The sequence below is a fragment of the Lygodium microphyllum genome, chromosome 12 (genome assembly GCF_053477565.2).
Source record: "Lygodium microphyllum isolate KBCC chromosome 12, Lygodium_microphyllum_v1.1.10, whole genome shotgun sequence".
Lineage (NCBI taxonomy): Eukaryota > Viridiplantae > Streptophyta > Polypodiopsida > Schizaeales > Lygodiaceae > Lygodium > Lygodium microphyllum.
In genome coordinates this window covers 42,227,211-42,371,389 of record NC_141146.1, presented here as the reverse complement: position 1 = coordinate 42,371,389, position 144,179 = coordinate 42,227,211, and the positions used below count along the sequence as shown (strand labels likewise).

General features: G+C 40.6%; 1 protein-coding gene across 1 annotated transcript; it reads right to left on the bottom strand.

Annotated features, from left to right (window-relative positions):
- Nucleotides 1-58,586: 58,586 nt before the first annotated feature.
- Nucleotides 58,587-127,946, bottom strand: LOC148027680 (esterase/lipase/thioesterase family protein). Its single transcript, XM_087689367.1, has 13 exons — nucleotides 127,562-127,946; nucleotides 127,326-127,410; nucleotides 109,892-109,962; nucleotides 94,312-94,426; nucleotides 93,939-94,018; nucleotides 85,996-86,080; nucleotides 85,843-85,923; nucleotides 65,619-65,713; nucleotides 64,936-64,986; nucleotides 64,674-64,754; nucleotides 59,339-59,411; nucleotides 59,184-59,261; nucleotides 58,587-59,101 (listed from the first exon to the last, which is right to left on the bottom strand). Exons 1-13 carry the CDS (start codon nucleotides 127,765-127,767, stop codon nucleotides 59,057-59,059), a joined length of 1,146 nt encoding a protein of 381 aa, XP_087545493.1. The 5' UTR covers nucleotides 127,768-127,946; the 3' UTR covers nucleotides 58,587-59,056.
- Nucleotides 127,947-144,179: the final 16,233 nt, after the last annotated feature.

Sequence of the window (144,179 nt, the reverse complement as noted above, 5' to 3'; positions counted from 1 at the left end):
AAGATGAAGGGTGAAGGGCATGAAGTGCATACATACTGTGCTTTACTTCATCATGAGCTAACCATAGAAGTTTGGGTTATACTCCAAGTGGATGTGATGGTCCATGTCATGAGTTCTAATGCCAACGTGTGTAATGTAGGCCAGGACATTAGTGAGGAAGTCACTGGAGTTTATCTTACTAGAAATATGTAGTTTTTCCTTGGTCAAGATTTGATCAAAATAGAGGTGGTCCATGACATATTCCTCTAAAGGTCATTTGCATGTGATGGCTAAGACTCTGAATGAGGTAGGAGCCACATAGGTAGGGTCATACTAAGCAGTTTTGATTGTGCATCTCTGCTCGGTGTTGGTCATGATTTGGTAGCCCTCTTATTCCCATTAGAGATGCAAAGTATACCATTTTCATAGAAAGAAAGAGTCAAAGTCGGCTAGCTTTGTCAACTCTTCTAGCTCCTAGATTGTTGCAGAGACTTTGCTCTTGCGATAGGATGTGATCAGCCACCACTGTGTGCGAGCTTGCACTCGAGAGATCTCACCGTCAATCAAGGCTTTGGCCATTTCAGGAATCTTGAAAAATACAAAATTATATTCCTCCCAAGTGCATGGCAAGGATCTCACTTCCATTGCTAATGTGTTGTCGAGGAGGCCTAAGTCAACCATTCATAGCTCCTGGTTAACGTAGTGAATGTGGTGTCCAAGCATCTAATACAGGTGACAAGGTCGTCCCCCATATTCACGGCTAGGTCTGAGGCCAACGTAAGGATGGATCTCCACTTATAGGAGGATCTAAGGCCTTTGAGAGGTTGGGGTTTGACTAGGCTAGATAACTCCACTACTGATGCCTACCTCTTAGGCTATTGTGTGGGGTGTTTGTCAGTCACTCTTGTTCAATGGATTGGTCTTTTGGCTCAAATGATGCATTGCCTTCTCCTTGTGGATAAGTTGGGGCACACTAGAAGTGCTAGGTAGCCAGTTGCGGCTTAGGTTGATAGACTCATTGAGGTTCTATGGGTTTGGTGCTTTTGGAGTCCATAAATTTCTCATTCCTAGCTAGCTCACCGCTTGGTGGAGATGGGCTAGAGGGCTTGGATTGAGGGACATGCATGCTGCTCGTAATCTTGGGAAACCAAATCTAGTTGTTGCCATTGTAGTAGTCTTGAGCACGCAATAGGTCTTTGGGCACCCATCATGGCTTGACTGTTCATCTGCTTTGGTAGCGCTAGCTTTGTCTCCTAGGGCCTAGGACGTGAGGTTCTATGTGGTTATGGGTTCATGTGGGTTGGCTTCTAGGCAACTGCAATTGTTATTTGGGCATCCATTTGAGCTATTGCTCAGTGGTCTTGGATGTGGCTCCTTTAGGTGTGGTGGGATATTTTCTTGGTAGGTGGGACAAGTTACGACCCCCTTCTTAGACCTTGCACTTGGTTTCTCTACCGGTGTCACTACAAGCTATGATGGAGCCGCGTTGCCATTGCTGAAAGCTATCACTTTTCGAACATTACTAATGGTGAGGTGAATGCATTGCAAGTCATAGTTGATATTACAACATACTTATTTATTAAATGTGCATCCTAGGAGTGATTCCTTACTAGCAGCCTTGGTATTAGGTATCACATAGAAGATCATAGGTAGGCTTTCAGTCTCAATAGAGACTACTATTTTGCTCCTTCCTAGTAGTGAGTACAACTATCCCCCAATGTTGAGATGGCAAGCTCAACACATGTGGACATGGATGATGGACCGCCTGGTTAGATGGGTCCACACTTCTACACTTAGCACGTCGGTGGTCATTATGACTCTCACATGGCCACTGACTCATTACTTATTATATTCAGGTCGTTACACCTATTTACAGCTGGCATAGTTATAGCGTCGGTCGACTAGTGTAGTCGGTTATGCATTGTTTGACTTAGTAGACCACTTTCCTTTTATGTTGTATCTTATCTATACTTTGTGTACATTGTAAAGTGTGTGGAAGAAGAAGAAGAAATCAGCAAGAAAACGTTTTGGCCTCCATCTCTCTTCTTGTCTCTTGAGTGAGCTTCTCCTTGTGCATTTTGTGTGTGTTCGGGGCAGCATCTTGAGCAACCCCCTCCACCACGTGATTCTTGACACCCAAATGGGTTGAGTTTGGTGTTAGAAGGTTGCAGTTTGGGGCTGACCAATGAGGGTCCAATGATCTTGTGTAAGGATATTAAATTTAGCTCCCTTGTCTATGAGTGCATCAAAGGCATATGTAGTGTGACCAGTGATCGATATGCATAGGTAGGCAAGTTTTACCATTTCCTCATCCCCTTCCTCAATCTCAATGATAGTGGCAACTCTCACATTTATAGGGGATTCTAGCATTGGAGGCTCGTGCAATGGATGTGTTTGGAGGGTAGTACTTCTTGAGGAAACCGCCATTGAAGAAGCCTACACCCTCTCCTTCTAGGTTCTTGAGCTCTACATTAACAATTTGGCTAATGTTGCAAATCTTGAAAGGTTTCAATCCTCTGAACTTCATCTTCTCCTTATGGCCCTTTACAAAGTATAATAGTACTAGGTCACCTTACTGAAAGTCACATTGTTTGACACATTTGTCAAACCAGCTTTTGCATCTTTTCTTTTCATAGATTAGCACATGGGCGGGTCTCAAAAAGGTGCTCTAGCTCAACCAGATGTCCTGTCTATGCCTCCTTTCCATCAATCCCATCTTTCTTGCATTGCCACTCTCAAGCTTGGAATAACAAATTCCACAGGTAGGATTTCTTTGGTCCGGTAGGTAAGCTTGAATGGTGTTTCCCCTATGTCCATCTTGTAGGTTGTTCTATAGGCCATAACGCTGCCATGAGTTTATTATCCTAGTCATTGCCTTAGGCAGAGATTACCTTGGTCCAGTACATTCATTGGGATTATGTTCATAGATTCTACCTAACCATTAGCTTGAGGATAGTATGGTGATGATTTTCTATGAATGATCAAGAATGTAGACAGTAAATGGGAAATAAATTCATTAATGAAGTGCGTGCCTCGATCACTAACTAGCTCAATTGGATAGCCAAATCACAAGATCACTTGCTTCCAAAGGAACTTAGCCATGGTCCTAGCATCATTCTTCCTCATGGCCTGAGCTTCATCCCATTTCATGAGATAATATGTTGCTACCATGATGTACTTTTCTTGTGAATACTATGCTGCACGGTACCTAATTGGCCCAACAAAGCCAATCCCCCATTTTTCAAAGGGTTGTCACACTATCATCAAGGTCAACTCCATCTTTTCCTTATGGATGGGTACTTTGGTCCTTTGACATTCATTTCAGTGCTTCACAAACTCAACAGCATTGCGGAATAGGGTGGGCCACCACACCTGAGATTGTAGCACCTTGCATGCCATAGTGTCTTTGCTGAAGTATCGTCCAGCAATTCCACCATGTGCTTCAACAAGCATCTCATGCATTTCATGCTCACACACGCATCTTTGCAATAACTTGCACTGTCCTAGTCTATAGAGCTGGCCTGCAATCAGCTGGATAGGGATGAATCTTAAGGATAATATGCTTTAGCCTAGCCTTCTCTATGTTGAGAGTATAAGCATGTGAATCCTCCTTATGCTGGAGGGGATAAGGGTTGTTGAGTGTGAATGGTCCTAAGGGGAAGGGAAAACCCTAACCCTAGCCATATGGGGCTATATAAACAGCCCATGGGTCTACATCAACTGATGAGTGAGGGTGACCCAAGTTGTACTTTCATGAGGAACTTAATAAGAAAGACACGTTCTTGTACTTTTGAGCTCTTCTCTCCCTCTTGTGCACATCTCAATGCTGCTTCACTCTAATTTTTCACATGATATTAGAGCCATCTCTGATCTCCTCAACTTCCTTTAGCATCATCCATCACTAAGTGCATAAGAGCCTTCATCCTTTTCATCTTATCCCTTGACCTCCATAGCCATAGCCTGACCCCATGACCTTGGTGGACTTGGTGTGAGCCCATTCCATGTCTGGAGACCTTGGCTAGGCTTCATTAATGAGGTTGAGTGCATTGAGGCTGACTATTTTGATTATGGTCAAGCATTACTCTAAGCTTGCACAACTACTATTTGTTAACACTAATACTAAAGTTTTTTGTCATATTTTTAATTGTTGATATTCTTTGGTCTAATTCTCTAACTCAACAAGCTTAAATCATAAACCACTTCCTAGTAAGCTTCTTCCATTTTTTGTAGTATTTGTATGTGCACTTATAAGCACACAATTACTTGCCAGCCTTGTCTAAAACATCTTATATTAAACTTGCCTACATTGAGCTATTCCTAGACTATTGTAAAGGGTGAGACATTGTTGCTTCCAATTAGCAAGGATTAAGACCTTCTTATGGCCTCAATCTATGCTGACATTTATCCACAAATTTGGAAATTTAACAAAAATGACTTCCATCCATGGCAAGTGCTTATCAAATATAAGATGATGGAAAGGGGTTATTGGCATCTCATCATGGGGGCCAGACCTGTTAATCCTTCCAACCCAAATGATGTGGAAGATGATCAACGAGATCAAGCTATCATCATGCTCTACCTTGATGAATCTTTAATACACCATGTAGATTAGCACTCTACTGCCAAGGCCAAATGGGATGAGTTGGAAAAACTCTATGGTGCATGTGGAAAAAACTCACAAACTTTTCTTAAAATTGAAAATTTCAACCTAGAAAATAATGAAGGGGACGATCTTAGAAAATTTATCTCCCATATGAAGGGGCTTATGGCCCAACTGGCTTCCATACAAGCACCAGTAGCAAAACCTGATGTCATTGCTATCATTTTGAAGGCCATCAAAAAGGTTTTTCCTCCTCTTGTAGCAACATTAACAAACATCCCAAATCCTGGCATGGAAGGTACTATCCAATCATGCCTAAATGAAGATAAGAAGAACTATAAGGAGGGCACTTCAACATCTACTTCTCGTGAGCAAGTGTTAGTTCATATAGTTTCCACAAAGTGTTCTTTCTATCATAAACAAGGGCATATTGTAAGTAATTGCTAGAATAAGTACCCATAAAAAATGAAATGCAATAAATACAAAAAGACTAGGCATATTACCAGTAAGTGTCCCAGTGTTCTAGAACCACCTAAGGAATTGGAGGTCAACTTTGCCTCCCAATCAACTGAAGATCAACTCTTTTGAGTCTTGTAAACCCTCTACCTATAACCATCTTTGTAGCCTAATTTATAAAGGCATCTGTGGATTATGGGGGAATCTTGTCATGCTTTGTAATCCAATGTCACTTGGCATTGAGGGGAGGTGTTGAGAGTTTAAGCATGTGAATCCTCCTTATGTTGGAGGGGATAAGGGTAGTTGAGTGTGAATGGTCCTGAGGGGATGGGAAAACCCTAACCCTAACCATCTAGGGCTATATAAAGAACCATGGGTCTACATCAAATGATGAGTGGAGTGATCCAAGTTGTACTTTCATGAGTAACTTAATAAGAAAAACTTGTTCTTGTAATTTTGAGCTGTTCTCTCCCTCTTGTGTGCATCTCAATGTTGCTTCACTCTAATTTTCCATACTCTATAGGTCTCTTAGGCAGTCCATGCTCTAGGACTTGGACTATGTCATCTGCCCAATATGGTGTTAGATCATCCCTGAAAAGGTCTCTCCCTCTAGACATGCTAAACATGTGTGCATCAGGCAAGTCATCTATGATGCCCTGTCTAGTGGTCTCTCCTATGGGTATGCAAGACATATGGTTTGCCATGTAATGCTACTTATTCTTGCGTACAATGACAGAGAAGTCAAATTCTAGAAGCAAAAGTAACTACCTAGCTATGTGCCCTATAGCGCAAGGTTTGTTTACTAGCTAAAGCAAGCCTTGGCAGTCTCAATGAAGAAGACAAAGCGTGTAGCCATCTTCATATCCATGAGTTTTTGGCTAGCAAAGCTCACAAGTTAACTAATCAAGATTATATTCACCAAGTTGTCACAAAACAAGTCCCACGGGAAACTTTGATGCATCAATGTGCAATGGAATGTTATGTTCCAATCTGGGGCTTGTAGAATCGATGCATTCTTTGGTCCCCTCAAATATGATCAACAATTTGGAAAGGGGCCTAGAGATCAATGCATTGTTGGGGGTAAAGTGTTGAGATATCGAGCTCCACTCGTGATATGCTAGGGTGACCGTTGTGCATTTATGTCACCGACTTGTCAGTTTGCAGATGCGGTTGGTACACCGCCCATGAATAATAGCTAGATGACAGCTATCCTTATCTACTCTAGTTTGTGGCTCAGTTAGTATGCCACCTTAGTTAGTTGAGTTTGGTTTGAGACCCATATATAGGGTTCTTCTATTTCTATGTACGAGAGTTCTTTTGGCTCACACAACTAAGAAGAGGAAAACTGTTTTCAGACTCCACCTTTGTGTGTATTCCCCCATTGTGCAAGCAAGAAAGCTACAAGTGAGACTTCTTCCTTCTCTCCCACAATCTTGACATGGTATCAGAGCCTTGTTCGTGGTAAGGAGCTCAAGAAAGCAAACCAAGTTCGCGGTGTTCTGGTAAGAGGACCAGTGTTGCTTTCATTTTTCTGTTTTGGGAGCAAGCCTCTGCAGGTAGCACAGCCGGAAAGTGCAAGAGTGCATTGTCTCAGATTGAGACGCCCTTCGCAGTGTAGCAAGAGGGCAGTATATGCTGTGGGCAAGGGCTTTAGCCCTTGGTTGCTCTGTTTTTTTGATTTGAGGCCATTTCGGGGCCTGTTTTGGAGGTAGAAGTTTTCTGCACGCACTCAAGAAAAGGCCATGTTTTATGCTGTGCGATCACTGTTCTACAGGTCGGTGAAAAGTTACTGTAGAAATTGCATCGTATGCATGTGCACAGAGACATTGGGAGTTACAGAATCATCCTTGTTGCCTGTTGATGCAAAATCGTCACTAGGAAGTGACTGTGTGGTCAAATACCACTTTCGTCAGCTTTGCAGATTTGCCCTTGTGAGGCTGAAGCTGTGTTCTTTGCAGTGATAGAATTTTTTGTAGTGTTCTGTAATGGCGTCTGATTCTCTTTCACAGATTGTCACTGAAAAACTTGACAAGAACAACTTCCAAGCATGGAAGTTTAGAATGACGAATTTCCTTATGGGAAAAGGATATTGGAAATTCGTTGCAGGAAATGAAGAAGAACCAGTTCTTCCTTATGTTTCCAATCAACAGCAAATGCAGGCATTTAAAGCATGGCATGAGAGAGCCAGGAAAGTTATGTACTGGCTGTCTATCAGCATTTCAGACTCTATGATTGTGCATATTCAAGATGCAAGTACGCCAAAGGAGGCATGGGATACTTTGTCAAAAATGTATAGCACAAATACGCAAGCCAGGAAAATACAGCTCAAGCAAGAGTTGCACAATGTGCAAAGAGAAAGTATGAGCATCAATGACTACCACATGAAGGTGAAGAAGATTGCAGATGCACTTGCTTCCATTGGGTCGCCAGTGGAAGATGATGATTTAGTTTCTGTGACCTTGAATGGTCTAGGAAAGGATTATGCACAGTTCCGAACATCCATTTTCGTCCATGAAAGTTTTCCTGATTTTGAGGAGTTGATTGCTCTTCTAATTTCTAAGGAGCAGAGAAATGGTGGTGCATCTTCTTCGGGAGGAACTTCAAAAGAAGTTGTCTTCTACTCAAATGCCGGAAGAGGTAGAGGCAGAGGTAGAGGAGGCCGATCTGGAGGCCATGGTAGAAATCAGAATATTCAGCAAACTCAAGAAAACCAGTCCTATGGAGGAGGACGTGGTAACTCTAGAGGCAGGGGGAGCCAAAGAGGTCGTGGTGGATGGCAAAGAGGCCAAAATGCAAACAGCAATGTTGAATGCTACTACTGTGGTAAAATGGATCATATGGCTAAAGACTGCTATAAAAAGCAGAATGACATCATGAATGGAAAATTGCAACAAGGGAATTATGCATCTTCTAGTAGACAGGGTGATGATAGAAATGAGCATTTGTTTATGGTGCAGCACATGACCAATTCTGTGACAAGTGTAGAAGAAAGAAACGATGTGTGGTATGTTGACTCGGGTGCATCAAACCACATGACAAGTCATGCAGAATGGATGCAGGATGCAAGAAAAATGGAAAAACCAAGATTTGTGGAGACTGGTGATGATACTGCACATCCTATTGTGCAGATTCGAAAAATTCATTTGTCTATGCAGGATGGGAAAAAAAAAAACCTGTTGGATATATTTCATGTCCCGAATATCACCAAGAACCTAGTTTCTGTTGGTCAAATGGTTGAGCAGGGCTTGCACGTCAGATTTAATTCTCATGGATGCTTTGTCGAGGATATGAAAAATAAAGGTCGCTTGATAGCAAAAGGAAAGAAGAAGGGCATAATGTTTACGTTGGATGCAGACATGCCTGAATTGAGTGCAGCAATGTTTGCGCATGGGACTGGTGTAGTTGTAGATATTGATATCTGGCATAAACGCATTGGTCATGTTAATGTACAGCGACTTAAATCAATGCAAGCCCAAAATATTGTTGCAGGATTGCCTAAATTCAAGGTTGCAGAAATGCATAAGGTATGTGAAGCTTGTCAATTTGGAAAACAGGCAAGGAAACCATTTCCTAGACATGTTCAAGAGAGTAAGAAGCCATTGGAATTAATCCACTCTGATGTGTGGACTACTAAAGCTGCATCTCTTGGAGGCTATCATTATTTTATCACTTTTATTGATGACTATAGCAGAAAATTTTGGGTGTATTTTATGAAAAAGAAAAGTGAAGTTTTTGGGCATTTCAAAACTCTTAAAGCTATGGTTGAAAAAGAAATAGGCCTGCAAATAAGATGCCTAAGGTCAGATGGAGGGGGAGAGTACCTCTCAAATGAGTTTACAAGGTTCCTGCAGGAGCATGGCATAAAGCAGCAATATTCATGCAGTCATACCCCACAACAAAATGGAATTGCAGAAAGAAAAAATAGGCATATTGGAGAGGTATCTCGTGCCATGCTCAACGAAAAAGACTTGCCAGATTTTTACTGAGCTGAAGCAGTTGCTATAGCAGTCTACATAATGAGCAGGACTCCCACTGCAGCAATACATGGGATGAACCAGAGGAGAGGTATACTGGTAGGAAACCAGATATTTCTCATTTGAAAATTTTTGGTTGCATTGCCTATGTTCATGTGCCAGATGAGTTGAGATCCAAGTTGGATCCAAAAGCTGTGAAGTGCATCTTTATTGGTTACTCTCTGCAGCAAAACGGGTATAGATGCTATAACCCTTATACTCGTAAGTTTACAGTGAGCAGAGATGTTTTTTTTAATGAGATGAGTAGCTGGTATAAACCAGTAAATGTGATTGATAATGTAGATGCACAAAATGGTAATGCTGCACAGAATTCACAGCAACAGTCACAAGATATTAGTGGACCTGGAGCGTCCTCTAGCAGTGGTGCACATTCTTCACCATGGACATGCAGATTGAGATCAGGAGAATCTTCTCAAAGCAATGCAGATAGTGGTATGCAGGTATCACAAAAAGGAAAAGATAAGGTAGATCAGCCCATGTTTGATGTGAATACAGGTCACTCTTATCTGGATGGTGAATCCAGTGGCTCAGAATAGAGCATTGATGATGAGTTGGGTATTCCTTCTATTGTTACACCTGGTGTAAGGAAGACCAGGGATGTTTTGAGAGCACCTGGGAGTGAACCTACTTTGCGCAGGTCTACCAGAGCTAGGTATCCTGTGGACAGGCTGAAATATGATGGATTTACAGCCATTCACTATGCCTATATGGTCAAAGTGATACAGGAACCAGAACCCACTTCTTTTGAGCAAGCCATGGAAAAAGAAAAATGGGAGAAAGCCATGGATGAAGAAATGGATGCCTTGGAAGAAAATGCTACATGGGAATTGGTACCTTTGCCTAAAGATAAAAATACAATTGGTTGTAAGTGGGTTTATAAGGTGAAGCACAATGCAGAACAGATACAAGGCAAGATTAGTAGTCAAGGGGTATGCACAAACATATGGCATTGATTATGAAGAAACATTCAGTTCGGTTGCAAGGATGGAAACCGTAAGAGCAGTCATTGCTATGGCTACATCAAAGGGATGGTCTTTACATCATATGGATGTAAAGAATGCCTTCTTGCATGGTGATTTGCAAGAAGAGGTATATATGGAGCAGCCACCAGGTTATGTGCATGCTGTTCATCCTGAGTTTGTTTGCAAGTTGAAGAAAGCCTTGTATGGCTTGAAGCGAGCACCTAGAGCATGGTCTGACAAGATAGGATAATATCTTGTCACTATTGGCTTTCAGATTTCCAAGGCAGATTTCTCACTTTATGTGAGAAAAATAGAGAAAGGTATTATGCTACTTGTCATTTATGTTGATGATTTGATTATGACAGGTGATAGTGATGAAGATACCCTTCATGTGAAAATGCTATTGAAGCAGAAGTTTGAGATGAAGGATTTGGGAGAGCTGCGTTATTTCTTGGGCATTGAGGTGATTAGATCACCAAGTGGGATATGGCTCTTACAGAGGTAGTATGGATTGGGCATGCTGTCCAAATATGGGATGACAGGCTGTAAGCCTATTTCAATTCCTTTAGAGCAAAATGTGAAGCTGAGCGCAGATGCAGGTGAGCTTCTGGAAGACCCTACTATGTACAGGCGCATAGTAGGAAGTTTGATTTATATGACTATTACCAGGCCAGATTTGAGCTATGCTATTGGATTGGTAAGTCAGTTTATGCGGGCTCCAAGGAAACCGCATTTGGATGCAGCTAGACTCATACTCAGGTATGTGAAGTCCACATTGCAGTATGGACTATTTTATGAGACTAGGGTTCAGATACAGTTGCATGGATACACTGATGTTGATTGGGCTGGTAGTATTTCTGATAGACGATCTACCAGTGGATATGTGTTCTCTTTTGGGAGTGCTGCAGTCACTTGGAGCAGCAAAAAACAGCCTACAGTTGCCTTGTCGAGCACAGAGGCTGAGTATAGGGGCGCAGCAATGGCTGCATGTGAGGTAGCTTGGTTGCATAAGCTACTTTATGATATGAATTAGCCTACAGATGGGCCAGTTGTCATTTATTGTGACAACATGAGTAGTATACACTTGGCAAATAACCCAGTCTATCATGCTAGAACAAAGCACATTGAGGTGCATTATCACTATGTGCGGGAGAGGGTTTTACTAGGTCTTATTGATCTAGTTTATGTCAGCACAGAGGATCAGGTAGCTGACATATTTATAAAGGCATTGGGCGTAGAGAAGCTGCGCAAGTTCAGAGACCTGCTTGGTGTGCAGGAATTGAGATTGAGCTCGAGGGGGATTGTTGAGATATCGAGCTCCACTCATGATATGCCAGGGTGACCGTTGTGCATTTATGTTACCGACTTGTCAGTTTGTAGATGCAGTTGGTACACCGCCCATGAATAATAGCTAGATGACAGCTATCCTTATCTACTCTAGTTCGTGGCTCAGTTAGTATGCCACCTTAGTTAGTTAAGTTTGGTTTGAGACCCATATATAGGGTTCTTCTATTTCTATGTACGAGAGTTCTTTTGGCTTACACAACTAAGAAGAGGAAAACTGTTTTCAGCCTCCATCTTTGTGTGTATTCCCCCATTGTGCAAGCAAGAAAGCTACAAGTGAGCCTCCTTCCTTCTCTCCCACAATCTTGACATAAAGGCGCCTCTACCTAGCCGCCCGTGTATTACTACACTGACAGTACCCGCCACTGCACACTATAGGTGGCGGGCGCCTGTCACAATCACTTTATTCTTTATTCTTTTAGTGACAGTTTGAATAATGGAAGGGCCGGTCACACATTGTGACTGTTGGAGTTTCCATTTGTATCTCTCTCTCTTCTTGCTCTTGCTCTCTGCCGCCATAGCTCATTTCTAAGAAAGCTTCGATCCTTCTCACCTTTCAATTGATATCAGAGCTTTGGATGAGAGCTTGATCATGGAGCTTGGCTCGGTATTACTTCAGGCTAGATTGAAGACCTAGAGCTTGGAGATTCAATGCCAGCCATGGCTTCTTCCCCCTGAGGTAAGATTTCATCTCCCACCTTTCCCTGGCCCTCATAGGCTCTTTGCAGGTGTTCCTTGGCTTCATTGGGCACCTTGTATACCCCCATTTTCCCCATTATTCTTAGCATAACCAGCAAGCCCCATAGTCAGCTCACGTTTTTTTATGCCTGTTTCAAAATCTGACTAAAAAATCCCATTATTTCTCATATCTCGGGCATTCGGAACCTAATTCAGGCAAGGTAAGAGTCTAACTTGGGGTTTTAGCATGCTCTAGATGCGATGGCAATGTCAAATCTACCAAATTTTGATCACAATATTTTTTGCAATAGATCTGAGTTGATTTAACAGCAAGAAAATGTCATGCTCTTAGCTTATGTGATGCTCCCGAGGCTTGGTATTTGAAGCCCAGATACTTTGGAGATGTTTGCCCACTGTTTTGAGATGCTTTGGGACTTGGTTTGAGTTTCCATAGCTCAGTTTATGCAGGGATTTATTGCTGTACATTGTTTGGGCAGCAAGGTTTTATCAGGGATGGCTTATGCATAATGCACTTTGTTGACATTCTGGTGTCCTGTTGGATGTGTTGATGCTTGGTCATCATAGTTTATGCCCGGATATGCTATTTGAGAGCTATTGAGCCTTGATTTGGATGTGGAGACTTCATTGTTGGTTGGGATTTATGCTACCTTGGTTGATAGGTTATTTAACCTCTAGTTTGGTTATGCCTATTGGTTTCAGGCTATGTCTTTGGGATATGCAATGAAGTATTGAACTTCAGGGTACGACATCGAGCTTGTCTTTGGTTCTCGATCTTCATTTGAGATTGATCTTGGGTTTGGAATGCATTTGATGCTCCGTCTTGGATATACATATGACATGTATGTTACCTATGTCTGACCGGTCTTGACATGCTTGGCCTATGCCACTACTACATGCTATTATATTGTTTGGAGCCGATTGCTACTAGTGCCTTGACTTGGCTTATATCTGGCTTCCGAGAACTTACTTGGGATATTTCTTGGCTTGCCAGAGTTATATTTGGGATACAATTGATGTCTATGGATGCTCTAATTGGAGGCTACAGAGCTGTGGGAGCTTTCGCTCAACCGCCAAGACCCACGGACCGCTTATTGCTTCAAGCGTTCCAAGCCAAGCACTAATGGCTACCTATCACATAGCCAATGCGACATCCATATCTACGGGTGTAGTGAGCTTACCTCCATGCCGATCGAGTTACCTCCTCTCCCACGCACACTCGTAGCTCCACGATCCAAGTGCAAGCTTCAAGCAAGCTCCATCCTCAAGGTCCATGCTCCATGCTCCATTGTCGCGAGCAAGAGAAGAGAAGAGAAGAGAAGAGAAGAGAAGAAGAGAGGAGAAGATGGAGAGCTTCTCCTCCTCGGTCCCTCACCCTCACACACTCACTTCCTCACTTACTCACACTCCCTCTTTCAAAAGCACAAGCTCAAGCAGCAAGAAGAAGAAGAAGAAGAAGAAGAGAGCTACTTTTGGCCACACACAAGAATGAGCTTCTCATTCACTTTTTAACTTTATATACAAAACCCTAAATCCCTTTTGGGCGGTCATCCCCTATCCCCTTTTTTACATGATCGGTCGTGGCCTAGGCCCCTTTTCCCATTGTCTTCCTATCTTCTAGCTTCCTTTCCACCGCCCGTCTACATTTAGAAATTGCACGGGTGAGAGCCCGCAGGTGAGAGCCCGCAGGTGAGAGCCCGACACTCTTAAAATAAATCATGGTGTGCCTTGCGCTTTTTTACAACAATATAGACTCACACTTTTTCTCATGCGCCTTTTTCCTTGATTAAGGACTTTTCTACACTTCTTGTGTTTCCAGATTCTTCTTGGCGCGCCTTCAACTTCTGTTTCACTTTTGCCTTGGCCTTGTCTTTTGCTTTAGATTTTCTAGCTTTTCCACCTTGTTCGTTTGAGGGCGAATAAGGTGGGCATCTATCTCTGGCCTATATGCTCATGATGTCTATGGATACTCTAATTGGAGGCTACATAGCCTATATGCTCATGATATCTTATTGATGTATGGTCTTGGATCTTTCGTCACTGGTGCTCTCATATGCCCTTCTTGAGCTTCTTGGTTTGATCCATATGGCTTTTGTGCCAGTGGGAGCATCGTTGGATGTTTGACAAACATTGAGTAGGTGGTTTATGCTATTGAGCTTTGAGTCTTCTAAGATTGAGATCTTCTTCACTTGGATGTTGCATAGTTGATATGCTATGGTCTGCATACATGTACTTGGGCTGATTTGGGCTTCGCACTCCCTGAGCATACACCTCTTTGTGTCAGGACTTGCCAGTGTTGTGTACGCTTTGCCCTATTACAGAGGGGGTATGCTGGCTTACTGAGGATTCGTTTGACATGCTTGGGTATTTACTCAATGTTCGTATGACTGTCATATGCTGATTTATGCCCTCTTGATGCTGGCTATGCTTTGACAGTTAGTGGTTGACTTGGTGCATTGATTTTACCCATAGTTTGCTCTCATTGTACCTGGCTATAATTTATTATAGCAAGCAGTTATGTATAGACTAATGTGGAATTTTCATACTGAATCATCCTGATTTTATGTACTTTTGATGGTACTTGGTGGGCAGCATCATTAGCTATCAGTTCTCGTGGTCATTTTGCCTTGGTTTTGGTGGTATTTTTGGTTGTTTACAGTAGAAAACAGCAAGCAGTTTTGAACTGTCTGCACTGTTTTGGACTGCATTATGGATTCTTCTTCCCACTGACAGTGCTATCTTCAACATCACTAAGCTTGATGGTACGAATTATGCCTATTGGAAGAGCCAAGTTTGGTAGGTATTGGTGTATAAATCGAAGATAAAGCCACTAAGGATGCATGGCGAGCAGCCTGAAACTATGACTAATGACGAATGGAATGAGCTTGATGAGTTATGCAAGTTCACCCTCATCTTGTCTCTCACTAAACAGGTGCATTACAATGTGATATAGGAAGCACAGAGTGCTTGGCAGCTTTGGAATAAAATTAAGAACCTCTATGACAAGAAAAGTCCAGCAAGTCAGATGTATTGGCTAAAGCAGCTTATGGACCTGTGCATGAAGGAGAATATGACAATGTCTGCTCATTTGAGCCAGTTCCATGCTATTCTCAAGAACTTGACTTTGCAGGGTATTACTTTTAATGATGAGGTTACTCCATTGTTTTTGCTTGGGACTCTAAGTGAGTCATGGGATGTATTCCGCACTACCTTATGTGCTCCTACTACTATTTTGAACTTGCATGATGTAGAGAGTGCTCTTCTGCAGGAAGAGATCAACTGTAAGAACTTGGATGCCTCTCGTGTGTTGCATGCTTTGATTGTTAAAGGTAGAGATGGTAATGGCAAGAATGACTGTGGAAATGGCCATGGCAAAGACTCGCAGAAGTCTAGGTCTAAGTTTGGTGGTAAGTCGCACAGCAATTCTTTTGTGAGAAATGCTAATGTGGCATGTCATCATTGTGGCAAAAAGGGTCATATACGCCCACAGTGTCATGAGTTGTGCAATGAGAAGCACAAAGAGAAGGGGAAAGACAAAGTACAAGAAAAGTCCTTTGAGCATAGCATTATGCCTGCGAAATCCAATGTGAAAATCAAGGAGATAAATGTCGTGCAGATTGATGACTCTGATGAGAAGTACATACTTGCAGCTAGTTCTTGTGATGCTACGTCGTTGAATGATGTTCACTCTATGTATGCGCAGTGCTGGCTTTTGGATTTTGTGCTTCATTTCATGTTACACCATGCCATGAGTGGCTCCACTCCTACCGCACTGTCTCTGGTTCAGTTCGCTTGGGTGATGATAGGTCACTTGCTATTGTTGGCATTGGGGATGTACGATTGCAGTTCTCTATTGGCAGTACTTTTCTGTTACAGGATGTACATCATGTACATGCGCTTACACGCAATCTTATGTTTGCAGGAGGGCAGCTTGATGATGCTGGGTTTCATGTTTCATTTGGGGATTCTGCCTAAAACATCACCCGTAGGCAGACTTGTGCTTGCTAGAGGTGCCAAAGCTGGCAGCCTCTATCCTCTTATAGTTGATGGGTCCTCTGTTGACCATGTTTTGTCAGTGGGTTCCATCCCACATGTATCTCTTTGGCATGTCTGTTTGGGCCATATGTCCTTGAAGGGAATGAAAATGCTTTCTGGTTTGCAGTACTTACCGTCCCTTGACTACACATGTTTTGATTCATGTGAGCATTTTCTTTATGGTAGATAGACTAGGAATACACATAAGAAGTTTGGTAGGATACGCATGAGTGATCCCCTAGCATTGGTACAATGGGATGTCTATGGACCCATGCCCTGTCAATCTATGGGTGGTGCAAAGTATTTTGTGATGTTCATTGATGATTTTTCACGTAAAGTCTGGGCTTACCCCATTAAGCTTAAGTTCGATGTCTTGGGTGTATTTTGGAGATAGCTTGAATTTGTTGAAAACCAGACTAGGCATAGGTTGAAATGCCTTAGGACTGACAAAATATGTGTCACATGCTTTTGAGCAACTATGTGACGAGAGGGGTATTAAGCATCAATTGACCGCCCCCTATACCCCACCCCAGAATGGTTTGGCCAAGTGGATGAATAGAACCATCCAGGAGCGTGTACGCCTTTCCCAATGCAATGATGAGTTGGATTGAGTGCATTTCTATTCCCTCTCAAACGGCATTCACCTATAGGGTCCTTGACATCAATTTAGATATAGGCTTTGTATATGTGTGTCTGCATCCTAGCTTGGTAAGGTGGCTATCTTTGATTAACTAGGTCCTTCAATCCATCTTTTTAGAGCTTGAGACAGTCTTGGGCTTTGCTTAAGAAAGTGCCCTAGTAGTAGGGACACTAGGGTTGAGGTGAGTGCGGCAAGTAAGCTACCCATAGATCTTCCTAGTTCAAATTCCTCATAGGGTTGCTGCCAGTGCTTATGAGTAGGAATATGCTTAGCCATGCAAGCTTACCACATAGCTTTTGGGCCGAGGCAGTCAGTACAGCTGTGCATGTCATAAATAGCTCTCCTTCTATTGGTTTGGATTTCCAGCTTGCAGAGGAGGTGTGGACTTGGAAACCTCCATCTTATGCGCATCTACGTGTCTTTGGATGTGAGGAATTTTACAATGTGCCCAAAGACAAGCATACTAAGTTGGATCCTAAGAGTGTCAAATGCATTTTCCTTGGCTATGGGGATGCAGGCGAGATGGGTTACCGCCTCTGGAATCTGCAAGTGCAGAAAGTCATCCGCAGCCATGATGTAGTCTTCCATGAAGACAAGATGCATAGGCAGTCTGAGAAGGTGGTAAAGACACGTAGGGTTATATTCCAGGAGGAGCCATGTGCTCCTACACAGCTAGTTAGACAGCCTATAGTAGCAGTAGGTACACATGGCCAGGGTGTTGGACCGGCCACAAATCCTGTCGTGAGACAGTCTACTAGAGATAGATGTCCATCTAATAGATTTGAGCCCTCGATGCATTATGTCTTGGTTACAGATTCAGGAGAGCCTCTCACCTATGATGAGGCTATGTACAGGGGCGACAGTCACTCCTGGGAGAGGGCTATGCAGTCTGAGATAGACTCCCTGCACAAGAATATGACTTGGGATTTGGTTGCACTGTCTTAGGGCAAGAAGGCTTTGCCATGCAAATGGGTGTACAAGCTGAAAAGTACCCCTAGAAACCCTAGGCCGGCTTATAAGGCAAGACTTGTCGCTCTAAGGGTTTTAAATAGGAGCATGGAGTTGACTTTGATGAAGTTTTTTCTCCTATGGTCAAGATGACCACCCTACGCTTGGTTTTTGCCTTAGTCATGTAGCTTGACTTGGACTTGTACTAAATGGATGTCAAGACTGCATTCTTGCATGGGGATTCGCATGATGAGATATACATGGAGTAGCCTAAGGGCTTTGCAGAACCTGGCACGGAGCATCTAGTGTGCAAGTTGAAGAAAAGTCTTTATGACTTGAAGCATGCACCTAGGGAGTGGTATCATAAGTTTGATGCTTTTATGCAGTCACAGGGCTACAATAGAAGTGCTATGGATCCATGTCTTTGCACGAAGAAAGCCTGTGATGGCTCATTGCTTATTTTGATACTTTATGTGGATAATATGCTAATAGCAGGGAAAGCTCATGATGAGCTGGATGCTCTTAAATCTTAGCTGAAGAAGAGCTTTGAGATGAAGGATTTGGGACATGCCTCTCATATTCTTGGTATGCGCATTGAGCGCGATAAGCATCAGGGACTACTAGGAGGCCATATGGTTGGGCCATTTGGTTCATGACCTTGGAATTGATACTATACCTACGCTACATTCGAATTCTATGAGTGCTATTCAGCTAGCCAAGAGTCCGGTCTTCCATGCAAAGATGAAACACATTGAGGTGAGGTATCACTTCATATGTGGGGTCCTGCAAATCTACTCACGAAAAGCCTCACTACTGAGTGCTTTGCCTTCCTTAGGAGATTGATGGGCATTGGATGAGATGACATTTTTCCTCATCCTATTGTACATGTGTACATTGTACTGTCTTTTCTTTTTCTTTTCACTCCTCACTGGGGAAGATTCACCTTTAAGTGGGAGGTTGTTGGGGATAAAGGCGCCTCTGCCTAGTTGCCCATGTATTACTACACTGACAGTACCTGCCACTGCACACTACAGGTGGCGGGCGCCCATCACCGTCACTTTATTCTTTATTCTTTTAGTGACAGTTTGAATAAAGAAAGGCTTGGTCACACATTGTGACTGTTGGAGTTTCCATTTGTGTCTCTCTCTCTTCTTGCTCTTGCTCTTTGCCATAGCTCACTTCCAAGAAAGCTTCGATCCTTCTCACCTTTCATGTATAGTTCAAAACAAATCACTGATAGTACCCTGCGTGTCCTAGGAAGCACTTAACTCACCTATAGTTCATGGGTGGTGGTAGATCGATAACGACTCTGACTTTGGAGAAGTTGGAGGCAATGCCATTCTTAGACAACATGTATCCTAGTGTACAACCATGCTTCACCCAAAACTGACACTTCAAGGGGTTCAAGGAGAGGCTATACAATCTACACCACTCAAGGACTATGTGAAGTTTATCTAGGTGTTTCCTCCAACTAGAGTGCACACATAGATCATCAACAAACACCTCCAGTTCTTGTCTTTAAAGATGGTACACATGAGGCACTGAAAAGTAACTGGTGCATTTGTTAACCCAAATGGCAAGACTATGTAGGCAAACATGCCCCATTCCATTACAAATGTTGTCTTATGCCTATCGTCAGGGTGTACCTGCACTTGGTTATAAACCTGAGAAGCCATCTAGGAAATTGTAGGCCTCTTTTCCCACTACTCTTTAGAGCATGTACTCAGTATAGGATAGTGTATAGTTATCTCTCTTTGTCGTGGCATTGACTTTTTTATAGTTTACACACACTCAAATTATTTCGTTCTTCTTTAAGAAAATCACTATGATGGGTGATGTACAATCTGTATGCTCAATTTTATAGATGAATCTGACCTTCAACAACTTATCTATCTCCTCCTTGACAGTGTGTGAGTGCTTTGGATTCATCGGGTATGGTCGTTGTTTAACTAGTATTGCATCTGGAGTCATCAAGATGTTATAGGTCATGACCCTCTAATCAACTCCTTTGAGTTCATCTAAGGACCAACCAAATACATCTATGAACTCTCGAAAGAGAATGATGAGATCATCCTCCTCTTGCTTAGTTAGGTTATCATCTATGAACACACGTCGAGACTTTTTTCCTTCCCTTGTCAAATTGGCTTCCTTGACCTTAGTAGGCCCTTCGATAGATTCATTTGCTTGTCCTTGCCTCTTAGCTCCTAACAAGATCACTACCTTGTCACCCTTTTTGAACTTTGTGAAGTGCTTAGGTAGGTCCTAGGGCTTCCATTGTTTTTCGGCTTCCAATCCCCTTGGCTACTTTCTCTTGTTCTCCAACCACATGCGCCTTAGGTGGACTAGGCGGTCCTCTTTGGTGCGTTTGGCCTTAGATGGTCGGGGCATTTCCAGATCACTCTCAGAGCTCAATTCTAACTCAAAGTAAAGCTCACAACCTTCGCTAGAAGGAGTTTCCCTTGGTGGTTGCAACTTTGAGGCCAATTTTTCTCTAAGGAGTGGTGTGGCACTTATTTGAGCTAATCCAACTTACTCATAGTTTGTCACCCCTAGGTGGTCCACCAACCAAGTACAGTCACATTCTATTCTTTAGACTCCTCTTTCAATCCTAGGTGGTCTAACCAAGTACAATCGCATTCTGTTTTGAAGTTTTCTCTTTCAATACTAAAAACATTGGCTTTTCATGGCATGGAGTCTACTCATATCTATTCAATCACTTGGTCATCTATGTCATACTTATTGTGTCGGCTTCTTCCTCAGTTTCCTCATTTGTAGAGTAGTAGTCTTCATACTCATCATCCAAATCATTATCTTATGACTGCTCATCGTCCCTTAGGCTTCTAGCCTCAGCCCTCTTCTCATCTGTTGATCAATGTTCAATTGTACATTAGGTTCAGGTTGTGCACTTTGGTCCACTGCCACTTTGGCTCATCCATGAGATCCTTGTGGGGTTTGAGATTGGCAGTTGGTTACCTGCCAACCCTCTTGTCAACTATTCAAGGGTCCCCTGGAGTTTAAGTTTGTTGGAAGAATGTGAAAAGGCAGAGACATTGGTTATCTACTAGGGCTCCTGACCATCATGCAAAGTGGTACTACGAGCGGGGTCCCTATATCAGGACATGGGGTTGAGAATTAGTGTCATGGTCATTTTTTGGATCATTAGATTGTGATTTGTGAGTCTGGTGGCCCTATGAGCCATTCAATACATTTGTAGGCCTACGAGGGTGTCACCCAGATTGGGCATATCCTTTGCCGACCCTAGGTGGGTCCAATTTTCCAAAATCTCACTTTCTTGCAATCTACTTGAGTGATAGTATCCAAGTGACAGTGTCCGAGTGCATAACTCAGACAATCCGAGTCCGAGTGGCCTATCTGAGTTGAAAACTCGATCCTCGGAGTCAAGGACGTGTTTGAGTTCTAACCTTTCTGAGTCCGAGTGGGCCTGTCCGAGTCTAAGTGGCTTGTCATGTTCGATCGTTCGAGTCTATGTGGATGGCCATTCAAGGCCAAACAAATTAGGACCAGGGTCTAACACTGAGTCTTGAAATCAAACGATTTTGTGATTGTCTGAGTGGACTTGTGACTTGGGTTGTCTGAGTAGTAGTGGTACTTGGACAACTGTGAAATCCGTCCAAGTGTGGTGGCCAAGGATCCAGAATAATGAAAACTCACTTAAATACTCTTAACACCTATTCTAACATTGCAATCAAGGTCCTAACTAGGATCAACAAGCATTAATTGACACTCACAACATACGTATAGGGCTCGAGGATGTGGGATTGTGAATTGATGAATGAATCTATGCTCCTACCCTGTAGCTCCCTCTCTCTCTCTCTTAAGCTCTCTCTTAACTAAATGCACACAAATGAGCTCTCTCTCTCTATCCTCTTGGCTTCTCAAACCCTTTCTCTCTTACCTTATCACTTCCCCCTTCTCTCTCTTTGCTATATTAATGCCTTATAGCTCTTTTTTTCCTTTTTTTCCCCCCCCTTGTTTTGGGCCTTCTATTATAGCAGAAACCCTATTGTGTGCTTCTCTATTTTCCTTGTTTTTTTCTTACATAAATGGATCCAAATCACAAGCAACCACTTAACTAATCTAATCTACTTACCTAAATCCAAAAAATCAAAAAAACTTACTTGTAAAGGAGATCAAATACCTCTTTAACTCCCTTGCTTCCTACCTATCTCAAGCACTGGTTTGGAGCAAACCCTACTTCAATACTCAATTCGGAGCATGCAAGCACTCAAACCTTGAATCCATATGTCTCGAAAAATGGAACCAAAATGTGGGAACTTCTCGCTCGATCATCAAGACCCACGGATTGCTTATTGTTTCAAGTGTTTCAAGCCAAGTGCAATGGCTACCTCTCACATAGCCGTACGCGCTCTCATACCTATGAGTATAGTGAGCTAACCTCCATACTTGATCAAGTTGCCTCCTCCCTCAAGCACTCCCTTAGCTCCACAATCCAAGATACAAGCTAAAGCAAGCTCAATCTCCATGCTCCATGCTCCATTGACATATGTAAGAGAAGAGAAGAGAAAAAGAAGAGAGGAGAATATGGAGAGGTTCTCCACCACGGTCCTTCACCCTCACACACTCACTCTCTCACTCCCTCACACTCCCTCTCTCAAGCACAAGTTCAAGCAAGCAAGCAAGAAGAAGAAGAAGAAGAAGAAGAGGAGAGCTAGTTTTGGCCACACACAAGAATGAGCTTCTTCATTCACTTTTTGCCTTTTATACAAAACCCTAATCCCCTTTTGGGAACCCATTCCTTTTTTACATGCCTGATCATTTTAGCATAGGTCCTCTTTTTCTATTTCCTTCCTATTTGCATTGTGCCTTCACCCATGCCTGCTTACATTCAGAAATTGCATAGGAGGGAGCCTAGCACTCATTTTCTCTTTTGCATTTGTCTTAAACTTTTGAGGTTGTCATTGTGTTTTTTGCATTTGTTCCTCCTATTTCTTTAGCCAAGCTGCCTTTTTTTGCTTTGTCATGCATATTTTTAATTTTCTTTTTGCTTTCTTTGCACTAGGCTTAACATCAATTCACTTTGAAGATCTAGGGAGAGGCATGATTCTATTTCTCTTTAGCACATGACCAAATCTGACCTTCATACCCTTGAATATTTTTAAGTAAGACATTGTACTATTACCGGCTGCCCTATCACAAATGAATTGTGCATCCACAGTTGAGAAATTGTTTGACACATCTTTCAATGTAAACTTAATCACCTTCTCCTTTATAGCCTTGAACTTTGGATTGCTCAAAGTGTCTTTCAATGTACTCACCTTTAGCAATCTTCTTATAGATGATCCAAGCTCACCCTCACCTACATTTTTATTATGAGCTTCCTAGCATACTTTAATATGTCACTTTTAGTGGCCACTATTAACAATTAACTCATTGATTAGCTTTTTCTTTCATTTGCATTCTTGCTTCAACTTGCTATGGATCTTTTTAAGTTTGTCCAATTGTACATTTGCCACCTCATATGAGATACCAATGTCATGGATAGTGTCTAGTATTGTGATAATCCAATTATTTTATTGAATTATAGTCTCATTCAACTGTACCACTTAGCATATGAGCTTTTTATATGAAGTTGATGTGCAATGATTACATTATGATAAATTTTTATAGTTTCTTGGTAGGTTGTAAATACTTTGAATGCCTAATCATTGGGCCACTTACTCTAACCAAGAAACCCATTATTATCCTCACAAACATACTTCAAAAAATTTATCATTTCTAAGAAATTTTGAGGTTTATTGGTTAGGGGATCAATTGGGTAGATTCCTTTCTTAACCCACAAGTCCCCATGCTTCGATCCCATCTACCTATAACTTTATAGAACGTGAGGGTTGTCATGATATGTGGGGTTATCTTTAAAAATGGGGAATATTTGACCTCTATCTTTATATATAGCTCCTTCTTTGTCGTATTCACTTTACTTATTGCTTGTGTCCCAGTTGTTACAGGTATATGAATTGATAACATAGAGATACTAATTAGACTATAAGATTTAGTATAGAGAGAGAGTGGAGAGAAGGAAAATCACACACTTAGATGTTAATAGTAATATAGCTATTGAGTTTATAGTGATAGACTAAAGAGGCACATGTAGAGACACTGAGATAGATACATAAAGACGTTAATAGAATTAGTTGGTTTGGTATATATATGGAAATAGGTTGGAGGGGATGCACATAGATATTAATAGAAATGGACAGCGGAGCTTGGTTATCTCAAGAGATAGAGTAGAAAGACACAAAGTTTTCAAGGGGAAGGAGGTAGCTTAGTGTAATGAGGAAGGATAGATAGATAGACATAGGTAGATTACATATTGTGGTTATGGATGAGTGTTTGTGAGTAAGAGAGGTGTAAGTAGTTCTTTGTGTTAATGAAGGTTGCATAATGAGAGAGAAGACATCAAACTAGATCCATGAGAGAGTAAAGAGAGTAAATAAATGGGGGAAAAATGGCTCGGAGAGAAGGGGTATCCATGAATTCTCATATTTTAGAAAACTCAAATTTACCTTCAAAAACATCTCCAAAAAACAAAAAAATTGACCAACATGTTTATTTTTTAACCAAAAGCCAGAATATAAAAAATTTTCATTTTTCTTGTTTTTGATGAAATATTTTCCTTGTTTTTTATGAAATATTATTCTCTCATATTTTCCTTGTTTTTAAGGAGGAGATAGGGAGGGCTAGAAGACCAATTTCTAAGTTCATTTTTTAACCTAATGGTAACGGTGAATATCCCAATTGTAAAAGGGTGAATACACAATGGTGAGTCCTAAAGTCTCACACGTAAGACCAGAGACAATGATCAAATAAAAAGGAATAAAATTCATTAAAAAAGATTCTTTTCATTGTTTTTATTTATATAATTAAGGGTATGAAATGAGAGCTATGAATAAGATAATTAAGGAAGCTTCTTTTGAATATTAAAAAGTATGTTATATAATAGATAATTGAAAATACACTTGAGAGAAGCGAAAGGGAAAAATTTTTATGGATCCAACCTATCAGTGGGATGGTCTCGATAAGTTGAGAGGTTTCTTTCAAAGGTATTGGAATTAGGTTGCTTAGAAAAGAGCTAATCAATGACTTTTCCTAGTGTCCTATCTCAAAACCTAGTCACCATCATTTTAGGGGAATGAAGATGAGATTTTTCCTTATGGATAGAGGGATAGAGTTCATCTCCCCCTAATATCTCACTCACTATGAATTAAGTGTGGCGATTGACATGCTCTTAGTCTTGAAGGATTACAACGTGGTTGCATGGATTAAGCATTAGAATGTTGTCAAAGACTATTTCGTCTTTTGTTGTGGATCAAGGCCAAGCATTTCGTAACAAGGTAGATCAAGGGTTGCCCAATTAACTCCTATCAAGTGCGGATTGTGGGAGTTGTGATAGACCTTGGATGACTACCAAGCATTACCTTCTACAATTAAGTGATGGGTATATTACACTCATGATAAGTGATCTATAATAAAGTGTAATTTACCCTTACATAAAACAACAAAAATTCAAACTCTAAAAATAATAAAAGTCAGTGTGAGCAATGCGTCCAATGGTAAATGGCTTGTTCACAAGATAGAGCAAAGCTTAATGCAATGAAAGAGGTGAAAGGCTTAGAAAGAAGATAATGTCAAAATTTCTTTATAGCATAAACCATCACTAGTCCTCCCCTTTCCATAGTTGAATAGTTCATCTCATCCTCAATTAGTTAGTGGCTAGCAAAACTCACAAGAAAATCCATATTATATTCATTCATTTGCTACAATACTACTCCAATGGCAATTTTGAAAGCATCAATATGTACATGGAATGTTATTGTCCAACCAAAGCCTTGTAAAATAGGAGTAGACATCAAAGCTTTTTTCAATGCTTCATATGAAGCTTAGTCCAAGACCAAGTGATCAATAGCTTGTAAAGTGGTTGTGCAATAGCAACATGGTTAAGCACAAATTGACAATAGTATCCAATATGGCCAAGGAAGCATTGCATCCCCTTTAGGTTGGTGGGTCAAGAGAGATTCATAATGACTTCAATCTTAGCTATGTTAGTTGCAATTCCATTTTTGGACACAGCCCAAGATGATGGCATGTTTTACCCAAAATTGATGCTTTAGGGGATTCAAGGATAGGTTATATCATCAACATCTCTCAAATATGAGTTAGAGTTTCTCAAGGTATTCCTCCCAATTAGAATGGGCACAAAGATTATTCATAAACACCTCGAGCCACTTCCACACCATGTTTTTGAAGATAGTGCACATGAGTCATTGGAAGGTTGCTAGAGCATTAGTTAGTACAAATGGCATGATGTTGTATACAAATACCCCCGATCAATAGCAAATGTATTTTTTGTTCTATCATTCATATGGTATCCTTAAAACCCATTTAAGAAGTTGTAGGCTTCTTTTCTTGATACTGCTTGATCATATGATCCATGTATGGTAGGGGATAGTGATCTCTCTTTGTCACAACATTTGATTTATTGTACTCAATGCACAATTAAATCTTTCCATTCTTTTTAAGTACCATGATAATCAATTATACGTAGTCAATATGAGGTCAATATGCTCAATTTTGTATATGAATCTGCTTTTTGTAATTTTTTGATTTCTTCCTTGACATGGTGGGTACATTGAGGATTCATCGGATATGGTATTTGCTTAACTAGCTTGGCATCTAGCTTTAAAGGAATTGTATGTCTCAAGGCTTATGATGGTACACCCTTAAGGTCAAAGTAGTTCCAAGTGAATACACATTGATATTCTTTTAGCAAGTCAACAAGTCATGATTCATCCTCTCTACTAAGGTCCTCACCAATATATACAGGTTCAGGGGGATGCCCAAGCAATATGACCACTCAATCGCTATGTTTGAACCTTGTGAATTGCGAGGAAATGTCACTTGGTTTCTTCTACCATGAGTTTCGGACTCATCATTGTGGTTAGCATGCTTTAAGTGCTTTCTCCTCATATGGACTAGGAGTTTGGTTTTAGATTTAGCATATTGGGTTGGTTAGGGAAACTCTGGGTCAGAGTCATTATTTCCTTCCATATTGGAGTTAGAATTGATGTTCTCCTAGACTTGGCCTACATCAACCTCAGCCACTAATACTCTAGGGTCTTAACATATGCTAGTGATTTAATGCCTCATTTGTTTGTAGTCACGTATATTGAGGTATTTGAGCCATTCTAGTTCTAAATTCAAGTATACAATGCCTACATCAATGAGCAAACTCTTAGTTTGAGAGGGTTTGGGGTCCACACAGATTTTCTCAATGGTGCAACCATCAATGTCATAGTCGATTATGTGAATCAAAGACTTCATCATCCTGAATTGATACGTAGTCCTTGAAATCCCTCACATCCTCAATATCTATTACTTGCTCTTCCATCAGTGAGAGAAAGAGGTAATTATGAAAATCAAACAATACTTTGTACAAGTTCATCCATTGTAATCATTAATTCTTCAAAACTAGTCAAATTAGTATCTAATCGATTACAAAATCACGACCTTTCACTAGCTAAGGATTTTTATGCGATGCAAGCCTATCTGTTGGGGTTGGATAGACCTTGAAAGTGGCAGGTGATGAGTCACAGGCCATCATAAAGAGAGGCATATAGATAGATTCTATGGAAGGTTCTATAACAAGGGCCAAAGCCTCCTATGCATGTTTCTAACTCAAGCATTCATGGGTTGAGCAATATTCTAGCTCCTCCACGAATGGTATCCCAAGGTCACAAGAATGTGCATCCATTCTTGCTCACCCTCAAGGGAGAAAATATAGCTAGCCAAGGGCTATGAGGTCGGAGGGTTGTTAGAATCTTCACATAATAATGTAAAGATAGCATCTAGGTCTAAGGTGATGTTTTCCAAGTTTCCATCTCGATGCGGACCACCTCCTTCCTATTTTTGAGGAAGAATAAACCATTGCCCCAACCTTCAATGAGACATGTATTGCACATCCATGGTGAACCGATCAATGGATCATAGAGTCAACCCCCTTCATGACAACAAAGTTAACCTTGAATTGTACCCCATTGAGCTTGATCAACCAATCCCTTAGTATTCCCAATGGTCTAACTTTAAATCTATCAACTATCGTCAAGTTAAAGTGCCAAAGTTCAATTAGTGGGTTTTTCTAGGCTTGTTGATTCACTATACTCAAATTGGCTTTAGTGTCCATGATTCTTTACCGAGAAGTGTCTCCAAGGGTTTCCATGGGGAGCACAACATGCCGCTCAACTCCTTCCCAAAATGTGTTAATCCCCAAGGCACTTAGGGTCAAAGGTGCACTAAAGTCAAGTGGTGGAACATGGTGGGATCGAGTAGGATTTGTGACTTCTACCCATACTTTCAATCCTTGCCAAATCAATGGAATATCTTTGAGTAGAGTTCCAAGTGGAATGGTAGCTTTTGTTGATACAAGGGCTATAGTGACAGTAGGTTTGATATTTTCATAGATATATTTTGAGTGACTTACATAGAGAATGAGAGAAATCTCTTCTTCCATAGGTTGTAGGTCATTTGGTGGCTTTGGTGCAATCTCATCTAGTTGCTATAGTTTTGCTTGTCAAGATACATGAGGCAGAAGAGACAAGCTTGGGATGTTGAGCATTTCATTGGCCTTCTCTATATATAACTCCTCTTGCATTGTCTTCACCTATTCCTTGACCTTGTCAATAGCAAGTAGTTGCTACACTAGATGAGGATATGAGTTATCCTTGGCAAGGGTTTCTTTTGCACTTTGAGCTACTATTGTAGCACTCTCTACACACTAGAGACTCAAGCAATTTGCAGTACTATTGAGAGTCCTTCATTATTGAGTTAAATTAAGCTCTTTTTCTCCTTTTCTTGGCACTCTTTTTACCAAATATTGAGTTATTCATTATTGTAGGGCCTTTTGTGCTTACTTCCCCCAACCTTTCTTTATGTGCGAGTGATAGTGTACACTGAAATGGGAATAGTAATTAAGCTCTTTTTCTCCTTTTCTTGGCACTCTTTTTACCAAATATTGAGTTATTCATTATTGTAGGCCCTTTTGTGCTTACTTCCCCCAACCTTTCTTTATGTGCGAGTGATAGTGTACACTCAAATGGGAATAGTATCCTCATCGCTTATCATTTCTATTGCAAACAAGCTTAAGGGCACTAAAGGAACAATAGCTTTGCTACTGCTTTCCTTGTGATGTGGATATTTTGTCTACATGTGTGTGATTTCGCATTCCATGCAACACTAATCAACTTTGTTTCCCTTAGCTTGCTCTTGTTTTTGTGGACACATCAAGGAAACATATCTTGGTTGTCCACAATTCTAATAACCAATGAGGTATTTGGTTGAAAGGATGCCTCGCCTATGGCCTTATCCCAATATCATGATTGGTATAAGTCTATAATCCATAAGGACTAGATGCATGTCATTATCATAACACACAAAAGGATTCGTGTACTCTTCATCCTCAATTGGTTCCTCAATGAAGGGGACAAGGACATCGCTAGGTGGGTGTGTAAAATTGGCATGGGAGGTCTAGATATTCTTGAGGGATTAATTTCCACTCTTTGTACAAAAACTCAATGTTCTAGAGTGGCCAACAATGTCAACTACTAGGCAATTGGTGGTGGCTTTGGATAATTAATACCTCAATTATATCATAGATAGGTAAATTTAAGGTCAAGGAGCTTATGTGGGGCTTGACAATATGTAACTTTATGGCCAAAATGTCCACAATTTGTGTACAAGCTTGGTGGTCAAGAACACTCCAAGGGGAGATGATCACTACCACAATGTATACATTGCATGTTCTAGAAATATGGCACCTGGAGATCTTAAGGGATTCTACCAACTTGAGCAAATCTTGATGTTGCTTCCAAACATCAGTAATTAGGTCTTGTATCTCTTTATTCTTTGTGTGGATTTGTCATGCATGGGTTTCTTGTTGGAATCCCATTGTTTGTTTGTCCTCCCTACTATGTTCTTGGTGGAGATCGTTCACATGAATAGCCTCATCAAGGACATCATTGATAATGGAGTGACTTAATCCAAAGTTCCTAGCTAAGGTCTTGCATATCCTTTCATCATGGATGCCCTTGATGAAAGCTTTCGTAACTACCTTGGTTGTGGGTATCTCTACACAATAGGAATTTTTTCAAATATACTTTAGACCTTAGAGATGTAGTCTCTCATGCTCTCCCCTTCTAGCTGCTCAATGTTTCATCAGCAACACGATGAGGTTATCCCCATAGCCATCTTTAGCAAATCTCTTGATGAAAAAATCCTTCAATAGTAGGAAAGAGGCCTTTATTTATCGTATCCAAACCCATAAACCAAGTTTTCCTCTTTTTTCCTAAGCAAAATCCAAATGCTTGCTTGGCATCACCAAGAATGTTGTTTTCCCTCGCAAATTTTCTCAAATTCGTTTATGAAACTATAGGGATCATCATTGACTTGGTAATTTTCTAACTACTTTGCCACTAAGAGAATTTTTGCTTGGTTTCTATTTCCTAGCATGTTTCCCATTCCTATCAGAATAGATTATGTGATATGGGTTCCTACTTGTAGCATATCAATGTGGTCAAACATGCGCCTTTGCACAAGATCTGAGAGGGAAACTTGAGATGAGCTTGTAGCTCTAGCATTTTGTAACATCCTTTGGATGCTATCCATTTCTGCTTGCATGGTTGCAAGCTGTTGTTTGGTGTCATTGTTGATGTCAACCAACCAATTGAGGGTGGTCATTTCTAGTGCTTGTAGTTTTACAAGCTTATGTTCTTAGTAGCTTTTAGGACCATGTTTATGATATCAAATCTTGTAGCATATTAGAACCTATTGATTGTTTCTTGAAAGGCATCATAGCTTCCTCCTAAACTATCTGTGGTGCTAGCTAAGTAACTCATAGTCTCAAGGTTGACTATGTGAATTACCTAATTAATGAGATTCCTAAGAGGCATGTACTCAAAGTCAAGAGTTTGGCTAGGAGTAGTGTCGACTAGTGATCAAAGATTAAAGCTCACATCCACATCATAAGCACATGCACCTACTTGTAGGTCTAATTGCGATGAGCTTTCAGCTCTAGCATTTTGTAACATCCTTTGGATGCTATCCATTTTTGCTTGCATGGTTGCAAGCTATTGTTTGATGTCAACCAACCAATTGAGGGTGGTCATTTCTAGTGCTTGTAGTTCTACAAGCTTATGTTCTTAGTAGCTTTTAGGGCCATGTTTATGATATCAAATCTTGTAGCCTATTAGAACCTATTGATTGTGGCTTGAAAGGCATCATAGCTTCCTCCTAAACTATCTATGGTGCTGGCTAAGTAACTCGTAGTCTCAAGGTTGACCAGGTGAATTACCTAATTAATGAGATTCCTAAGAGGCATGTTCTCAAAGTCAAGAGTTTGGCTAGGACTAGTGATCGAAGATTAAAGCTCACATCCACATCATAAGCACATGCACCTACTTGTAGGTCTAAATCCTAAGGTTTTTTGTGTTTGGCCTCTTATCAACATTCACAATAAATCCCCAAGATGGTTTAAACTCATATGTGCTATGGTTGTTTCAATGTCCCTAGGTCGCATGATGCTACAAGCTATTGACTGTGGCCTAAAAGGCATCGGAGCTTCCTCCTAAACTATTCACAGTGTTGGCTGAGGTCCCCATAGTCTCGATGTTGACTAGGTGAATTACATGATTAATGAGGTTCCTAAGAGGCGTGTTCTCAAAGTTGAGAGTCTAGCTAGGAGTGGTGACCCTACTACTGATCGAAGTTTAAAGATTGCATCCACATCATAAGCACGTGCACCTACTTGTAGGTCTAAATCCTAGGGTTTTAAGTAGTTGGCCTCTAATGAATGTTCACAATCAATCTCTAAGATGGTTTAAATACATATGTGCATTATGTTTGTTTTAGTGTCCTTAGGTTGTCAGGTCTCTTGTGAAGCAGAAGTTAGAGGTTTAGTGTATCTTGTGCTTTTGTTTTAAGCTTAGATGTCTTTGTGTGGGTCATTTTTTTGTGTTGGTTTTTTTTTTAAATTTTCTTCTTTTTTGTTTTTTTTTTAATTTAGGAAAAGAATACAAACCATAAACGATGAATATGCCCCTATATTAAATGCAATTTTGACATGCAATGTATAGGTACATGCATGTTGTGTAGGATTTTAGTATTGAGTGGTAGGTGACTATGCAAACTTATGTGTGCGTGCTTGTGTTGTGGTGCAAAAAAACATGGGAGTTAAAGTACATGGGATTTTAGTGTTGAATGGTAGGTGATTATGCAAACTTATGTGTGCGTGCTTGTGTTGTGGTGCAAGAAAACATGGGAGTTAAAGTACATGGTGCAAGAAAACATGGGATTTTAGTGTTGAGTGGTAGGTGACTATGCAAACTTATGTGTGTGTGCTTGTGTTGTGGTGCAAGAAAACATGGGAGTTAAAGTACGTGGTGCAAGAAAACATGGGATTTTAGTGTTGAGTGGTAGGTGACTATGCAAACTTATGTGTGCGTGCTTGTGTTGTGGTGCAAGAAAACATGGGAGTTAAAGTACATGGTGTAGGGCCTAAGAGGAGTGTTAACCTATGCATGTGATGGGTGTACTAAGATGGTTGAAGGGTTGTGCTTACAAGTGCCTATTGATAACATGGTTACACACATGTATACACAGATGCACACGCATGCACAATAATGTGTACTCATATACACAAGTGCTCCTAGGTGCCAACCAATGCATAGGGTTTTACTAGATTGGTGCATGGTGTTTTACTTAAGAGAAACCTCTTGCAAGGATTGTGCTATGTCGACACACACGATGTCTATGTATGCTATATTGTTGTGTGTTGGAGTACTCTTTCATGTGGCTTCTCTGTGTGTGAATTGGTGGTTGTAGTAAGGCAATGTGCTCTATTATTGATGTGTATCCTAGTGTATGTGTGAGTGCTCAGGGTGTTAACAACTAGCTCTATGTGTGTGTGCGTGTGTGTGCATGTGTGCGTGTGTGTGCTAGCGCATTGTGTGTCTATGTGTCAATTTGGTGCAATGTGTCTATGTGGTACAATGTGTGTAACCTCCCTCTTGTAATCCCCTTGATTCCCCTTCCCAATAGGGAGGACTTAGGGTTGTTGAGACAAGGGGGTCTTCTAATGTCGTGCACTTTAGATGCACTATGCAGTGTGTAGTATGTGGATGCACAATGTACATGTCAAGAGATACACAATTGTATAGGTAGATGTACAATAGACTATGGATGCCTTACGTAGATACTATGGATGCACAATGTACATGTCAAGAGATACACATTTGTATAGGTAGATGTACAATAGACTATGGATGCCTTACGTAGTGTGTATGTGGACAACACCACATAAGTGCGCCAAGGCACCTACTTCCTCTCTCACTTCCCTACTACAATCCTCCCTTCTCACTAGGGGGAATGTTGGTTGTGGAGACGGAGTAGAGGTTTTGGGTGTGCCCATGTGTTGATGTGTCTATGTGTATGTTGATGTACTTGTGTTTGTATAATAAGGCAATGTGATGCAATCATGTGTGTATGTGTGTGTGGTGCAATGTGCTTACAAGGTGTGTGTGTGTGTGTGTGTGTGTGTGTGTGTGTGTGTGTGTGTGTGTGTGTGTGTGTGTGTGTGTGTGTGTGTGTGTGTGTGTGTGTGTGTTACAAGTGCTATTGAGACACATGTGTGCACATGTGCACTCGTGTGTGGCAATGGTGAATCAAACACCTTATCCCTAGCTTGCCACTCCTACCACTCCTCCCTTCCCAATAGGTTGGATGATCGAGTATGCAAGAAGTTGAAATCCATGCTCCTACAGCCAGACTCAGATGTATGTGATGCTTGGGATAAATATGTGATACTAGGAACACACCTATTGTGCAAGCATGATGCTCTTCAACCAAGGTGGCTCCTCCTCCTTTGTAGTAGCTCATCCTCCAACAATGGTGGTTCTTAGATCCTCCTCTCTTCGCACAATAATTCCTCCCATTGATAGTCGTGTGTGGCTATGGCAATCAAGCATAGATGAGGTAAGGAAAGAGAAGGTGGATGGATGATGCTGAAGTGGACTGTGGCGATGCAGGGAATTAGTCTTGACGATGATGGTGGTCACGTTGGTGATGGTTGAACACAAAGCAAGCCTTACAGATGAATCAGTCCATGACGATGATGATACTAATCATGTAAGCGGAAGCTCTGTGGACGTTGATTTACTATAGGACTGCTATTATGATGACGATATAGTCGGAGGATACCCTTTTGCTACAAAGCATGATGATGTTTGTGCAAGCAGGCCACCACGATTACTGCTGGTGGACGGAGACAGTGTTGTCACAGATGGAAATGCTGTTGCCTAATATGGTACCATGCTACTATCTGTGCTGCAGGATGTGATGATCGCACTGTTTATGTTCGTGATGTCCACGATACAGATGGTGTTGCATGTGTTTCCTTAACATCATGCTATTCTTGCATACAATAAACATTGAGCAATTTTACTTATTGCCAATCAAGACCTTTTGTGAAAAAACATACAATGACGATCCTAACTACTTGCATGTGTGTTTCAAAGTTAGAGTCACTCACCCCTCCTATTCAACAATGTACAATGGCTTTGTGATTAACATACCCTTAGTCTTGGCACAACAAAATCAAAATATTGGGCTACACATGCTCAGCAATAGGATGTTGGATACATCTTATTATTTCAGGAGCTTTGGTCACAAACCATGACAGCTATCTCTCACTCTCACCTAGCCTCTCGCACATTATGAATATTATGATCTGCTTGTAGTGAGCATGTATGGCCTTCCTTTGAGCACCAAGGACACAAGTTGCAAGCTCCAAGATCCATGATCCACTTCCTAGTTTTGCAAACCCTCTATGGCCATCACATGCAAGAGATGAGCATGGACTTAGGCATGAAAGAGCATTAGAGAGAAGAAAGGAGGATTTACCACTTGGTATTCCCAAATAATCAAGAGCTTATAAAGAGTTATTGCAATTGAAGTGTAATTCAAGACCTTAGAAGCATTGAAATTTTTTTTTGATTGGAAGGCAATGCAAGATCCATTATCACATTGATTTTGGGTGAATTAGTTGCTATACTATTTGTAAGATAAAACCTAGCCCAAGATAATGTTTTTTTAATCTAAAATTAGCACTATGGAGGATTAAAGGATAGTTGGCACTACCTATATAGCTTAAAGATGATTCAAAGCTTCTCAAGATGTTCCTCCCAAGGAGAATTGACACAAAAACATCCCCATACACCTCAATCCATTCCTTCAGTATGTCCTTGAAAATCATACACATTAGGATTGGGGAAAGTGGCCAAAGCATGGGCCAATCTGAATGGAAACATTCCCTATTCAATGGAAAAAGAAATTTTGTGCCTATCATTTGGATGGACTTGCACTTGATTCTGCCCTAAAAAACCATCAAGGAAGCTATATTCTCCATTCCTAGTGCTCTTTCAATCTTGTAGTTCATATAAGGCAATGGATTCTCACTTTGTGGTATCATTTACTTTTTTATAGTTCATATATGCTTAGTTCATATATGCTATGAATTTTCCATTTTCTTTAGTACACAATGGGTGATACCCACTCTTATGCTCAATCTCCTAAATGGATCTTTATTTCTAAAGTTTGTCCAATTTCTCTCACATGAACACATTATGCATAGCAAGGATTCATTGAATAAGGTTCTTGTTCGACTTCCCTGGCATCAAGGCTTCATGGGATTGTATGTGTCAATACCTAAGGGGGTATTCCTTTGACATTGATGTAATTTTACGCAAACACATTGCAATACTTGTTGAGTAAACTAGTGAGTTCACCTTCATCTTCAATATTGATGTCCTCTACAATGATGATTGGCTTAAGGGGTTTTCCTTCCTTTGCAAGGTTCAACTCCTTCAGCTTTGTAGGGCCCTCTTTGTCAAACTCTTATTGTCTCTTTGCACCAAGCATCATTATGACTCTATCCCCTTTTCTAGACTTTGTAAGGCATCTTGAGAGATCTTGTGGTTCCTGTTGATTTCTTGCTTCAAAGTCCGAGTCTTTTCTTTGAGCATCCTTAAGCCATTGCGAGGAATTTTTTATAACCACGAGGGACACTTAGAAGAGAAATTGATAAAACTCAAATACTAGAGTTAGATACAAGTGATAATATTGTGAAGAATATCCTACTATAAAGTTTATTTATGTCTCTCTATAGCTAGAAACAATGTAGAGCATTAAGACTATAAACGAACTTGGTGTATAAGGATGAGTCCATTTATAAACATGGTTAAATTACATAAAATCATAGAGATCATTGAGCATCATGTATGCCAAAACTATCTCTTTATTTGACATGAGTGCTCCTTTGAACATAAAATCTCAATACACAAACTAGCAAATTGCTACCCATGGTTCACAGATAATTAAGAGTAGCATCTCCAAAGCATACAATAAAAAATCCAACAAGACAATAGCACCAACCCAATAATACCACCAAAGGACTTGGGAGCCATTTGGGGAGTTGAACTCTCAAATTCTCACACAACCCAAAAATTTATGTACAATGAACATATGTATACAACCCCCAAGAAGGAGTAGTTCAAGGAGACCTCTTGATTGAACCCACAACTCAACTTGGTCTTCCAAAATCACATGAATAGACTCTCTAATCTCAAGCTCAATGAAGAAAGAAACCTTGTGAGCAAGAAATGTAGATGGATGAAATGGCCTTCTTCTCTCCAAACTCAATATCACTCACTTTGAAACTCAAAAAGAGGGCACAACTCCCTCCCCACTACTATAGCAACCTCAAAACTCTCAATATCACCACATGCCTTTCAACACAAAGAGAACCTTTCTCTTGACTTCAAAATAGCTTCTATGAGATGCTCTACATACAAAGACTCCTTCCTTCTCAAAACCCAAGTAATGTGCTACTCTTATGCACTACAAAATTCAGCATCTCCTCTCTTTATAGGCAAGCCTAGGGGTCATCATATTCAACTCCAACCATTTGTGTTGATTTAGAGATCATGAATCAATCTTACGATATCAAGAAAGAAATGTACTTACACAGGTAGGCATCCTTGTGAGTTCTCGTGCTAATCATGATCAATAAATCATCATTATGATCATCATGATGAAGTGTGTAGTGGCTAGAATTAGATGCATGCTTTTTTGAAGTCACCACCTTTTTTGGAGGTATATCAGCTACAATGCCACTTCACTACATTACAAATAGCCACTAAGGGCTAGCTCATATGAGCACATTCATTTCTTACAGGGTCACCATATATACAAGAAATTAGTGGGTCTACATAGGCACTGGCATACATATTATCATCATCTCGTCATGCTTTCAAATCGTTATACATACACACACAGTCAAGATGTCTTTCGCATGAGTGATCAGTCATGTGAGGCATCACACTGCCTTCTTCTCGAATGGATGGGAGCATTTGGCTTTGATTTCCTTATCTAGGTTGGCTAAGGAATCTCATGGTCTATATCTATGCTTCCTTTTGACTTTGAGTAGGATCCTTCTAACAAAAATGGAGCATCAAAGGTTGTATCTTCTTTTCCTCAATGGTGGGCACTTCAAGAGTAGGAAAATGGTTTGTGGGCTAGTATCTTGACCCAGCCCTTCATGATCTAAGACCTATGAATGTTCTAACCATTCCCAGAAAATGGTTTATGGGCTAGTATCTTGACCCCCGGCCATTCATGATCTAAGACTTGTGAATGTTCTAACCATTCCCCTTCTAATTTCACCCTAATTGTATTAGCATATATGAGCAAGCTTCTTGCTTTTGAGCACTTAGGGTTAGTTGAGATATGCAATGTCATTTGGCCATCTATATCATAGACAATGGACTCATATCTTGAGTCCCTAGCACTCTCATATTTGGGTGGTTCATCTTTTGAGACACTTTCTTCTTCACTATCTATATCCTTTGTCAATGTTAAGGAGATGAAGAGACCATTGTGATCATCAAATAATAGTCGATGTATCTCTATCAGTTGCCATTTTAGGCTAATGAGAAAGCCCTCAAAGAAGAGTGAATTAGCTTTGGACTTGTCCTTGAAACAAGGACACCATTGTGTGAGTATTTTCCAAAGCTGTGGTTTGTTTGAGGGGGCATGGTAGCCTCTCGATTTAGGTAGTGTCATTGATCCAAAATTTATCATTAGTACTAGCACTAAGAATGTTTCTTTACGAGGTTCAAGCATTTGTTCTTGTGATCATTTCTTATTCACTCACATGATCCTTCCTATAATCCCCTTCCTTTATGAATGGAAATTCTAATGTGTTCATAATGTGCATCAAATCGTCCTCATCCTTAGGGCAAGGTATGTACTAATTTAGAGGCTAGAAGAGGGAAATTTGTATCTCCTCTTAAGATTATAGATATTGCATCTAAGTTCATCAAAGGAATTTTCTAACTTTCCATTTTGATTCTCCCCACATCCCTCTTATTACCTATGATGACAATACCACTAGCCTAGTCCTCAATGCATCTTATATGTCACATCTAGGGATGTCTGAGCAATAATTTATAGTCCCACTTTCATGAACGAAAAGTTGATAAAGAATTTGATTCTTGCAATTGCGAACAAATAATCCTTGAATACTCCTAATGGGTGGACATTGAATCCATCAATGATAGTTAGAGTTGGAGTGGTAGGTATGATGGGTACTTTATTGAAGATCCTACATTGTTGCTTTAGCTACTTCAACTATGTCAATCTAAGCTTTAAAGGTCATCAAAATTATTGAACTTACTTTAAATAGGGTTCCTAATGGCATGATGTTACTAGTGGATGCCAAGGTTGTAGTGGTTCTAGATTCTACTTCATGAAATTGGAATTGCTTGGGCCTATGCATTGTCATTGTGTGGTTTCTTCTTGAAGTTTCTCTTGAACTAGTGGTTTGGTAGGAGGTCTCCCAAATGTATGGGGGCTAGTGTGCGAGTGAACAGAGTTGTTGTGCTAGGTACATCATGCATATCCATGCCCTCCATTGCTTTCTCTATTGGTATCTCATCTTATGCCTTCTCAGGCAACTGCTTTGTCTTGTCAATCAGTGCCAGTTCTTGCTCTAGTACAGAAATTATTCTACCTTGGTTGTAGCAACCCTTTCTATGTGCAGTGTAGTAGTGGTGCTCTCTGCACTTGAAGTGGTTTCGTATCCTTGGAATATATTGAGTATTTCACTATTCAAATTATCTTAGTCCCCAATTCCTCTCTTCTTTGCACTCTTAAAGCTTCGACTAATTTAGAGCTTCTACCATTTTCAATAGCTCATGTTGTTGGTTCTTGACATTAGTAATGAGATCTTGGGTTGTACTAAGCTCCAACCTACCTCTACTACTCTCAAACTATTGTTAGGACTCTACCTTTGTTATCTCTACTCCTTTCTTTGCACACATCACTAATCCAAAATCATTGTGCCTGATACATTGTTAGTTTTGGTTCGATCTAAAACTAAATTTCTTGCCATAGTCTCATAGATCTTTTCACTACATATTCCTTTGATAAAAGTTTTGGTTACCACTTCATCAATTGGTGTTTCTATAGTCGGAATTGTTTAATAAAGTCCTTCCTTAGAGAATTAGTCTCACACGCTCTTCTCTTCTTATTGCTCTATCTTCATTCGTTAGGCAATGAGGTTATCCCCATTTCTAGCTTTGTCAAACCACTTTATGAGGAGCTTCTTGAGTGTGGTAAAGGAGGATTGTTCAATGACATCTAGGCTCATAAACCATATTATTCCTTTCTCATCCATATAAAGCCCAAAGTCTTGCACTTGTCTTAAGTCATGGGTGAGGTTATAAGCCTCACAAACTTTCTCAAACTATTATATGATGCTATAAGAATTGTCCCTTGCTCTATACTTATCAAGTTCTTTGGCCACAAGGGGAATTTTAGCTTGGTCTCTATTTTTAGGTATCTCTCCCCTTCCTATAAGCGTATGGGATATATGTGATCCAACTTGGAGCATGCCAATGTTTTCAAAGAGTCTATGTTATATTAACTTTGAGATAGAGTCATGAGATGGCCCTATCATTCCTTTATTCAAAAGCATCCTCCATCTCAACTAGTTGCTATAGTGAATCCATGGTATTGACTACAAGGTTACTAAAGGTACTTATAATTTTAGCCTTTAGCTCCATGATCCTTTGATCTATTGTCTCATGTATCAATTTTGTAATATCAAAATTTGTAGCCTTATGAAAACTATCCAAGGACTCCCCGATGTCCGTTAGAATAGCTCCCATGTATTATGATCTATTAATGGTATTGTAAATTATTTTTGTGGTCTCTTGATTGACAAGTTTCATGACTCTATCAATCATATGGAGAATTATCAAAGTTTAATTCCTTTATTGTTCATTTAGGGATAGGAATCCTTCCCTTTTCCAATGTCAACATCACTAGGCTACTATGTAAGCACATGCACTTGTGGTTTCTAGGCTCTTGTCTAACCAAATAGGTCATTTTCTCAGGCATGAAGTGTGTCCTTGTGTGCAATCAACCTTTATTCTTTCCATTGTGCACAAATGTGCTAGTTCCTTCCAATCATGCAAGTCACCTCTTGGATGGTTTTGATCACACAACCCTTTGGCAAGTCCCTTTTGTTCCAACAAATAGGGTCTTGCCACAATGTCTTGGTGAATGATCCTAAGGCTTGAGTCATGTGTGACCTATATATGTCTAACCTTAAGTACCTATAGGAATTTCCTAAAAGACATGCAAGTAACGGGTGGGGCATGTGCCTAAATGTCCCAAAAATCTAGGGTTTATTGAGTGTCTAGTGCAAAAGATGTGCACTTCTAACTAGACATGAAGTGGTGACCCTAAGGATGATGGGTGTATGGCCAACCCTGATGTGGATGCACCTAAGGTGTATGCAAATGGTGACCAAAATATATGGTAGGATACTTGCATGTCTAAGAATTGTGTTTATGCATACAATGTCTAAGCGTGAGTATCATGTGTACCTCTAGTGTGTGCATATGTATGTGTCTATCCATCCATGCCCCATGTTTAAAAGCTTCATGACTAAGAGTGTGTATATACAAGTGTTTGAATCGTGCAACTAAGGGTGATTATGCGAGTATTGTGCATTATGTGACTACAAGGATGATTTGGGGTGTTTACATATCAATGACTATATATGGGTTGTTACCGATCCTAATTTGAGTGTCTATGAGTGCCTATCTATAAGCAATGTGTGTGGTGTGTGTCATATGAGTGTCTATTTACAAGTGTTGTGTGCTATAGAGGAGATTTCCTATGTGCATAGAGCTACAAGTTAGTGGTCATATTGACCACAGCCACACATCTATGGGTGGTTGAGAAGGAGTAAACAATGCTTTTGTGTGTGATACCTGCATATTAATGACTAAAAGGTGACTATGATGGCAAGTACACTAATGATTTCAAGTGATGATGGATATGACCGTGATCATGATCAACCTACATGCTTGCAAGTGTCAAGTGATGATTACAATGGATGCATTGTGCAAGCGCAATGTGACAAAGATCACATGTAAAGCAATGATTATGAGTGGGATGGCGAGAGTAGCCTACCACTAGGTGGAGACCAGCATGCATGTGATTATGTTGTGTGTGTTGAGTAAGAGTGTGAGTGCGAGGGTTACAACTAAGTGATTGTGAATGCAATGTCCTATCTCCTTTGTATGATGATTATATGCATATCTATTTTCCTGCACAAGGTGCTTAATAGCACACTGCCTGTGTTGATCCTCACAACTTGATGACCTACTAATAACACCTCATAAAGGAGCTATTGAGCCCTTAACTCTTATGTGATTTTTCTTTTTAAGGTTTGGTGCAGTAAAATGCCAAGGTGGATGAAATAGGTGCACAATGTATATAGCATGCAAAAACAAACAATGCATTTTTAAAAAAGACTCAAACATAAGGCTATCATGTCTACCCCACTGAACTCCTATCTTATTATGTTTTTCTCAAACTTACCCATGCCATTGACTAACTAGACAATGAAACAATGACCATGCATACACTTTCCAACAAACAAGATGAGTTTGAGTTTTGCATTATTATGTTTCTTCTTGTGTCTTGCTAAGCTTTCCTATGTATTTGAGTTTTGTGTTTGGTGTTTTCTTCTTCCATGATCTTAACCTAGCCTAGTCAATCCTTCTCAATCTCAATCAAACAAGCCAATTCCTCATCAATTCAGCCTTCCTGAACTGGTTGCTTGTGTTTGGGGATAAGCACCTGCACTCAAGCGGGGAAGCCTCTTATCTAACACACAATAAGTGCATGAAAACATCAGTAGTTGATTCCATTCTTGGTCTTAGAAGCAAAACCAAAATGTTAGCCTCAATACTCAACAACAATATATTAGATAGAACTTATATTCTTTCTAGAGCTACAATCTTCTTGGATCAACTATCTCTCACCTAGTTAGCTCATAATTTGAACCATGCATTATTCTCTCCACCCCAAGAAAGGAAAGAACACATGATTAGCTTTGAGATGTAGTGAATTGACCAACTCACATTCTTGCATTGCAAGCAAACTATTGAAGGCTTGAAGATGGTTCCACAATCCAAGTGATAGTCTCCATAAGCAAATGCCTCAAATCGTTTATATCCACATCAAGCACACACATTAGAGAGGAAGAAGAAGGAGAAGAATGACAAGTAGAAGAAGTAGAAGAAATTCGACTCAGTGGGTCCATCACTTTCTCACAAACTTTCCCTTACACACAACTCCAAACTCAACCTATTACCAAATGGCAAGAAGAGAAGGAAAGCAATGGATAGAGACAAGCTTCGCTTCATTGGCTCTCTCTCCCTCTCTCAAGCAATAGTTGCACAAGATGTAAAAATAGAAGTAAGAAGAGTACTTGCTCAAAGTTCACACACACATGAATAGTGTGCTCCATTCACTTTTTCCTTTTATACATAAATGTTAGGGCTAGGGTTTCCCACCCAAATTAGGGTTAGGGTTAGAGTTAGGATTTACAACCCAAAGCTAGGCATCCTGGGGACTTTTGTGGCACATGTCTAGTCACTCTCTTTATTAATGCTTCCACCTTAGGCTAATTGGGACAAAGTGAATAGAGCTACATAGTTGCAACTCTCACATCCATTGTAGGTTATCTAATTCATCCATTGGGAAATATTATGACTTACATGGGAGTGAGCTTGACTCTCACAAAATATAACAAAAATAATAGTCTCTCATGGAACAAAGTAGAAGTGTCTAAAATAATATAGTGAAGTAACATTTTGACTTTTTCTTGCCTTCAACTTTTCCTTTCACATTTGCAATTTATTCCAATAGTTTGGCTTTTACTTTTCTCCCTTGACTTTTCCTTTGACAACTGTAGTTAACAAAGAATGAGACATTGAAATTGAGATGTGGAAAACCCCTTCTGCTCTTCTCATCTAACATCAATCTAAAGGAAAATATAATAGGGAGATGGTCCAATCCAAGGACATCTCTAAGTACATTGAGTCAATTGCCTAGAGCAACCCCCATTCAAAGTAACATATACATGATCTAGCTTGGCCCCTTGCCATGTAGAATCATGATATTGGCTATGCCACACAAATCCACGTGGGATATGGCATGTAGAATCATGATATTGATTATGCCACGTAAATCCACATGTGGAATTATGCAATGTATATCAACCAACCAATGCTAAGTGATGAGACTATTTCATACCAACTTCTCATCATATATGATACATCCATGTTCATGAGATCTATTTGCACTTTAGTTGCCATGTTCTAGTTTTAAAAAAAGACAACAATATCAAGTCTCAATTGCTCCTCTAGTTGCCACCATTTCTTAGCCCTTTTAAAGCAAATAATTATGGGCATGGATTGAAACTAAGGTAATGACCTCTATATTGCATTTCACCTACATAGTAATGAGCCTATCCTCATCATCTCTTTATAGGAGGGCATGCTTAAGTTTTCCTATAATGAGCATGAATACCCCTCCTCAACCTCTCACCTTGGATCCTCCAAAAGCAACTGCCAAGAAGAGGACAGGAGAGAGAGAAGAAGAGAGAGAAATACTGCAAGAAGAGAGAGAAAGAGAGTGATGAGGAGAGAGAAATACTAGAAAAGGAGAGAGAAAGATAGAAAGAGAGAGAAAGAAACCATGAAAACTTGGAGAGAGAGGTGAAGATGAAAGGAGACTTGTATTATTATCTGATGGTCAAAAATCAAGTCCCTAACACCTTATATACTAGCCAGTGTAGCTAGCATTTCCCCATTATTAAATCCCCCTCTCTTACATTCCATCCCTACCCAAGGGTTTTTGCCCTCAAAAACAATTTGGGTACTTATGATAACTGGGCAAGAGCAGAGCAGAGTACTACTCTACTACATTATTACAAGGGTATACTAATGAATGAAGTGGTATTATTGTGTATAATGGGTCATTAGGGTATGTACAATACATAGGTCTTATTGGGGAATTATAAAAATGAACTTTTGACCCAAATATCTTGAATAAATGCAAGCTGTAGATAGTGGACGACAAGTTGTTTACTACAGGGCCCTGCTATAGTAAATATGTCATAACTTTCTGTAGGAGACTCTGATCGAGGCATGATACACATCAAAATGGAGCTCTTGGTAAGTGCTTTCAGCCCATGTAGGTTGGGTTTGGCTATTCAAAGTTCATAGTAAAATCTAGTACAAAACAGTGAGTCGTCGGCAATCTTCCCTGCACTAAAATATGGCCACAGATAACCAATCTTCAGCCAAAAGTGTCTACCAAAAGAAAGATGGATGCTAGTCTAAATGAGATCCCAAGCAATCCATTAACCTCGTGGATCAAAAGGTATTCCGTCATAATGATTTTATAAGAGAAGAGAATGCCCATCAACCATATACTCTTCAATCCACCCGGATCAAATGGATACAATGAAGTATCCCCATAATCAAGTCCATAATCACATCCATAATCTTCTGGATCATAGGGAAGCACAATGCCATCTTCATATTCATGTATGCCCAAAACATGTATTATATCATCATCGGACATATGCAAGTCATCATAACCATGATCAATGTACTCATTATCAAATGCATTCAATGGCTGTTGTAAACCTTAATTAAGTGTAAACTGATGCTCAAGAATAGTATCATGAGGTTTCTTCAAGAGTCTAAAACCTCCCGTATAACCATCTACATCTGTGAGTGCTTCATGTGATTCATAAGCTAAGATGTCATTAGCTTGTACATATTTCTCTTCATTGTTCCCTTCTTGTACATCTTCTTGGTCTTCTTGCTCATCTTCTTGTTGATCAAGTTGCTCATTATCCCAGTCTTGTTGTTCAGCTTGCTCATTGCTCTCTTCTTCATCATCAGCACTTTGAAAAGAACTCATCATTACATTTGGGTAATTGTGAGGTATGAACTAATTGGGATATAGGATACCATGGTAGTTATGAACTTGCTGTTGATCAAAGCTAGAAGAGTATTGATAAGCATGTCCATTATTGTCACGTCCATAAGGACTGGGTTGCTCAATTAAGAAAGGTTCACATGTATAATCATTACTATATTGCTGAAAAGGTGGATGCTCATAAGCATAAGCATGTTGCCCATAATAGCCATTCTGTTGCCACGGTTCAATGGAATGATACTCTGCATTATGACATGGTACACCATATCTATAAGCATTAACATACTGTCTAGATGTACTTGCATATTACTCATGTTCATTTGCATGTTGTTGCTATCCATATTCATAAGATGCATGCAAGTCATAGTATGTACCATCAACATATACATGTTGGCCATAAGCATAAGCATCAGGTGCATAATGCCCATGAGAATTTGCATTAACTAATGGGAAGGTGGTTCTTTCGGCATGTACATGTGACTGATCTTCTTGCTATTTTCCCTTCATTTGGAATTCCATCCACTTAGTGAGCTGGGCAGCAAGGGTATCCATAGTGGTCTTCATTTAACCAATGCCTTTCATCAATTCTCTATGCATCTCAACATGCATTGTCTCATGCAAACTGAGGGTGTTAGTGAGCGCGCTGAGGCTCCCCACATCATGAGAGTAATCTCCATCTTCCACCTTAGGGTTAGTTTCAGCCCTCGGGCTGCATGCATCCCTTATTTATTGATGGTTAAGTACAGTCCCGTTAGACCATATGTCACTATTTTGCCCGTAACTTGATCTAGGAAGCACCGATTGACCTTCTTTTTTTTTCAACTCAGAGCCAAGGATTCCCTCTTTGAGGTGAGCATAAGCATATGCTCCCAGGTTTTATATAGAAAATTATGTAATAGGAAAAGCATTGTTGTACTGTGCAGTCCAACATCCTGTCTACACCTGTAGGAGGCCTGTTTGGACCTGTAAGCATCTTGTAGAGTCCAAATAGAGCTCCACAACTTATCAAAGCCCTTGGTAAGAATTTTGGGCACTCTGTAAGACCTGCATCTCAATTTTTGGGAGTAGGTATACATCTGTAAAAGCAAGCAAATTACTTAAGCACCCTGTGGGGGTCAAGAAAGGGGTTGCTATGGATCAACTTGTCAATGAATGACTAGAGAATCATCCCACATGGCATAATTGAAAGGGAAGTGGTACCCACAAGGAAGAAGCTTGGCAGTGAGAGCTATGGCAGATGGAGAGCAAGAGCTAAGAGAGAGAGAGACTCAAAAGTGGGAACTCCAACAACCACAATGTGTGGCCGAGCCTTCCTTTATTCAAACTGTCACTAAAAGAATAAAGAATAAGTGACTGTGACGGGCGCCCACCACCTGCAATGTGCAATGGCAGGTACTGTCAGTATAGTAATACACAGGCGGCTAGGCAGAGGTTCCTTTATTCCCAACAACCTCCCACTTAAAGGCGAATCTGCCCCAATGAGAGAGAGAAAAGAAAAGACAGTACAACATGTATACATGTATAATAAGATGAAGAAAAAGATGTCATCTCATCCAATGCCCATCAATCTCTTGAGGAAAGCGAAGTGCTCGGTAGTGAGGCTCTTCATGAGCAAGTATGCAGAATTCTCCTCAGTCAGAATCTTGACAAGGTCAACAGACCTATCCTCAACGACCTCGCAAATGAAGTGATACCTCACCTCAATATGTTTCATCTTCGCATGGAAGACCAGATTCTTAGCCAACTAAATGGCACTCATATAATACGAATATAGTATAGGCATAGCATCTATCATACCAAGGTCACCAATCAAACGGCCTAACTAGATAGCCTCCTTGCAAGCCTCTATGGCTGCAATGTACTCGGCCTCTGTAGTAGAAAGAGCCGTATACTTCTGCGTCCTGGACATCCAAGAGATAGCCCCTCTAGCATAAGTGAACACATAGCCAGAAGTGGACCTCCTACTATCTGCATGTCCTGCATAATCAGAGTTAGTGTACCCTACAACTCATGTATCGTGGCTGCCATAACAAAGACATATATATGCTGTGCCCTTCAAGTACCTCATGATACCCTTCACGGCATCCCAATGTTTCTTGCCAGGTGTAGCCGTATAATGTGCCACAACTCCAACTGCAAAAGCAATATATGGACAGGTGGCTATCATGGCATACATAAGACTACCCACAACTGATGCATAGGGAATCTTGGCCATCTTGGCCCTTTGCTCATCTGTTTCTGTGGACAATCGGCCTGTGAAACCTTCACATGAGAAGGTAATGGACAGCCAATAGACTTAACATCCTGCATACGGAAGTACTCAAGGGCTTTATGAATGTACTCCCTCTGTGACAGATAGAGTAGTCCTTGAGATCTATCACGCGTAATGCGCATACCAAGTATATGAGAGGCATGTCCTAGATCTTTCATCTCAAAGCTCTTCTTGAGCTGAGCCTTAAGAGCATCTAGCTCCTCATGAGTTATCCCTGCTAAAAGCATGTTGTCCACATATAGTACCAAAATACGGTAAAGAACCGTCACGGGCTTTTTTCGTGTACAAGCACAGATCCATAGCACTGTGGCTGTAGCCCTGTGATTGCATGAATGCATCAAACTTATGGTACCATTCCCTAGGTGTCTGCTTCAAGCCATATAGACTCTTCTTTAGCTTGCACACTAGGTGTTCCCTGCCAGGGTCTACAAAGCCCTTAGGCTACTCCATGTAAATCTCATCATGCAAGTCCCCATGTAGAAAAGCTGTCTTGACATCCATCTGGTACAAGTCTAGGTCAAGCTGTGCAACCAAGGTCAAGACTAAGCGTAGGGTGGTCATCTTGAACACATGAGAAAATACCTCATCAAGGTCAATACCATGCTCTTGCTTAAAACCTTTAGCAACCAATCGAGCCTTGTATGCTGGCTTGGGGTATCCAAGGGTACTTTTCAGCTTGTACACCCACTTGCATAGCAAAGCCTTCTTACCCTGAGGCAAGGAAACCAAATCCCAAGTCTGATTCTTATGCAATGAGTCAAGCTTAGATTGCATAGCCATTTCCCAAGAGTGACAATCACCTTTGCGCATAGCCTCATTATAAGTGAGAGGCTCTCATGCATCTGTAACTAGTACATAATCCATAGAGGGCGAAAAAATGTCAGGAGGTTGTCTATCTCTAATAGAACGCCTCAATCCAGGCTTTGCTGCCTAACCGACATCATGTCTAGCATCACCATGTCTAGCATCTAGGTGTCCATGAGCATCATGTGATGCTGCACGTTGTCTAGCTGATCATGGAGCGGACTGAACGGGGATCAAGTCGCTCTTCCTAAAAGATAACTCTATGTACCTCAACCACTTTCTCAGGATGCATATGCATTTTGTCCTCGTGAAAGATGACAACATGGCTGCGGATCACTTTCTGTGCCTGCGAATCCCATAGATGGTAACCCATCTCTCCTATATCTCCATAGCCAATGAAAATGCATTTGACACTTTTAGGATCCAGCTTATTGTGTTTGTCCTTGGGTACATGGCAGAATGTCATACATCCAAAGACATGCAAATGATCATAAGAGGGGGGCTTGCTTGCCCATACCTCCTCTACAACCTGAAAGTCAATACCACTGCTAGGCGACCTATTAATGAGATACACTGCAATAGTAACTGCCTCAGCCCAAAAGTGATATTTTTAGTATGCCTGCCATACAAACAATGATCACAAGAATCAAAATGCAAAGAGTCAAAAGGTGAAAGATACTGCAAAGCACAAAGCATTTTCATTCCTTTAAGAGACATATGACCCAAACGAGCATACCAAAGGGATACATGGGAATAGAACCCACAGACGACACGAGATCCAATGTAGCTCCAGATACAAGTAAGGGATAGAGGCTGCCAAACTTGGCACCTCTTACAAGTACAAGCCTGCCACGAGTAATCTTCCATGCAGAGTCTCCAAAAGACACAAAATACCCTGCATCATCAAGCTGTCCAGCTGACATAAGGTTGTAAGTCAACACATGTACATGGCCTACATCATGCAAAATAAAAGAGCTGCCCGAAGGAAACTGCAGCCAAACATCTCCAATGCCCACAATGTCAAGAGATCTGTCATCACCAAGATGCACAGAACCAGACATAGTACGATAGGTATGAAACCAATCTCTACAAGGTGTCACATGAAAGGATGCACCCGAATCCAAGAGCCAGCACTGCACATATATAGAATGTATCTCAGAAGTTTGTAAGGCATCACATGAAGAAGTTGCAAGTATGTAATCATCATAATCATCATCTAAATCAGTGGCCTGCATGGTATTAACCTCTCATTGGACTTTGCAGGTACAATACTGTGCTCAAAAGACTTTTCCTGCACTTTTTCTTTTCCCTTTTCCTTGCGCTTATCGTCACAAATTTTATGGCACTACGGCCTAATATGTCCTGCTTTCCCACAATAATGACATGTAAGATCAGATTTACATCCACGGGACTTACTACGACCACGTGACTTGGACTTGGACTTCTGAGAGTCCCTACCCTTGTGATCATTATCATACCTGCTATTTCTGCCACCTCTAACGGTCAATGCATGTGAAGAGCAGAAAGCACCATTATTTCTCCTGTTGATTTCTTCAATCAATAAAGCACTCTCAACATCTTTGATTTTCGTCCCATCAAGCTTGTTTGTGCATATGGCAGTATGGAAGACATCCCATGATTCACGCAAGGTGCTAAGCAGAAATAACGGGTGTAAGTTATCTTTGAACTCAATACCCTGTGACAACAAACTCTTCATGATAGCATGAAACTGACTGAAATGAGATAAAAGAGAGGTCCCCTCCATGCGAAGGTCCATTAACTACTTCAGCTAATACATCTGTGACACAGGACTCTGCTGCGCATAGAGCTCTTGAATCTCCTCCCATAAATCCCATGCACTCTGATTTTCATATTCAATAACATTATGATGGACCTCTTCTGAGAGTGACAAAATAATTGTAGACTTGCATAGCTCATCAACTTCCATCCAAACATCATCATCCATATCCTCAAGTTTGATACCCTTGAAACGCAAGGGTTTAATCTATAACTTCTGTACCAAAACCTGCCATATTTGGGACTTCCAATACCTATAGTTGGTACCATCCAACTTCGCAATGTTAAAGAGAGCTAGATCTTTCAGATGACCATCCATACTATCCCAAATCAAAACAAAAAAGCAAAATTGTAGGTTGATGTAATTAGCAAAAAATGCACTAAAACCACTGCTAAAACTGGCTGAAATGGTGGATTTCACCAAGAGAAGCACTTGTCCACCAAATATGACCAAGATAACATCAAATAGTAAGTATTATCCTCATAGAAATGCTCAAAATCTATAGATTTCAGCTTGCTGTAATAAATGACAGTAGTATGTAAAACTATCCCAAAATGAAACAATCATTGATACATATGTCACTACAACTGCCAGGTAACAAAATACATCCAACAGAGAGTTTCCAAGGGCAAGAAGGTACCGAGAACTGTCAAACCAATAACCTATCAGGCAAGAGACATCTCATAGGTCCAGAAGTCATGCATGTAATGGGTCTCGGGGTAAGAGAAGAGACCAAGCACAAGCATAACTGATAGAGCAAGAAGCTCGATACATAACCATCCAAGATGCATACAAAACTAACAAACCTGTGATAGAGATAGGTTCCTGCCCCAATAGGCATATCAAATCAGCCCACTACAGACAAACTGCAAACATAAAGCTCTCAAGAGAGCAAATGCATGTAACTATCCCACAAGCTCAAGCTCATTTGTAAATAAGATTATGTGTACATCCAAATATATCAATTGGCTCCCACGGAAGTAAAGTCAGATGCAAAGAGATCAAGCAACGCTCAAATACATCGAATACATAGCATCAAACATGCCAAATCCTAGTAGGGTATATTCGAAGCATAAATCCCAAGCTATCTCAAACCCATAAAGCATAAGCCTGAAAGCATTCAAAGAGCGTGTAAGTGACAACCAAATGTAATGCCCAATAGATCCAAAATGCTCAAATACATCTGAAGAAGCCTAAATATCATGCAGTGACAATAGGCATAAACCGGTCCAAAGCATGCAAACTGAAGCCAAATGCTAGTGAAGAACAACCAAATCCGAGCTTAATACAAGCTCAAAAGCATTCCGGAACCAAGAAGAAGCATTTTACAACCTCCAGATTACATCAGTATGATCATTTAAACCTCCAGGAAGCACCTCGTATCCATGAACCAATGCATACACCAAGTAAATGAGCTTCAGCCCACTGTATTACAACAAGCAATTTATTGTTATATGAAGCTCAAACAGTGCTCAAATCTGCTCCAAATCAGTCCCAAAGCATAGACATAGCATCCCATAACATCCGGGCATCACTGGGCATCAATAGGCATCAAACAGACAATGCCAAGAAGCATTAAACAGTAAATGTCCAGTAGTGCCATGTCTAGATAGTCTTGGGACTCTGTATAGAGCAAAGGGCTGAAGGGGGAAGCACTCGAATTGATCACCGAGAGTCAAGCACCAATGCGGAGAGTCAAGCAATGCTGGGAAGGTTGCCAAGAGTGCCGAGAAGCCGAGAAGGAGCAAGGAAATGCTGAGGAACAGATCAGCCCAACCCCTTAAAAATGCACCGAAAATTGTGTTGGCTGCTCCTGGGGGCTGGGGGATCTTCAACAGCCCTCAGGGGCACTTGGCAAGGTCAAGGGGGCTCCAATGCAGCCGATGAAGGCCCGAAAGCTCAGAGAGGAGACGGGAAATCAAAACATACCTGCAAATGAAGGTGCCATGGCTGCCATTGAAGCTCGGATTGAAGCTCTTCAAATCCAAGCTGAAGAGAATTCCGGGCAAGCTCCAATGCCTTTGCTCTGATACCAGTTGAAAGAGAAGTGGAACCCAGGAGGAAGAAGCTTGGCGGTGAGAGCTATGGCAGATGGAGAGCAAGAGCCAAGAGAGAGAGAGAGAGACTCAAAAGTGGGAACTCCAACAACCACAATGTGTGGCCAGGCCTTCCTTTATTCAAATTGTCACTAAAAGAATAAAGAATAAGTAACTGTGACGAGCGCCCGCCACCTGCAGTGTGCAGTGGTGGGTACTCTCAGTGTAGTAATACACAGGCGGCTAGGCAGAGGGACCTTTACCCCTAACAACAATACATTGTCCAGTCATGCAAATTCACTATTTGCAACCTTATTCCAGAACTGAGCATATCATCAATATCTCTTAGCATGATTTCCCCATGCATAAGCATCTCCCATACATTCCAAGCATCGCATTCACTGCCATTGACTGCATGTGTATTCTCATGTCTGCAAATACATCCTCAGTAGTATTTTTCCATACAGTTGCAGCCAATAATACATCCATACATCAACAAATACATCTACATCAATGCCAAGTCAATATCTTGGATCTTCAAGAGGGTGCCTACACCTGCAAGCAACTTCGGGCTCCGGATCACTGGGAGGTGGGAAAAGTTGGGTTGTGCACCCCTTTAGGGTCTTTGATGGCAAGGGGGGTCACCCCTCTTTTGTCTTGCCACCTCGCCTGGCATCGGGCTTTTCCTCACCCAAAATATACATGGCATACATTTATTATTAAGCAACCAGTGTGATGTGCATTTACAAATTGAGGATTAGGCCTTTCATGATATTCATGATCAATAAGGAAAATGGGATGGGGAAAGGGGTTACCTCAGCAAATCAGTGACTCACTGATTGCATCACTCACCCTTTCTTACAATTTTTGTCATGCATGCATTTCAAGAAGTGAATAATAGAAGAAGGCAAGCAATCGGTGATCCATAGCTTCAACCTAAACAAGAGTTCATGTAATTCTTTAATCTCTCCAAGCAAGAGGTTGGGCTCAGCAAGTGGTTGGAGAAGAGAGACCAAGACCCATGAGACATACCTTGCTTAAGCTTAGGGAAGAGGTAGTGGCTGCCCACTCCAACAAATTCATGATTGTCCTCCTCTTTGCAACCCGTGGTCGTATGGAGCCTTCAATGTTCCACGATGCAATGATGAAGAGTTACTCAATTGTCAGAGCTTCTTTTGCAGATCAAGAGTACAAAGACCAAACCCCCCCTGAAGCATCAAGCCAGACTGCAACTACCTACCCTAAAGCAGCTCCTTTTGACATACTTAAGTTGTTACAGAATGCAAGTAAGTTCATGCCTAGGCTTGCAGGAATGATGCCTGTAGACCATTCCTGCTAAGATCAATACTCTCAACGAGCACTGGAGGGGCTACTAAGAGTTGCAGGAATGCTCCCAGTAAAAAAATTCTCAGCTAGTGTGATAGAATTCGCAAATGAGGCAACCCAACTAACTCAAAAAGGATAAATCCAAAGAGGTTATGTTTGCTTAGGTCGAGGGACTTCAAAACAAGCTCAAGGGTCTTGATCCTGTAGATTGATCAACTACAGAAACTATTGGGGAATACTTCCATTGAATGTATTTGATGAGAGAGAGAGGCTCACCAAATTGCTCCAAAATGACAAATAAGTAGGTATTGGACCTAACAAATTATTGTGGCTCAAATCCAAGGATTGAAGGCTTCTCACGTTGGTTAGCCCAAAGGGAATTGTTCCTATCAAAGAATTTCCTGCTAATGAAAGAACTCGCAGCTGAAACAAGGAACCAAAGGTTTCCGATATAGAACCACTAAGCCTATTGTTTCCAAGAGCCAATACGTGAAGGCTGCTATAATCAAGAGAAGCAGGAATCGGTCCATAAAGGAGTTGCTTGGTCTTGGAGAAGAAGCCCCGTGCTCCCAAGGGTTCCTCCAAGCCTGCCGCTCATTCGACCAGGTGATTGAGCAGACCTGCAAAATTTGAGCTTCAAACTAACCCGGACCCTGTCACCCTGTGATGCACCCCGTAGATTATAGCTTGGGGACCTCAAACTGACCTGGACCCTGTGACAATCCAAGATAGTGGCAATCCAAAATAGGTTATACCTTGGGGAGCATCCACAGGAGAAGAAGAGAGAGAGATGAACAAACGAGGGCAAGGGTTTGATTGATGGAGCTTCAGATTTCTGGATGTGCCTATCAACGAGGATTGAAGAAGAGCCTGCGGAAGATGTGCGGGGTTTCTAGTTGTTAATGCATGGTTATCCTCTTCCTCTGACGAGAGTCAAGTAAAAACACAGTTGTGAGGATTGCTAAAGGTGGGCATGTGAAGCGAAGACCATATAGTGTCGTGCTATTCGATGGAGTAGAAAAGGCTCAGTCAGGGCTCACTCTTCTGTATTCAACACTCTTCTCCAAATGTTGTTTGATCCTTCTTCTAGTTTGTTGAAGAAATCTTGAACATGCCCTTACAAGATCTTTGAAAGAACCATGATGATGGTGATAATGACAACTCCACCACCACTAAAATGATATACGACCTGTAGCTCTTGATACTTAGAGGCTCTCCATGCCATTTACTCTTGAAGAGCAAATGGATTCATGGAGTAGAGTGGATGTAATGGGTTGATCTCCTCCATGGAAGCTTGAGAGGAGCTTGAAAAGAAAGAGAGAGAAAGACTCTCCCTAAAAAACAATAAGCAATAACTATTCCCTCTTCCACTCCTGTTACCAATGTTTAGGAAAATACCTTCAGAAAATGGCCTAAAATGACCAACAAATTGCTAACTTCAGCCTTCCTACCAACAAACTTGGTCCAAGACTCCATTAATGCCGGCATGTAGTCCTTGTTGTGGTCCAGAAGTCCTTAGTAACTCCACTGCTGCTCCATGTCACATCTGTACCTATGTACATGTGGCTCTTAAATCTGTGTGACTAAGAAAAAAAGATAACTGAATGAAATGTTGCCTAACTGTATCAAGAACCTATGGCTCCGATACCACTTGTCAAGAAGAGGACATGAGAGAGAAGAAGAGAGAAAGACTGTAGGAAGAGAGAGAAAGAGACTGATGAGGAGAGAGAAATACTAGAAAATGAGAGAAAAACAGAAAGAGAGAGGAAGAAGCCATGAAAGCTTGGAGAAAGAGATGAAGATGAAAGGAGACTTGTATTATTATCTGATAGTCAAAAATCAAGTCCCTAACACCTTATATACCAGCCAATGTAGCTAGTATTTCCCCATTATTAAATCCCCCTCTCTTACAACAACATAACCAAGCAAGCTTCTCTAATCACGCCAACTTTCTTAACCTCATGCAAACCAATGATATCGTCCTTACTTCTCTGTAAAACTTGATAGCAGCTATTTTTCCTCCTCTATGTGCATAAGCCCCAAATATTCCATGATAAATTTTTGACATTGGGAGAAATTGCCATGCTCTTTTGGTGCAAGGATCTTCTCATTCTATATAGCAAATAAACATTTCACTCCAAAAGACAACTTCCTTGCAAGTTCTTTGAGAGACATTTAACCTTGCCTTGCTTTTCAACATAGTTGATCTTCCCTTTTTTTTTTTTTGGCATGTGTTCTTATCACTATCTAGCACCTTAAGAGATGCTAGCTCCTCTCATCAAGGCTTAGCTACAACCATTGTCATTTGCTTGCCATTTATAACAAACCACTTAGCATCTTCTTTAGGCCTAGGCTTATTTTGTGCCTTAGAATCAATTTGTGGATATGTTTTAATGGGTTGGTTACTCTTCAAAAGAGTCTGATTGCTTTGAACCTTTAATAACACGTGGGTTCATCTTCTCCTTGCACCTTGTGGGGGTAGTCCCTATAGTGACTAGATACCTTGCACATATAACAAGATTCGGAGAATGGGGAGAATCTAACCATCGTGTAAAGCTTGATCCCATTAGTATTGTATGCCTCCAAAACTTTGGGAGGTTCATTTTGATGATCCCATAATGTGCATACATGCTTCTTAGACGACCTAAAAGCTTGAGCAAAAGAAGTGTACATGGCATGGCCCAATGCATCAACCAAGGACAAACCTCCACATCCGTCCAATCTAGGAGGCCAAGAAAGTCGACCCAAAATGGACACTCATATTGTAACAACACTGGTTAGAGCTACCTTTGTGTTTGATACTGCTACATGTATCTAGTCGCACTATTACAGAGAATTGACAAGGATAAAGAAAAAACCACGGCCAATAAACCTATAGTGATGTAGTAAATCCCTACCTTGCTAGGTTTCATCAATCTAGTGCTCAAACTCAAACTTATTAGGGAGATTTCCCATAAAGTAGAAAATGACCCAAAACAAGAGTAGCCGATACACCTACTATGCAGTTTGGCCAGAGAGAACTTGGAGCTCAAAAGACCTTCATGATTAATGGTGTGAGCACATATAGCCTATGAGTAGTCCATTCCATGGAATTCTCAAAGTTTTTGCTTGCCTTTTTTCTCTATCTTCATTAGAAGTATGCTCTTCAACAAATTCATATAACCCCCTTTTTCCTTGTCCTCAATGAGTTTCTAAAAGGAATAAATGTTTTCTTCTTTCGAGCTTGCCCTTCTCAAAATCATCATACTAGTATAATCACATGGGATCTCCATGGCCCAAACCTATAGCGATGTAGTAAGTCCCTACCTTGCTAGGTTTCATCAATCTAGTGCTCAAACTCAAACTTATTAGGGAGATTTCCCATAAAGTAAAAAATGACCCAAAACAAGAGTAGCCGATACACCTACTATAGAGTTTAGCCAGAGAGAAATTGGAGCTCAAAAGACCTTCATGATTAATGGTGTGAGCACATATAGCCTATGAGTAGTCCATTCCATGAAATTCTCAAAGTTTTTACTTGCCTTTTTTCTCTATCTTCATTAGAAGTATGCTCTTCAACAAATTCATATAACCCCCTTTTTCCTTGTCCTCAATGAGTTTCTAAAAGGAATAAATGTTTTCTTCTTTCGAGCTTGCCCTTCTCAAAATCATCATATAGCCTATGAGTAGTCCATTCCATGAAATTCTCAAAGTTTTTACTTGCCTTTTTTCTCTATCTTCATTAGAAGTATGCTCTTCAACAAATTCATATAACCCCCTTTTTCCTTGTCCTCAATGAGTTTCTAAAAGGAATAAATGTTTTCTTCTTTCGAGCTTGCCCTTCTCAAAATCATCATACTAGTATAATCACATGGGATCTCCATGGCCCAAAGAAAATTAATATATTCATGCATTAAGCTTTTTGATATTTTTTCTTAAGTAGTACCTCAAGTCAAATACACATGCAAACACAACTTCAGTCTATTTATTAACTTTTTATTACATACTAGCATTTGGTTTTGATCAAATCAACTTTAAAATACACAAGTTTAATATTGATGATTATCGCAAGGAAGGCCAAAGTAAATGTTGATAGCCTTTTTTGATTTGAGCTATGACATCTAATGTTTTTGCTTAAACTAATATTACGAATGGCTAGCATATTAAGCTTCCCTAATGTGGCATAATTGTATACTCATCACTTAAGAGAGCAAGTTCTCATGCCACTTAATCCCCTAGTTTGGCTTAACACTTCTTGCAAACAATGGCTATGATGCCCAACTTTTTATCCCTATGGGCTTTGTTAACTTCTCATATAAAATACATCAATCAACTTCATCTCAAGTCCTTTAGACAAACTTGTGGTGTACTTTTTCATTCTTCCTTTGCAATCATAACCTATTCCTCCACATGAGAAAGCTCTTTCTTTTCCAAATACAATTTTCCTAAGGACTTCATCAATGAATATCATGCATTATCTTTGTTCTTCGAGGGCTTTAGTTGCAACTTCCAAGTTCCTTTAAAAGGGTTTTCTTTCCTTTCCTTTTATCTCCGTCGCCATGGTTACAAGCTTTTGAACCATCTCATTATTGTAGTGTCCTTCAGCCTGAGTTTTTGCCATTGTTCACCCTTTATAAACAGAATTTTAATACGTAGACAAGCTCAAAGTGCAATGTCTTCTTCAACGGATAACTCTTTACAAGCTTTGTGCATCAAACATGAAATAAATCGCCCAATCAGCAATACGTCATCCCATGAGCCCGACTATTGTCTTGGTTGGTAGTCTACATGTATATTTGCGGCTCCTTCCTCATGTATGGTTACATCTAGGAATAACAATACTCTAGCTTCCTTGACTGCCTAGAGAATAACTCTCTACTAAGTTGCAACACTGTTCAAACCAAAATGCTCTAATGGAATAGCATTTCGCTCATGAGCATGAGCTAGCTGCTAACTGATGAAAATAGAATGTGGCCCTGCAAGAGTACATAATTCAAGTGCAAGAAAATCTCCTTATGCTTGGCATGTCCCCTGGGCAAAGGGCATGAAAATGTAGGTTTGCATGCTTGGTATTTCCTTTCAGTTGATTGTGGGGAGCCGGTAGCTTGATATGGAAAATATTCATAGTAAAAGAGACCCAAAAAATGTGATTTATGCACATCTCCACCAAAGTTAAGTGATTCATGGTATCGTAAGGAACCATAGCAAAACCAAGCTAGAAGTTTAGCATTAGTGTTTTGTATACATCTTAGAGGACTCTAATTCTAACATAGCATCCTTTTTTATGTTCATCTAAAGAGTAGCAAAAACAGACTCGCTGCCAGATCTAAGAGCGACACTGCCAGTGAACTTACTGAATATCCTCTCTGCTAATGATGATTGATTCGCTTATCTCAATCTTCTACAAGCCATCAGTGGATCATTTATCCATGTATGGCTCCTTTTCAAATTGTTTAAAGAGTGAAATGATTGTTCATACAAACCTCATGCATGGTAGTGATATACATGAACTGGCATAGCATCTTCTATGGCAGTTAACTTGGAGTAAAAGAAGCAGCTTTGCCAGAACATGCTCATGTTCAACTCAGTAACAGTCCTGTATGCTCTTGTGATTCAAAAGAGTAATCTACATTCTTGTATATACTTCAATCATTAAAACCCAGACAACAGGATTGTTTTATACTATGACTATTTTGCAGTCTGCACTTGCAGAGGTTGATGAATGCCTGGAATCTGAGCCCACAAAGGCCATAAATTAGGACAAAAACTTAGCCTGCAAGGTGAGAATCTACAGCAGATAATGGAAATGCATTACCTGCACGCCACTTGCAGTTATGTGGTTTCTAGTTATAAAACCAAGAGCAACTTTTGCAAGTTCCTCTGGAACATCCTCCTGAAAAGACAACCTGTTAGTACGTATGAGAATTTTTAGCAGAACATAGCCATAACTGTGTGCCTGCTTTCCCCTACCTGGATAGCATGGCCAGTATTCCTGAGCACAACCATTTGAAACTTGCCTTGCATTTGACCAATAGTCAAGGACCTTGAATCAGCATATGTTTGGTCAGTCCACAATTAGAAAAGAAAATGTGCACACTACTTGACGAAATAAGTCAGCAATGAAACAAACATCAATTGGCAAAACCATAGATCCATATGCACACCAGACTGGCCAAAGGGAATAAGAACATACACCAGCAATACAGGTCTTGGACAAACAGGTGTGCGAGGAAAAGCATAGGACGGCTAGTTAGTCACATTCTAGTGTGTCATGAAGTGATCCCCTATCTATCAATACCTCATGTGGCAAGTCAAACTAAGGGAATCAAGACTCCCATGCCATTGGAATATCTCCAATATTTCAAGAAGACATTTGCCATCTCTTAGAACTCAGGGTGCTCACTGAAACAAATAGCCTTTCTAAATGCCACATCATCGGTGATTTTTCTACCTCTGCATGCCTAGGGCCAATTTTTTATCTCCAGACTCGTTGAAATATGCCCAGGAAGAACCAGACCCTCTAGTGCAAAATAAGCTACAGATTGCCTTAAGAAGATGGACCACATCATCTTAGACCATGTACAAATGCAATACATAAAAGAAATTCTGGAGTTCAGCACCTGGGCATGGCAGGGCTTGCAAATCTTCTTACTCCAGGAATAGATTATGGCAGCTGAGAATAGATTAATTGTATTCCAGAAAGCATATTGATAATCTGCTAGAATTATTGAGTCATCCATAGGAACTACCACAAAAACTTTTCCAAGTAAACCTAGTAACCAGGGTTTCAAGGAAAAGGGGTTTATTAAAAAGAAGGAAATCCAAAGCAATTTGAACTGCATATGGCAAAGCTGCTTTAGAAGTCATAAAACAAGCTTGAAAAACAAGTTAGAAGGAAAAGAAACTGTCCTTGACTTGAAAGGCTAAAGACCTAAATATGAATATCTAGCAAAGATGGTACTACAAAAGATTTTAAGATGAAGAACGTAATCCTGACAACATAGCAATCAACTGCCAGGAAAACTGTCGTCAATTCGCAGAATCATGCAAAGTTCCTCCCAAGGATTTACAAAGGTGAAGTTAGTAATAAGCAGCAAGCATTGGCTGGTACCGGTGTATGCTCCTAAGCCAAAACCTGGACAGGGCAAAGAAAGGCATTGTGAATCGACTTATGACTGGGGGGACTCGAATATCTGCAAGCATTTGGCTAAAGAAACTTCTACTTGCTTGGTAAACAGATAATCCCAAGTAGCTTGGGATGCCTCAGTGGCTTCTTCCTTGAAGCAAGTCACACGATCCAAATTGCATCCATCAAAGACATTTCAATCTCAGCACTACTCTGCACACTAGATAGCATTTATGTTTGTCAATGTCATTTCTTTTTACCAATAGTTAATAGAGAAACAACCCCCCGAGATATCCAACCTGCACACATGACATGGCACAAGCAACTCAAGCATAAAAAGAAACATGACCTGATGAACCTTACCACATCAGACTCACCTCCCCAGCTGTAAAACTAGATGGGCTCGCCCCTGAAACTGGGCCAGCAGCCTATCAAGCCAAATGCCCATCTCAACACCTGCCGTCCCATACCATCAGCCCACACCATCCTGCCATGTGGATGAGTGCCTAGCATCTGGAGTCCAAAGTGTGCTGATTGCACAAGGTGTTACACAAATGAGGCACTGAGCCCTTTTTATAGGACTCCTAAAACCATCCTAGCTTTCAGGGTATGCTCACTCTAGAAGACCCTTAACCAACCTGAGTCAAAGTACATCCACACCTAGTAACCTAATGGTTGGTGGTCAATGGCCAATGCTACGGGCACCCATCTTGGATGTCAAAGGGTTAAACTGGCTTTCATGTCATATCTGCCTCCAGGTAGCTCTTCCACTTCACCAAATATTTAGGATAAATGGTCCAATGGACTAATTAATCGTATGGTGAAATGACAAATTGGGGTCCGAGTGGAATCTAACAAGTTGCAGGATTTTTTCAATTGGGATCATTAGTTCACCTTGCTTGAGGTGGTCATTCAAGAGACTCACACGGGACACATGATGAACATAGATATCTAGAGGCAAATCCATCTAAGAGGTTATGCTGCTTATTTGTCAATGCTCATAAAGATCGGAGCTCACAAAGATTACAGTTATGCTGGAAATCATCAATAGTTCTTGCATACCATGGAAAAAGGTGATGATTGCAATTGGTGGAATGGTTACATAACTTACATCAATGGGACCATGATATATCTAAAATCAAAGTGCTTAGTACTGTTAAGCAAAGTCAATCACTCGTCCATGGAAGATAATGCTCCCAATCTGATTGCCAACATGGGACATATTTTAGTAGCATTGGCATTATAGATCTATGGAAAGTCATATCTATCATGGATTCTTGGATTAAAATCCACTCCTACCTTTCTTGGATATGGCATGAAAGTAGGGTTATTCCCTTCGAAGGGTAGGGTGTTACATGATGCTATCCAAGCATCCATGTTTACATTAAAAATGCACCTTCTCCACGTTGGTTGGCATTCATAGCCCTTCACTACTCTAGGTACTTCAAAAAAAAAATTCTGCCAAAAATCTGTGTCCTCTGTCCCCCATAAGGTAGGGTTCTATGCCCTCTCAGACATCCATTTGTCTCCTAGTCAACTTCTGACATTAATTACCAAGGCTTCTTCTCAAACGTTTGCTTACTACTTTCAGTATATATACTGGGTTCTAAATACAACGAGGATAAGATAGACAAATGGCACCTCAACCACAGAAGTTCATTTGTGAAAAAAGGCTAGCAGCAGGATGATGGTGGTTACCAATGATTTTGCCAAGCAAACCTCATCTCTAAGCAGGTCTTTAAATCTTGGAAGGCCATTTGCCAAACGTGACAGTGGGATTTAAGTTTATGGTCATTGCCTAATTTAAAAAGTAAATCATATAATTAATTTTAATTGCTCAACAAGCAAATCAGCCAATTCTTGGCTTTGCATGGTATATCTTTGTAAAAATGAAACTCGCCATCAATGATACTTAATCTACTGCAACTCGGATTGTATCATGACTGTGGCATAGGGGGAGTCCCAACCACAATGCAGAAGTAAGCAGGATGCCAACATATAACTCATTAGAAAGAGTGAACACGAGCAATTTTATTCATATAAAAGACTACATTATATCGACCCACAAAAGAAACATCTTCTGCGTAGGGCATACGTCATAAGTGAGATCATTGTGGCTACATCATAGATGACCTCAATGGACACATCATAGGAGCACATGTCAATGCCTTTGACAAAAGTCACGGATGACTGACAACACTAGTGATTATTCACATGCACCAAGAGGAGCACATCAACAACATACAAGACTATATAGGTATACAAGGCTATTTGGAATTTGTAATGGATGTAGGAGCCCGACTTGCTGCAGTATTAGCTTTATCAAGCTGACACACTTACATGCTCTCATATTCAACACTCTTTAGAATGATCCTTCAACTTCACCACAAATTCCTCATAAACAGTAATCCTTGTTCAGCTACTATGAACATCTAAAAGCCTCTCATTCTCATGTGGAAACAATTGTTTATCAAAGAGTTATACTATCTCATCCCTAGGGCCAAGATGGTTCAAGCTGCAACACCATGATTCTCATTCCACAACATCAAGTGGAATGTGGAGTGGGTCAAGTTGGAACGAGGGCTCAAGGAAGAAGAAAGTAAAGAAGAGAGGCAAGAAAGGCATTGCCACAACTAGGAGCTCATAGGTAGCATTATTGCTTGGTACACACAGACAACAGGACGTAGTCAGCCTATTGATCTTTTGGACATATCTACCACAGAGACTCTCTCGAGGATTTGTACAAAGATTGCATACTCTTTGCAAGAGATGGGAGAGAATACATAGCAGTTCGACAACCATGAGGAGGAAGAGAGAGGCTTTTCTCAGGACTTGGGATTCTAACACTCTCTTTCTCTTCCAGACCTACATGATCTAGCAGTTTAGACCTTGTGATTGGCTATTCATCCGAGCTTAGTAATAGCCTTCCCCTTGTTACATATTTTTTGATATGGAAGTACCTTACAAGTCTGCTTTGTATTTTGCACTTTGCCTTGGGATACTTTGTTTCAAGGAGTCTTCTTAATAGAATTTTTTATTTTCTCTGAAAAAAAAAGAAGCGGAAGAGAGGGAAAAACAGAGAGGAAAGAAGAGGGGAGTACTTCAAGGAGAGGGAAGAAGAGAGAGGAAAAAGTAGAATGGAAGATGGTCACAACTCAAAGGGAAGGGGGCTGAGAGCGCACTCTTGTCCGTGCATGTATAGAGCAAAGGGAGGAGCACATAAGCGTGCAAGTTTAAAATAAATCCCAAATTAAGGTTCCTGCAGCATTGCACAATGCTTTAGTAAAGTTGGGCTTTTTCTAAAACCTACATTCTTACTCTCAAAAACCTTTCTTTCTTCTAGATACATTTCTGAAGTTTCTAAATGAAAGAAACACATTTCTTTGCTGTTACGCACATAATTAACAATTATTGTGTCCATTCCATGGCTAGATTGGGCTTTGGTTGACGCCAGGACTTATTTGAAGCATACTACCAATCAGATTTACCAAAAGATAGGGAAACTTAACAGATGGATCACAGAAAAAGGTACTACAAGTGTGGCCATCTAAGGATGATTGAGCTAAGTGGCAAGACAGATTGCTTCTACATGGTCATTGTGCTTTTTGTACCACGTGACCAGACTTCTCCTTATTTTTGTATCTAGTTGGCACAAGTGTGGTGATGTATTTTCAAGTGAGGAATTCCATGGCACATCAGTGTACGACCAGCCATGCATGAATTTTGACTGCTGCCAATTTGAGCTGGAGCATATCCCCATCTAATTTATTCTATGCAATAGACCAGAGTTTGACATTTAGAGAATTAGGAATGCTTTTATGTTCATTTCAGCGTCAGGCATTCTTGTCACTTGTCAGGTTTGGGTTTTATTGTTGTGGCATGTTGCATCTACAATATTCACAAAAATTGTCCCTTGAGAATTGGCTGCTCACTAGATTGAGATTATCTGCTCCACTCCAGTTATGCTTTCTACATAAATTATATGATCTTCACACTTTTCAAAGTTTAGTATGGGACTTTAGCAAGTTCCACTTTTCTCCTAGTAGCTATCTGTCTTTTTGGCTGTTTTCTTAGCTGTGCATAATGTTGTTGCATGCTGTCAACAAGGCCACTAGTATATCTAATTGTTTGATAACTCAACAGAAACAATAACCAATGGGACAAGCCAAATGGAAGTACCGATCTAATCTGTCAGTTCCAGCCAACACTAGAAGTTTCGGCACTGGACAGGATAGGAATAGATCAGACAATCCATTATACCTGCAAATAAGAATAGCCCATTGTTAATGGATTTGTTTAACATAAGTGATTGTCCATAATTATCAAGTCTGGTTAGAGAAACTTCCACAGATAGTGATTCTGATTTCAACAGCGCAGTATGTATACATTTAAAGCACACATGTTTGTGCGACGATTGACCTTCAAAACATGGGATGCTTACCATCCTTTCCAATGAGCTTCAGTCTCCTCCAACGGTGTGAGCCAAACATAGCTGCAACATTTAACAATCACCAACTTGAGCCCTCAAAATCAATAATATATGCCTAATCAAGTGATCTGAAAGGCATATTGTGTTACCAGAATATCGCATGCATGCACATTCCAACAAAGTGACCAGTAGTGTGTAACGATACTTCCAAAAGGCATTATCACAACATCAAATAGAGAAAAGAAACACACATTGCCAGCTACAGCACTCTAATTTCCGTTGTTGTAACGAGGGCTCTGACCAGGCAGACACAACAGAAAGATGAACAGCATCCATACAATCTGAATATCATGCATGGGCCTATATGCATGTGATACAGATAATGATACAATCATCATTCTCAAAAGGCTGCTAGGCTCTAGAGAGGCATCTAAAAATCAAATCTCTTATTATCATAATTAACTAATGATCTTAAGACACCAACTTCACACTTTAAACACTAGGTATGTTCCTTCATCATGTGAATACTACTATATGGGCACATTCACCAGCCTTCATAAAATAAGACAACACTTGGAGCCTCAGTACGGAAAGCTTCATGTCAAATCTACCAGCCTGAATGTTATAGCCAATAGAATCAAATTTGACTACGGGATTAACATTTATCACAAACTCACCAAATATGATAAACTTACCATTGTCTATTTTCATCATATTTGAGTGTTGAAGGGACAGATATACGTGCAGAATCAACATTCCTTAATGAGCCACCCTTCACACTCCACTGAATCTGCAATCCCAAGAAGAGTGTTTAAACTTAAGAGCACTCGAAACAAGTAAAAAGAAGTAACTTCAATTGCAACAACCGAACTTTACAGAGCAAAGAGAGACTCTTTGGCCAATCAACTAAAATATGCCAGTGTTATTGTGGATAGTATACTTAGTACTAGATCAAGAGTAGAAGGTGGCCTGATTAGGGTACAGCCAACACTCACTAATCAAGACACACCTAGCTGTGCCAAAAGTTGACCGCAAGGGGTGCTAAGTTTTGGGGCCCAATCGGCTGTCCAAGATTAAGTGGTAAAGTGTGTATTTCATTTTATGTGAATTTTCTTCTTGCTGTAATTAAGTGTTAATCAGGTTATTACCACCCTTTTGAGGAAGGAAGGCTAGTTTCAAGGTTCCATTGCCGGGATTCCATCAAATCTTTGGAATTGGTGGGCCCAAGGTACTTGATTGGAAGTCAGGAAGTTTGCTCAAGTGCTGAAATTGTTCAAGACGTCTTCATACAATGAAATGGGATCAAGCAATGATGATGCTCTTAGTATGCTCATTCAGATGGGGAAGAAGAAAATGCAATTGCTTGATCTTGGACAATGCACACAACATGGACAGCAAGCTGAAAATCTTGCTGAAGGTCGTGTTGTAGGGTCCTTGAGGCAAAGAGATGCTGATGACCAGTAAGAGGCGGAGGAATATGATGACCTGTTCAAGAATTGAATAAGGATAGTAGCAACTCTCTTTGCTGAATTGGCAAAAGATTCTCAGCTCAATTGATTTTTGAATGCTCCAAAGAAGGACAGCAAAGGCAAGAAGAGAAAGTCGTCTTCTAAAGCTTCAAGACAGTAGGATGCACCCAAAGAAATGCCTAAGCTGTCTCGAGATGTTTCCAAGGCTGCAAATAATGAAAGGCAATTGGTGCTAGCGAGGCAAGAAATGCAATCGCAAGGCCATCATGGAAGTCTTAGTTCGATGGACTTGGGGTAGCAAGGGATGCATGCGATTATGGGGCAACCAAGGTACTTTGATGGTGGCACCATTTTTCATGCTATGATGGGTCAAGGACCACATACCATCACACTATGGCGAATGCAGAAGTGTATGGACGAGATTGAAAGATAATGAACATGAGAGAAGAGGGAAAGAGAGAAGAGATAGACGAACGTAGAAATCTGCAGTCCAAGAATGCAGAAATGAAGAAGGCAAATATACAAATGGGCTGCTTAAGTATCTCCTCAAGCCGATCTCTTTCTCCACCACCTGAAATGACAAATGATGAGGGCAGGCAGCCTAGTGGCTATAAATAGCAAGAAATAAGCCAATAAACAAATCAGGGCGACCAACAAATTGATCGACCTGCAGCAAAAAGCTGCCTATCAGTAGTACTAGTAGTAAGTGGCACTATTGCCTGCGTGACTCATGTCCAACCTCCTTGAGAAACAATGACTGCTGAAAATGCCCAAAGCTGACAAAAAAATGTGTAATTGTACCCAAAAAAACTAACTATACCAACTGCAACCTGAGAATGCCAATCTAGGCCCTAGGGGATGGCCAATCTCTAACACCCCCTCTCATATCTTGGATGTGGCATCAGCCTCAAGGATCTAGAGTGCTATCATAGAATAACCTGAGAAAGCACCTTCGTAAACAAATCTACTAGATTATCCTCGGTCTTGCAATAAACCACATCAGTAGTCTCATCCAAGATCCTTGTTCAAATGAAATGGTTTTGTATCTCAATGTGCTTCAATCTAGCATGAAACACAAGTTCCATGCCAAAGCAATGCAACTCTCATTGTCGCAATGAAGTGTCATAGGACCTATCTACGAGGGGCAGCCAAGCTCTCCTAGTAACCTCTAAAGCCACACTTGTCACTATCTCACATATGGTAGAAGACACCGCTCTAAACTCCGCCTCTATAGAAGAAAGGGCAACTGTGGGCTACTTGCTACTCCACGAGATAACACCTACACCCAAAGTAAAGCAATATCCTAGAGTTTACCTTTTTTGGTCTACATCTCTGACCCAATGTAAATCCTCATAGCAGCCTTCCAATGGACCACCTTGGGTTCAATCATAAACTTGGCCAACAAACCTACAAGAAAACACAAATCAATCGGAGTGTTAAAAAGCCATGTCAAGGACCCAATCAACTACTGGTAGCCGAAAGCATCACCCGCTGGTGAATCTATATTGGCCATAGCATTCCGGTTTGGATCCATAGAAGTAGAAATGGCATTGTATCCCTCCATCTCAAACCTAGCCAAAAGCTCCTACACATACCATTGTTGGGAGATGAAAATCCACCTTGGAGTCTAATGAGCTAAAAAATGCATTCTATGCTGATTAGCCACTTAAACAGCCCCAAAACATCTTAATTTAATGAAAACCCTAAAACGAGCTGCGATACGAGAGAGTTTAGTGAAACCCTAATTTAGGAGCTGCCCCCATTCAACTACAATCCCTTTTGTGCAAGTTTCTCACCATTCAGTGTAGATTTCAGTCATCAGTCCACACACACGTGGCTATCCATCCCCAACAACTGCTGCCACTCCATCTACTGCTGCTCCAATGCCTAGCGTCTTCTTTCACAGCTGCCACCCACTCAATGACACCCTTCCACGCTGCGTTTGGCATCCATCAACCATCACCAGCATCTCCAACACCTTTTGCAACTTGCATTTGGTTCTAGAGTAGCCAGACGACAATTTCTACATCAAGTGACAACTTCCTCCATCAAGCGATAGCTCCTCCATATCAAGTGATGACTGTCAGCCCTCTTCCACACCCTCTCCTGCTTGCATTTAGTACTCTAGACCCTCTTGACACTTGCGCTCGCTACATCCTTCATCCTACACTCCGACTGGTGGTCACAAACTTGGAATCCATCTCCGGTGGACATCACTCTCCGACACTACTCTATCATTGGAAACATTGTATACTCTTACATTCATTTACAGCATTCATTCACTTTAGAGCTATGTTCTTTCTATTCCTTCTTCTATTTGTGTTTGAGTTTTGAGTTTTGCGTTTAGGGTTTGAGTTTTTCTTTCTGTATCTGTGTTTGTCTCAGTGTGCTTCTATCATGGTCGTACACTATGTTTCCTCAGTGCAAACCCTAGCGGTGACTCCACATTCTTCTTCACATCGTATCAGAGCTTGTGCTCTTATAAAGAGTATCCTGCCAATATTGTGGAGTGCTAGTCTTTGCATGAGGCACACAATACGGCTCGTAACCAAATCATAATGTCATAGACACTTCTTCTCATAACCCCATGCTGACTTATCAAGCTTCTCCATCACTAGAGACCCTGAGGAGGCATTATGGACTCGGCAAGGAAGACGACACTCCACATTCACCCTCACCATCACCTTCTATGCTTACACCTATGCTAAATATTCCAAATTTCATTAACCTCACAGAGGAGGAGTTTGAGGAGTACCTACGCAACAAATATGGACTAGAAGACATCCCTTCTTCTAGTTTTGCTACTCCTTCCAGACCAATTGATGAGGCTAGCCACCTACGCTTTTGAGTCGTTCCAATCGAGACCCTCTCCTGTTTTACCTTTTGGTATACAAGATCCGGATGGTCAAATGTATGTAAATCTTAATAGAGGGGACTCAAGGAGCAGACATTCATCATTAGGTATACCTACATCTTCTGTTTAATTTGAGCAAGTCAATTACTCTTCCCTCCCTCCCATCCCACCCTCTTCTCTTGAAGCCATATCACATTCATTTCAAAACCTTAGCTTACATTCCACATACACCTCTACCACACTGGGAGTTGGATCCTCTGTCTCCGCTCCTAGCACATTCTCATTCTCTATTTCATATTCACACTTCCCTACCACTTAACATCATGGTGCCTCATTAGGGAGACATTCCACCTCTTAACATTGTCACCTACCCTTTCCCACAAGACACTCCGCACTTTGATGCTTCGTTATAGGGAATGACACTCTCTAACACAGTTCCCCCTACCTTTCTTCATGTAGGCATCTGTTATCCCACTGGGACAGTTGTAATGGGCACCCCTCTCATTATCCCTAGTGACACACATCCCATGATCTCTCAAATGCAGGAATTTCCTTCCTCTACTTATGGTGCGTCACACTTTCCATGGGTCACTCCCACATAGGGATTTTTATCCTCTGCTCCATGTGTCCCTATCCATCCACCATGGGGTCCTCATGCGGCAACATTGTCCATGCCTAGTCATCCCATGCAAACATTTGGATCCATCGTACACACTTCTCATATGCCTGGTGGGCACTTTGGGACCCATTCCCAAGTGTACCCCTTTCCACCACAGTGCTCACCCTATACACCTTACCGGAGCACTACCACTCCTATCGCATGGACCAAGAATGCCTTCACGGACAAGACTCATTTCAACGGGTCAAATTTTACCACTTGGTCGAGCTATATGCAACAAGTGCTTGAGTCTCAAGGTCTTTGGGACCTCGTTGTTGGTCTTGAGCCTTTGCTTAACCCTCACCTAGCCCACCTCAATTGCGTCTGTCAATGGAGATCTCGCAATGCCACAACCAATGTCAAGCTAATGCACGGTTTGCTTATTGAGTTTCACTCTCAATTATAACACTTCCCTCTCGCATCGGAACGTTGGAGTGATCTCATCGACCATTGTGGCTAGAGATCATACTCGACGTATAAACATTGGCTTTGAGCTTCAAGAATTTTCCATTGAGAAAGTGAATGATCTGAAAGTCAAGTTGGCCGAATATCAGCGGTTACTAGCCAAGTTTGCCATTACTAGCTATCTAAAGCCAGATGACAATAAGGTCACATTCTTCTTGAACAAGTTGCCCAACAAATACTTCCATTTTATCAACCACATTATATCACTGCCTAGATTGTGATGGAGCTCAACTGTGAATGAGCAGCAATTTAAGAGGTGAGAGTGACCAAGAGTCAAAGAGGAAGAGTGAAAGTACGATTAGATTTGAGTGTACCAACAATGTGTTAGTACACAAAGAATAAAATGTGTTAATACTTAGGGAATATAAGGATGCATTCACATGTACGACTGAATTGTGTGTGTGTATGTGTGTACTATACACGGAGGTGAAAACAGGCCTTTATCCCAACCTCACACTTAAAGGTCCGAAGTGAACCTCTAACCAACTCCCACTAGTCATATGCAATGCTCATGCTAAGCTTTGCTTAGACTTTTCGTGAGAACATTTGCAGGGTTATCTTGTGTTTTCGTCTTGGTCAATGCAATTAGACCATCTTCTAGAATCTGTCTGATAAAGTGATATCACACATCTATATGCTTTGTGCGTGAATGATACATGGCATTCTTAGCCAGATACATGGCACCCATAGACATGCTGAGATCCTCTGCAAGTCTGCTCAAATCCCAAAACTACAATACCCATAGACATCTGAGATCCTTTACAAGTCTGCTCAACCAAATAGCTTCCTTAGAAGTCCCTGCATAGCTAGCTCCCACTTACTATTGAATTCGCATGACTTGGCCTCTTTGTATGTAAGAGACTCACCCTCATCTGTAAGCATCACATAATGCGAGGGGTCAAACCTATGTGGTTGCCTTCTTACGCGTGCAGGCCTACATACCCAATGATCAACATTTTCAAGAATTGTGTCTACATGTGGAGGTATGTTATTTCATGCTGTACAGCACCTTCATTTTCATTACTAGCACCTGCATTTTCATAATCAGCAAGTCTATCTTGCTGTCCATGACCTCCTTGTGCTCCTATTAGCTGTCCCCATCATCATCTAGCTCAAAAATAACCGGCTAATCATCAGTTTTAGCCTGTGGTACAACACCATGAGGCTCATCCTTTGAATTAATAGATGGCTGCAAATTCTGAAATTTCACCTTTTTCATATCTTCATCAAAGGCTAAAGTTACCTTTCAGCAATTTTGCCTCATTAAACACAACATTACGGCTGTGAATAATTTTCTTGGACTGAGGTAATCACACTCTGTAGCCAAATTCACCCTCATCACCATAGCCCATGACAATGCCTTTGGTGGATTTTGGGTCAAGTTTGTTCCTCAGTTCATCTCGAACATGCACAAGAGCATCACAACTGAATATCCGTAAATGGTCATATGAGCCAATTTGCCAAACCAAACTTCCTCAAGGATGCCATTATTTAAGGACCTATTTGGAGAGCGGTTGCAAATGTAAACCACGGTTTTTAAGTGCCTCTACCCAAAATCGATGAGGGAGATTAGCAGTGGATAGCAAGCACCGCACTCATTCACATAAAGTCCTATTATATCTTTCAGCCACCCCATTTGAAGAAGGGTTGTAAGGAGCTGTGAGCTCCATCTTAATTCCATGCAAGTCACAAAAGGACTTGAATTCAGTAGATGTGAACTCACCCCCATTATCAGTTCTCAAGCATTTCAGCTTTCTACCTATCTGAGTGGTCACAAATGCATGAAAAGTTTTAAAAACAGCAAACACTCCACTTTTCTTTTCAAACAGATATACCCAAATCTTTTTGGAACAATGATCAATAAAGGAAACAAAATATGCAGCACCACCCAACGATTTCATGGGTATACTACGTACATCAGAATGCACTAAGTCCAAGACATTGGACTTACGAGAGACACAAGAATAAAAGGAATTTTTTATTCCAAACTGACACTCATTACAAAAGTCAAGTTTAGAGTCTTTTTCATCAACCCTCTTCAAAGAGGTGAGGACATCAAGTCCTTTCCAGCTCATATGGCCTAATCTCTTATGCCATAACTCCAAATGACAGCCAATTTCAACAATTGCAAGAAACTTGCCATTCAAAGCTTTACAGTGCAAGCAATACAAAGTGCCCTTCTTGGTTCCTTTTGCAATCAGCATGGAACCCTTTTTCACTTTCACAAACCACCACCAAACAATGTAGTATGACCATACAAGTCAAGCTGACCAACAGATTGTAAACTCTTTTAAATGCCAAGCACATATCTGACATCTTTCAACACAAGCTCAAGCTTGCCCATTATCTAAAGGCAAGTGTACAGTGCCAATCCCATCAATGTTGCAAGCATACAATCCAAGTCTAAGTAACACCATCATCAACTGACAAGAGTGCATCAATCACATCAGCCTTGGTAATCTACATATCCTACATGTGAGATACGAGGGCATCATAATCAACTGCGCATAATACATCAACCTTTGTATCTGAAAGCTCCTCTATGACCACACTAGAGGCCACATTGGCCTTTTCTTAGCCTTTGGTTGCCTCAGATGCATCTATCTTGTCTTCATTCTACTTTTTATCTCCTACATTCTTTTTTCTCTCTTGTTTCTTCTTATAATACCTGCAATCACGTTTCTTGTGGCCCTTCCAACCACAGTGATAGCAAGTAATGTCACTCTTTTCCTTTGCTTTGCTTTTGATTCTATTTCTCTGTCCAGTATTTGCATTTTTCTTTTCAGCCCTGCCTCTTACATTATAAGCTAAGTTGTTGCCTTTTCCACTAGACATGCGTCTAATTTCTTCATTCAAGATTGAACCCCTCATCCCATCATATAAGAGATTGGGATTATTGCTGAGAGAAACCACCAGGGTTTCCCAAGAATCAAGCAGTGTCATGATCAAAAAGATCGCCCTCAACTTATCATCAAAATCCAAATTTGTATCCTTAAGCTGATTTAAAATACTTGTAAATGCACTCAAGTGCTCAGCTGCAGGCTTTGACTCATCCAATCGCATATTCACCAACTTGCGCATTAAATGCACCTGATTAACAGGTGTGGTGATCTCATAGGTAGTTTTCAACTTCTCCCATATTGCATAACCTGTATCTAAACCCTTAATGTCTGTCAAGATGTCATTAATGACACCAATCCTAATGTAAACCACAACCTTTTTGTTTACTCTAGCCCAATCTGCATCAGACATTTGTGCGGGTTTATCTTCCTACAAAGCATCCTCACAATCCTTTAGGAACAATATGCCTTGCATACAATCTTTCCAAAGGTCAAAGCCATGACCATCAAACTCTTCATGTCTGAACTGGAAGAAGTTGCGGCCATTTTATCACGAACACGAGTAAATGCCCTGGACTGTAGAAGCACAAGCTGAACCAGCAAACACACTTCTCTTCTTCCTCAAACAGTAACAAATATCTGCTCTTTGTACATGAACCAGCCATCACACAGGTAAAAAATTGCAGAAATTCACTAAATTCTGCACAAAGCCCCAAAATTTCAGGTCCAATAGTGCATAGATGTCAACCAATCTAACACAGCTGAGCAAAATTTTACCAATGCATGAAAAGCCCTAATTTTCTGGGGACCAATGTCAAGAAATTTTACTCAAAAGAGTGAAATTCTGACAAATTTGGTAAAATCCCCAATTTGATTGAGATAACCACACACGATGTCTCCAATTTCTGACCTGTCGCTATCAAGCATGGATGAGATCAAAACCAGGAAAAGCCCCAAATTTTTGGGCCAGATTCACACAGATCTGCGACCCATGCTCCCACGCATGAACCCCAAGCAAAGGAAAGGAATTCAAAGAGATTTGAAAGAAAATAAAGTTTTTGATTTTTTTTAAAATGATAGAATGAGCAACAATTCGAGGAGTGAGAGTGACCAAGAGTCAAAGAGGAAAAGTGAAAGTATGATTAGATTTGAGTGTACCAACAATGTGTTGGTACACAAAGAATAAAATGTATTTATACTTAGGGCTATAAGGGTGCATTCACATGTACAACTGAATAGTGTGTGTGTACTATACACGGAGGTGAAAACGGGCCTAGGCTACATGATCAAAGTCCTACACTCACATCTATTCAAAGGGGAGAGGGTTGGTTCTCTCTTTTTCGAGAGCAAAAACCAACGGTGGCAAGAACTCACGAGATGTGAAGGCAAGCCAAAACAAGGGCGACACCTCTTCCTCCGAGAAAAACAAAGAAACACACCCCTTCGGCAACAAATTCCTAAGAAAATTTAGGTTTTGCATACACTGCCAGAGATCAAACCATGTGGATGAGGAATGTCGTACCAAGGCCCAAGGTCTTCCTCCTAGGAAACCATAGCAGACTACTATGACTACACCGTCTAGTGGGGCTACGCCTCTCGCTGTTGTCCCATCTACTCCTTCAACTCCCATGATTGCTAGACATGTGGCACACGGACAACTTCAACAACCATTCTTCTCTACTCTTGAGGGGTTGACTAATTGGTCTGCTAGCACTGATCCCATTGCACTTTATGCATCCACATGACATTTGATTTCTTCTAGGACTACCTGACCACCTTGTCAGGCATTTCACTGGCAGCTACCTGCTAGTGGACATACACAATGGTAGCCACCCTCTTAACTTTTTCTCATTGTCACACTCTTAGGACTTTATAGAGTCCCACCCACAGGAGTCTTGTCTTGTTTTTTCTTTCCCTTTCATTTTTAAGTCTTCCGCGGCATTTACACACACATACACACTTGCATTCTTGCACTTGTTCATTCAATTAATTTCTCTATTTCAGTTTTATTTTTAGAGCATCTCGCTACTAACTCTGTGATTGCAAATCTTGCTCTCTTTTGCAAAATTTGTTTTCAGTGGAGGGCTAACATACACGTTTGTCTAGTCTTACTTGGGCTAGAGACATGGGATACACATCATTCTCTTCATGGTTTCATCTTCCTAGGAGTTTTGCTCTTCTACTAGTATGGAGGCTTCCCCTCTCGAGATGGATTGTACAACATCTCTATTGATACTATCATGGCGGTGACTTCTACCTAGCTCTTCCAGTTGGGATGCTTTTTCTCAACATGGTTCTCGGCACCACACAAAGACTGACATTTAGCTCCTCTTTCTCCTTCAACATCGACATTCCAAGTTGAGAGGGGGTTCTTACCCTTCTTCGTATTCTATAGCTTATGGCACTTGTCTTCAACATTGGCCTTCCCCCTTGTTATACCTCCACCCTTTGCATTGCATGATTTCATCATCTTTGTACTAGGGTGCTTGGACAAGTGAACAATTTCCCCAAGAGGGAGGAACACTATCCAAGTGGCACCTGCTACATGAGCATTTCATAGCATGTAGCATACTCATTGTGCAAAGCACCACTAGATGGATCCTAAGTTGTTTCCACCGATGGTTTGTCCACCACACCACCATTACTTCATCACCGTTCCATCTTCATTGACTTCCTCGAGTGGATGGGTAGCTTGTCTGATTTGTGATGGGTTGGACCTAACCATCCCTTCTCATTCTCTCATTTTCTCCTATTACTCAATCAAGCACAAACGAAAGAAAAAACACAAAATCAAAGTTCATTATCCGCCTTTATAGGCTTGGTATGCCACTGGGCAGCCGACATGCACCCTTTGTCTGATGCCCTATCCTCTCTGGGGTGACTACTTGGACTCTCTCGGTAAGATAACCATCACCTGTGTAGTCTTGGTAGGCCACTAGGCAACCACCATGCTCCCTTTGTCCGATGCCCTGGCTGCTTCAGAGTGGGACTGCTTGGGCAAATTGGGTTGGCCTTCTCTTCTCATCCTGTTTTCGGCCTTAGGGGGTGTGTTAAGCTAAGAAATGCATTCTATGCTGATTAGCCACTTAAACAGCCCAAAACAAGCTTAATTTAATGAAAACCCTAAAATAGGACGCACTTCGAGAGAGTTCAATGAAACCCTAATTTGGGAGGGTCCATCCCCATCTATAAATAGATAGGCTACCCCCGTTCAACTACAATCCCTTCTATGCAAGTTTCTCACCCTTGAGTGCAGATTTCAGCCATAAATCTACACACAGATGGCTATCTAGCCCCAACGGCTACAACCACTCCATCTACTGGTGCTCTAGTGCCTAGTGTTTTCTTCCACAGCTACCAGCCCACTGAGTGACACCCTTCCAGGCTGCGTTTGGCATCCATCGGCCATCACCAGCATCTCCAACACCTTCTGCGGCTTACATTTGGTTCTAGACCTGCCAGGCAATAGTTCCTACATCAAGCAACAGCTTCCTCCATCAAGCAACAGCTCCTCCACATCACGTGATGGCTGCCATCCTTCTTCCACACCCTCTCCTGCTTGCGTTTGGTGCTCTAGGCCCTCCTGACACTTGTGTTTATTCCTCTTTATCCTACACTTTGACTAGTGGTCACAAACTTGGGATCCGTCTCCAATGGACATCACTCTGTGACACACTACTCTACCCTTGGGCACACTGTATACTCTTACATTCATTTACAGCATTCATTCACTTCAAAGTTGTGTTCTTTCTATCCCTTCTTCTGTTTGTGTTTGAGTTTCTATGTTTGAGTTTTGAGTTTTGTGTTTAGGATTTGAGTTTTGCTTTCTGTGTCTATGTTTGTCTCCTTGTGCTTCTGTCGTGGTCGTACACTTTGTGTTTCCTCAATGCAAACCCTAGTGTTGACTCCACAGTCTTCTTCACAGAATCTACCAGATCTCGTGACTTAAAAAGAAATAGAAAATGCCCACATCCGTCATCTCGAACACCTCATCTAGCGCCTTCTTCGTCCACTTAACCTTTTGGACATGGTCACCTGTCAAAATGAGATCATCCACATAAAGCATGAACACTGCATGCTATTTAGCCCTTCTACACTACTTTGATACCATGTCAAAGTGCAACGAATGCGGAAGCGTATGGACAATACTGAAAGGCAATGAACGCAAGAAAAGGGAAGAGAGAAAAGAGGTAGAAGAATGCAAAAGCCTACAATCAATGAATGCTGAAATGAAGAGGGTAGATATACAAACAAGTTGTCGAAGTATCTCCTCAAGCCAGTCTCTCTCTCCACCACCTGGAATGACAATGATGAGGGCGAGCAGCCTAGTGGCTACAAATAGTGAGAAATAGGCTAATAAACAAATCAATGCGGCCAGCAAATTGGCCTACCTGCAATAGAAAGCTGCCGGCCAAAAATAAATGCAATAAAAAATGATACAATAATCGGCGATCTGCCGCATGACACTACCACTTGCTTGACACATGTCTGCCGCTTGCTCAAGAAACAATGAGTGCACCTAGTTGCTGAAAATGCCCAAAACTGACAAGAAAATACATAATTGTGCCCAAGAGAACTAACTATACCAACTATAGCCTCAGAATGCCAATCCAAGGGATGACTAAACTCCACATACACGGATGTATCGTACAACTCCTTATGGTATGCAATAACCAACACATGGTGTGCAAGGCCCAATGTATCCATGTATGGCAGCATTGGCATGATGCTTGGGGCACAAAGTGATATATATGATAATGCATCCGCACCCCCTGGTGCTTATGGGGCTCAAGAAATGAGTGCTAGCCATGCAAATGCTTCATTTGGTATTGATCATAATGCAAATAGAGCAAATGCACCCTTTTTGCAACCCTATGCAAAGATGAAGTATGCTCTTTACCAGTCTCAAGAGAAGTCAAAGAAGGCATTTGATTGCCATAGACATGCTTTGCAGTTTGCAAAGGGCAATTGTGTGTTGTTGCATTTTGAAAAGGCAAGGCTAAAAAAGATGAAAGGTAGAGAGAGGTTGTAACCAAAGCTGAAAATGAGATATCATGGGCCCTTCCAAGTGTTGGAGAGGATCAACGATGTTGCTTAGGCTGAACTTACGTCCACTTCGGCGTATACACAATGCCTTTCATGTGAGCTTTGTGAGGCTTTTCATGGTATCATGCCTAAGGATATATCTGCTGAAATTCAGCTAGAGGTTAAGGAGCTAGATAAGATTTTGGTATCTGAGTAAATTTTGGCACATAAAGAGAGAAAGATCAAAGGTAAAGTTTCCAAAAGATATTTGGTGAAGTTTTAGAACTATTCACCAATGGTCGCTAAGTGGATGGAAGAGAATTTTGCATCTATAAATAGACAAGCTGCCCACCATTCAGCCCCATCCTTATGTGCAAGTTTTCTCACTCTACCATGCAGATTTCAGTCATCAACCACTTACCATTGGTTGTCCAGCCCCTCCTAACTACAGCACGACCCTCTCTAGTGTGAAGATATGCTAGGGTTTGCAATGAAAAAACACAACATGTACGACCAAGATCAAAACACAAAGACTCAACAAATAAACTCAAACCCTAAAGGTAAAACACAAAACGCAAAACTTGAAACTCAAACACAGCGACAAACATAGAGAGAAGAAACTCTGAAGTGAATGAATGTTGTAAATGAATGTAAGAGTGTACAGAATGCCCAAGGGCCAAAGCAATGGAGTGTTGTAACCACCAATCAAAGAGGAGAGAGTGCTGAATAATGATGGGCAACAGGATGGTTACCAAAACATAGCAATTCGAAGCTGAAATCTAGTAAACGCAACATTGTACCACCAAAGAAGGCTGAAAATTGGTCACCCGTGGCAGAGAACTATCAAGTGACAACAAGAGAGGGGTGTGATGATATAGACGGTCTGCTAGACAGAAAAACCGTAAGTACTACAGCAATCGCTTGGTGGGAGAGATGGCAACAACATGTTGCCTTGCCCCAGATGCTGAAAACGCAGGCTGATTAGGTGCTATGATGACACAACAGACGGAAACCTCCAAAACGGCAAGGTAATGGCTGAAAACAGGTTGATAGTGATGGGGTGCAATCAATGATGATTGCACAGCACATGGTAGGTGGCTATGGCTGAAATCTGCATGGTTGAGTGAGAAACCTACTCAAAAGGATAAGGCTGAATGGTGCACAGTCTATCTATTTATAGATACTAAAGGGTGCCCCAAAAATTTGGGTTTAGGGAGACCACTTAAACTCTCTTAAATCACATACCAATTTTGCATTTTTTATTAATTAAGTGTGTTTTGGGGCTGTTTAAAAACGCTAATCAACTATAAAGAGTGTTGTAACTTAACATTCCCTCTCACACCCAAAACTAAGCTTAAAAGGAAAGGCTTGCCATGTTTACCCCAAGGCATCCCACTTCAAAGCAACCACGGCATCGGACAAAGGGTGCACGATGGTTGCCTAGTGACCTACCAAGACTACAGAGATGATGGCTATCTTACCAAGAGAGTCCAAGTACTTACACCAGAGAGGACAAGGCATCGAACAAAGGGTACTCGTCGGTTGCCCACTAGCCTACCAAGCTCTACAAAGGCGGATGGAACCACATCAAACTTTTGTCTTTTTTTTAAAGCTAATTTTATGGGTGGCGGCCAATTAAGTAAAAGTGACCAAGAAGAAGGGAGGAGGAATGGTACATCCAACACATCACAAACCAATACAAGCTTACCCAACCACTCGAGGATATCAATGACGAGGGAAAAGGTGATAAAGGATCATGTGAAGAAGGATGGTGGTGTATCCGCCGGCAGAAATAGCTTACGATCCATCCAATGATGCTCTGCACAATGGAATATATAGTATGCTACATGCTGAAGAATACTCATGCAACAAGTGTCACTTGGACAATGTCCCTCGTGGAAAAAAATTTCGCTTGCCCAAGCACCTAGTACAAAGATGATGAAACCATACAATGCATAAGGAAAGGTATTGTAGGGGAGAAGGCCGATATCAAAGACAAGTGTCAAAACCTATAGAATGCCAAGAAGGGTGTGAATTCCCTCTCGACCTAGATGTCGATGCTAAAGAAGGAAAAGGAGACTAATGATATCGGTCTTCATGTGGTGTCGAGAACCATGTGGAGGAAGATAATGAAGCATCCCAATTGAAAGAGCAAGAATAGAAGTCATCTGCAAAGGGAGGGGAAGCCTCCATGTTGGTAAAAGAGTAAAACTCCAAGTAGATAGAACCATGAAAGGAATAGCATGTAGCTCCTGTCTCCAACTTAAGAAGGATTAATGCAAACCTGCACGTTAGCCCCGCACTGAAATACAAAATGCTGCAAAAGATATCAAAATCTATAAGCACAAGGTAAATAGTAACATGCTCCAAAAAACAAAACTAAAAATAAAAGAAAGTAAAGCTAAGTGCAATGCAATGAGTATGTAAGTATGCAGTGAAAAATGTGTGGCCACCATCACGTACAGCGAGGTGGGAAAGTGGTCCTAGAAGGTACAGCGGATGCCTTAGGAATGGATACATTAAGTGCAATGGGTAAGTCACTAGCAGACCAATCAATTAATCCTTCAGGAGTAGCAAAAGAGGCTATTGAGGTTGTCCACATACCACATGTAGCCATTAGGGCAGATGGAGTAAATGGTGCAACAACAAGAGGCATAGCCCCACTAGACTAGCCAGCCAGAAGTGGAGGCAATCAAAGCAGTGCACTGTGATTTTCTCAGTGGAAGACCTTGGATCTTGGTACGGCACTCCTCATCCATATGGCCCGACCTTTGGCAGCGTGCAAAATCTATTTTTCTCAAGAATTTGTTGTCAAAGGGATTGTGTTTCTTTGGTTCCATCGAAGAAAGGGGTATCACCCTTGTTTTGGCTTGCTTTCACATCTTGTAAGTTTTTGCCACTGTTGGTTTTCCTCCTAAAGAAGAGACAACCAACCCTTGCCCCTCTGAATGGATGTGTGTGGAGGACTTTTTGTAGACTTGATCATGCAACCTCGCGTGATGCAAGAACTCATACTCAAACTCATAGAAGGTTCGCAATCTGAGTAGTGAGATAATGTGCTAGATAAAGCGGAAATATTCATCGAGGAGCTGTTCAAAAAGAACATGACTTGATCATTGTCTAACTTCGGGGAGCCAATAATGGCAAACTTGGCAAGTAATTGCCGATATTAGGCCAACTTGACTTTCAAATCATCCCCTTTCTTAATGGAAAACTCTTGAAGCTCAAAATCAAGATTGGTACCTCAAGTGCAACCTCGTGCCACATAGCGGTCAATGAGACGATTTTAGCGTTTAGACGTGAGGGAAAAATGTTGTAACTGAGAGTGAAACTCAAAAAGCGACCCCTACAATAACTCAATATTGGCCTTAGCATTGTGGGCTCTCCAATGACAGATGTGATCAAGGTGAGCTAATCGAGGATCCAGCATAGGCTCGGTAGTAACGATGAGGTTTCAAAGATCCTAAGATTCAAGCACTTGTTGCATGAAGTTCGACCAAGAGGTGAAATTCGACCCATCAAAAGGTATCTTATTTGTGAAGGCATTCTTGGCTATTGCAACAAGAGTGGTAGTGCTAAGAGAAGGTCTATAATGGGGTAGGGGGGATAGGGGAGATAGGGGAGATAAGGTGGAGAAGTGAAGTACAGTTGGGAAGGGATCCTAGAGTGCCCACCATACATACGAAAAGTGTGCACAGTAGTTTCAAATGTGTGCATGGGCAGACTGGGTATGAGAATGGAAACTGCATGAGGAGCCCAGGGTGGAGGAATAGGAACACATGGAGCAAAGAATGGAAATCCCTACATAGGAGTGACCCGAGGGATGTGTAACAACAATCCACAAGCAAAGGATTTCCTGGATAGCCCTGCATTTGAAAGGTTGTGCGAGGGGATTGTGAGTATCCGAGGATAGTGAGGGGGGTGCCCATCACAACCGTTCGAGAGTGTAATGATGTGGTAAAGTGGGGGGTATGTGGAAGGTACAGTGTTAAAGGGTGGCATTCCCCCTGACGATGCACCAAGAGGTGGAGTGAATGGAAGGTAGGTGCATAGTGGGATGGGGAATGAGAAAGTGCTAGGAGCTTAAATGAAAGATCCAACTCTTAGTATGCTATAAGCAAAAGTGAAGTGTAATCCGAGGTTTTGAAAGAAAGATGTGAGTAGATTAAAATGTGAAGAAGATAGTGGTGGGATAAAAGGGAGTTGAGAAGTGGGATTTACTTGCTAAAATGAAACAATCATAGGATCCCGAGAAGAAGGTGTCTGAAACATTAGTCTGAATCGAGTCACATGTGAGTCTTGCACAAAGACAAGCCTCCACAATCATTGTAGAATACTCTTTAGAAGAGCACCAGCTTTGATACCATGTGAAGATATACTAGGGTTTGCACTGAGGAAACACAACATGTAAGACCAAGACTAAAACACAAAGACTCAGACACAGTGACAAACAAAACTCAAATCCTAAATTCAAAACTCAAAACTCAAACACAGAGAAAAGAAACTCTAAAGTGAATGAATGTTGTAAATAAATGTAAGAGTGTACAGAATGCCCAAGGGCAGAGCAATGGAGTGTCAAAGAGTGGCATCCACCGGAGACCGGTTCCAAGTGTTGTAACCACCAATTAGAGATAAGAGAGTGTTGAATAATGAAGGGTAGCAAGTTGGTCACCAAAACACAGCAGTTGGAGGCTGAAATTTGGTAAACGCAGCAATGTACCACCAAAGAAGGCTGAAAATTGGTCACCCAAGGCAGAAAACTATCACGTGACAACAAGAAAGGTGTGTGCTAATGTGGACGGCCTGTTGGATAGCAAAAACACAAATACTGCAGCACTCACCTCATGGGAGAGATGGCAGCAGCCTATTACCTCGCACCAGATGCTAAAAACGCAGGCTGACCAAGTGCTATGATAACATAGCAAATGGAGACCTCCAAAATAGTAGGGTGATGACTGAAAACAGACCACCTAGGGCTGGATAGTGATGGGCTATAGTCGATAGATGGCTTATGGCTGAAATCTGCATGGTAGAGTGAAAAACCTACACAAAAGGATAAGGGTAAGTGGTGGGCAACCTATCTATTTATAGATGTTGAAAGGTGCCCCAAAAATTAGGGTTTTGGGGGACCAACTGAAACTCTCTCGAATTTCGCACCAATTTTGCATTTTTCATTAATTAGCCGTGTTTTGGGGATATTTAAAAATACTAATCAGTTGTAAAGCATGTTTTATCTCAACATCCAATACTTGGCACTCTAATTCCAGTTGTTGCCTTGCTATCTAGACCTTCCCTCAACTGCATTTGTAGTCTTGCCATCGCCAACTATTTTTCTCTCTCCAACACCTTCCCAGCCTGGGCCTACACCTCCTGCTACTGATCAACTAGTCATTGTCCCTCTCTGACACCTGTTGCAATCGTGTTTTGGTAATCCAACAAGCCACCTTCATCAGCACACCTCTCCTACAACTGTCACCATGTTGTCTACAGATCCAGTGCACAGTTTGAAGTTTCCATCTTCCAATCAGTGGTATACTTCTGCATTTACCAGTTTCTAGCCTCCAAACTACTGTATTTTGGTGACCAGCCCATTGCCATTCATTATTCTACACTCCTACTACTCCAACTAGTGGTTACAACACTTGGGATTTGTCTCTGGTGAATGTCATCACTCATCACCTGCCCCTTAGCATTTCATACACTCTTACATTCATTTATACCATTGATTCATTCACTTCAAAGTTCTCTTCTTTCTCTATCTGTGTTTGTGTTTTTGCATTTTGCGCTTTGCACTTAGGATTTGTGTTTATTGCATTACTGTCTAAGTTATGGTGTTTCAGTCATGTTCATACATTCCGTGTTTTCTCATTGCAAACCCTAGCATATCTTCACAGCCACCCTACTGGGTTTGGATTGTGCTATCCATTGTCAACTCCATCCTTGCTGTGCCTTTGAAACATACTCCCATTCCCAGCTTCCTCTAACAGCTGCCTTTTCAGTCAATGCTACCACCTGCTTCTGCCTACAGCATTTTGATTCAGCACTCTTTTTGCTAACCCTCATCACTACCATGAGCTGGTTTCCAAGGCTCTGGAGTTGCAATTTCTGCCTCTTCATCAAACTTCAGTATGGAGTATCCATGATTTGCTGCACTTAGCATCCATCAAAGTATGCCATAGTCCTCTACAAGAGATGTTGGGTGTTGGACGGCCATCTGCTGTTTAGCATCCATTGTGTCAAACTTAATCATTAATTTGTGTTCGTCTAAATTCATTCATTAGTCATATTTCTACACTCATGGGTGTTTTCTTTGCAAACCCTAGTGTATGCTCACATAGCATCCTTACCCTACTAGCCTCACAATTGATAAAATAAGTCAACATAGATGTGCTCAAGAATCTCAGTGGAGGACTAATAACTGCTGCTGCAACTAACCTCTGGCCTGGAAAACTTAGGGGGGGAGTCCCTTTGCTCAGGGTGCACTGGCAGCTCGACGATGACACAGAATTCTAGCCTTTGCTGCTGTTCCAGATATGCAACCGCCTTCAGAGTGATAACTGCCTTTTCGTCTTTGGCCTATAATGCTGCTGCTGGACTGCCATGCCTGTGCTTTTTTTAGGGCAAATGGACATCCTGTGTGGCCTCCAGAATGAGCTATTAAACTCTGGATAAGATGCACTGTAGCTGGATTTTTCTCTGACAACTGACAGTTGGCTATGACTGCCGCTTGTCTGATCTGACTTGGAGGATGATTATGATGGGCAACAATGGGCAATTTTGCAGATAGGACCAGGATTTTGGTATGCAATTCGAGACTTAGGATGTAGCCTGAAAAAGAGCACTAAAACTTGAGGGATGAATTAGCCTGTTGGAAGAAATAGGTTGATGAAGGTAGATATGATCTGCAGTCTAGTGGAAGCTATGGTAGTTTACCCTAGAGCAGATGTAAGACTAGATGCTATGGAGAGGACTGAGGATTTGGAGATGGACATAATATAAATACCTAGGTACAGTTTCAGGAAGCCACACACAAATACTAGAATCATGAATGACCACTGACTTACCCAATGTTTGGAGATCTTCCTCATAAAACAAGGCATCAAAACCAAGCAATATTACATCTTCAGCAACATTCTCTAAGACAGGCTCATGTCATAGCACCCACTCAAGTGGACTCTAATCCCAATCAATATATAACATCATAAGCACTCTTCCGAAGAAAATAGCTAACCGAGGCAGCTCACTTCTCAATGTCATTGTGGACCTTCACTCCAACCACTCTTCCCAAAGGGTTCAGTTATCCCAGTCATTCCACAGAAGACCTGTACAAGCTTTGCTATTTTCAGTCATCTAGGCTTCCAATGAGGTCCAAATGAGCCAGAAGCCCTGCAGAAGCTTCACACAGCTACGTACTGAGCCCCAGAACCTGAGGCAACACTTGGCTGATACAACACAAAAGAGTCCATATCTATCATCGGTGATATTCCTGGTTTAAGAATGCATACTTGAACAGCAGCAGCCAAATGAGTATTCATCACAACAATTGTATCATCATCTGAGAATGACAGATATGTTTAGGCTTTAAACTTCTGGGTCAGAGCCACTTACCGCTTTCTCCACAGAAGGAAAGTGCATAGGCCGATGTGACAAGAACTTTTGCATATACATCAAGGATGCCAATGCTGTGCCCTGCAAGTTGAGCATGCTTCAGCCCTCACTGTTGCAGAAGAATGCATGTGTGTACTATAGATAACTGCTTACCTCAACTACATCAAGTACTATGAGGGCAGCCAAAGTTGGAAGTTTCCTTTTTGCTGAACAATGAACAGCTACTGCACCTCCCATGCTGTACAATCATATAAAAAAATTTAATATCAATTAAGGTACAACCAAATCTTGACCCCAAGCACATTACTACACACAAGAACCAAAAGCAAACTCAATATAATGATGTTGTAGACCCACAGCGTGTCTGACACCCACAGTCACATGAAACTCTATTCAATGGCTTAAGGAACTTGGGAACATGTTCCATAGGCATCACTATTTCCGTTCCCATTCAACTAGCATGCACATTACTACACATGAGAACCAAAAGCAAACTCAATATAATGATGTTGTAGACCCACAGTGTGTCTGACACCCACAGTCAGATGAAACTCTATTCAATGGCTTAAGGAACTTGGGAACATGTTCCATTGGCATCACCATTTCCATTCCCATTCAACTAGCATGCATAGTTTGATGAAGCTATTTAGAGTGTATAAGGATAAAATCCTAAACTTAAATCACTTCTTAATCATATGTTTAGTAGGATTTTCATAATCTATTTCAAGTGTTGGGAAGGTCCCATTATGTATGAAAGATCTGGAAACAACACAGTTGTCAAATGTAATGCATATACCAGACATTCAAAAAAAATGGCATTCGTTGGACAAATGATTTGATCAAGGGCTACAAGTAAGGTTTAACTCAAATGATGTGTGTTAAGATTTCTACAACACTTGCCGCTTGATTATAAGGGGGAATAAGCATGGCATGATGTTCACTTTAAGTATTGACATACATGTTATTGCAAATTTGGACAAATGGCATGAGAGCATCCATCATGTTAAAATACAATGACCAAAAGGTGTGTGGTCCAAGGGACTGGTTACAGGCTTACCAACCTTTAAAGTTTATAAGCATGTCAGTTTGCAAAGTAGTCAGCATCGGTTCTACAACAATTTCTGCTTGATTACAAGAGGGAATAAGCATGGACAATGTTCACTTTAGATCTTGACATGCATGTAGTAAATACTCCACTGTTTGCACATGATGACGGTTTTATTGCAAAGTTGGACAAATGGCATAAGAGGATTGTTCATGATAATGGATGAAAGTTGTAGAACCTAAAGGGCTTAGTACATACCAACAATTAAAGTTGATGGTACACATGAAGGGGAGAGTGCGCAATGAGAGTGCGAGATAGTAGCGAGAGCAGCAATGTTGAGAGTGAGAGAGAGTGAACGCAGAGATAGGTGTACCAAATTGTGATGGTACACAAAGAATAAAAGAATGTATTTATATGTTAGGATACAATAAGGATGTGTTCACACCCATATATTTTTATACACGGAGACAAAGGGACTTTACACCCAACAACCTCCCTCTTAAAGGCCCGAAGTGGTACCTTTAAGGTAACCAACTCCCACTAAACGAATGCAATGCTCATGTTGAGGCTAAGCAAGACTCTTAATGAGAACATCTGCAGGGTTATCTTGAGTTTTGACCTTAGTCAGTGTGACTGGACCATCATCCAAAACCTATTGAATAAAGTGGTACCTAACATCTATGCGTTTGGTACGTGCATGAAACATGGCATTCTTAGCCAAACATACTACACTCTGGCTATCACAACCAAGCACTGGAGTACGTGAAGAAAGACTGAAATCCTTGGCCAAACGGCCAAGTCAAATAGCTTCATTAGAAGCTTCTGTGGCTGAAATATATTCAGCCTCTGTAGTACTCAGTGCCACAATTTTCTGCAACCTTGAACGCCAAGAGATAGCCCCACTAGCCGATATAAAGACATACCCACTAGTAGATTTCCTAGTGTCAAGATCTCTTGCCATATCCAAATCACAAAATCCCTGCAACTCTAGCGTACCCTTTCCATAACATATACACTTTTCTTGTGTACCTTTTAAGTATCTGAAGATACATTTCATTGCTTCCCGATGTGGCTTGCCAGGTTTAGACATGAATCTACTAACAACTCCCACTGCATGAGCAGTGTCAAGGCGAGTTGCAACCATGGCATACATCAAAGATCCACAAGCTGATGCATAAGGTATGCCCTTCATAGCACTAGCAGTTGCATCATCCTTTGGGCAATCAGCTTTGCTAAGCTTTTTATGTGGCGGTAAAGGCACACCAAGAGGCTTAGCATCAGCCATATGAAACCTATCAAGTACTTTGCTAATATACTTATCTTGTGAGAGAAACAACAAGTATTGCCCTCTATCTCTTTTAATGCGCATGCCCAAAAATGTGTTCAACTGCCCCCAAATCTTTCATTGAGAAGGCTGAACCCAGCTACTTTTTAAGAGCATTCAAAGTGCTCTTATGCTTTCCTACAATCAACATGTCATCCACATATAAGACCAGCACAATAAGACTTCCATCATCAACCTTTTTAGTGTATAAGCAGTGATCTGCATGATTGCGTTTAAATCCATGGCTGAGTACGAAGGTATCAAATTTTTTGTACCACTGTCTAGGGGCTTGTTTCAGCCCATATAAGCTGCGTTTCAGCTTACAAACCAAATGCTCTTTGCCTGGAAAACCTTCGGGCTGTTTCATGTACAACTCTTCATCCAAGTCACCATGAAGAAAAGCAGTCTTCACATCCATCTAATCCAACTCTAAACTCAAGAATGCAGTGAGAGCAAACAAAACACAGAGCGTAGTCATCTTCACCACTAGTGAAAAGACCTCCTAGAAGTCTACGACTTCCTTCTGTGTATAGCCCTTAGCAACCAACCGTACCTTGTACTTGGGCTTCCCATCAATACATTTCACCTTGTAAACCCATTTATTAGGGATAGCTTTCCTATCCTTGTGCAAAGATACAAGTTCCCATGTGTTATTTGCATACAGAGACTTCATCTCTTCTTGCATAGCAAGCTCCCACTTTCTCTTGTTTTCACATTACTGTGCCTCTCTAAATGTCAGAGGCTCGCTCTCATCAGTCAACAAAATGCAGTCCAAAGATGACTAAAACCCTTGTAGATGTGCCTTCTGACACATGTAGACCTTATTACCCAATGAACTTTATTGTCAGGCACTGGGCCTACATCCTCAAGTATATGCATACCATTACTTGGTGGCTGATTTTCAGCATTTCCTTGCTGCTGTAACCTGTTTTCAGCATGTTCTTCTTGCTGTCCTATTCCATCCTGTGCATCTATTTGCTATCCATTATCTTCTAGCTATAGCACAATAGGTTGCTGCTCATTTTCAGCATCAAAAGAAACAAAATCTTCAGCTATGGCTGCTGAATGGCTAGCTGTTCATGCTGAAATTTGACCTTCTTTTTGTCAAGGTCACCATGTGTAGCATTTTTCAGTAACTTTGCCTCATTAAATACTACGTCTCGGCTGCGTACTATCTTCTTGCCCTAAGGAAGCCAAACTCTATAACCCATCTCTCCCTCTCATCTCCATGTCCCATGAAGATCCCCTTGATGGATTTTATGTCTAGTTTGGTCCTCTGATCTACAGGTACATGCACAAAGGCATCACAACCAAAGACACGTAAATGGTCATATGAAGCAAATTTGCCAGACCAAACCTCTTCAAGAATGCCATTTTCCAATGCACAATTGGGAGAGCGATTGCATACATGAACTGCAATTTTAAGAGCCTCTCCCCAAAACTATTGTGGGAGATTAGTTGTGGACAGCATGCATCTAACTCTTTCACAAAGTGTGCGATTAAGTCTTTCAGCCAAGCCATTTGATGCAGGATTATAAGGGGTTGTTACTCCCTTTTAATACCATGCATCTCACAAAACTTTTTGAACTCATTAGAGACATACTCACCCCCATCATCCGTTCTTATAGCTTTCAACTTAAGCCCTTTCTGTATGGTAACAAAAGCACGAAACCTTTTAAAAGCATCCAACACTTCCTTTTTGTTCTTTAACACATACACCTATGACTTTCTACTGAAATCATCAATAAAAGTAACAAAGTACCGTGCACCCCCATATGAATTAACAGGCATAGTGCACACATTAGAGTGTACTAAATCAAGAGCATTGGACTTCTTAACGACACCAGAGTAATAAGGAGACTTCACATGTTTTCCATATATGCAATCATTACAAAATTTGAGACCAAAGCCTTTTGCATTAAATCTCCCTAAAGAGGAGAGAACCTGAAGGCCTTTCTAGCTCATATGGCCAAGTCTTTTGTGTCAAAGTTCCATCTGTGAGTGGACTTCAGTCATAGCCAAGAACTTGCCACGTAATGCTTCACAATGCAAATAATACAAAGTCTCCCTTTTGCTACCTTTAATAATCAGCATAGAACCTTTGTGGACCTTCCAAGATCCACCACCAAAGGTGGGAAAATACCCTCTTGCATCAAGCTGCCCAACTGACAGTAGACTTTTCTTTATGCCAAGTACATATCCGACATCATGCAAACTCAGCTCTTGGCCATTTTCAAGGGCCAAGTGAATGGTACCTACACCCTTTATCTCACATGCGTAGTTGTTGCCCAAGTAAACCTTGCCTAGGTAACTTGCAGTGTATTCAAAAAATGACTCCAAAGAGGGAGTAACATGAAAAGAGGTACCGTTGTCCACTATCCATGATTGTGACAACCCATCATGAGCTGAAAGTACCCATCAATTACCTCCTTTTTAGTGATGTGCATATCACCTGCTGTTGCCATAATATCTGCATCATTACATGAGGCTACAACAAGTATCTCTTCAGTGTCAAGAAGCTCTTCAATGACCACACTTGACGCAACGTTTGCGTTTGCTACTTCTTTTGAGCAAGAGCTGTCATCATCTTTCTTGTCATTCTTCTTTTTCTTACCCTATCGTTTCTTTCTTTCTTTCTTGCTCTTTCTTGAAGTACCGACAATCGGGCTTTCTATGCCCTTATGCCCACACTGATAGCAAGTAACATTCTGCTATTTGCCCTTGCTTTTATTCCTACTTTTGCCTTTATTTGATGCATTACCCCTCAATTTCTGACCTACCTCCAAGGTGATAGGCTGAGCCACTGCTTTCACTACTAGATTTTCTTCCGATCTCCTCATTGAGAATAGAGTCACTAACACCATCAAAGGTTAAAGTAGAGTTGCTGCTAAGTGAAACAACCAAAAACTCCCAGCTATCAAGTAAAGTCATCACAAGAAAATAGCCTTTGACTTATCATCGAAGGCTTGCAAACTAGAGTACTGTAATTGACTCAAAATCCTTGTGAAAGTACTCAAATGCTCAAATGCTGGCTTAGACTCATCAAATTCCATGTTCACAAGCTTACGCATAAGATGCACTTGATTCACTGGAGTTGTATTTTCATAAGTGTCCTCTAGCTTTTTCCATGTAGCATAACCCGTATCAAGATGCTTAATGTCTGTAAATACATCATTAAACACGGCCATCTTAATGTATGCAATGGCCTTCTTGTTGAGTCTGGCCCAATCCACATCTATCATAGTTGCAAGCTTAGTTTCCAAGAGAGCATATTCACAATCCTTGAGAAACAAAATGCCCTGCATCCTATCCTTTCACAAATCAAAGCCAGTGCCATCAAACCTCTTGATTTCAAAGAGGGATTTAGTATCACTGCTATCAGAAGCATTTCCAGCCATTTTTCAGCAATGCACCAAAAATCAATACTGCAATTTATGACAGCAAACAATGAACTGAATATTCAGCTAATTTCAGCCCAGATTTTCAAAAAATAAGAGCAAAATCCAATTCAAGTACATGTACATCAATAGAACGGATGACTTTCAGCAGTATAACTGAAATTTCAACATACATTACATGCATACATCACTGCCAGGTGACTCCCACATCAGCAATATTATCAAAAATACATCTACAACAATCCCAAATCTGCAAATAATCACTAAGACTATTGGAACATGAATATTCAACAATACATCAACTCAATGGGAGTTACCCAACATGTGTTCTGCATACATATGTGACCAAGTTAACTTATGATACACAAAAACACCAAAATTCTCAGCAATTTCTCCAAAATCTCACAAGTGAGAGATAAATCTCACTGCTTACAACACCAAGATTGCTTCAGCAATGTTCCCAAAGTGCATTTGTCACATCAATTTTCCCAAAATCCATAAATTTCAGCAAAAGCCCCAAAATTTCACTGACCGATCTGCCCTGATTGCATTAATACATGTTTCCGAAAGCATAAAACGGGCAAAGTTAGCAAAATTTCATAAAATTTTGCAAAAGCCCCAAATTTCTCGGGTCCAAATGTGCACCAATGTCAGTAAATCTAGCTCAATTGAGCAAAATTTCACTGATACATGAAAAACCCCAAAAATTTCAGAGCCAATGTGCACAATTTTTGCAATTTCTGAGTCAAATGTCACCATTATGCATGAACAATATCAAATCTGGAAAAAGCGCCAAATTTCCGGGCACAAATCTGAAAATTGTGCTTACACGTGCAAACCCCCGTCAATGAGCACGGGGACCTGCTTGCAGGAAATTTTAAAAAAATGACAAAAAATCTATCAAAAACGTGACGTATCAGCTGCTCGCCTGCACGTTGACTGCTGCATGACATGCCAAATTGTCGCCTGTTTGGGAGCTGCCGTCTGGCTGTCCCCTGCTGTTGCTTGCCTGGGAGCTGCCATCAACAGTCACGCTGACTTGTGCAGGCTGTTGCTTGCCTGCGCAGACCTGTCCCTGCTGCCACTTGGCTATCGCCTGCTACAAACTGTGAACACAGGCCAGAAAACTGACGACCTGACCTGTGGGAGGTGACTACTTGCTGAAATGTGTCGCCTTGATGCACGCACAGCCGTCTGCTGAAAAACGAACTGTTTTCTTCGCACACGCGAGCTGAAACTGACTCGCCTTGACTTCGGGAAGCGCACACGCCTTCACCGAAACTCTGTTACCAGTTTGAAGGGGAGAGTGCGCAATGAGAGTGCAAGATAGTAGCGAGAGCAAGAGTGTTGAGAGTAAGAGAGAGTGAACGCAGAGATAGGTATACTAGATTGTGATGGTACACAAAGAATAAAAGAATGTATTTATATGTTGGGGTACAATAAGAGTGTGTTCACACCCGTATATCTTTATATACGGAGACGAAGGGACTTCACACCCAACAACACACAAACTATGTCTAGCCTGACAGTCTAGAAAGTAATGAAAGCATCCGTTTGCACAAGCCACAAATGTAAGCTCAAAGTCTACAAACCTAATTCTTTCAAATGTATAGGGACATGTCAAAAAAGTTTCTATTACAGGGGCAAGTATCATGTTACATTATTCATCATACTAGGAAACTGCAGTGTGCTTCATACAAGAGAAAAAGCAATGTGTTACACTCACTTTGGAGATTTAATGTTGCAATTAAGAATGAGAAGGAAATGAAGACTAAATGCCTACATTCAGATGCCGGGGGAGAATAATATGCTTGTTCGAGTCATCAAGGGGTTAAAAGGGAGTGTACATACAGGTTGAAAAACTCAACATAGCAGACAACTTTTTATTTCAATTTTACCCTTTTGCTTGTATAGAAGTTTTTTTATAAACTTTTGAAATTTAGGAGAAAGCTTATTTCCCCAAAATATATTGTGTAACATTCTTCCAAACAGGTAAGGTATGTTCATTAGCTGACTATAGATTGATACTCCAAAAGAAAAAAAGGCTATGGATGAAGCCATCAGTTTGCCCAGAACTTTGTTACTACAACAGCTGTGTCAAGGTAGCTTCTAACAAACTCAGGATACAATGCTCCTGTGCAATTTGGTTGTGAAAAAAGGTCATGGATGAGGTTGCCAGTTTGCCCAGAACTCAGTTCCTAGGACAACTGTGCCAAGAGAGCTTTGAACAAACTCAACACAAGGCTCCTCTGTTTGGTTGTCTGGATGGTTCTGAAGCAAGCATGTCATTGAACAAGAGCACATTGCACTGAATATTCACTAACCGCACCTGTGACCAAGAAGAACCAGTGCTGGAGCAGCATTTCCATAAAGTGCGTTGATAACATCAAAAACATCATTGCAAAGAGTCTGCAGAGCAAACACTGTATGTAAGTAGCTTATCATTTCTGCCTCTACCCAAGAAAAGGACAGTTGAATTTCTTAGAGAGCTCTGTAGATGACCCAGGTAAAAGCTAACACCAAGACCTAAAAACTTAGAAGTGGGAAAAACGCCTACAGTTGTACAATATTTTCTAACAATGGCCATTATTCAACATAAATTAGAGTGTACATGAATAAAGCATCAATTTTTCATGTGACATGTAGCACACAACAAGAATTCAAAGCTCAAGGATGGCATAAAACAAAGGCCAGCAACCTGCCTCAATGGAAAGATCACTATTAGCCTCTGTCTCTGACAAGCCATGGCCCCTTAAATCCATAGCCACCACTCTTACTTGCACTTTCATCAAACCAGCTAATAAAGCAAATGACAGTCTGCAAGTCAGAAAAACATCAAAAAGCATGTCCATTACACAGAGATAATTGTACAAAATATCAGCTGCAGTGTACCAAGTAACATGAGTGGTAGTGGTGCAAAATGTCTGGAGCAGTTGTGTGACATGTCATGTATATAATGCACAATAAAGTGAAGTGATATAGTAATGCATTTCACTTAATGAGAGTGTGGTTGATCACATATGTGTTTCTTCTCTATTAACAGTTGCAATTAAGTACAGTAGCACATCTGAAATTCTAACCATGAAACCCATAGCCATATATTTCACTCAATTATTAGTAAAAATATCAGATTGCAATTCAAAAAAGGTAACCATTGCCAAACATGCTTTAGTTGTTATCATTGGTTCTCTCCTGGCACTAACCTGTGGAACATACAATCAAGTCACTGTCTAATAGTTTTAGCATGTGTTTCTTAGTTCCAATGTGCTGTTTTCGCTCATTCATTCATCAATACCTATTACTACCACAAATGTAAAGCCCCAGGCCTCATTTTTGAAGGATGAAATTGACTATTGGCTCTTCCTTGATTGCTTTTTCATCCAATAAGATCCCAAGTCTAGATCTTGAGTATCAATATTTTCCACTAAAATAAAATCTCTCTTCATATAAAATCAGTCATATTTAGCTTTTGCACAATCTCATGAGCAAAAACAATATGCTGCATCATGCAATGTTTGCAAGTACAATCAGTTCTAATCATCTCCTTACTCATATCTAAGAACCACAAGTAAACTCTGCAGTAACCTGTGGAATGTAATTCACCACTATGTGCACCCCTTAGCCTGGTTTTCCATGTGACTTGTCTCAGTTAGGAGAGAAACACACAGCTTGACTTACTACTCAGGCAGCTAGAGATGGTGGAATTTACATCAGATCAGCACCCTTCCACTTGCATGGGTAAATCAATAATGTGTTGTCAAACCCAACAACCTCATTAAGGCGTCTCCAAAGGGCAGAGTTAACTTATCCAAAATGGTACCTTAGTAGAATCATACCCAACTAACAAGTATTGAATGGTCAAACCCAATGATCACATAAATAACCATCCAATTACTCACAAATATCCAATCCTAGATTGGAAGGACAGTGTTGTGAAGATATGCTAGGGTTTCCACAAAGAAAACACTCAAAGTGTTCAAACAAAACTAAAACACAGTCAAACACGGACAAGAACAAAAAAGAAAGAAACAAGAAAGCAGTGAACAAATGTATGATAATGAATGATTGAATGGAGAGAATATGATAAAGATGGACATCAAGGGGCAAAGATGTCCAGTAGTAAGTCAAGTCTATGACTCAGAATCTGATGTAGAGGGCTTAGGATAGCAAGACAGCAGGCCAAATGTCAAAATGCAGAAACCTTTGGGGCTGGAACTGCAAAATACATCAGTATACAGCCTGGCAACAACCTTTGAATGTGTGTGGATGACGCCAATGAAGAAAAATCTGGTGTAGATCAACAGAAACAGCGAAGTACAAACGTATAGGTCAGGAAAACAACGGGTGGAGCATGTTGGGAATAAAGGCTCACCGTGCCTTTTACCGTGTTTGGGTGTGAACACACCCTTACACTTATTGTGCTTTATATATATTATCAAAACCTAAAAAGTGGTACACTAGTTTTTGTACCAAACATCAAGTGTGCCATGCTCACTCTCCTCTCTACTGCTCTCTACTCTGTGTGTGTGTGTGTGTGTGTGTGTGTGTGTGTGTGTGTGTGTTTTATCCATAGCATTCACTCTTAGCTCAGTCAAGGCTCCATCAAACTGGTATCAAAGCTCAAGGAGTGCACACTTCTCGAAGCTGGACAGGCTAGTCAAGCAACCTCAAGTGAGAGGTGTTGGCATCAGTAGTTAGTGTTCAGCAGGTGCAGGTCAGAGTCAACAGTCGACTATCTGACGGAGGCAGTCGAACCAGCCAGTATGGCTTCGACAGTTGAGAGGCGTAGCGAGCAAGGGACCAACAGGTGCAAGCTTTGTCAAAGCCTATTACAGGCGACAAGGGTCACACGGGACCTGCACGCGACCAGGACCAGGCAGCGGACAGGACTGGCTGCAACTGGCGATCCGGCGGGACAGGCTGCAACCTGTTCAACAGGTCGCCCGTGACCAGACAGGTCACACGTCACAATTCGGCGATCAAATCTGTCATTTTTTTTAATAATTCAAATTTGTTCCCCTCCCACAACTGGGTGTTCGCGCACACATGCACAATGTGCAACCCTGACCTGAAAAATTGGGCTTTTTCCTGGATTTGGGTACTTAAATGCAAAACTGGACAATTTGACTCAAAAATTGCAAAATTGGTGCACATTTGCCCAAGAAATTTTAGGGATCCTCACATTTTAGTGAAATTTTTTCAATTTAACTGAAATTTGTGCCCACTGGACCCGAGAAAATTGGGGATTTTGCAGAATTTTATCAATTTGTGCAAGAATTGCCTGGTATATGCACTTGGATACATGTGTTGATGCAATCTGAACAGATTACCCTCTAAAATTTTGGGGCTTTTGATCAAAATTGTCAAATTTGTGCCCGGGAATGCCTTTGGAGCAGAAATTGCTGTGAAATTTTGGGAATTTCACATGTAACTAATGGCTTGGTCTCTAAATATATCAGTAATTTCTTGAGGAGTGCAGCAATAGATACCTTTTAATTCTGAAAATCTATTTACAGATCTGAAATTTCTGCAATCTCGGGATTTTCATTGCTGATTGGTATTTTGTGTACCGTGGTTACTTGTGTCACATTTGGGCTTGCCTTTGTTGACTGGTTAGTCATTTTGGGACTGCCAATTATGGCTGGAAACAGTGACAGCAGTAATCTTTTGCACATTAAGAAGCTTGAGGGTGCACATAATTTTGCAATTTGGTAAAAACAATGTTACAATGTCTTGGTGCAGAAGAAACATATAAAGCCCATCAAAACAAAGGGAATCAAACCAGTAGACATGGAACAAGACCAGTGGGATAACTTGGACGAGCTTGCTCACTCTACCATTGAGCTCTCAATGTTAGACAACTTGCTCTTTAACATTGAGAAGCAGAATTCAGCATATGCAATGTGGCAAAGGCTTGAAGAATTGTATGCTCACAAAAGTGCAGCCAGCAAGGTTTATTGGCTGAAAAAACTAATGGACTTTCATATGAAAGAAGGTACAACCATGTCTGTACATTTAAATGATTTTAACTCAATTTTCAGTCAGCTGATTGCTTTGGATTTCCATATTGATGAAGAGTTCAAGGCTACTTTCTTAATATGCACTTTGCCTGAGTTGGGATACTTTCAAGACAGCTTTGAAAAGTCGAATGCTCAGCTGTTATACTCTGATGTGGAGAGTTCTCTGCTAATGGAAGAACTCAATAGGCAGAATAATTCAGCAAACAAGTCTTCTAATGCATTACACACTAAAGGCAAATTTCAATATAAGAGCAGTTCTAAAAACAGAGCATGCAGCAAATCTCATGGAAAAAATGTGGAGTGCCATCATTGTGGCAAAAAAGGGCACTACAAACGGGATTGCTTTAAATTGAAGAAAGAGAAGGGCAAAAACAAAAACATTGAAGCCAACAAGGCTGAAAACAAGGACAACCAGCCTGCAAAGAAGAGCAATGTGAAAATAGAAGAGGTTAATGTAGTCACTCATGATAATGACTATGATGGTGATATACTTCTTACTTCTTTTTTGAATGTGCATGTATTGATTACAAATTCTAAGGATGATATGCGCACTTGGATACTTGATTCAAGTGTGTCCTTTCATGTCACACCACATCATGAGTTGTTCTATGACTACAATGATAGTGTACGTGGAGTTGTCCACTTGGGGGATAACTATGCATGTAAAATTGCAGGCATTGGCAGTGTGAAATTGGAATTTCGACACAGCTCCATGTTTGTTTTGCATAATGTGAGACATGTACCTCAGCTCAAGAAGAGTTTGATAAGCACAAGACAACTAAATGATAAAAGCTATCACACCACCTTTGGGGATAGCAAATGGAAAATAAGGGTTCTCGCATTGTTGCCAAGGGATCTAAAAGTGATACCTTGTATCATTTGCATGTATCTAGTGTGGTGACCATGTAGTCGCCATAACTGAGCAACCAAGTGTTTCTTTGTGGCATAGCCACTTGGGACACATGAGTCAATCTGAAATGAAAGTGCTCTCTCGTTTGGGTTATTTATTGTCTTTGAGGTATGCTGATTTTGAACAGTGCCATCATTGTATTTATGCTAAACATGCTCAAACGTCACACAAAAAACCTCTTTCTCTAAAATCTTCACCCTTAGTTGGTACAAATGTATGTCAAATGCCAAGATTATCTTTAGGGGGAAGAAGTATTTCATTACCTTTGTTGATGATGCCACACACAAAGTCTGGGTTTATCCAATCCGTAGGAAAGACAAGGCCTTGGATCAATTTAAAAAAATCTTGGCACTTCCTGAAAATCAGACCAGCAAGACACTATGGTGGGAAATATGTGTCCAAAGCCTTTCAAGACTTTTGTGACAACAAAGGGATTAAAAGGGAGCTTACTGCCCCTCATAATCCACCCCAAAACAGTGTTGCAGAGCATATGAATAGAACCATTCAAGACAAGGTCCGTACAATGCAATCACATGCTGCTTTACCCCATGGATTTTGGGCAGAGGTTGTTATGACAGTCGTACACTTGATTAATCAGTTACCAAATAGGTCTTTGGGGGGGGAATCCCTCAAGAAAAGTGGTCAGGCAAGCCACCTTAATATGCTCACTTGAGTGTGTTTGGCTACGAGGCATTTATGCATATTCGCAAGGAAAAATGCAGCAAACTTAAGCCAAAGTCCTATAAGTATATTTTCCTAGGATATGGTGATGAAGGTGAGATGGAGTATCGATTGTGGAATCCCGAGAAAAGAAAAATAGTACGCAGCAATGATGTCATCTTCAAGGAAGATCGCATGCACAAACAGCCCTAAAGAACAGAGGAGGTCAAAAGGGTTGCATTCCGAGAGGATGTACCAATAGGACAACAAAGAATGCCCGTTAGACAACAACAAACACCTACTATAAATGTCCCTGAAAATGCAGGGAATGATACTAAAAATGATCGGCAGGATCTTGCTTATGATGTCCCACAAATTCAGCAAGAACGTGTGCCTTTGGAACAACCTAAACCAGTTGTACAGCATGCTGAACCTGCAGAACAGCAAGCTGTTAATGTAGATTTGCAAGCTGAACAGTCAGCAAATCTTGACCACTGGATTCATAGATCAACCAGAGTGCAAAAAAAGCTAGATAGATTTGTTACTGGTGTAAACTATGTGGCTGATTATTTCATGTTAATAGATTGTGGTGAACCGTCATGCTTCCAGGAAGCAATGGACAGACAAGATAAAAAGAAACGGCACAAAGCAATGCTATCAGAGATAGAATCCCTCATGAAGAATGGCACTTGGGAGTGCTACCTTGCAAATGGGTTTACAAAATGAAAGCCACTTCTCATTCTTTGCCAAAGTACAAGGCACGCTTGGTTGCTGAAGGGTACAATGGAATTGACTTTGATGAAATCTTTTCTCCTGTAGTCAAAATGACTACTTTGCGAACCATCTTGGGCTAGGTTGCATCTAAAGACATGGAACTCATATAGATGGATGTAAAAACCGCCTTTTTACATGGTGATCTGCATAAGGAGATCTATATGCAATAGCCTGATAATTATGTTGCAAAGGGAAAAGTGCACATGGTATGTAAACTCCACAAGAGTTTGTATGGGCTAAAGCAAGCACCACAAGAATGGTATCACAAATTTGATACATTCATACAATCTCAAGGATTTCATCATTCTCAAGTTGATCACTGCTTATACACCAAGAAAGCAGCAAATGGTAGCCTTATTCTCTCAGTTTTGTATATGGATGACATGCTGATTGCAAGCAAGGATGTTCATGCCTTGGACTCCTTGAAGCAGAGTTTACACAATAGCTTTGATATGAAGGATCTTAGCGAGGCTAATCACATTCTTGGCATGCGTATACTCAGAGACGGATAGAAGGGTCTTCTTTATCTGTCACAACAAGAGTATGTTACTAAGATTTTGCAACGTTTCAATATGGAGGGGGGGAAAGCCATTAGTGTACTATTACCTCCATATATGAAACTTAGTGCAGATGACAGCCCTACATCAGATGATGGAAAGGCTGAAATGGCGAAGATATCCTATGCTTTAGCTGTTGGTATCTGGATGTATGCTATGGTTGCTACATGTCCTGACATTGCATTTGCGGTGGGAGTGGTGAGCAGATACATGGCATATCCTGGCAAAAAGCATTGGGAAGCAATGCAAGGTATCATGAGATACCTTAAGGGCACAAAGGATTTGTGTATCTGTTTTGGTAAGCAGAAGTCATCTGTTGTCGATTTCACAGATACAGACTATGTTGACCATCCTGACTGCAAGAAGTCTACTTCAAGATATGTATTCATATTCACATGAGTAGCAATCTCTTGGATATCTAGGCTACAAAAGTGTGTTGCATTGTCTACTACAGAGGCAGAATATGTGGCTGCCACGGTGGCATGCAAAGAGGCTTTATGGCTTTCACGTCTAGTGAGAGAGCTTGGTATTACAAAGGTTTCCTATCCTCCACTGTGACAGTCAGAGTGCTATCATGCTAACACAGAATCCTGTCTTTCACGCAAAGACAAAGCACATACAAGTGAAGTATCACTTTATCAGGGATGTACTTGACAGCAAGGGCATTGGGCTTGTCAAAGTACATACAGATGATAACCCTGCAGACCTTCTCACGAAGGATCTCCCAATCGAGCGATTTGCTCATTGCCACCAAATGATGAAACTAGATAGTATATATGTATTTCAGCTTTGTACATATATAGACTTAGTTGATTCTTTTCTCTCCCTTTCAGGCACATTGCCTTTAGGTGGAAGGTTGTTGGAAATAAAGGCTCATTGTGCCTTTTACCGTATTCGGGTGTGAACACACCCTTACACTTCTTGTACTTTATATATATTATTAAAACCGAAAAAGGTGTACACTAGTCTTTGTACCAAACATCAAGAGTGTCCTGCTCACTCTCCTCCCTACTACTCTGTGTGTGTGTGTGTGTGTGTGTGTGTGTGTGTGTGTGTGTTTGTGTTATATCTGTAGCTTTCACTCTTAGCTCAATCAAGGCTCCATCAAAGCAGACCAACACCAAAACACAAATGAGAAGATGATCGTGAAATGTCCAAATCAGATTGCTTGTCATGAGGAGGTGAAATTTTATTGCTTCGCTTAGCATTTGATTGAAAGTTAATCAAATGTGCTAATGCGACTTGCACATATGAGGTGCAAGTTATTTAGTTTGGTCTAGACTAATTTATTGGCCACTAATATTAGTGGTGACATTAGAGACTAGGCATTAATTAATCAATTAATGCCGTTCTAAGGGCTAATAATTGCTTGGGTATACTTAAAAAACAAACTTTCCTAGCCAATTTAATTATTGGTTGGTGGATTATTTTTTTTGCCATCAAAATAATCGTTATATTATTTTTTTTAATATTAATTTTACAATTAATTTAATAAGTTGGATAATACCGAAAAATGGGATTAAAAGACTGCCACTTGGCAAAACTTGTCCATGCAAGTGAAAAGAACATTTTTAGAGATTGGCAGAAGTCTATTCCAACCATTGTGAGAGAGAAGGAGACTATTAGAGAGCAATGAGATACTGCTAATGTGATTTGCAACCACCAAGGATCAATCCTACTACAAGTGACAGCAGTTTCAAGCCCTCCTAGTACAAGTGACAACAGCCGACGGTCCTTCTGATGAGATGATAGCATATAGAAGGGGGCAGCAACCTTTCTGGTGGTCCTAAGCTATAAGTGACAGCTTCCATGGCTATTTGAGCAAGGCAGTTGCAGTTTTTCAGCCTTTCTTGCAATGAGACTCTGAAATTTCTCTCTCTACAGCATTCTCTTTCATCCTACAACCATCTATCAAGTTATCTCAAAAAAATCCAACCATTTGAGTTATCAAATGTGGACATATTGGAAAATCTCTGCTATAAACCTTGGTTTATAGCAAAAATTAGGGTTTGACAACCACCTTAGGATGCATGCTCAAAATTGAGGGCCTAGGACTTGAATTTCAATAGCTGAAATTAAAGAATTTCAATGAGATTTAAGAGACCAACCAACCAATTTCAATTTGGAACTAAATTTGTCTCACAAGGATCAGGGTAAAGACCAATACCCAAGCAAACCAAGGGGCAAATTGGTTTGGAGGCTTGCTAGACTATTTTGACAACAAAATGCACTTGGATTAGTGGAGGAGATCAAAGGATCTCAGTTATACTCCATCTATTTGTAATAAAAGTTAAAGAAATACCATAAGGGACACCAATTGCGGAACCAATAGACGGTCCAATATCCAAGATTATTTGGTAAAGTGTGCATTTCAGTTTTGTGAATTTTTTATGTTTGTTGTAATTGTTGATTGATTAGGTTATTACCACCCTCTCCAAAAGGAAGGCTAGTTTCATGGTTTTATCGTCGGAATTCCATCAACTCCTTTGAATTGGTGGGCCAAGGCACCTAATTGAAGTTCAAAAGCTTTGCTCTAGTGCTGAAATTGTATTCAACTCAGCATTACAGCAAGAATGTCTTCAGATAGTGCGATGGGATCAAGCAAGGATGATGCCTCTCAATCTGAAAATTCACAAATAGTTGGGGAAAATGCTCTGATCATGCACAAGGCACGTAGCATGGTCAGCAAGCTAATAATGTTGGTTTAGATCAAAATGTGGGTCCTTCTAGGCCTTTAGAAGCTGATGATCAGCAAGAGGAAGAGGAATTTTATGACCAATTTAAAGATCAGTTGAGGACAGCAGCTGAAATGTTTATGCAGCTGGCAAATGATCCTTAGTTCATGCACTTTTTGAATCCCTTAAAGAAGGGCAGCAAAGGCAAGAAGAGGAAATCGTCTTCAAGAGCTTCGAGACAACAAGATGCACCAAAGGAGAAGAGCCAATACAATAGCATGATGTTCCAAACATGGGTAATAAGCATAAGCAAATAATGCTAGTGGGGCAATTGACACATATGCAAGGCCAACTTGAAACTACCAATCCAATGTTTCTAGACAACAAGGCATGTATGCAATTATGGGAAAGCCAGGTTTACTTTGGTGATGGCACTAGTTTTCATGCTATGGTCGGTCACGAGCCGCATACGGGGATGCATGACACTACTCCTTATCATATGTAGCAACCAATGCATGGTGTGCAAGGCCCAACTTATCTAGGTTGGGCTGGTAATATGCATAACCCCATGTATAACAATATTAACATGATGTTGAGGCAAAAAGTGGCAAGTTTGGCAACGTATATATACATCCCACTATGTTGGGGACCATGGTATTAATGTTGGTCATGCAAATGCTCCGTATAGTGTTGGTCATGAGAAAAAATGCAATTAGTAATGCATACAATGTATGGAAAAATGTATCTTTGTATAGCTAGTAGTATGCAAATTCCCATACACAGTCACATTGCAATGGTCCAAAGTATGCAAACAAAAATGTTTTCTAATGCATCTGGTGCTCCTAGCACGTCCGATACACATGAGGGGCTATTCAACTAGATGTGATGTTGCATATTAGTTAAGTTGGAATTACAACAATGTGAAAGTATAAAGCATCGCAATGCTTAAGGGAAAGAAAGGCATACAACCTAGTGGAGATTTCAAGGCAAGTCAAGTTAGAGGTAAAGTTTCCATATGCTTCTTGGTGAAGCTTCAGTATTGTTTCACCAATAGATGCAAAGTGGATGGAAGAGAATAACCTGACAAACCATCCTCGGTTGTTGCAACTTTACCAAGACGCCTTTCAGTTAGAGTTGACTTTGGTTTGCGCTCAATCAAGTTCAACAGACTGGGGGTCCGAAGCATTGCTTGATGCTCAAGGGAGAGGTGGCCCTTCCACTCCAATTTTGAACAGCTCTCGTAAATAGTGGATCTCAAATGTATGTAGCATGCATCCAAGGTACTACTAGTCACTATGAGATGTATACAAATGAGTATGGTTGTTACCTTAGCTTTAAGACTATACTTTTGCATCAATTTGGGATTAATTCATGATCAATTGGACATAAGCTTTTGCCTTAGTTTTGAGATCAATTTCAGCTCAGTTTTTATCAATTTGAGAACTCTTTATGGCCACTTTTGGGATCAATTTTACATCAGTTTTGTATCAATTACTAATCAGTTTTGCAATCAGTTTGTGACCAATTTGTAGTCACATTTGCAACAATTTGTGATCAATTCTCTAATCAGCAAGCGATTAGTTTATGATCTGATTTATGCTCAGTTTTCAATGGTTTACAGCTTGTTTCATGGACAATAGCATATTAGTAAATGCCATTGACAATTTCAACCATGGATTATGCTGAGAAGAGCTTTACTGTGGTTTTGAAGTCACAACAGTTGAGAAACATAAGTTATGGATACATTCAATGGGTTTCTAGCAATAGTTCTAGACTGATTTTTACTTTTATGTTATGTATATGCTGAGTGAAAATTTTCAGCAGGTTTGGGACATATGGCATGGTTGGACAACACTGGGCATATGGCATGGTAGGACAACAATAAGCAATATTGTGACTATGATGTCTTATGGAAATTCCAATGCAATATGTTTTTCATTTGACACAATGTAGTACAATCAAGGATGATTGTTGAGATTTCAAAGGGATAGTCTATCACAAGTAAAGTGAAATTTTATTGATTTGCTTACCATTTGATTAAAAGTTAACCAAATGTGCTAATGTGACTTGCACATGTGAGATGCAAGTTAATTTTTTCACAGAGTATGAAATCCAAGACCCCGAGATATCAGTTGGTGACTAAGGCAAAAGTTGTAATAAGTTATGCTTGACATGCACTAGGTGGTACCCGGTGTCAAATTTGCACGTAGACCAATTTATTGGCCACTAATGTGAGTGGTGACAATAGAGATTAAGTATTAATTAATTAATTAATGCCAATCTAAGGGTCAATAACTGCATAGGGATACTTGGAAGACAAATTGGCCAAGCCAATTTCACTCTTGGCTAGTGAAATTAATTTTTTGAATAGTAGAATAATTATTAAATCAATTCTTCGAATTAATATTCTGAAAACTAATTCAATATGATGAATAATGCTAAAAAATGGGATTAGAAGACTGCCACGTGACAAGACTTCTCCATACAAGTAAGAAAAACGTTTTTAGGCACTGGTGGAAGTCTATCCCAACCATTGAGAGAGAGAAAAAGACTGTGAGAGAGCAAGGAGATGCTACTGGTGTGATTTGCAACCACCAAGAGTCAATCCTACAACATGTGACAACAATTTGGAGCCCACCCAAGAGCAAGTGACAATACGTCAAGGTCCTTCTAGTGCAAATGATAGCATACAAGAGAGAATAGCAATCTTTATGGTGGTCCTAAGCTAAAGGTGACAACTTCCATGGCTGTTTGAACAAGGCAACAATAATTTTTTCAACATTTCTCACAGTGAAATTCTGAAATTTCTCTCTCTACAGCATTCTCTCTCATCCCTCAACTATCTCTCAAGTTATCTCAGCATTTTCCAACAACCATCAGAGAAAGAGATTTCAATCAATCTTTGCTATAAATCCTAATTTATAGCAAAAATTATGATTTGACAACCACCTCAAGATGCATGCTTAGAATTGAGAGCCTAAGACTTGAATTTCAACAGCTGAAATTGAGGAATTTCAACGAGATTAAGAGACCAACCAACAAATATCAAATTTGGAGCTCAATTTGTCTTCCAAGGAGCAAGGTGAAGGCAAATCCCGAAGCAAACCAAGGGCCAAATTGGTTTGAAGGCTTGCTAACTATTTGTGATAACAAGGATCATTTGGATTAGTAGAGGAGATTAAGGAATCTCAATTGTACTCCATCCAATTGCAATATAAGTTAAAGAAATACTAAAAGGAACGCTAGTTTTTGCCAACAAGGTATCCAATGTCCAAGATTGTATGGTGAAGTGTAGATTTCAGTTTTGTGAATTTTTTATGCTCGTTGTAATCATTGATTAATCAAATTATTACCACCGTGTCCAAGAGAAAGGCTGATTTCAAATCTAACAGTTCTTATGATTCTTGTGTGTGGACTGTACCTGATTTAAGTGATCAGAATTTCACATGCAAAGGGCATGAGCATGGTTAAGCAATAGATGCACATGTTGTTTGACTATGATACGAGCATGTATTTCCAATAGTGGCAACAGATGCTTTGGTACATTGCAATGCAATCTAGGACGATTGCAAGGATTTCAAGGGGATGGTCTCTCACACGAGGACATGAAATTTTATTACTTTACTTAGCATCTGATTAAAAGTTAATCAAATGTGCGAACGTAACTTGCACATATGAGATGCAAATTAATTACTTCAGTGTGTGGGACCCAAGACCCTGAGATATTACTTGGTGCCAAAGGCAAAAGTTATAATAAGCTATGTCTAATAGGTACTTGACAACCTTGTCTTGCGGTTTATATCTCTCTAGTTGTGGCACCAAAGCATATGCCGAACAACCAAAGACACAAATGTATGGCACCATTAGTTTCCGACCATTCCAAGCCTCATAAGGCGTACATTCAGCCAATGCTTTAGTGGGGCTGCGATTCACCACGGAGACTCCACACATAATAGCATCAAGCCAAAACTTTGGGGCAGCTTACTGTGTGACAATATACAATATGCCATTTTCATCAAAGTGTGCTTTTTTCTTTCAACCATACCATTTTGTTAAGGTGTCTAAGATATAGAACACTAATGTATAATGCCCCTTTCAACCAAAAAAGAGTTAAACTCTCGTGACACATATCCCCCCCTCGGCCCCTTCCATCAATACATAGTGTAATCAACTTGCATCCACATCCATTTTCAACTGAGACCACGAAGTTCTTAAAGCATGCAAGTGATATCTAGTATTAAATTTTGACCTAGACTAATTTATTGGCCACTAATGTAATAATCAGTTAGTGCAAGTCTAAGGGCTAAGAATTGTTTGGTGATCCTTGGGAGACAAATTGGTCCAGCCAATTTAATTATTGGATGATGTAATTATTTTTCTGAATACTAGAATAATTATTAAAATAATTTTCAAAATATTAATTTTAAAATTTAATTTAATAAGATGAATAATTCTAAGAAATGGAAGTAGATGTCTACCACTTAGCAAAACTTGCCCATGCAAGTTAAAAAAACGTTTTTAGAGACTAGTAAAAGTCTATTCCAACCATTGTAAGAGAGAAAGAGATTGTTAGAGAACAAGGAGATACTACTATTTTGAGCTCTCCAAGTACAAGCGATACAAGCCCAAGGTCCTTCTCGTGCAAGTAACAATATATAGAAGGAAAGTAGCAACCTTTCTCGTGGTCCTAAACTACAGGCGATAGCTTCCATGGCTGCTTGAGCAGTGCAGCAACAGTTTTTCAACCTTTCTCGCAATGAAACTCTGAATTTTCTCTCTCTACAGCATTTTCTCTCATCCTATAGCCATCTCTCAAGTTATCTTAGCAAAATCCAACCATTTGAGTCATCAAAGATGGAGATATTGAACAAAGTGTTACCCCTGCTGCCAGCCTTCACCATGAGCAGAACTGTCAACCTGTTAGTAGCCACTTGCGGTATTTCTTTAAGTTTTATTGCAAATGGATGCAGTGCAACTGAGATCCTATAATCTCCTCCGCTACTGCAAGTGCCTTTTGTTATCAAAACTAACCAATAAGCCTCCAAACCAATTAGCCCATTGGTTTGCTTGAGGATTGACCTTCACCCTACTCCTTCTGAGAAAAATTTAGCCCCAAATTGAAATTGGTTTGGTCTCTTGAATCTCCTTGAAATTCTTTAATTTCAGCTATCGCAATTCGAGTCCAAGGTCATCATTTATGAGCACGCATCCCAAGGTGACTGTCAAACCCTGATTTTTGCTATAAGTTAAGGTTTACAATCAAGGTGTAAGACAAATGATGGCAGCAATTTTAGATACAATCAACAAAAAGTAGTATGCACACTAAGTCCTTTTATTGAATATCTTGCCAAAAAATAGGATAAATTGGAAGCAATTTTTGGTTGCAAAAATTCCTCTCAAGCCCGAAAAGGGAGATCAAATAGAGTAAAGAGTTGACTCAACCCTAGCCCAAAAGGTCCCACCCCAAAAAGACCAAGGCATCAGGTCAAGGGTGTCCCAATGGGCTTTCCAAGAACCTACCAAGATCACAGAGGCAATGCATAACATCTTTTGAGTCACCAAGTGATGGGACTCAGTGTTCTCTTTTTTAAAGCTTGTCTATTTTTCACTGCCTCCTCTATTCATTCAAAAGACCCAATGATATACAACCACACTCAAGGGTGTCATTGTAGAGTATAGAAGAAGTAAATTGTCTTAAGGTTTCAGCTCAAGAGCATGTGATGAGCTAGGGTGAAGTCCAGCTCAACTTAAGCAAACTGTAGAATAGCAAAATCCTTTTATAGTGCTGGTTAACTCTTGGAGTCTTGAGCTAGAAAAATCCTAAGCAGCCCCCGAGGACTGATTCTGAATTCCAGTGATTAGATTTGGCTTCAGTTAATGCGACTACATGGATTCAGAACTAAGATGCAAACTGACTGTTCATTTAAACATACCAGAAACAAGAAATCATGGAACAACACAATAAGACAACAGAGTGCACAAATGTGGAACAAAAGAAGATGTTGCGTTGCATGATTAGCTGTCTCATGTATGATTACATCAATGTTAAATTCAAGAGACGAGATGATAAAACAAGAGAGTGAACAAATGTGGAACAAAGAAGTTATAGCATTGCATGATTAGCTTTCTCATGTATGATTAGGTCAAGGTTAACTCAAAAGACTAGATGATGAACTGGACTTAGTTTAGTTGGTCTCACATTCAGTCCACCTCTCCACTAATTGAAACATCCCTTTTAACTTTTCTATAAAATAAAGGCCTGATAGTGTCACAGTTTAGACTCTTAGGATTTGCTAATGACTTGCCATGAGATTCCTCCACTATCTTTACCATCTTCTCAGCTTAATGGTAACTTCACAATAACGTTAGTTCCTATAACGTAAACAGTTTCTTGCAGCTTTGCACGACAAACCAGACCTTCCTGACCTTCCATCTGGACATGTTGCCTGTCATTTATACTAGGATGTTATATTTGTGTGAAAATCTCATACAACACACAGTGACATCATGCAAAAATCTTCTTCTCAATTCTTGATGTTATCATTGACTAAATTTTAAGGAACACAAAGAGTCACAGATACTTAACAGTGTTAGATGAAGGGCCAAGCAAACATAAACACATAGGCCAGAACTGGCTTATAGATGCAAAATTAAAGGCCCTATCATTTAATTTCCTTGTAGCTTACCCAGAGTAGCCACCTCCATGCAAGCAGAAGACAACTGGACCTCCAGTTCCAGCCATATACACATGGAATTTCTGCAATGCAATAAAAGTCATACCAGTAAATTATTTGGAAGTAGACAGTCCTTACTCAGCTAGACAGGACAATCACAGCACATTTTTAAAGGTCAATTTCCAAAACATGACTAGACAATATTAAGATGGATTCTATGCTATAGACTAATCCAGTAACCGGCCATTTTGCCTTGACTCACGTGCCCAAATACATGCAATGAGCAACAGTCAGACCTATGATTGTGGCCATATTCGTACCCCTCTGCACAGCCAGAATATGCTTTTACAGCCATTTGAATCTACATTGGCAGAGTAGACTGCAGTGATAATAAGAAGTCAATATCTTGTGTACAGAGAAGATACAGCCTGGATGGGCCCAAAAGCACTAGCCAATTGATGCTAACTACATCAAGGTATGGCCAATTCTAATTGTTCGTGCAGGCGGCTACATGAGCAGGTCAGCAGCAGATCAACCAACTTATTAGTGACCTCTCATTGCTACATGATGTCACTCTGTCAATGAATTGAGAAATACATTATCACTGCAAATTAACTCTATAAGGAAGGCAAAGACCATCAGCTACGGTTACCCATCTGAGAAAGTTTAACTGTATAAGAAAGGCAAAGTCAATCAACTGAGGTGCTGCATCACAGAAAGAGAGTATGTTGTTGGGAGACAATAGAGCAAAGCAACACAAACCTCTATAGTTTCTTTCCCTCACAAAAAACCATGGTACTACAGAAACCAAAACTCATAAACCATCTTAGAACAGCACTTCCACATAAAAACCATGAAGAAAAAAAAATTTAAAACCTTATTCTCCTTCTAACATTGAGCATGTACATGGGGTGTGTTATTCCCAGAAACATTTACAAGCCCTTTACAAGAGGGGTATTTATAGCATGAGGCTTTCAATGGGAAAACTCTTCCTTAGGGACAACTGACTCAGCATAAACCACATCCGGCAACTCTTTTGGCACCCTGATGCTTCCTGGAAGCATTTAAAAGGCTTTTACAAGAGAGGGGTATTTATAGCATGAGGCTTTCAAAGGAAAAACTCTTCCTCAGGGAGAACTGACACACCATAAACCACATCCGGCAACTCTTTTGGCACCCTGATGCTTTCAACATAAGAAAGCAACTCCAAGCTAAGAGTCCATTCATCCAAGAATGGCCAAGATGCCACCTTGTACAAGGACATCCATACGTGATCACTGATTACAGCTGAGACCGTAGGAGCAAGATCCAAGATTAGATAGAGAGTCATGTGTTCAAGCTGGTTCACAAAGTAGTTACAAGAATGCAAGGGGCTTATCCATGGACAACTTCAGGATGGGGTATCACATCAACAATGCAATTGGGAAGGTTTTCGGGGATTACAACTTGAGCGCAGGAGTTTTTCAAAGAGAATTTCAAAGTGGATACCCTTAACATGCACACTTCAAACCCAAGACATACCACAAAATACATGAGCTTATTCTTACAATACAAAGATATGCAAATGGGATCGGTTACTAACGATCTTGATAGTGACACCACAAAATCATTGGTACTCCGTCTCTTGAAGGGAAGAACCCACTCTTCTCTAGAGCAAGATTCTTTATCTTATTTCTTCATAGTAGAACTGTAAATTGGGAAGTTAAAGCACCCTTCTCCTCCCTTCACCAATAGAAAAAAAGTGAGTTGAACCATGAAAAGCAACAAGCCCAAAGCATTTCTTCCTTTCAAACAAGACTAAGGACTAGTCTTTTCAAAGGTGGGGCATGGACAGCCAATTATGTCTCGGAAAACCTTCATGGCAATAGTCATTTCCTTCTTAAGTTGTCCATTGCCTTTGCATGGAACTCCAAAGCTTTGACTTGTGACTAAGGTTTGAAACAAAGGGTGAAGACATACAACAGTAATCTAGACAATTCAACTTGATAAAAGGGAGAAGGGAGATAGAGTTTTGATGTTTCTTTGTGGGGAGCTCCTTCCTTCCCTTCCTTACAAAGCCTTTTGGCCTTTTATAGGGATTTTCAAGCTTTCTTTGTTGAATCAAGCCATCTAGGATGCCATCACTAGTAAATTCGCATGTCCTTCGTGCAAGCTCTCGACTTGTCGATGGTGACACTAGGGACTAGCATTAATTAATTAATTAATTTTGAGCAAGCTTTGAAGGGCTAAAATTAATTTTCAATATTATTTAATTTTAAAAATTAATTAAATGACTGGATAATACTAAAATATGGGTTTAGAAAGCTATCACTTGGCAAAAATGCCCATACAAACTGAGAAAACGTTTTCCGGGGTTGGGTCTCAGCCATTCACTCAATTTACAGCTTGGGAGAGGGAGAGAGAGAGAGCTATTGGCCCATTTTTTAATCAAAGAACAGCAATTTGCTGCATAAGACAGCCATATGAGGACCTCAATAGGTAGGGACACTAGGGAGTCACCTTCCAGGCCTAGCAACAACATTGCTAATCAGATGACAGCATTTCGGAGATGCCTAGCAATAGATGACTGCATCAAATGCAGATTGGAGCAAGCGGCAGGTAGAATTTAGGGTCTTCTCACGAAGAAAATTAGATTTCTCTCTCATTTTGGCTTTCTCTCACCTTCTCCAACCCATTCTCAAGAGATCTCAGCATTTCTTTACCATTTTGAGTAGACCTCAAAAAATTTGGTGGACAACAAAGAGATCTCTGCTATAAACCCTAAATTTCTGCAGAAATTAGGTTTTAGCAGCCACCTTTGGAACCGTGCCAACAAGAGAAGGAATTGTACATTGAAATCAACACCTTAAATTTGTGAATTGATAGGGATTTCAGATGCCAAGCCATCAATTGTGAATTGGAACAACATTTCGCCAATCAGTGGTTCCATTTGTGCAATTCCTCGATGAAAATCAAGGGGCAATTGGCCCAAATTGCTTACTGATTGTATGTACAGCAAAGGGGTTTTGGATCAGCAAAGGAGATTGTGGAATCTCAACTTGTACTGTGACATTAATGTGACATTAAAAGTGACATTTAATGTAACGTTAAGGTCACAAATATTGAATGTGACATTAAAGTGACATTTAATGTGACATTAAGGTAAATCTAGGGGAACATGCACAAGAATGACCGTCCGGGCTCTTGGGCGCCCGAACGGGGTTAAGGGGAGCCTAGAGAGTAAGAGAGTCCAAGAATAGTAGGACTCACCAACAGTAGACGGTTGGCAGAGGAAACGGGGAGAGAGGTGCCAGCACTTATCTAGGCGTGGTTGGGAGGAGAAGAATGACTCGTGCTCACCGATTGGGACTGTAAAAAATTTTCTCTTCTGGCTTCATCGTTTTCTGTCTTTGCCGGATCATCTTTCATTGGTATCAAAGCCTATGGTTCAACGGCCAAATCCATCGTCCGCCAGGTCGTCAGTCCTTCGCAAGGTCGCGTGTCACTCGTCATAAATGAGTACTGGCCGAAAAGAGATGCCGTGAAAGCGTAACGGGCTGTGAAAAAAAAAAAGTGAGACGTGCCACGTCACGTAAATGTGACACGTTACGGGCAGAAGAAAGGTTCAGGCGAAACGACCAGGCGTGGGGTCGCGAGGAAACGTGACACGACTGCTGTGAGACAGAGGCAAAACGTGAAACGTGACACGATTGTTGTCACGACTGCTGTGAGACGGACATGACACGACTGTTGTCACGACTGCTGTGAGAGGGACAGAAAAATGTCATGGAACGGACGGAAAAATGTCATACACGACTGAAGTCAGGAAATTGAATTTCCAGCATGACTGCTTCACTGCTCTAGTCTGGGAAGATAAAATTTGTTCCTTACTCTTCGGATTTCTTTCCAAACCAGCAACCACCGCCTGCCATTAAAATCAGGGAAGTACTTTACTTTGTATGCAAACTTCTTATCTTTGCTTTCCAATTCCAGTGTATTAATGGCAGAAAAAGGGAAAGAAAGGGTAATGGAAAGCTCTAGTTCTGGGGACCAACCTATGGTAGATCCCCATGAACCAGAAATACAAGAAGAACAATGGGAAGAATTTTTTGCTACACGAGAGCAATTTGATGATCTTACTGCTCGTGTGCAAGCTCAGGGGGTTCAAATGGAATTTTTAACTCAAACACTCACTGAAATAAAATCTCAATTAACTTTATTGTTGGAAAGAGATAAAAATAAGATAGAAACCTCGGATGTCTCATCTTCATCGAAAGATTTAGATGTGACTATGCGAGATCCTAAGGAACCCCAACCTTACCATAAATTGAGGGATAATCCAGTTCTAAAGGATATGAAACCACCTCAATTTTACGGGGAGGAAAAAGATAGGAATAAAGACACAATCTTTAATTTCCTCCAAAAATGGGAAGATTTACATAAACTAAAAAATACCCCACCACATCTCCAAGCACTGGAGGCTAGTTTAACTTTGGGGCCCAAAGCATATAAGTGGTGGCGAACTTTAAAGGAGGCGAATAAAATACCTGAAACCTGGGCTCAATTTGAATCCGTCTTTTTGAAAGAATTTCTTCTTGAAAATGAAATGGAATGAAATTGGGAAGATTGGGATTATGTCAGACAAAAGGGAAGACCCCTGCTGACATATCTGGAGGAATATCGTGAGATAATCCTCAAACTGGAAGGAATAGATAAATTCCAAAAAACAAGAGGATTCATTAGAGACTAGATAAAACCTGTAAAAAGGAAGTAAAACGGAGTTTACCTAAGACGCTGGAAGAGGCAATTAAATTTGCATTAATTCATGAAGATAGTATGCGTCCAGGTACACTCACTAGTCTCACTGATACGGAGCCCAAGTCTAAGGAATTGGAAACCTCAAAATTTGTGGGCAAATTTAAAAGGAAAATGCCATTTTTAAAGGGTAAAAAACAACCTTTTGAAAAGAAACCATATATGAGGCCAAAGTTAAGTCCTGATGACTTTGATAAGGCCAAAAAAGAAAAGTTGTGTTTCAATTACCTATCCCCTAACCATGCTGCTTGGAATTGCCCTCAAAAGAAAAAGGGGGAAGACAAAGGAAAGGATAAGGACAAGGGCAAGGGAAAAGAAAAACAAATTCATGTAGTGCAGACCTTAGAATTAAAGGGCCATGAAAAGTACAAATCTTTAGAGGTCTTGCACATGGATGTACAACATAAGTGTTGTATGTCAACTTCTATGTGGCAGCCTACTTTTGTTACTTAGAGTACATGGATTGATAACTGGAAAGAGGGTTAGAGTCATGATTGATGACTCTGCCACACATAATTTTATAAATTATGCACTTGTCAAAAAATTGAAACTTCCCCAACAAAAGAGTGGACATCAATATGTTGTTCGTATGATGCAAGGCCAAGACAATAAAATATGGGATACAATGGTATCCAATTTGGAAATTGAAATTCAAGGATATAAAGATAAACTTGATTTCCAAATAATGAACATGGAAAGAGCTGATATTGCTCTAGGGAGGGAGTGGCTATGGGAATTGAAACCATCCTTAAAACGTAGTTACCATCATAATACACTGGAATTTGAAAGGGATGGTAAGACTTTTGTCATTCAAGGTGAACATGAAGTATCTGATAATCCTTTGCTGTGTTCTACTGAAGTTCAGAAGCTGATAAAGAAGGAAGTTTGTGAGGTATATATATTATGGTCTCTTCCTGTACAGAACACTTTTACTTTCTGTAATATAAAGCAACAATTTTCTTATGTTTGTGAGTTGAATGTTAATAATGAATTAAGTAGCTTGTTAGATGATTTTAAAGATGTGTTTCCTTCTGATTTACCAAGTGGCCTTCCACCAGATAGGGGTAATATAAATCACCCAATTGATATAAATAAGGATACACACTCTATTTCTAAACCACCGTATAGGTTAAGTGAAACACAGCATCAAGAAGTTGAAAGACAAATTAAGGATTACCTGGATAAAGGGTTTATTCAACCCAGTAATTCACCTTGGGCTTCACAATTTTATTGGTAAAGAAAAAAGATGGTTCTATGCGACTTTGTGTTGACTATAGAGCACTTAATAAAATAACGGTGAAAAATAAATTTCCTATGCCCAAAATGGAAGATCTTTTTGATCAATTACAAGGGGCAAAATTCTTCACAAAGATAGATTTAAGATCAGGCTATCACCAAGTAAGAATTAAGGCACAAGATGTTCCTAAGATGGCATTTCGTACTAGATACGGGCATTATGATTTTTTGGTGATGCCTTTTGGCCTCACTAATGCACCAGCTACCTTTATGAAGCTGATGAATAGTGTTTTACGGCCCTATCTAGGACATTTTGTAGTAGTCTTCTTGGATGATATCTTAATCTTTAGTAAATCAAGAGAAGAACATTGGAACACTTACAATTAGTATTCCAACTATTAAGAACGCATTCCCTTTATGCAAAGAAAACTAAATGTGAATTCTTTACACAAGAGGTCAAATATTTGGGGCATATTATATCGAAAGAGGGAATCAACATGGATCCAGAAAAAGTAAGGGCAATTATTGAATGGCCATCTCCAAGGAACCTAGAAGAGCTGCAGATCTTCCTAGGTTTATCTGGATTTTATCGTAGATTCATTCGAGATTATGCCAAAATAGCTGTTCCAATGACAGACCAACTTAAAGGGAAAGGGAAAAGTTTTAATTGGGAAACAAACCAAAATGAAAATTTTCAAAAACTTAAGGTAGCTATTGCTACAGCTCCAGTATTATTAATAGTGGATCCCAATAAACCATTTATGGTTGAAGCTGATGCCAGTGATAAGGCAATAGGAGCGGTCTTATTACAAGAAGGTCGACCAGTTGCTTTTGAAAGCAAGAAATTAGATCGTGCAAAACAGAATTATTCTGTTTATGAAAAGGAGCTGTATGCAATAGTACATGCAATGAAGAAATGGAGGCACTATTTGTATGGTGCCAAACTTTTGATTTTATCGGATCATGAAAGCATTAAGTGGCTTAATGATCAACCAGATTTACACGGGCGTAAAGCCAGATGGGCCGAACTCCTCCAAGAGTTCGACTATGAGATAAGATATAGAAAAGGAAAGTATAATATAGTAGCTGATGCACTCAGCAGAATGCCCATCATTAATGAATTGAGTTTTACTCAGTTCACTTCCAATTTGCTTGAATCTTTAAAAGGGAAATGCCAGGTTGATCCAGCATATTCCAACATATGGGAAGCAATAAAAAATAGGGATCCAAATGAAAGTGCTTCTACTGAGGAAGGAATATCTGAGGATGTTCAACAAGGAAATGGAGCATCAGGGGTTGCTCAAACTGGATTCAAGTGGAAGAATTTTACCATTGATAATGGTTATTTACTCTACAAGGGTAGGGTATGTGTCCCGAAAGATACAGAAATAATGCGCCAGATACTCTTTGAGTGTCATGATACCCCTAGTGCGGGACATCCAGGAGTTAATAAGACTTATAGTCTTATTAAAAGGCAGTTCTATTGGCCTGGAATGAATAAGGACGTCCTTGACTATGTGGTCAAATGTAATAAATGCCAGGTTAATAAAGCTGAAAGATTAAAAATTGGAGGACTTCTCCATCCACTAGAAATTCCTTCGGGAAAATGGGAGAGTATCTCCATGGACTTTATTGTTGCTTTACCTAGAACACAGAGGGGACACGACTCTATGTGGGTGATTGTAGATAGGTTAACCAAAATGGCTAGGTTCATCCCAACTTCAACTGATGTTAAAACACTAGAATTGGCTAGATTGTTCGTAGAGAACATATACCGATTGTATGGCCTTCCGGCAAATATAGTTTCTGATCGGGATAGAAAATTTGATAGCCATTTTTGGCGTGCGGTATTTAGGAAATTGGATACTAAACTTAGCATGAGTACGGCGGATCATCCGCAAACAGATGGGCAAACTGAAAGGGTTAACCAAATTCTTGAAGATATGCTTAGGGCATATGTAAGTAAAAGGAAAACTAATTGGAAAGAGTATTTACCGATAGCAGAGTTTGCATATAACAGTGCCAAGCACTCTTCCACTGGATATAGTCCATTTATGTTAATGTATGTGTTTCAGCCCAGAGCTCCTTTTGCAGTAGGACTGCATAAGGAAAAGATTCAGGCAGCTAAAGACTTTTTGGAGGATATGAATAGTATGTTAAAGTTTGCTCAAGAAAATATTAAAAAAGCTCAAAATCGAGCTAGAGCATATGCAGATCCTCACCGCAGAGACATCTCCTTTGAAGAAGGAGAATTGGTCTATCTTAAGGTGCCTGAACAAACTAAAACTATGCAAAAGGGACAATGTCCAAAGCTTTCACCAAGGTATTGTGGTCCTTTCATAATACTTAAAAAGGTGGGAGAATTGGCTTACAAGCTCCAACTACCTGCTGGCAGTAAAATACATCCAGTTTTTCATGTAAGCAAATTAAGGAAGAAGCTGGGTGATTTGGATAATCTAATCTTAAATGATGATATTGAGGAGCTATTCAATGACCAATCTAATCCACATGAACCAGAAATAATATTAAATGTTCGTAATAGACGAACAAGGAATACTATTTATCAAGAATGTTTGGTTAAGTGGAAAGATTGTTCAGAAGAAAGCTCAACATGGAAGCGAGTAAGTACTTCAAAGAAAAGGTTTCCCGATTTACAGTTAGACCTTCCAAGTATCGTTTTCGAGGACGAAACCGATTCTTAAGGGGAAGGAAATGTGACATTAATGTGACATTAAAAGTGACATTTAATGTAACGTTAAGGCCACAAATATTGAATGTGACATTAAAGTGACATTTAATGTGACATTAAGGTAAATCTAGGGGAACATGCACGAGAATGACCGTCCGGGCTCTTGGGCGCCCGAACGGGGTTAAGGGGAGCCTAGAGAGTAAGAGAGTTCAAGAATAGTAGGACTCACCAAAAGTAGACGGCTGGCAGAGGAAACGGGGAGAGAGGTGCCAGCACTTATCTAGGCGTGGTTGGGAGAAGAAGAATGACTCGTGCTCACCGATTGGGACTGTAAAAAATTTTCTCTTCTGGCTTCATCGTTTTCTGTCTTTGCCGGATCATCTTTCATGTACTCAATCCATTAGCAATTAAAGTTAAAGAAATCCAAAAGGGGCACCAGTTTTGGGGCCAACTGAGTGTCTATTGTCCAAGATTATTAAGGTACATTGCGCATTTCAATTTATGCTAATTTCTTGATTGCTATAATTAAGTACTTAATCACCGAACTACCATCCTTTCCGAAGAAGGAAGGCTAGGTTCCATGAGTGGCTACTCTAGTTCTACAGGGAATTCCATAATGTATCTAATAGCTATCTAGGGACTGTTTTAGCTTCCTGAATAGCAATCCTCTCATCGGCCACTTCATAATCAGCAATGCCTTGATCAATGGGCTGACAATCACTCCAGCATGTGTTTGCTACTGATTTTGCTGCTATAGACCCTCAATAGGTTGCTGAAATTGACCAAAATCAGGTGCACTTTGCTGAAATAAAGGCAACAAATTGTCAAATATGTCCATAGACCCCACATTGGGCTGATTTTTGCAGTCCATGAAGGGATGACCAGCATGTTCAGTGAATACCACATCTCCACCAACAAAAATCTTGTTGGTGGAGGGTTGGTACAGGCAAAACCTTTTACTTTCTGCACTATAACCAGTAACTATGCATTTGACAGCCTTGTCTTCCAGTTTATGTCTTCATAACTGTGGCACCAAAGCACATGCAAAACAACCAAAGACAAAAATATTGGATACCACTGGTTTCTAACCATTCCAAGTCTCATAAGGCATACATTCAGCCAATGCTTTAGTTGGGTTGCGATTCAACACATACACTGAACACATGATAGCAACAAGCCAAATCCAGCACCATATTTTTACTTTTTAACATCATCCACAATGGTGGCATCAACATGTAATGCATTCTCTGATGCTCCTCTCATATAAATCAAGATGATAGAGTCCATTGTATAAAGTACCCATGACAATGAGGACATCCCCATCACTACAGTCATAGACACTGCATCGATCCATATGGAATTTAACCACAAAACCGGCACATACAACACTTGAAACCGAAAGCAAACTTTTCTTTGTACTTAGCACATACAAGACCTTTTCAAGCATGGTAATTTTCCCATCCCTCAATAATGGAAATCCAACCAATGCATTGAATTGCATATAAGCATTGTTTGCACATACAACGGATACCCCCTTTTGTACATTTGCATATGATACATGTCACAAAAGGACATTATGTGCTTGGAAGCTCCACTATCAAAATACCATGTGCTGCAATTTTCAACAATTGAAACACCATACTGCAGTGAAGAAGGATAATACAAACAACACACAACAAAGGCATTAGACTCAATTTTTAGTAACACTGTGCCCGATTGTTTCTTCTTTTTACTTGACATCCTCTTTCTACATTCTTCAATAAGATGCCCCTTTTCCTGTAATAATTGCACCTCTTTTTCTTAGCATCATCATCCTTGGTGCTTGAGGAGATCATAGGAGAAGCTGCTTTACCTTTATTCTATGAGTTTAAGGGCTGCCATGACTTCCCTTTGTTTCAATGGTTGGTTGCAAATGCTTAATTATGCATACTTGTATTAGAGCAATTCAACCTTGATTGCTCTTCTTGCAACAATAGTGATACCAACGCATCAAATGTGTAAGCATTAGCATCTCCTTTTGCAAGTAAAGGGAGTGTAGTGGCAAAACTTTGATAAGTATTATGTAGACCAACCAACATGGTGCCCCCCGCTGAAACCACTACGCCCACCCCTAGCATCCCCACCAGCTTGGAAGTGTCCAACCTAGTGGCCTGGATGCAATACTTCATCAGCAAGGAAATGGCCCAAGGAAAAAGCACGGAGATGATGACCACGAGACCAAAAAGGCCAGTTGTAGATGCCGAATCAAGGCAGGATGTGCATCTCGAAGTTGCTTACACAAATAGGCTACACGAGCCTCACTACACACCTGATACAATGAAGCATGTTTAACCCGAGCATCCTTGGCCATTGTGCATGACCGAATATGCAGGATGACTTGTCTTTTGCATGAAAGTGCAATCAAAGCATGCGCTTGGGCATCACGCCCATCCCATTTCAATTGATCTGTTGTAGAAGGTGCAAGAGGAGTTGGGGAGAAGGTCCACCAATAATAGTGGATAAGCTAGAAGAACCTATAACATTCTATGTAACCAGGCCTACAGACCTAACTTCTCAGCCAAATACATAACCCCAAAGTTGCTTGGCAACAAGTACATGCTTCATTATGTATGCCCACATGGGATAATAGGTGCCATCTAAATTTACGAGTCCCCAAACATGTTGAGCAAATCATTTTGCCCTACCATCTCTTGCTAAAATTTCTTGGTTTTTTTCTAGACCATTGCTGTCCAAAGTACAAATGCATGTGCAACTCAAAAAGAAAGCAAAGAAAATACCAAAAACTCACAAATTTTCAAAAAATTGATGAAAATTTTGCAGCTGAAAGGGCTCTGACATGCACAACTGTCGATATAGAAGCTATAAGTGGCCTCAATGTCAATGAATTTGGGGAAAGTTCACAAATTTAATCGGTGAAATTTGTGACATTTGAGCTTGAATGCGAAAAGCCCCAAATTTCAGCATAGAACCGAGCAATTTTTTAGCACAAAATGCAATATCCCCAAAATTCTGGTAAGATTCAGGGTTTTTAGGCAAAAGCCCCAAAATTCTTGAAAATTTTTGGGGGAAATTTGTGTTTGCTGTAAAATCCCCGAATTTTGGACTTAACAAGGGCACTGCACGCAAACAAGAGGTATTATGTGGTTAAATATTGATTAAGGCTGAAGGCCCTAAATTTTTAATATTTTAATCCTGTAGGACTGTTGAGCAAAAGCGAAACACACGTGTACAAGGAATTGGCATTTGGCTTTCAGGTAGACTGTATCTTCTCTCCTTAAACCTCTTCGAATGGCTCCTCCATGCACTTCTATTGATGATAAGTTACATGGCCCTAACTAACTAACTTGGACTTTGAAGTGCTGTTATGAAAGCTTGGTTCGTGCAAAAGCAGCTACGGTACATTGTTTGTGAAGCTATTCTCCATCCTCGGCATCCTTTTCCACTTCTAGACGATTTTGATGAGAGCAACCATGAGAAAGTTGCGCTTACATGGGATACAAATGATGTACGTACCTATTCTACTCTTCTTCGATGTATTTCTAAAGAAGTTCTACCGGTAGTTACCTCCTACAAGACATCTCCCCAAGTATGGTCAAAGCTTCAAATGTTGTACGACGCACCTCCACCATGCACACAATGACACTTTATGGACAGCTCCAACAAATGAAGTTCAGGCCTAAGAATACTATTCTATTATTTTTGCTCCGTGTTACACAAGTACAAGACCAACTTCGACAAAAGTAATTTGCTCTTCCAAAGGCACATCTATGGGGACAGTACTCTACAAGCTCTCCTTGGAGTTCAATAGAGAGGCAAATGCTTTGAGGGCACATACATCATCTACACGTATGAGCTTCACATATATGTCCTCAATGTTGCTTGAGCATGAGGTATCTTTGCATCTACAAGGTAGGCTTCCATCTCATTATACAGATTCTGGTAAGGCTCTTACAACTTCTAAGAGAGGTGACAAGAAGAAGAAGTCAAAGCCCTAGTGTTATCATTGCAGTAAGAAGGGACACTTGCAGAAGGACTGTAAAGAGTTAGCAACTTCAAGGAAGGAGGAGAAGAAGAAGCAAGATCCGGACCCTTCTGCTAAGTCATCATCTTCCTTAGACTCCGATTCAAATCCTTAAGCCCATGCGAAGGCCAAGTTGCAGAAGGGGTCTGCTTTTTCAGATCAAGGGAAGGGCTTCGCTGCCCCTTCCTCTACTTTCTAGTACAAGTGATGCGGTCATCCCTCATGACTCTAGAGCTAGAGAGAGAGTATGAGAGGGTTGTCCCTAAAGCATTGACCGAAGTCTAGCAAATTCAAATCCTAGAGCTGGGATTGACATCCACATTCATGATGAGTTGGTATTGGACAGAGAGCGGGATTAGCTCCTAGTCTAGTGCTCACATGAGGGGACACTTTGACAGAATGGCCAAAGGTAGGGAATCCATGGTCACATGCGTTTAGAGGCATTATTGATAGTATGATCTTGTATGCTACTACGAGACATTGTTGATAGACATTGAGAGCTACTTTATTTCTTCTCTATTTTCAAGAGTTGATACAATTGACATCGACATTAAGTTCTCTCCAAGGCACCTTGATGATGGCTTGCGCACCCATGGCTTGGGTATCCTTAGTTTTACTCTCGTGGTCCTTGTTATATTTACTATGATGGAACCTTATTATTGTATATTGTATTGTATCAAATCAACCATGATCTGAGAGGGTATTAGTGAATATGTTAGCTCGTGTGAGTCTGTGCATGCCAATTGGGCTAGCCATGTGTTAGATATTTTAGGCATTTTTATTGTGCTTTATTTGTGGCATTTCAAGCATTTTATGCTAGTCAGTCAACATTTAATGTTGGCCAACCATCTACTATTTATGGCATATTTGTTGCCTATATATTGTGCTACCTAGAGGTTTTGGAGGAGAGAGGAGCCAATGCCAGTGCCCACACAACTAGTGACTCACTGTTGTATACGACTATCTCATGTCTTGCTATATGGATTCCATTTTTTTAGCATTCTTCTAAGTTCTCTTCTTTTCCAGTGTTCTTCTCTCTCTGTCTTGTGTTCAACAATCTATTTTAGCATACATATATACTTCCATTACTGCATCCACTTTTAACAACTACCACCTGTCTACCCCTGTCTACTACGCCCAATTTCCAATCTAGGGCTTGGGCAAACAATTTTTGACAAAATTTGACCTATTTTCTGCCCCCCATGGCCTGTGTTTTTGCTCAGCAATCTGCGTTTTGTGTTTGCAGGACTGAGATGACATGTTTTGTTGTAACATGATTGCATTTACTACTGCATCTACCTCCATTTTGGTCATCAACATCTACGGCTTCTCTTTTTGCTCTTATGTAGGGCTAGGCAACAATGTTTTCAAGCTGATTTTTGTCTCTTGTGGCTGCTAACTTTGTGTTTTCTTGACTACCTTTTGGTTGTTCTTTACCTATTTGATCTGATTTTCATCTCTTTGTGCAACAATAGTCTTGCTCAGCTTTTGTGGTTCACTACTTGGCTTTAGAGAGAGTTCTTGTGTATTCAATAGTTGTGTTCCCAACACCACGCTCTATGTACTATTGATCATAGCAACATGGAGCAGGCGGAACGGGACCTTGGGAGGGGGGGGCGCTTTGTTTAGCAACACTATAGAAGGAGACCGAACGAACAAAGCAAAAGGGTAACAACTCTCTCGTTGGCTGCATGAGTCTCCTTTCTAGCTTGCTAGTACGAGTGATGCAAGACATTCATGATTCTCCACTATTAGAGAGGGAGTACTATGAGAGGGTATTAGCAGTGGAGCAATCGGGTCTCATCTATATGTACATACAAGTGCAAAGGAACCAAAGAGGGGTTTTCCTTTACACATTAACTAAAGTCTCGCAAATTAAAATAGGATTGAATTCCAAGTGCATGTAGACCTATTCAACACAGAGAGTGAGATTGGCTCCTAGTTGAAGGTCACATGCAAGGAGACTTTGGTGGCAATCTAGCCAAAGGAGGAGATCCCATGGTCACATATGCTACTACAAAGGCATTGTTAACAAGATGGTCACACATGCTACCACAAAGGCACTCTAACAGGCAAAGAAAGCTAGTATGATTCCTTCCTGTTTTCAAGAGCTGGTATAATTGATGTTCAACATTAGATTCTCTCCAAGACACCTTGGTAGTGGCTTGCGCACCCACTACTTAGGTATCCATGGTCCTACCCAAGTATCATTGTTGTATCTACTATGATAAGTCATTATCATTGCATATTGTGTTGTATCAAATCACCCATGATCTAACAATGAATATTAGTATAGATATTATTAGTTCATGAGTGAGTCTATGCATGACCCAGTGGACTAGGCCCTTTATTTCCAGATATAATGTGATTTGTCTATTTTAGGCATTTGATTTGATGGCTGACTGCTCATAATTGTAGCCAACCTATATTTCATTGGGCCAACATTGCTCGCTGACCAATTCATGTGAATGGCCTGTTTATGACCATGCACCCCCTCCTCCTTGTTGACGACTTGTGCATACTCCTACACTTGCAAGTTCTACGTGGAAGAGAGGGTAAGTGCCCATGTCCACACAACCAGTGACTCATTGTTGTTCTACACTGTCTCTCGTCTTGGTTTATGGATACTATTTCTCAAGCATTTCTCTCTTGAGTTCTTTGCAATATTCTTCTTTCTTTGTAGAGTTTCTCCTTGGATTCTAAAAGGAAAATGCAAGTTTATAAAAGAGAGTTCTTTGCTGTTATTCATGCTCTCTCTCCTTGGAAACACTATTTGCTTAGAGCTGATTTCCTTGTACAAAAAAATCATCAAACTTTTCAACGTTTTCTTATTTGAACTAAGTTGTTTAAGAAGCATATACATTGATCAAACTTCTCCATGTTTAACTTCTAGATAACACACATGGAAGGTAAAAAGAATGTTGTGGTTAATACGTTGTCTAAGAAACCACAAGTTTCAACATTGTCTATAGCATATCATAAGCAACATTATATAAAGTCGCAATATGCAGACAATGAGGACTTTGCTAGAGCATATAATCTATTATCATATGGTTATGGTTACAAGCACTATATTCTCAAGGATGGATTCCTTATGATACATGATCACTTATATGTCTCTAGGTAGTTAAGGGCCAAAATCATGGTTAAAAGTTATGCACCACCATCTACAAGGCATAGAACATTGATGCTAGAGTGAAAGACCTTGATACTTTCTTTTATTAGCCAGCTCTGAGACATCATACAGATCACTTTATACGTGCCTGCATTGTATGTCAACGTTCAAAATGTCAAATTTTATTAACGAAAGCCACCCCATTTGTTGCAACCCTTGGATACTCTAGATACACTTTGGGAGAGCATAGCCATAGCATATACAGTACTCAATGCAACAAACACACTATGCAAAGTAAATTGTGACCCTCGAACTCCCGTGTCTCTAGGACCAAGGTAGAGAGTAGTTGGAGAAGTATGTCATACTCTTAACAAAGCCTGAAGCCCTGCAAAGACCCTCCAAAGATGTCTGACAGCAGCAAACACTGATCTATGAAGTCTAGATCAATGCCAAATGAAACTAGATAGCTCGAACAGAAGCCAACTGGCTAAAGAAGTGTCTAATGACGAAGGCAACAGCAGTTGTAATGAAAACGTGGACTGCAATGATGGCTTGGTAGGCTGTCATGGCAGGCAGGACTGAGAATGCAGATCTGATGCAGCAAACACAGCCTGATCAGTAGTGAACACCAGCAAGCAACAGCTGGAAAGGGGCAAAAGCAGGCAACAGCACGTAGTACAATAGCAAACCTAGCCTGCCAGGTGAGAAAAGAGGCTGATCATCAATCGCCAATAAGAGGGGAGCACCTTGAAGCAAGCACCAGCTGTTTTCAGCAGTAGACAGCAGCTTGAACTGAGATATCCTCTGTAGATGGAGTGTGGACAGTAGAGTCTCTGCACCAACAATCTACAGAACAGTAGGGCTGTGGTGAGCAGCTTGTCTATTAATAGAAGTGTGGATCCTCCCAAAATTAGGACCCTAGGTGATTCAGACCATACAATCTAAAATTGAACCTTCAAGTAATGGTGGCACCACGTTCTTTTTGAGAGGGGAATAAGGAGAAGAATGAGGGAGTCTAAGTCCTATGAATGGTGTCTTCTTTAGTATGTAAAAGCCACCACTCAAAACTACACTTCATGAGCTCTAGAAATAATGTATGCTATGTGCTTGTAAAGGGATAATGTCACACATATATAACCAAGTAGTAGACCCATTCATGCTTGTGCAAGGCTCTTGGCCTCCTTCTTTGTGCCTCACTTGTCATCCATTATATCACTTGTACTCATTAGGACTCCCTTGTGGCCAACACATATATTGCTGGTCATTTTTCACTTACAAGGAAGCATCAATATCACCAGATCACAAGTTGACTCATATAAAATACGTGGCAATACATTAGCTTTGGCATCCAGTGAGCACTATTTCCCCATCCAGTACATACGTACACCAACAACTGTACACTTAGTTCTCTGTTTGAGACGGAAGATTGAAAAGAAGAGCCCACCACTCATAAAAACATGTGATAAAAAAACAAATACAACTGAATTCTCTTTCCAGGAGATTAAGGATGCTAGACTACCAAACTCTCTGGTGCTATAGAACGATTTCCCACGATTCACAATGACATCCCTAATGCTGCCGAATGACTCACATTTCCAGAGTTCACAATGACATCTTTTTCCTCATCAAAATGTCCCTTCCACGATACTTGGGAATATCTTCCGGGGGCAGAAGACCTGCATGTATGATACTGCCTTATCAAAAGGTTGAAATAGGTTTGATTTGATAATCATGCACGACCTGCCAAAGCTTCCATTTGAATGGAAGCCAACGTTGGCTCTTTTGAGTCTTTTTGATCCATGAGGCAACATCGATGCCGCGGCTTACTCTGAGTGCAGAGGGACTGAACTGCTGCTTTGGTCTTCTGGAGGGGCACTTAACAGCTTGCCCGGAGGGGACTGTTCTACATCGCCATGACGTGCTGTCTGGCGTGTGCCATTATCATCAACATCTGCCTCTTCTTCTTCCTCTTCGGGGAGGGCAGTCAAAGGAAAGGATTTCGCCTCCTGCTCTGCTGCCGATTGCTGCTCCATCTCAATAGGTGAACCACTCTCTTTCTTCTTCTTCTTCTTCTTCTTCTTCTTCAAACGGGACTCTCACTTCTGCGCTCGATCACTGCAAAAGCACTCCCGGGTCCTTTCTTCGGTTTTTTTGTTTAACAAGGCTTTTGTGGAAGCATCTGATTAGGTAAAGGCAAAAGGAATAATGAATTCCTAATGACTCGAAGGGGGCAAGCTCGTATAGGCAAGCATCTGATTAGGTGAAGGAAAAACGAAAAATGAATTCCTAATGACTCGAAGGGGGCAAACTCGTTTAGACAAGCGTGTGTTTATATGCCCATTCTCGTTGAGTTCAAATCCTAGGGATGAACCCATCGTATTTGCCTCACCTGTATGCAGGGTCTTATAACTTTACCAATGTGATGCTTTTTATTTTAAAAAGTGAATTGCCGCTTGAAAATGGGTGGCCTCGCTCGAATTAGGTAAAGGAAAAAGGAAAAACGAATTCCTAATGACTCTAAGGGCAAGCTCATTTACACAAGCACGTGTGTTTATGTGTGTTCTCGTTGAGTTCAAATCCTAGGGACGAACCAATCATATTTACCTCACCTATATGTGAGGTCTTAGAACTTTACCAATGTGACACATTTTTTTATTTAAAAATGTGAATTGCCACTTGAAAATGGGTGGCCTCGCTCCTTCAAGAGAGAAATATTTCCACCCTAAAAAGATGAATATGATAGGCACAAGGGCTTTTAAGCCATCATATAGCCGACAAGGTCTTTTCATATTTGCACTAACAATTTGACACTTTCACTTTTTTGTGCATTTCCTTCACTGTGTGAACAAGAGTAGGGCAGCTTCAAAGAACAATATTTTCTTACATCGCGACCATCTGAACCCACCCACCCTAAGGTGGTCATTTCACATGTCCTTCCCCCTTCCCCACACCACACGACCCCCCTAAGCCCCTCCCCTCCATCCCTATCCCAAAATAACAACCCAAAAAATAGGCACATTTTGGAAAGCTTTAATGATGTTATTATTGTTGTTCAAGAAGAACCAAGCATGCTATAAATACTACTAGTCAATGACGAAGATCTTGCTAATGACTATAACATTCATTTGAGAGATCTAGGATAATTTTATATTTTATGCCTCATTTTTGGGTGATTGGGGAGTTAAGGAGAATATCTTATCGAGTTTCTTTGACATGATTCAAATGTTTATCTTATTTTACAACTACAGAGATTGTATCATAGATCTCCTTGTTCATCTTCATGAATGGTGGAAGAGTCACAAGTAGTTGTTGGGTATTTTTAGAACGATTCACATTACTATTATTAACGTTCGGCTAATAATGGCTCTCTCTCTCTCTCTCTCTCTCTCTCTCTCTCTCTCTCTCTCTCATATGCCATTAGCATCCTAACAACTAACTTTCAATACAAGGCTTAACTTATAATCATTCCTTTGTATTAACAAATGTGGTTAATGTTTCAATAGTATATTATTGTTCTTGTCATGGAAGTCCTAGATCATATCTACCCTACTTTTTGAGCTATCTTTGACTTATACATACATGTATCTCTCTCTTGATTTTCTTTCATCTCTCATATATTTTATTGGTAACAAATGTTGTTACATAGTTCAATGATTGATTTCAATGGAGTCTTCATAATTTCACATCATTATGCCATCTTGATCTCCTTTCATCACTCATGCTTCTATTCAACAAATATGTTTGCATGCTTCAATGATGTCACATGCTCAATAGGAATAACATAAAAGTTGGATTTTTGTTTTTATAGAAATGATCAAAGGTGTGCATATCTATTTTTTTCTTTTTTACTTTAAGTTAGTTATTTTTATGTGTACATCTTCATTTAATTTGAATTCATTTCAAAAATATCATTGCTCATTGTTGACTAATTTATTTTAGATCCTATTGTTAGTTTCCAAAAGATAAACCATGATATTAAGACAAAAAAATTCATGTTTGAATTGATGTACTTATGTGTGATAATTTGAATGCTTAGAAAGTGTGCGGACCTTGCTTGTTGGCTTTTGGAGTTCTAGTTGTCACTTTGTAGTAGATTGTATTCAATGAATTCATTCGAGTTAGTTGCCAAAATAGAGTTTGGCTTGGTACTCTATAGGATTCTATGTTCTATTTTTGTAGTTTTTAGCCTATTATCTCTTTATGCTATTATCGATTGTGTAGTTTTGTCTTTTGGTTAACTCAATGTGATGTATACATTTTTTTGTATGAAGACTACATGTGTCACCTTTTCAAACTCCCCCTGTATGCATGCAAGGAGTAAATATGTTGAACTAGTGATGATTGTGTTATTTTATAGAGATTAGAAGCTAAGGTGGTAAAAAACACTTTTGTCTTGCCTTTGATATCATGGTCTCACATGCTCAAATAAATTGATACAAACATGTCACACAACCATGATGGCCTCCAACATTACAACACTCCACACCACAAGCACCACCTTCAACTAGGACCTTCGGTGCAGTTTATTGAATGATGAAGTCCTTGAAAAACTTGTTCAACCCTATGTGTGGACTATAGTGGAATTGCAATCAATCATCAAAGTAATAAATCAAAGCATACATGTATTGGGAGGTAAAAACAATCGTGCTTAGCCATCCATGTATTACTACACTAATAGTACATGCACACTTGTACACTCTGTAGGCGGCGAGTACCCATCACTGTCACTTCATTCTTTATTCTTTCAATGACATTTGAATAAAGGGAAGACCAGTCACACATTGTGACTCTTGGAGTTTCCACATCTTGTGTGTCTCTCTCTTTTGCTCTTACTGCTTCCACCATAGCTCTTGCTTCTGCTCGTGTGCTTCCACTCCAGGTTCACTCCCTTCAATTGGTATCAGAGCCATCTTCCTTGAGAACTCAAGCCCCCAACATGGCACTAGCTTCCATTCAAATACCTACAACAATCATTTTAGGGCTTCCACTTGCATGCTTCCACTTTGGCTCACTCCCTTCAACTGGTATCAGAGCCATCTTCCTTGGGAGTTGGAGCCCAGCCTGACACCAACTTCTATTCGAATGCCTATAATAGTCATTTTAGGGTAGCCATAGTTTCTTCCACCATAGCTCTTGCTTTCTCTCACGTGCTTTCACTCCAAACTCACTCCCTTCAACTGGTATCAAAGCCATCTTCCATGAGAGCTTGAATCAACCCAGCACCAGCTTCCATTTTAATACCTACATCAATCATTTTAGGGCAACGGTGGTTTCTTCCCCCCAAGGTATGCATTGAGCTACCTTCTATATACAACTTCTTCCCATCACTTGAGGCTTGTTTGAGGGCCTTTTTGGGACTTATTAGAACTTCCCTAGTGCCACATTCAACTCAACAATGACAACAAGACAGTAGTTCAACATGAATTGCGCCAATTTGTTGGCATCCATCTCTGATCAGTCTACACCTCATCTTCAGCTCTTGAGCTTCCAAGCACTCTTAGGCATTCACTCACTACTCTAGGACTGAGTTAGCCATCATTTGAAGCTCTCAGGATTAGCCATTGGCTCACAGTTTATGACAATTTACTATAATACAATTCATGACAGTGCACTTACCTCATTGTATAGAGGTCACTTATGCTTCCCGGAATGTCTATTTGATGGCGAATCACTTGGAGATGCTATGTCAATGTCTTGGCATGCTATTGGGCTGATTTGAGCACACATTTGGCTCAATTTTCTCAAAGATTTCTTTAGTGTAATAATGGGTTTGAATGTCATTTATCTAGAAAAGCATATGCCTCTTGTCATTTAATGCTTTCGAGGCTTGGTATTGATATCTGAGTGTTAGCTTGATACTTAGGGATACTTGACATGTCTTAGAATGCTTTTGGGCTTTGATTGAACTCGTATTCACTCAATTTTGACTATCATATCACTGTTGTCCATAGTGGACAATAAGCAGTTGTCTGATAAAGACTATGCTCATTATGAAGTTTCTCGAGTACCACATATTGGATGTACTGACACTTTGGTTGTTATGTATACCTATGGATATATTTATGACATGCTCCTAAGATGAGATTGGAGTGTGAATGCTTTCACGTTGGCTGTCATTTCTATCTTTGGATATTATAGGTAAAGTCTTGAAGTACGTATTGGGTCTTATGCTTTTAGATGTATACTCTATGGATCTTGGATGTTTGGATGTCATTCACATGATGTTTTGAGCTTTGCTTGCTCATTTGGCATTCAACTTTTGCTTTAATGGGAGCTGTTTGGCTTGTGTATAGAGTCACATTAACACTTGGATATACTACATAGCATTTGGTTTATGCAATTGCGCTTGAGCTTATCATAGTGAGACAGTGGGACTCATTGTGACATGCATAAGGTGTTGTTAGTGGTATTTATATGCTTTTGGGTTGTGTATAGAGCTTTGCTCATCAGTGGGTTATGCATTTTGCAGTTCTCTTCATTTACCCTTGAGACCTACCTTATGCATGATGTCTATGCCTATTGCATGTATGGTTACTGATACACTAAAGTTGTGACAGTCTTTAGTGTCGATTACTCTTGGTTTCTTCCTTCTTGGTTGCTCACAATTGGTTATTGGCATATTGCTGTAATTTATTGCAACAACATGTCATTTTAGTTTTATGCATTCTATTTGAGGGAAGTCACATGTACTTAACAATTTCTTGACTATAGTTTGTGGACAGTCATCTATACTTGACAGTTTCTTGACTATTGTTTGTGGATAGTCACCTGTACTTGAAAATTTATTAACTATAGTTTGTGGATAGTACATTATTTTGCCAATACCTCTTGTTTCTAGCTTGATTTAGTTGTGGTTTTGGGGCTGATTTGCAAGATAGCACATCAATCTATTTTGCCCTTTCGTGTACTTTCTTAATCTCATTATGGCTAGTAGTTCTTGTGATAGTGCTATACTCAATAGTGGAAAGCTAGATAGGACCAATTAAAGCTATTGGAAGACCCAGATATGGCAAGTTTTAGTATAGAAATTGTAGGTTAGACCACTAAAAAATGGAGGTGCCAAACTTGAAAACATTGTGGCCAAGGATTTGGAATGGACTGGATGAGCTATGCAAGTCCACCATCATTTTATCACTCTCTAAGAAAGTTCACTACAATGTTGTAACTTGAAATCAGATTAAATTTTATTTTTAGACACATAATAAGAATCTTTATGATAAGAATCTTAAATGTATTGGCTGAAACAATTGATGGTCTTCACATGAAGGAAGGGACTTCTATGTTTGTACACTTGAATGAGTTCCACTCCATCATCAGTCATTTAGCTTCACAGGAGATTGAGTTCAAGGATACTTTGCCTCCTTTATTTCTGCTTTGTACTCTACCTGAGTCGTGGGACACTTTTTGTAAGGCTCTCTATGCTAAGGATGGGCTAAAATTGTAGAATGTTGAGAGTGCCCTCTTAATAGAAAAGAATGTGAATACTTCTAGTACGCCACATGCATTGATTGTGAGAGGCTGTGGTAGAGACTCTAATAGGTCTCAGTCTAGGTCATGTGGATAGTCTCGCAATAAGTCTTGTGGCTTAAGTCCCGATCTTACTTGTCATTATTGTGAGAAACCATGTCATATTTGGCCACATTGCCTTAAAATGCATGAAGACAAGCGCAAGGAATAGGAAACGGTCAAGTGTAGGATAAGAATGATGATCGCAGCATTGTGCTTAGTAAGTCTAGTGTCAAGTTTGAAGAGATTGATGTAGTGCATCCTAATGTATCTAACGATCTTATCTTAGTAGCTTCTTCTTTGGATACTTCACAACAATTGATTGATACTTTGTCAGGCTATAGTCAGTGTTGGTTGATAAATTCAGGGACTTCCTTTCATGTGATCCAATGGTTTCACTCCTATGGCAATAGGACTGGATCTTTCCATTTGGGTAATGGCATGGCATTGGAGATAGTTGGTATTGGTATGTCCAGTTGCATTTTGGTTCAGGCAACATGTTCACTCTTCATGATGTACGTCGTATACCGGCTCTCACAAAGAGCCTTATCTCTGCTGCTGGCAGCTGGATGATATAGGTTATGGTGTCTCTTTTGGTGATTCCTCATGGAAGATTACCCATGGGATTTATTATTACATGTGGTGCTAAGTCTAGCATCCTCTATTCTTTGCTTGTATTTGGGTCAATTGACCATGTTTCGGTTATGGCTATAGTTCCACGTGTACCTCTTTGGCATCGTTTCCTTGGGCACATGCATTTGAAAGGAATGAAAATGCTTACCAATTTGCAATATATTTTGCCTCTAGATTATAAGTGTTTTGAGTCTTGTGATCATTGTTTATATGGCTGGTAGACATGTAGTACACATAAGAAGTATGGCATTAAGTGCATGGGTGAGCCTTTGGATCTTGTTCATTTGGATGCATGTGGTTCCATGCCCTATAAGTTGCTAGGTGGTGTGACTACTAGGCATGGCATTAAGCACATGGGTGAGATTTTAGCTCTTATTCATTTGGATGTATGTGGTCCCATGCCTTATCAGTCGGCTAGGTGGTGCAAAGTACTTTGTCACATTCATTGATGATTACTCACATAAGGTCTTGGCTTACCCTATTAAGTAGAAATTGGATGTCTTGTTTACCTTTCAATATTGGCTTGCTCTTGTTACCAATCTAGGTATAGGATAAAATGCCTAAGGTCAGATAATGGGGGTGAGTATATCTCAGAAGCTTGAGCAATTTTGCAATGAGTGAGGTATTAAGCATTAATTGACTATCCTGTATACCCCTCCTCAGACTGGTTTTGCCATGAACAAGATGATTTAGGAGAGAGTCCACAATATGCTTACCAGGCAGACTAAGGTAGTTACCATTGTTGTACACTTGATTAACTGGTTACCAGGTTTCAAAGGAGGTATGGATTGGAAAACCTCCATCCAATACTCATTTGGGTACCTTTGGTTGTGAGGCATTTTGCCATGTTTCCAAGGACAAGTGCAATAAGCTGGATCCTAAGTCCATGAAATGCATCTTTATTGGTTATGGGAATGCAATTGAGATGGGCTATGATCTATGGGATCTGCAGGCTAGCAAGGTTATTCGTAGCCATGGTGTCATTTTCCATGAGGAAAAGATGTATAAGTAGCATGAGCATGTGGTTGAGATACACAATGCGATCTTTTAGGAGGAGACTCTAGCTCCCATACAACCAGCTAGATAGTCTATAGCAATTGTAATGTGATTGCCTATTAGCTATTCAAGCACATTTTTGGCGGTCCATCGAGAGACGAGTCTAAGCGATGCCGCTCGGCACTCCCATGGAATGTCATGAGGTTTGTCGCCTAGGGTTTCTCGAGTTTGACTCACAATGGAATGTTTCCATCCAAACCCACTAGGATCGACCTGAAACTTGAGTCCCTAGTGGTCAAGGTCTCCTAAGAGCATTCTAGTGTTAGGTTTTGGACATCTTACTTTATGTAGAGATACCCAAGCCGAAGCAGACCCATGTCGCACTTGGTTCAAAGAGAAAGGGAAACAAGAGGGATACGGCACTCAACCTCTCTGCCCACAGGGCATAGTTCCATTCTAGTCTCCTAAAACAGCATGAATCGGGGTTCTAACCTTACAATTGCTAAGCGTCGGTCATCAGTGACACCTTGTGAGAAGCCTTCTAGTTCTCTGGGACCACCCTACCATAGGACAGACCCGTTGGGGGTTCCACCCTCCCACTTCCCTCCTTAAGCGTACTTTAGTTATCTAATTAGCCCTATCACTTTTAGGTGTGACATGTAAAAGCAGCTTCCTTATAATTAGCCTCTTAAAGGACATGGTTCTTTCACGTAATCTTATAGCACTAACATGAAAATAAATTCAAACAGGTTCCTTGGAAGTAAACTTAATATTAGCAATTTATCAGAGATATAAGTCTTGTTCAAAAGGGACAATATCTGCAATCCGTAAGAATGCACTTTATTTCCACAAAGTTTCTGCCTTGCACTAGTAACAAGGGCCCCTCGAGAATCTATCCCGAGTCACGTTGATCATTTGAGTAGGATCCAAAGGCAGGGAATTTATAGCCAAAGCCCTCCCTGGAATCCCAGCGTCCTCCTATGTTCAAACCAACCCGCGGAGAGACCTCTCATGGCGAGTTCGGTTTGTGTTCCCGTCACGGCTATTTAGAACCCCCTTGGCTAGGGTTGGCGGCTAGCTGGGGGTGGTTTGGCACTCCCTCCAAAAGTTCAACCTAATTCACTATTCTCATTTATGAGTTTGGGATTACACAATCTTTTTTTAGAAGCAATGTTTCTAATTTTACAAGCACAAACAAAGGTGCAGGTAAGTGCTCCACCCAGACATCTGCTAAGGTGGGGGTCCCTATCTTGACGCTTAGTGTTTGTTGGCAGAAATTTTCAATATCCTTTGAGGATTAGGGAATACCTTCTTTCCGACCTTGCTCCTGCGTAATAGGAGCGAGCAATTACACAATTGGATCTATGTAGCTGTTCTAACTTGCTAGTCTTTAATCCAGGGTTCTTGCCATTGGAAGAAACGTCACTCAAACCTCTTGTATTAACGAGCGACAGATTGCGTCATGGTTAAAGGTGATATCTTCAAAGTTGTTTCAGCTTTATCAAGGCTAGATTTGGAATAGAGGCTAGTGAGTGTTTTACTTGTCTCATGGTCCACTTTATGAAGTAACAATAGATTGGCTCAATTTCCTTTAATTCCTAAAGAAGTTGAGTTAAGCCCCATATAGGATTTATCTCATTGAACTACGTGAGAATTTAAGGTTAATGCTTCACATGAGTGTCTTATTACTATCTTTAAGATGAATCGCTAGTAGTGCCGTTGAAACCGTCCGTGATATCTATGAGTCTTTCCTAGGACGATGATGCAATGTGGAATTCTACTCTTGGAAATTTCTTTTCAATTCACTTATGAAATTTATAAATAAAGGCTTGTATTTTTCTTTTGTACGAGAAACACGAAGTCATCATGCCTAATGCATGTGCGAGCTACATCTCTCTAAAGGATTATAGGAACCCAAAACCCGGCTTATTGTTGCAATGACCTAAACATACTTAACCCAATTATTGTAGCACTCACGATTCTCATGGTCTTGATTCAAGATTTTACCCCTGCTTTTTCAGTTTAACCAAATTCTTGATGCAAAAAAAAAGTACGATTTTCGCTTAATGACGAACATGCATAAGTGTCCTAACAACCCATTTCTTAGTACCTTCAAGCATGCCAATGTTAGTGCATAATCTAAAGCATTACGAGCACAATCAATAAGGTCCTTGATTTTTTTTGCGTGCATGAATGCAAAATCTTTCGTGCAATTTATTCATTCAAAACATACCAAAGTGCAAATAAACACAATTTCCAACATGATAGAATGATGCAACCTAAATGGTGGTTAGTTATCGTAGACTTTCGCTGAATACTTCTCCCTTTCCAATGAAGTCGTCCTAAGTACTTAAGGCCTTCCATCACGGTAGGATTTATGGGATGCACCTGATTACCAAGTGATGCGGTTCCTTGACCCGCAGCTCCATCACTTGAAGCAGGATTTGCGTTCAATTGAACTTTACTTTGCTTGTGAGGCATCGTATACTTTTGGTTTTTCCTTTGTGAACACACGCCCAGGTTACGAGAAAGATGACTCCTCGTGGAGGGAATTTGTCCATGAGAGCGCTCTCAAAGAGGGGGAAAAAGAAAGAGGCAAGCTCAGAAGTCTTCAAAGAGAGAAATTCCCTCTCTCTCTCTTCTTCTATCTCTTTTCTCTCCCTTTCCCTCTCTCTCTCTCTCTCTCTCTTCTCTCTTCTCTCTTACTCTCCCTCTTTTCTCTTACTCTCCCTTTCCCTCTCTCTCTCTCTCTCTCTCTCTCTCTCTCTCTCTCTCTCTCTTTCTCTCACTCACTCACTCACTCTCTCTCACTCACTCACTCACTCACACACACACACACACACACACTCTCTCTCTCTCTCTCTCTCTCTCTCTCTCTCTGTCTCTCTCTCTCTCTCACATTCTCTATCTCTCTCTCTCTCTTTCTCTTTCTCTTACTCTCTCCCTTTCTTTCTCTTTCTCTTACTCTCTCTCTCTCTCTCTCTCTCTCTCTCTCTCTCTCTCTCTCTCTCTCTCTAGTCACTAGTCAGCAGCAATGACCCTCCTCCCTTGCTCTTCAATGCCCCATGGCCCTTTTATAGAGGGGGGAGTTGGGGTAAGGTATGGAGGCCCTCCCCCTCCTCCACGGCATGCAACAGCCCCCCTACCTCCTCCAACGACACGCGGCACCCCCTCCCCCGTTGATACACGACAGCCCCCTGGCGTCCGCTAATTGGCGATGTGAGTAGGGGGATTTATTCCATTTTTTTCAATTAAAAAAATAATTTAATTAGAGGGGGAGATCATATGGCGGAAAGGTTACATTATTCCCCCCTTAAGGAATCGAGATGTCCTCATCTCGAAAGGAATTGGGGGTATTGTTGGTTGAGAGTACCCTCGTCAATCCATGTGGCATCTTCTTCTGGAAAGTTCTTCCACTAGATGAGGTACTCCTTGAGGATTCTACTCCTCAATCTCTTTTCTTGAATGTCTAGGACTCTAGTTGGCCAAAGCTCAAGGACTCCTTGGCTTGGCATTACAACTTGTTGATCATCGAGTACATGGCTAGGATTGGATACATATTTCTTTAGTAGGCTAACATGAAATACATTGTGAACCTTTACGTTCTCAGGGAGTTGGAGTTTGTAGTCATTGGGCCCTAGGCATTTTAGGATCATGTAAGGTCCGCAATACCTTGGACTCAGTTTTTTAAATTCCCCCAATGATAGGGAACTCCTCTTGGGCCGTACACGAATAAAAACCATGTCTCCCTCATTGAAGAGTCGCTCTTGTCTACTTAGATCTGCATAGGCTTTCTACCTATCCTTGGCGGCTCTAATGTCTTGTCTGATGGCCTTAACCTGCTCATCCATTTCCTCAAGCATTTCCTTAGAAGCTTCTACTCTTAAAGTAGGATCTGAAAAGTTCAATGGGGTATGGCAATCATGCCCATAGATTGCTTGAAAAGGTGTCATTTGAATGCTTTGTTGGTAGGAAGCATTATAAGTGAACTCTACTAATGGTAGATGTTGAATCCATTTCTTGGGTTCACGACATCAATAAGCTCTAAGGATACCTTCAATGACTTGATTGACCCTCTCTGTTTGGCCATCAGTTTGAGGGTGATAGGCTGTGCTGAAACATAGTTGAGTCCCAATGGCCCCGAATAACCCTTTCTAGAAGTGAGATGTGAAGAGGGAGTCACGGTCACTAACAATCCTTCTGGGCAATCCATGGAGCCTGAAAATCTCCTTGATGAATAGTTTGGCAACATCTGAAGCTTTATAATTTGTCTTGAATGAGATGTGCAAACTTGGTGAGCATGTCTACTATAACTATAATTGAGTTGTAGCCTCCTTTGAACTGAGGGTAACCCAACAACAAAATCCATGTTGATAAATTCCCACTTCATTTGGGGGATATCGAGAGGTTGCAGCTTCCCAGGCATTTTGACATGTTCTGCCTTAATGCGCTGGCAAGATAAACATTCCGTGACATACTTGAGCACGTCATCCTTAAGCCTTTCCCAATTGTAGCTCTTTCTGACCGTGTTGAGGGTCTCGACATATCCGCGATGGCCTAAAAAGGGGGAGTCATGTGCTTTCCAAAGTATTCTATGTTTGAGTTTCTTGCTCGAGGGTATGCATAATCTTGTTCTAAAATAGACAAGTCCCTCATTGATGGAGAATTCTTGATATTTAACCTTAAGTCTCGGGTTTTGGTCCTTTTCCAAAATTTCCTTTATCATCTCTAGATATTCCGGATCATGGCTAGCTTCTTCCTTGGCTAGTTCGAGGATAGGGTTGCTAGGCATTGATGCCATAGTTGCCAAAGATTCGGCCATTGAGGGTTCCTCCATGATCAAAGAGTTGAGGAATGCCTTGCGACTTAGAGCGTCAGCGACCACATTCTCCTTGCCGGGTCGATACCTAATCTAAAAATCATACTCTTGTAGAACACATCCACATATTCCTTTAGCCATGATGGTTCTTCATTGATGTCCTCTACTTGATCAGGCTTGTTTAGAATGATCAGGTAGACGAGTAATCCTTTCCTTATTCCTTGAACTATTCAAGTTGCCTTAGCTAGCTGGATCTTTGGTTTACCTCCTTCACCTTGTGTTGTAATTAGCTCACCCTTAGGATTTTGAAAGGAGACTTGACCCTTTCCACAATGAATGTGAGCATCATTGGGGATTAGCCAATCCATCACGTGAAGACATTCATGGACACCTAGATTCATTACTCTGAACTTAACAGTTATGGGCTCATTTTCGAGTAGGAATTCCACCTTAGCAGTTTGTCTGATGCAAGTGATTTCTCGCCCATTTGCTAGTTCGACAAGCAAAGTGGGTGCAACTATAGTGGCTATCCCTAACCTTCTTGCACAGGTTGGTGAAATGAAAGAATGAGTGATGCCATAGTCAATTAAGGTTTTGAATTTCTTATCCTGGAAGTCCGATGGCGTTTGAATCACCGGTTTGGCCCCTTCTTATGGAGAGCGGCATGAACGATTGCCCTCTCAATCTCGGCTTCCATGCACGGATCTTCTTCTTCATCTAATCCTTTAGTGGTAATATTGAAAGTTTTCTCCCTTCCCAATGTTGCATGGACCGTGGCCACGGGTAGCTCTGGCTTGACCTTCGAATTTCCCCTGACGGCAATCCCTGCCAAGCTTGGGACATTCCCTTTTGAAGCACCCAGGTTCATTGCAATGGAAACAACGTAGGCTTTGATCACTTCTTTTAGTGGGGACAAAGTTATTAATTGCATTTTCTCTTGGCTTCTTCCGTTGGCCTTGACCCTGTCCTGGCACCCTTTTAATTTGAGCTCTCGACATCCCCCAATTCTGGTCTCTGTAAGCCCAAGGTTTGGACTTTGGCTGGACTTCTTGGGCAATATGTCCCGCTCTTATCAATGCATCTTGCAAATTCGAAGGACACATTGATTTCGACCGAGTGTTTATTGGTGGATTCAACCCATCACAAAACTTCGAGACTTGTTGGGGGATACTCATTGTCAGGGCGTATTGCAGCAAGGAAACAAATTTCGAGTAGTATGCTTCCAGAGAACTCATTCATCTTCTGAGTTCTATACACGGGTGGCATATACCTTTCCTACACTGCTTCCTTTAGTTTTTCCCAAGTTATTGTGCTTTCAGTGATAATTGCTTGGTCTTTACACCATTTCTTCCACCACAGCCTAGCCTCGCAGGTGAGCTTGAGCTTAGCAATCATGGCTTGGTTCATAGGTGCTGTTCTGGCTGCACTAAAATAGTCCTCCATGGATTCAATCCATATTTTAGCATCAGCTTCAACAATCTTCCCTTTTCCATCAAATTCTGGCGGTTTAATTTGTTTGAGAAGAAACTTCTTCTCTTGTATCTCTGCTGGGCTTAGTGCGGTAACAGGGTTCTGGATCTACGCTTGGGGATGTATCTGGTTACCATTTAAACTTTCCCGTGTTAGGATCGCATTTACATATCCCTATACAACTTAAATCAATCTGCACATATTTTTCATTGCAACTATGCAACCATTCAAATGAACATAAAATTCATATTTAACCATAAGGAAGTGAAAGCCCTAAGTACAATTATTCGAGAATAGATAGGGTTTGGTTGAGATTATTTTCTTCTCAGGAGTTACATGAACGTCAGATTCATAATTCCCTATTGGAATTAACTGCAGGGATAGAATAGTAGTATGGATTGGGGGAATGGATTCTCAGGAAGTGATAAGTCATGGGAAGTTCAGGAAATCCCTGTTTTTGATAGCCATGACATGCATTTCGCCCCATTACTTTAATTCTGTCTGCTGCTAAAATTTCAACCACCTCTTCGTAGATGTAGCGATTCTAATCTACTTGCCGGTGTCCGATGTGTAGAGTCGAGTTCACATGAGCCTCATGAAAGATGAATAACTTGATAATCTTCAAGTCTTCCAACCACTTTAACCTCTTCAAATTGTTTTGAAGATAGGCGAGTCGGTTGGCGTCTATGTAGTAGTATCCCGCGCTCCAAGTTCAATGCCTTTCCACATATAGCAATGAGGGGTTGTAGAGCTAATCCAACATCCCCATCATGTCGGACCATCTACGATAGCTTGTAGAGTTCATAGTTGTCCTGAACATGATATGAAATACGAGGAACTTGCTCCATGCCTCGTAAGTCTGGAAGTGGCAGCAATCCGTAAGTGAGTAAAAAAGAAAAACATTTTCTAATGAACACATTGCCTCACTCTTCCCGATTTTTCTCTCTACTTGTTTTAGTCGTAGGTCTGCTCTGATACCAACTGTAATGTGACCGCCTATCGACTGCCCAAGCACATTTTTGTCGGTCCATCAAGAGACAAGTCTAAGCGACGTTGCCCAACACTCCCATGGAATGTCACGAGGTTTGTCACCTAGGGTTTCTCGAGTCCGCCTCGCAACGGAATGTTTGCAGTTGAACCCACTAGGATCGACCTAAAACTTGAGTCCCTAGTGGTCAAGGTCTCATGACAGCATTCTAGCGTCACGTTTTGGACATCCTACTTTACGTAGAGATACCCAAGCCAAATGACACCCATGTCGCACTTGGTTCAAAGAGAATGGCAAACGAGAGGCATGTGGTACTCAACCTCTTTGCTCGTAGGACATAGTCCCATTCCGGTCCCCTAAAACAACATGAATCGAGGTTCTAACCTTATGATTGCTAAGAGTTGGTCATCAGTAACACCTTGTAAGAAGCCTCCCAATTCTCTGGGACCACTCTACCATAGGACAGACCCATCGTGGGTTCTACCCTCCCGCTTCCCTCCTTAAGCGTACTTTAGTTATCTAGTTAGCCATATCATTTTTAGGCGTGACATGTAAAAGCTGCTTCCTTAATTAGCCTCTTAAAGGACAGGGTTTGTTTACATAATCTTATGGCACTGACACAAAAATAAATTCAAATAGGTTCCCTAGAAGTAAACTTAATATTAGCAATTCATCAGAGATACAAGTCTTGTTCAATAGGGACAATATCTGCAATTCGTAAGGATGTACTTTATTTCCACCAAGTTTTCGCCTTGCACTAGTAACAAGGGCCCCTCGAGAATCTATCTCGAGTCACACTCATTGTTTGAGTAGGATCCGGAGGCAGGGAATTTATAGCCAGAGCCCCCCTGGCATCCCAGTGTCCTCCTACGTTCAAATCAACCCGCAGAGAGACCTCTCATGGCAAGTTCGGTCCACGTTCCCGTCATGGCTATTTAGAACCCCCTTGGCTAGGATTGGCAGCCAGCTGGGTGTGGTTTGGCGCGCCCTCCAAAAGTTCAACCTGATTCATTATTCTCATTTATGAGTTTGGGATTACACAATATTTTTTTTAGAAGTGGTGTTCCTAAATTTACAAGCACAAACAAAGGTGCAAGTGAGTGCTCCAAACATCTGCTAAGGTGGGGGTCCCTATCTTGATGCTTAGCATTTGACCTTCTTGCCTTGGCGGCAATTTTCCAATATCCTCCAAGGGTTAGGGAATACCTTCTTTCCGACCTTGCTCCTGTGTGATAGGAGCAAGAAATTACACAATTTGATCTATATCTGATAGTTCTCGGATAGAAGCTGTCCTAGCTTCCTAGTCTTTATTCGAGGGTTCTTGTCATTGGAAGAAACGACAACATGGTTAAAGGTGATATCTTCAAAGGTGTTTTAGCTAATCGAGGCCATATTTGGAATAAAGGCTAGTGAGTGTTTTACTTGTCTCATGGTCCACTTTATGAAGTAACAATAGATTGGCTCAATTTTCTTTAATTCCTAAAGAAGTTGAGTTAAGCCTCATATAGGATTTATCTCATTCAACTACCTGAGCAATTAAGGTTAACGCTTCATATGCATGTCTTATTACTATCTTTAAGATGAATCACTAGCAATGCCATTGAACCGTCCGTGATACCTACGAGTCTTTCCTAGGATGATGATGCAATGTGGAATTCTACTCTTGGGAATTTCTTTTCAATGCACTTACACAAATTATAAATAAAGGCTTGTATTTTTCTTTTGTATGAGGAACATGAAGTCATCAGGCCTAATGCATGTGTGAGCTACATCTCTCTAAAGAATTATAGGAACCCAAAACTTGGCTTATTGTTGCAATGACCTAAACATACTTAACCCAATTATTGTAGCACTCACGATTCTCATGGTCTTGATTCAAGATTTTACCCCTACCTTTTCAGTTTAACCAATTTCCTGATGCAAAAAAAAGTATGATTTCCACTCAATGACAATATGCATAAGCTTCCTAACAACCCATTCAGTACCTTCAAGCATGCCAATGTTAGTGCATAATCTAAAGCATTACGAGTACA

Coding starts and splice junctions, on each gene's coding strand:
- LOC148027680 (XM_087689367.1), bottom strand. CDS start 127,767: ATGGAGCAGCAATCGGCAGCAGAGCAGGAGGCGAAATCCTTTCCTTTG. Junction 64,755..64,935: donor GAAGCTCATTGGAAAGGATG/GTAAGCATCCCA, acceptor TCTTATTTGCAG/GTATAATGGATTGTCTGATC. Junction 59,262..59,338: donor ATACTGGCCATGCTATCCAG/GTAGGGGAAAGC, acceptor TTGTCTTTTCAG/GAGGATGTTCCAGAGGAACT.